At 46.1% G+C, this 121,896-nt stretch overlaps 1 protein-coding gene across 4 annotated transcripts; it reads right to left on the reverse strand.

Annotated features, from left to right (window-relative positions):
• Nucleotides 1–51,311: 51,311 nt before the first annotated feature.
• KTN1 (kinectin 1) lies at nucleotides 51,312–121,487 on the reverse strand. Of its 4 annotated transcripts, XM_085225863.1 has the most exons (44): nucleotides 121,385–121,486; nucleotides 101,070–101,622; nucleotides 99,167–99,304; nucleotides 96,878–97,045; nucleotides 94,332–94,462; nucleotides 92,772–92,888; nucleotides 90,251–90,391; nucleotides 87,876–87,982; nucleotides 86,260–86,392; nucleotides 85,214–85,301; nucleotides 84,747–84,913; nucleotides 84,282–84,350; nucleotides 83,441–83,478; nucleotides 82,811–82,901; nucleotides 82,435–82,503; nucleotides 81,702–81,739; nucleotides 81,504–81,594; nucleotides 79,697–79,783; nucleotides 78,574–78,608; nucleotides 78,367–78,457; nucleotides 77,534–77,602; nucleotides 76,680–76,717; nucleotides 75,939–76,029; nucleotides 75,702–75,770; nucleotides 74,075–74,112; nucleotides 73,301–73,391; nucleotides 73,113–73,190; nucleotides 72,491–72,528; nucleotides 71,281–71,371; nucleotides 71,114–71,182; nucleotides 70,649–70,686; nucleotides 69,615–69,705; nucleotides 67,666–67,752; nucleotides 65,599–65,688; nucleotides 64,601–64,681; nucleotides 63,781–63,870; nucleotides 63,602–63,694; nucleotides 62,507–62,578; nucleotides 61,918–62,001; nucleotides 61,637–61,720; nucleotides 59,111–59,194; nucleotides 57,625–57,717; nucleotides 52,718–52,841; nucleotides 51,312–51,818 (listed from the first exon to the last, which is right to left on the reverse strand). In XM_085225863.1, the coding sequence occupies exons 2-44, from the start codon at nucleotides 101,584–101,586 to the stop codon at nucleotides 51,814–51,816; spliced, it is 4,104 nt and encodes a 1,367-aa protein (XP_085081989.1). In that variant the 5' UTR covers nucleotides 101,587–101,622; nucleotides 121,385–121,486; the 3' UTR covers nucleotides 51,312–51,813. The 4 variants fall into 4 exon arrangements, with proteins under 4 accessions (XP_085081989.1, XP_085081990.1, XP_085081992.1 ...); XM_085225864.1 differs by lacking the exon at nucleotides 75,702–75,770 and having other exon boundaries at nucleotides 121,385–121,487; XM_085225866.1 differs by lacking the exon at nucleotides 67,666–67,752.
• Between the last annotated feature and the right edge of the window lie 409 nt (nucleotides 121,488–121,896).

The raw sequence follows: 121,896 nt of genomic DNA on the forward strand, positions 1-121,896 counted from the left end.
CCCAGCAACTCACACTTTACATCTCCAATTACTCCCTCCTTCCTATTTCATCCCAGCTTTGTGAGCTCAAGAGTAAAAAAAAAAAAAAAAATCCTGATGATTAGCTCTTTCCCCCCCCCCCCCCCTTTTTCAAGCCTTTGCCATTCTCCAGGCAGACGATGCCCCCTCCACCTCTTCTGTCCACAAAGGGCTGCCCTGAGTGTTGGCTGCAAACGCTGCGGGGAGGAACGCTCCCTTCGTTCTGGGTTATTATCTCAGCAGAATGCCATACATTATCCAGCAATCTCCAGCTGAGCTGGGGGGAGGCTGTGGTATCACCGTATCAGCCTGTATGGAGCACACAGATTGCTCGTCTTGTGTTTCTGCCCTCAGAACAAACAGAAAAGCACCCGCTCGGGCTGCTGAGAGTATCCTAGTGGAAAAAAATCCAAGCGAAGCGAGAGCTGATGGTGCAAGATTTGTCACAAGCACGAGCAGAGTCTCAGAAAGGCTCAGAAAGCACTGAGAGGGGGATTGTAACCAGGGAGAAAATCCTCACAGCCCTTGTAGGATGCCATGTGCTGCTCTACTCTGCATGACCGCAACGCTGTGCGAGCAGGACTTCATGGGACGTTGCTCGCACACGTGGCAGCAGAAGGCAGAGTTCAATGGGGCATGGTGCCTCTTGGTGGCTGGGGAGGCAGAAAGCTCCAGCGTTGCTCCTAAAGCTCCAAAATGTTGCATGCCTTTAAAATACATCCTATTAGAGCCCCAACACCATGGGCTTTTTGCCCCTACCAAAAGTATTGCCTTGCTGTCAGCAACTTTGGGACCCGCTGGCAGCACGGGGACATCCCAGCTAACCCAGGGCGAGTTGTTTATGGGGTTAATGACAGAAGCAATTTGACACGCCTGTGGTAATCGATTCCTCTGTTCAGTTAGCCTTGCAGATTTAAGGAAAAGATGGAACTTGCTTCTGGAGCAAAAATCATCAGTGTCACTGGTGCGGATGCTCGTGGAGGCCATCCTGAAGGTCCCCGCTCTGTCCTCCGGTTCCTCTTTAGCAGACTGAGGGGTCTGTAGGACAAGGGGCCAAAACACCATGGTGTCCCCAGCAGTAGCAGCACAGCCCCCGGCATGGAGCAACCTTGGACATCAGCCACTGATGCAATGCTTCTTGCTGGTTGCAAAAATGATGCATCGCCACCACAAAAATGATGGCTCATGATGGTCTGCAGGAATGCAGCAACTGTCCTTGCTCCATCCTCTGCAGCCACAAAGCTCCTGTCCCTATTGCACGGCCCCGTGTTGAACTCTTATCACCCTGCAGCACCACAGAGCAGCATCCCCCCTGGACTAAGCGTGTTTGATTTGATTGCTCTGCTTCTTCCACTTGGAGAAGTGGTGGGAACCCCAGATCCCTCCCTAGGAAATTTGCTTTTCCCATGTTCATCAGTGTAACCACAGCATCAGATTAAATCAGAGTTAGATCTCATGCCCACAGAGGGAGGAGGTGGCTGAGGATGCTGAGGGCTTGAGGTGGAGAATGAGAACTGTGGGGCTGAGTCCTGAAGAACCCCAGGTGTTCTGATCCAGGGCCAAAACCAATTTGCAAACCTGTCTCTTTTTTCCCTCTTAGGAGAATCTTAGAAACAAAACAGTAGTCCATATACATGCATATACCAACTGATACCATCTGGGAACAGCACCTTACTACAGGAGATTTATCACACAGAGAGGTAAGCGCAGTTGTCAACTTCTGTAATACAGATGAGCGCTGCGGTGCAGATCTAAGCACAGAACGCTGCCCCAGATCCCCTAGTATGCTGAATACTGTCAGATTTCTCATGTGCATATCCTTCTGTTCTCTTTTCCAAGCCGTAATGAAAAAGAAACTGCAAGGCTGAAGAAAAAGGAGCAGTGCTGCTCCATCTGGAAAGAAAACAGATTTTTCTTAGCAAGGAAAATCATGAAGTGAGTTCAGAGGCGGTCACAATCAGGGAGCTGCTCATACCAGAGCTCAGCCCACATGGGACCGTACAAGATCTTCTCCACCACTGGAATTATGCAGAATTTGGGGTACAGAAGAGCATTTCCAGGCTATTTCTCAGTAGATCTGAGAGTGAACTGAGTCCTGGGCTCTGGATTCGCACCTGTACTTCAATTTAATAATTCATTCTCTCTCTTCAGATTAGGAAGGATTTATGATCATAGAATACCCCAAGTGGAAGAGACCCCATAAGGATCATCAAATCCAACTCCTAGCTTTTCTGAACTCCCCAATAGTTTTGCTGCACAGTGAGCCATGTGCTGTCCTGGTGTTTTCAAACACTGCACGGCTCAATGGGAGGTGACACATCTCTGCACAGAGCTCCTGCACATGACCAGAGGCCCAACTATTTAATGTATTTATGTTAAAGCCCTTTTCACTGGTCCATTAGTCACAAGCACGTACACCAGACACATTTCTTGTGGCTGTTGGGCAGCATGGACAGCCAACTATCTGCCCTTGGCTAGCAGCAGCAGCTCTTTCTGCCCAAATTTATGCCAACTTGGCAAATAATCCCATGATTATTTCATTTGTTGAGCGGCTGTGGCTGAAAACACAAAGAATTTTGCAAAATAGAGACTTTGGAGCATGACACAGATCTGCTAGGTGGGCCAAGAGGATTGGCTGCTGTTGGGTTGCTTCTTGGAGTCCCTCCACATCAACCTTGGAGACCTCTCCAGAGGCCTCAGGAGAAATCCCAGCAGGAGGAATTTGGTCACCAACCCCTCTTTGTCCTCAGCAGGGCTGGGATATCATCCCATACCCCTTAAAAATGCCTCCTGAATGTTAAATCCAGGGATTGCCATAATAGAACCATAGAATGGCTTGGATTGAAAGGGATCTTAAAGATCATCTACTTCCAACCCCCTGCTGCAGGCAGGATTGCCAGCCACTAGATTAGGTACCAGATCAGCCTGCCCAAGACCCATCCAACCTGGTCTTGAGCAACTCCTTGAACCATGGAGCCTGCTATGAAAATATACTGAGAGACTTTCCAAGGATGAGAAATTCCTTTTGGCATGAGTCCTCCAAAGATCTTGGGCACCCATAGGAAGGCCACTTCCCAAGAGGACTCAGCAGCAGTGGAGCTGACCCCAGCCCTCAATTATCTGAGGTGGCTGCAAGCCTTAAGCTGGGAGGGACCACCCCAGGCAGAAATCAGCCTGCTGGGTGCATCTGGAGAGCAGCAGAGTGCTGCTGGTGCATGCAGCCGACTTGACAGCCAAGCTCATCTGTAGCAGCAATGTGATGGAGATTTGCAGTAATTGAATGGGATAAAATACTGTGCGCTGATTTTAAATATTTTTCATTCAGGGATAAATTAAGCTTTAATTAAATGGTGTCATTTAATGCACTGCCCAATAGATATGATAATTGCTTTCTTTTTTAAGAGGCAGCATGGTTATAACTACTCATTCGTAAAGTGCTAGCGACACTAATCCAACCTGGTAGACATACAGACACAGCCATGCTATACATCACACCCTGGCAAGGCCAAAATGCTCACAACACCCACAGCTCATGCATCCTCTCATCCTCTCCTGCTCCCACCCTGGAACGAGCCTAAATCTCACGGGCAGAGATATGGCTCTTGGCTCCTTCTTTGTACCAAAAGCAGAATGTGCTGGGGATACCCTCCTCATGGGATTTGCCCGGAGGATGCAGAATGGAAAAGGCGTGCCTCACCCTTAGCTGTGTGAAAGCACCAGTTACACCAAGTTACACCAAGGGCAAGTAGCTCTTTGAGTTTGTACTTAAGCATGGCACAGGACGCACCGTGCTTACCCCAAATTGCTCACGGCCATCTCCCTCCTTGAAAAACCCATGGTTAAAAGAGCATTTCTCAGAATTCTAAAGATTGCCCAAAATACCCCTTCCCTCCCAGTTCTGGATGCCACATCTCCCTCCTTCTGCATCCTGGCTCTGCTCCCCGCTGGGTTAATTCCCCTCGCTCCGAGCTGCCCTCCCTTTCATCCCCGATTTAATGAGCTAAGTCGTGGTTAATGATGCTCCTCTTTTAAAGCAACAAAAGAAACCGGGTTAATATTCAGGGCTGCTCTCCCAGGCTCCCTGCTAACTCTGTCTGGAGCAGATCTGCCACGCGATGCAGCAGGTGGAGTGATGTACAGCGTGGCTCTGACATCCGCACCGCAACCATTCTGCTGGTGCAGCCAGCACCCCAGCACACCAAAACTCCCACATCTGCCACTGCTAGTATTTCTGCAATTAATTTTTTATTATTTTTATTTCAAGTTGAAATAAAACATACATGTATATATATTTTTGCAAACAGAGTAACTAGACACTTGTGAATACATGGATGCTACACACATGCTACAGCAGGTAGTGGGGTGTTTTTGAAGCTAGCAAACCTCCAACATGAGGCTCGGGGCAGCAGGACCGAAGCTTGCACGAGGTGCACCCAAAACAAGCTCCTGTCAGGCAAGGAGCTGTGGAGTGCACTGTGCTGGCAGCGGGGGAAGGATGGAGCAGCCCTCATCGTTAGCTTCAACAAAGCACACATTTTTCTGGCTCTATAATGCACTTGCATATTTTAACTCCTATCTTCTGTTCAGCAGCTAAAAAGAGACTTTCATTCCCGTTCTGGCTGCTGCGTCGCCGTCCCCATTCATGGGCTGTCACACAGGCGCTGATCCTGCAGACCCACAGTGGGGGAATTTGGGGTGCAGGGATGCCCTGAGCCCTTCTGCAGGCAGGTGGGGTTCTACAGGCTCCGGGTTTTGCAATCCTGTCACAGCAATGCTGGCAGCAAGGAGGGAATGTCAATCAGCACCGCTGCTAAATTAGCTTTCTGCCCACAGCTCGTCCCAGGAATTCTCACAAACAGAGATATATTTGTATTCGGCAAAAGAAAGACTGTAGGAAACTATAAATGCAACCCATCACCCACAATTAGAAATAAGAGAGGACAAGATCATGAGAAACTTTCTATTTTCATGTCCTTTCGCATAACATGCTTATGTATATGTATGTATATTCATATATTCAAGGACTGTTTTAAAGCTATGGAGTATATATCTACATATACAGCGTGTATACATACATATTTATCTATCTACACAGAAATAGAGAGATAGATATAGAGACAGATGTAGACACAGACAAGATAGAGGTAGAGATGAGACAGAGATAGAAAGGTAGACATAGATGTAGATTACGAGATATAGAATGATAGATGAAGTCATAGAATCATTAAGGTTGGAAAAGACCACCAGTCACCAAGCTATCATAGGAAGGATAGATACACAGAAGCAACCCAAAGAAATGGAGAACCTACTGGCTTTGCCCAAGGCCAGGAACATTGATACCCAAAGATAATTTAATCCTAGTAGTTTACCTCTTTTTGGATTTGTTTTTTTTTTTTTTTTTTTTTCATTAAAAACCCAGCTCTGGGAGTCAGATGAGCCTTTCACAATCACAGAATCCTAGAATGGCCTGGGTTGCAAGGGAGCACAATGCTCATCCAGTCCCAACCCCCTGCTATGTGCAGGTCGCCAACCAGCAGCCCAGGCTGCCCAGAGCCACATCCAGCCTGGCCTTGAATGCCTGCAGGGATGGGGCATCCACAGCCTCCTTGGGCAACCTGTTCCAGTGCATCACAGCTTTCTTCAACAAGACGACCAGAAAGGGCTGTCCAAACAAAAATCACACATCCTGCCTGCACTCCACCAACGCAAGGACCTTCAGAGCCCCAAATATTGCTCAGGGCACCAACCAGAGCAAAACCAAAAAGCACTCTTAATCAGTGGTAGATGCCAGGAAGAGGTCCCTGCAAAATCCAAAGGGCCAACACATGGCCCCAACAGCCTTCTTGCTGCCTCTCCCAACCTTTCTGCAGAAGGTACTTTCACCAGCACTAAACTTACCAAAAACCCCTTTAAAAAAAACCTTACTTGTTTGGAAAGTGTGGGAGGTGAAAGGTTTCTTTAAGCAGATTTAAAGCGAAAACCATTAGCGGTGCAGTGTTCATTCAGTTCCTTTACTCGTGACAATAGAACAAAATGATCTAATCTAAGCAAAACTTCTGGTTTCATAGCAACTACGAATATATATATATTTTTGGTGGGGAAATATAATGCAAATCAGTGCTTATGTGCATAAATTGTGGCTGCTTTATTTCCTGTACTCACGTCTGTTGAAACAATCTTAAAATATAATTTAACTAAATGGCTTCCTGAAAAATAACAACAACAACAACAAACAATAATAATAATAAAACCACTCCAGTTTAAAAGTCCAAAAATATATTAAAAAAAAAAAGGTTCTATGATTAAGTTGTTAAAAATAATAACAGTGTTTAGCTCTTAGGTAACACTTTGCATGAGAGCTCAGAGAACTTTTTGAAGACAATTGGATGCATTAGCCCTCCTCCAGCTCTGAGAAACAAGAGCTATTTCCCTCTGGAAACCAAAAATAAGGTTCCAAAGCATCCTCTACACTGAAGAGTAGACATCTGCACTAAGACATCTCCATCTTTATGATGCCAAAGATGAATGGTGGCAGGTCCCTCTGGCCTCTAAATTTGGGTGAAAGTCACGGAATCACAGAATGGGTTGGGTTGGAAGGGAACTTAAGGCCCATCCAGTTACACTCCCTGCTGTGGGCTGGTTGACCACCACCAGCAAAGGCTGCCCAGGGCCATATGCATGGCCTTGGGCATCTCCAGGATGGGATATCCCCAAGTTCTTTGGGCAGTCAGAGAGAGTATCCACATCTCCCATGCTGTGCTGTAGCTCGGTGCTCTGGCACCCAGCAGACCCCAGGAGCAGATAATAGTTTTAGAAACAAAAATAGAAGCAACACTTTGCCCAAGGAGGTTGTGGATGCTCCATTCAGGGCCAGGCTGGATGTGGCTCTGGGCAGCCTGGTCTGCTGGTTGGAGACCCTGCACATAGCAGGGGGTTGGAACTGAATGACCCTTGTGGTCCTTTTCAACCCAGGCCACTCTCTGATTCTATGATTCTATGATAAATTTATCACACACAGGTTTTTAGCCTCAATCTTCAGACACATGCCATCAGCCATCTCTGAACATGTGGTCTTCAGTCCAGCTAGGGAGGTAACAGTTAAAATATAGGTGAAGGGGATCAAGACAAGTTGGATCTTGATTTTTGGGCAGCTACGTAACCAACCCAACATCCCAATCAGTGAAGAATTTGGCCAGTTTAGGTTTTGCTTTTAATCTTCTTCATTTTCTGCAAAATAAAGAAAACATTTCCTTTGAGGTAATTAACTCCATGAGTTTCCAGGGCTGTTTTATCAGCAATTCCTCCTGCAGGCTTCCACTTCCAGATTTTCCCTTCCCCAAGTGGAAAATTGAAAAAAAAAAAAAAAAAAAAAGAGGAGTTTCACTGCCTTTCCTGTAAGGAAAATGCTCCTGGAATTTAATTTAAACTCCCTCACTGCACTTTAAACCCTTTCTTTCTTTTCCTGTCCCTGATGAACAGTGACAGAGAAATGTTATCACACAATACAAAATATTAAACACCTGTTGTAAATATTGAATTATATACAAATAGAGCCTGGCAAGGATAATACTCAATACATTGTTTACATTGCTACTGATTAATATTGGAGATTAAAATTAATACTCACATAATATAAACATCAACATGCTTTTAGTGTGCAATTAAGCTGAACGATTTCATCAGCACAAAATGTTCTCATCCTTGCAAAACAAGGCAAACTAAAACCCAAGTCAGCCTGAAAATATCACCAAAATCAAATTCCCTGCTACAAGAGATCTGGATTGTGAAAGATGCTTTTTCCACTTTGGAAAATCATTTTCCCAGCCTGGAAGGGGAGCATCCTCTGGTCTTCTCCACCACAATATCCATCTTCACCCATACAACAGAGCCACGAGAGCCAGCAATATTTTCTTTCCCATTAGATGGGATGAGTTAACACAGTGGTTGGGTGTGAAGCACACTGAGTTGCCCTTTGGCATGGCTCACCCCTGTTGAGATCTCAGCTGGAGTACCATGGAAGGATCCAAAGTGGGCAGAGCCCCATAGGCTGAAGGAAAGGTGATGAAAACAGAACCCAGTGAGGAAGAACTGAAGGAAACTGGCAAAAAAGAGAGAGGGGAGTCTTCCCAATAGGCCTCAGAGACAGAATGTCCTCTCAGAGAAAGGAGTGCATGGTTCTCCTTGTCTATGATGGGTAGGATGTGACATGGTGGATCAAAGTGCAGCACACTTGGGTGACACTTGAGGAAACCTTCCTAATGACAGGGTTAATTAAGGACAGGTAACGAATTAGCTTGGGAAGTAAAGGAGTGTAGCACTGGAAACAGTTACAAACAAGTTAGGTAAATGTGTAGGATCAATGTAGAAAAATGTCGATTATTTCTAATCACAGGAAACACGATATGTTTAATGCCATCAATTTTCCCCAGTTGTCCTTATCCTTCTTCTGATGGATTTTAGCACCTGGTAGCTAAGAGGTGCATTGGCTCCCCCAGCAAGCTCCGAGAGGCCAACCTGCATGAGTGCAGACCAAAGCAAAGCGATCCCATAACCCAGGGACAGTATTGCTCACCTTGAGGACTCACACTCAGTGCCTCTGCAGGGAACGGGTGAAGTGTAAAGCCAAGAAGAAATGTGGGCATGCAATCAGGTGGCAGCACGCATCCTGGTAGATGACTGCGGTGATAAAGCACAGCATATGTCCCAGCTCCGACGTAAATCATCTTCAGATGACATCGTTACGGAGCATCTGAACATACGCCGGTCCCTTATGCTTTCTCCCTCCTTCCTACACACTGCCAAGCTCTAAATAGCTAAACATGGCTAACCTCTGACATTGCATGGAAAGGATCTGCTGCATCCCCAAAGCTCAGAGACTGCTCATCCCACATCTCTTGTTCACCCCCAAGAGCCAGAAGAAGGCCATGCAGTGGGTACACAGTGCACAGGAGACATCTTATGCTCAGTATATGGCTTTGGATTCTCTCTGCCAAACTGCAAGGGGTCTGGTGCCCAGGCATACAAAATTTGCATGAGCAACCCAGATGATCAACTGAAGAGTGCATTACAATAACTCCGGGCTGGGAGGGCTGCAAGGCGTCTGGAAGGCAGACGACTAGCAACGATATGAATAAATTCACAGTGATAATTTGGAAGGAGCTAGACCAAACTTGCAGAAGTAAAGAGCTGCATTTGGGATGGATAACCACACAAGCCAAACTGGAGAACAGCTTTTGGGGAGGTGTGTAATCCCAAATAGAGCCTGAGACTGCGGTGGCCCAGGGTGGATGCTAACGAGCAACCAGATGCAGTCAGCCCACGTTGGGAGGATTAAAGACTCTTTCACCATCTGCTATTAAAGGAAAAATAAAAAAGCAAACGTTTTATCTACATTACCCAGAGACAGTGATCACTAGATACGTCCTGCTGCAGGTTTTGCAATAAGCAGTTTCACATCAGTGATCAGACACCAAAAAGGGCTCCTGGGGATGGTCACAGCTCTGTGGCTGCTTGCCCTCAGGTACCTCTGACCTCCTGCATCTTTCTAGAGATGAGATTCTTTTATTTTTATCCATTTCAAAAAATTTCTGCTCTAAACACATATTTTGGCTGCACCTTTCCTGGAACAGTTGCATGACCTCATTCTTCATTCAATCACTGCTTTCCATGAATTTGTGCGATGTTCTTTTCCGAGCCACTCCTCTGGAGCTGGCTTTTCCCTCGGGTGGGTCCCTCCATTCCCCAGCTGAGGGCTGGGCATGGCACAGGGGAGCAGGAGTTGTTCCCTGAGCAGGCACCATACCTATTGTTCTCTGCATCCGCTGCTGCCACCAGGGGAGGAAATCAGCTTTATCTGAAGCAAAGAAAGACATCAATTAGGAAAGTTATCAGGGAAAATTTCCTGGCAATAGAGTAGCAACGCACGGGAACAGGCAATGCAGGCAGCTGCGGAAACAGCCATATTTTTAAGAAAATATATGTATGGAAATGCTCTCCGTGTGCCATCTCCTCCAATTTTGGCACTTTGTCCAACTGATCCCCTCCCACCCTTCTTACAGGGTTCCTCCCTTCTGACCCCAGCATATCACTGGTCCCTGCTGGCCTTACCCTGACCCTTAAAGGCTCAGGAGGAGATTTGGGTGAGGGTGAGCACCTAGCCATCCTTTGGGAGCTGATCTCAGATGGGGAAGGTGCATGGTGGCAACCACTGCAAGCCCACCCCATGCGGCTGCTTCTTTGCCTCTGCACTTTGAGCCCACCCAAGCACCACCCACGTAGGGAGCCCCTGCTAATGGGAAAACCACCTGTTCCTCCTTTGCAAGGAAAGAAAAAAGAAAAAAAAGTGTTTTTATTCTGCTATCTCCAGCAAAGCAAACAAACCAACCACCCAAAAAGTCCCTTGTAACCAAATTACCCCTTTTGAATAGAATGTAGGAGAAGAAAAGAAAAGAGGGTGTCATGTGCTGCAGTTTGGTACAGAGCAGAGCAACCCTCTTGGCTGCCCCACTGCTAGGGGAGGGGGAGGGGTTCATATTTATTTATGTGCTGGAGAAGAGGGGAGAATGACGAGATCTGGTGCTGACTTGGCCCAAAGAGGTGCCTCACACTTCTCTCAGTTGCCAACAAGCTGCTCCTGGCACACTCTGCTCCCAGCATCCCTGCCCTTCCTGTCCAACATCCCCATTTCAGGCTGCATATTGGGAAAAATTTAATCCCTGAAAAAGCAGTGATGCAGTGGCACAGCTGCCCAGGGAGAGGTGGGATCACCATTCCTGGGGGGTGTTACAGAGCCATGGAGACGTAGCACTAAGGGATGTGTAGTGGGCATGGTGGGGTGGGCTGGGGCTCTGGGAGGGCTTTCCCAGCCTGAATGGTTCTATCATCCATATGCTATAGCAAGCCCATAATAGTAACACAAGTGCTCCCAGATTACGCTGTATATAGAGGAGCATCTCTCCCCTGAGCCAGTCAGTCCCTGGTATCCACATCCTTCTCTCTCAATTTCGACCTCATGAATGTATGCTGCTTGTTTCCAGCTGGCAAAATAAACATGGCCAATGCCAGGCTCCCTGGGGCCTTGCAAGGCTGCTTGGGAGGCTCACGTCGGGGAAAATCACTGGCAAAGAGACAGATTTTGGTTACTGTGCTTGTGTTTGAAGTTTCTATTGCTACCAAAGGTGAGGGAAATGCTCCCGTGCACCACTTTTGAGTGAAGAGGGGGGAAACAGCACACATCAGAAAGGGGTTTTGATTTCCCGTATTTCAGCAGTTCTCACCCTCTCCATGCCCCTTTCCAGGTGGGACATTTGGCTGTGTTAGCGATGCTCCACAGAGCTCAGGAATCAAATTGCAGGTGCAGATGCCGCACAGATTCCCTGCGGATCTGTGGGCAATGGTGGCCAAGGAACCAAAATCAGCTGGCAAGCAAACAGGCTCATGGTCTTGGGCACCAACACCATGTGTTGCTGGGCATCCTTGCTTGGAACCTTTGGAAATGTAAACCATTCATTTTTCCTGCCTTTTCCTTTTTACATCAATCCTTTTGCATGTACACACACACAGCATGCAATGGATAACCTTTGAGTCAGTTTTATTTCTGCTTTCTGATATCAGGTAATCCAGCCCTGAGAGCAGGAGAAAAAGGACCAGAGAATAAATAAAAAGAGAAAAAACCTTCCAAAAGCCAAAAGCACCCCTCCGGGCCCTGAGACCACCTTTGCATTCTGCTCCCTGCATCTGCAGCTCACTGCAAAACAGTCAAATCTGCTTTCCTTCTCAAAACAACGAGGCAGTCTTTTCCTTGCATTAAGGAATAATGCACGCTCTGTTATACACAGTGCTGAAATTGCTCCAGGGGGACACAGGGGTACTCAGGCCAGAGATGATGGATTGGGTATGAGGACAATTTCCTCAGTTGGGTTCAGGTATTTGAGTCCTAGCAGTAATAGGACCCATTATGTTTCAGGATTGAGGTGTTAGTGGACTTGTGCTATCTAGATCCAAGGCATTTCTTCTTCTGCCAACACTGGGACACAGCAATCCAGAATGATGTGCTCACAAACTTTTTTCACATTCTTGAAACAATGCAGTTGTTTTTCCACCATGCACACACACGCATGCATTGAGGGTGTTGTCCCTCAGTACTTATGAAATAAGAAAATGAGAGGCTCATTTTCACACGAGAAGTCAGAGGTTGGGTTCACACAAACATCCAGAAGTTCAAATATTTTCCCAAAGCTGCTCTGAACTTTGCATGACCTTCCTTGGACCAGAAATGTGAAGCAACCAGTGTTCCCCAGGAGATTACCAACACATCATGAATCTTGCAACGCCTGCAGCATCACCAGCAGAAAATACTTTTCCTGCAGCATCCAAGTGACCTTGGCTTCAGCTGCTCACCAAGACCAGGAGGTCTGAGCTCTGAATTGTGGTCAAATGGCAGAATTGCTTTGGATGGTTTCCAGGTGGACGTAACCAGTGAGGTGAGGCCAGCAGGGCGAGGGAGGGGATGTGTCCCACTGCTCTAAGCTGTGAGGCCTCACCTGGAGCACTGCGTCCAGATGGGGAGTCCTCAGTGCAGGAGAGACACGGACCTGTTGCAGAGCATCCAGAGGAGGGCCACAAAAATGGTCCCAGGGATGGAACACCTCCCTACGAGGACAGGCTGAGAGCTGGGGCTGTGCAGCATGGAGAAGAGAAGGCTCCAGGGAAAGCATCCTGATTTTGTTGTAGGTGTCCCTGTTCATTTCAACCAGAAGGCCTTTACAAGTCCCTTCCAACTCAAATGATTCCATGTCCATTATTCCATTGTGTGACCTTCAGGCCTTTCTCCACCCATCTTCAAGAGCCAGGACACTGGAAGTAAGGAGAAATTTTCCTCATGGAGCAGAGCCACCTGCCCTGAGCACCAATTTGCCAGCATGGGTGGCCATCACCAGGACACTGGAGGAAACTTGAAGGTGACAAATGCACACCATACAGTAACACTGCTATTCTGCAATTCCTGTCCTGATTTATGCCCAGCCTGCTAAATGCTGTGCACACATCCAGCAATGGCACATCTTTATCTTTATTACAGAATCAGTCTCTTCCTGCAGGAGGTAGATGAGTCAGTGCTGAGCCCAAGCACTGTCCTGCAGATATCCGCAGAGTAACAAACCACCCAGAAGCAGTAATGAACACAGGCATCCTGGTGGACATTTTCTATCTGCTCATTGAGATCACATGATATTTCATGACGTTAAGATCACTCCATTTCTTTACTCTATCTCACCAACCAAACAAAGCTACCTCAGGCCAGTGTTTTAGTCATAAGTTGCTTAACAGCATGCAAATATTTCTGCTCTTGCCCCTAACAAGCAATTTGCTACTTTTGCTCTTGCCCGAAACGCCAGAAGATTAACAATCTCTCCCCTGGGTCCACAAAATCTCCTTTTACCACTGAAACTAATTATGCTGTTAACCACTAAAGCTGCTGGAGGAGAGCTAATGAGTTGCGAGATGGTGGGTGTTTTTAATCACCCATGCACAAAAAGCTACAGCAGTGCAATGTGCAGCACCAACAGAAGACTTCTGCAGTGGCCATGAGCTGCCTTGCCAAAGAGAAAACTACAGAGGAGGAAAAGCCACTGCTCTGAAGCACCTCCTCCTGCCCTCATCACCCGCAGTGCCATGGAAATGGGATTGATGGGATGCCCCATTGCTTTAACACCCCCAGGGCGCTGTCATCTTTAATGAGTTAATGTTGTTAAATCCTTCTGGGATCAACTGGGAAATGCTGTAGGAGAGGCACTTTTGAAGACAGCCCTCGCCAAACAACATTCTTGCATTCTCTTTTCTTCAAGATGAGAACAGTCTGGAAGGAGATAAGTAGGTCAACTGCTCCTTGTGGAGGAGTTGGACATCCAGCCAAAAATCGTAGAATCACAGAACTATTAAGGTTGGGAAAGACCTCCAAGATCCCCAAGCTCAAGCCCAGCCCACCCCCACCGTGCCCACATCACTCAGTGCCACACCTCCAGGTTCCTTGAATACTTCCAGGGATGGTGATCCCACCACCTCCCTGGGCAGCTGAACCACTGCAGCACCATTCTCTGTGAGAAGCGACTTCTCCTAATATCCAACTCGACCCACACTGATGCAACTTGAGGCCATTCCTTCCCATCCTAAAATTGACCATAGGTATCGGTAGTACTGTCAACTTTGCATTGGACCTTCCTCCTCGAGCAGTCAGTTTGGATTCTTTCTTGTCCCCACACAAGCAGTGGTGAAGAAGTGCTCCTGGGAGCAGATCTGGAATTGAAGAGCATCACCAAGGCACTGAGCACGAGCATTTCCAGTGGTTGACACCTAAAACTCTGCAATCCTCTTTGTGCTCACTGTAGCTAGAGGATGTTAATAGATATTCTCAGTCACGTTCGTTAAATCTTGTGGAAACATCTCCATCCTTGGAGACATCCATGGCCAGGCTGGACAGGGCTCTGAGCACCTGGTGGAGCTGTGGGTGCCCCTGTTCACTGCAGGGCATTGGACCAGATGGCCTTTATAGACCCCCTCCAACTCAAACAAGCTTGGCCTAAGTAGGAAGCAAGACAGATCCCAGAATGAACCCTAGTAGAGGGGGTTGCACAGACACACCTGCACACTTTTCAGCTCCCTGTCCATCCTCTATCATGATCAGTTTGCATTCCCACCCACAATTCACTGAGCATCTCACTTGTCCCTCAGCAGGTGATTTCCCTGCACATCACCAATTTTCAACCTATGAATTCACGGCGTTAATTATGCTCACACCAAAAGCAGCGCCTTCACCATCACAAAGCAGCCTCCACAGCTGCCAGCCTTCCTGCCTGGTTCATATTAACTCCCCAAATCCTCTGCAACCAACTTTCTACACCTTTCCCAGCTCTACTAGTTTGAGGGTAAGAACATTTTTACATTGTATTCTTTGATGGATCATTCAAAGGCTTCAATAACTACATTTCAGATTTCTTAACCTTTCCTGAGCACTGCCTACCACTCTTGTTTTCATCTGGGACTTTCTGTTGCTCAAAAATTCCTTCATAAAAGCATTAGTTCCTGGCACCTGAGTTGAATTCATGGCTGGAAATTGTATCTTTCTATGTGTTTATAAGCTTTTTCTGCATCTGGCACAGGCAGACAGCAGTTCTTTGTATCCTGGGGAGAAATCGCCTCTTCAAGAACATCCCTTCCATTGTTATGATGAATTCTGAAGGTAGAGAACAAAGCATACAGTGCAGGCAGGTAGGGAAAAAGAGGTCAACACACATCAGAAACTCACCCATCTCTGGCAAACTTCTGGATGGGGAACAAGGAGCATTTACAAGGGAGATGCTGCTGAGGGAAAGCTGTTTTCTCATAGGCTGCTTCTGCTTTTGAAAGCACACTGGTCCCATCCCAGCTGGGGAGCAGAAGGTGAGAGCCCAGAGAGGAGCCCAGCTGCACCTTCAGGAGATGCTTTCAGGACAGGCTCAGGAATCATCACCAGCTCCACCACCAGAGATACATACTTGGTGTTTCATGCTGACCTTGATTTGTCATCTACCACTGCAAATGTCTCCTGCGGCTCCTCAGCTTCCAAGGTTCTGTGTGTAACCCAAGGCAAAGAGCATAGATCTCATGTTGGAGGCTGAAGACCTCTACGTTTTCTGGGTGAGGTTTCAGCCTGGGCCTGAGCCTCTCTCCCTGAGGTGATGGGAAGAAGGAGGAGAAGGGGAACAGCATGCATTAAACATTCAGACACTTCATCCCCAACATCAAATCCCTTCCAGGGATCACCCTTCCAGGATGAGGAGCCAAAAACACATCTCAAACCAGAAGCTGTAAAGGTTGCATGGGAAGTGACACATGCTCGAGGTGGGACCTGCATCTTGCAAGGCCTTCTTAGGCATAGTGGGCTCTCATGCCTCCACACAAACATTCTGTTCAAGGAATGCTAGCGGAATAAAAAAAAAATTGTTTCTGTAAAAGGGGCAGTGGTTTTGCATTACATTGCATTTACACTGTGTCTGTATGCTGTTTATTCTGTTCTACACTGGCAGCAAGTGTACAGGGACGGAGATGCTTGACCACATAGTGAGAGTTCTTAGAGCACATGATGGTAAGCAAACCCTGCAGGCAGCTGGAGCTGAGCAAGCCCTGGCTGAAAAAGATGAAGGGGGAAAAAAAAAAAAAAAAAAGAAAAGAAATCGAAGCAAAACTGATTACTTTTGCCTGGAGAGGTTTGTTTTTGTTTGTGTCTTCTCTGAAGAAGAAAAAAAAAAAGAAAAAAAAGAAAGAAAACCAGCATATTTCAGGGGTGAGGAGGGGAGAAATACTGAAAAGCTCTCTTTTCCTCTCTCTGGCTAGACCCAAGACAGCTCAGACCAGGAGCAATGCTAGTGGACATCCTCAGACCTGCAGGAGAGACATCCCACCCCAGCCAGCTCAAGCTTTTAAACCAAAACTCCCACAAGGCAGTGTCACTTGCTAATGGGAAGCAAGTCAGAGACCCGTGGGACCACACTGATGCCCGCACATCTCAGCCCCTATGCCCACCTCCAGACCATTTCTCCACCACAATGCAGCCTTTCCTCTCCTCATGCTTCTTTTCTTTCTATCCCAAGTCCCGTGGCCCAGTTCGGGCCCTTGGTCCAGAAGGTTCTTCCTCGTTTCATTTGCTTTCCCTTCTGTATATATCCTTCCAGCCCCAGATGCTTGTTTGCAAGGTGCCATGTTTCTGATTGCTGTCATAAATCCTTCAATCCCTTGGGCTGTCTGGTTTGGTGTCCTTGCCCATGGCAGGGTTTGGGACCGGATGAGTTTTAATAATAGAATTATAGAATCATAGAATCATTCTGGTTGGAAAAACCCCCTAAGAACATCAACTCCAACCACCAACCCACCCTACCATGCCCACATCCCTCAGTGCCACATTCCACAGTTCTGTTCTGGAACACCTCCAGGGCAGTGATATCACCATCTCCCTGGTCAGCTGTGCCACTGCATCACCACTCTCTGTGAGAAGCAATGTTTCCTATATCCAACCTGAAGGTCTCTTCCAACCCAAACCCTCCTGTGACATCATGAAATTTATATTGGATGACTGTGCTCCTCTGACCCTAGCCAGAGATTGGCAGGCTGCTGAACCTGGACCAAAAATGCTCTTTTTTATATTTATTTTCCCTGGAGTTTTATTTCACCAAGCAAAACCCACCCTTGTTTTGGTGGGGGCATTTGTTGGACATAGTGCATGGGTGGGCTCTGCAGGCAGCAGGTCATTTGGCCAACCATAGGCACGAGGTGTGCATCTCCTCTGGGAGCCTGCCTCTTAGAACCTGAGAATAAGACATTGCAAATGTCCCATCTGCAAGGAGAGAATGGTGACACCTCCATGCTGTCTGACACCAGAACTACACAGCTGTTCCACAGATGTTCTTAGAGCAATTGGTTTGTCTATGCACTGGAGAATCAGGATGGGAGAAAGGCAATTACAGAGGAGCTTGGTATCATATTATGGATTGCTGCTGTTGCTGCTAGTGTTATTGCCCTCTTCCCTTTGAGCCTTATTACGAGAGCCAAACTCTCCTGAAATGTCAGCATACACCATGCACTTGAAAGTCCAGCTCTGCAGTGCCCTGGAAATTTTGTTGATTGCTGTAGACATTATACAAACACAGGAAACCACAGCAAGCCTGCCTTCAGGCAACTCCCAGCCCTAAATAGCAGCAAACAAGAGGCAGCAAGGGCATCCTTCCATGTAACACAACCTAGTCAATATCATAGAATCATCAAGGTTGGAAAAGACATTAAGATCATCTAGTCCAAACACCAAATGTCACAGAACTATAGAATGGCTTGAGTTGGAAAGGACCTCAAGGATCACGAAGCTCCAACCCCCCGCCACAGGCTGGGCCACCAACCTCCACATTTCAGAGCAGCCCAGGCTGCCCAGGGCCCCATCCAACCTGGCCTTGAACACCTCCAGGGATGGACGGGGCATCCACAGCCTCTCTGGTGAGGTGTTCCAGCACCTCACCACTCTCACAGCAAACAACTTCCCCCTGACATCCAACCTCAATCTTCCCTCCTTCAGCTTGAAACCATTTCCCCTTGTCCTGCTGTTACCTGCACTTGTTAACCAAGTGATCCTTCCCTTATCCTCATTCCAGGGTCTCCATGTGTACTCCTGTTTTCCTCAAAGCAAGCTCCCATGTTCTCCATTTGGAGTAGAGGAAAGTGCCTCCTTGCACTCCCATCCATATCCACAGCTTGCCGTCTACCTTATTAGAGATAAACAACATTATCTCTAATAACTCTCTCTAGAGGTATTATCTCTATTATCTCCCTCCAGAGAGATCTAGGCAGGCTCAAGCAGTGGGCCCAGCAGAACACTGTGAGGTTCAACAAAGCCAAATGCAAGGTCTTGCACCTGAGTCATAGTAACACATCCCCATTGAACTACAAGAGATTTAGACTGCACAGAATGGAAAAGTTCTTTACAATAAGGTTGGTGAGGCAGTAGCACAGGCAATTGCCCAGAAAGGCAGTGATGCCCCATCCCTGCAGACACCCAAGGTCAAGCTGGATGGGCTCTGAGCACCTGATGGATCTGTGGGTGTCCCTGCTCATTGCATGAAGTGGGATTGGATGGCTTTTAAGGGTCCCTTCATACTCAAACAATTCTGTGATTCCACAGAAAAGCCAGATTTCTCTTGTTTTTCCATCAAAACCAACTAGAGGATCATTCAGGGCTTTCCTTGAGGTAGTTCATGCAGAAACAACAAGTCTGGTCTTCACACTTAAGCATGTAGAGGTACACAAAGAGCTCTACTTTCAAGTAACCTAATTTCAGAAAAGATCATTAGTGTTGGGCTTCCTCCAAGCCACCCTATGGCCAAGATGGGACAAGTGGGGCCACGTCTGCTGCTTGCCAGCCCATAGGCCTGCTCATGGTTAATACTTCCTCTGAATTTTCCTTCTTTGTGCGCTGCATAGCACAGATAATTGTTGACTTCACCCCTCTGCAAGGCGTGGGAGGTTTGAGTTTTACAGCCTCAGAAGACAGAGCTCCACTCGCAGCAGCTCTTGCTGCCTCCTGAGGAGTTATATTTGCTCTTCCCTTCCTCACTGTTTTCCTTAAGCTAAAATAAAACATCCCAGACTGGGGAGGGAAAAAAAAAAAGAGAAAAAAAGAAACAGGGGAGCATGTTTTGCTCCCAGCGTCTGGACAAACATATCACATCCCAAGCCTTAAATAGAGCTAATGGGATGAGTCAGTACAAGCTTGCTAGGATGCTGCAGCTGCAGAAGCTAACAAGAAAACGAGGCAATGGAGCCTCCACGGGGACAGCTGCTGCCTTTAGACTTCTATTTTTTCCCCACCAAAACACTGCAATCGCGTGCGAAGAAACCTCCCGCTGCGCGCGCCTCCTGGGAAGGTGTGCTCTGCCTCAGGTCAGCAGCAATGGTTTGGCCTTTTGGTCATAAGGAGTTTGTGTTTTTTTATGCTTGGGTGGGTTTTTCGCTACCTCAGACCACCTCTCCCCAGATTTAATGCTGAAATGGTATCAAGTTGTTGGAGTTGCATCCTCCACTAACTGCATTTAGGGCTGGCTGGTTAAGCTGTTGTGCTTTGTATCAATTTAAGAACTGAAGATGCTGAGAGCGTGGGTCCTTCCTCAGGGTGGGCACTTCAGCATTCTCAAGAGAGAAAGGAGGATGATCTCCTCGGGCTGCATCCATGGCAGAAGTCAGGGGAGCTTGTTTCTACAGCAGGTTCTTAATCCTGCTTTCTTCTGCTCCTCCCCATATCAGTTTGGATGAACTAAGAGCTAACCAAAAACACAACCCCATTCAACCAAAAGGTGTATTTTCTACTACAAAATAAGAAGGTGATATTGACTGTGCTCAGCACCAACAGCAGCCCAAACCACAACTTTCAATACAGCTTTACTTCTGCAATCAAAGTTACCTGTGCAGGAATCACAGCCTCAGGAGACATGGGAACAAGCAGGAAACACTTCTCCATAGATCACTCCATCATCCACCCTCTAAACCATTCCTGAAACACCTTGCTCTATGACTGTGGCTGCCCTTTTATATTTCTGGGGGGCTTTAATTCTCTTGCAAGCTGACCTTGCAAAAATTACCACCCTCCTGGAAGGAAAGTGGCTGCTTCTAATTTACCATTCACTTACCACTGGGATTTAAATCACCTGCTCATGGCTGAGTGTGAAGGATGCCCTGATGGCACTGACTCAGCTCCATCCAGGGGGAAAAGCCTGGAAAGTACAAGCATAGCTTCCATCTGTCCCAGGATGAAGCTATTTAAGGGCAAAGACTTACCCAAGGAGAGTCTCACGGTGATCCCCAAAGTGCCCTGGCAGCCTGCTGGCTGGGTAACACACATCCAATGTGATAGTAAGGAATAGGAGCCTTCAGCCCATGATCCACTCCTACTCGTCGTATTTGGTGCAGCCTCACAATGTTGTCTTGAAATAAAGTGATCTTTTATCAGACATTTCCTTCGTGCAGCTGTCATTGCACACTTCAAAGGCCAGGCTGTAAACACGGAGCAATGCATCCCTGATCACTAATGCGTTTCCAAACAGTGTTCTCACTTCTCTGCTTTGCTTTTCACAGCTCATATGACAAAACGCTGATGTGAGCAAATCTAAAATTAATCATCTGAGTGTCTCACAGACTGCCAGGTAACGAGGGCAGCTGAGAATCCTTGTCTCTGCAGAGTGCACAGACCCTCAAGGACTGCTCATCTCCTCGCTCCTCCTGCCCTTGCTGTTGGTTTGGATTGGAGCAAACCTCACATCCTCATTCAACTCTTTGAAAGGGTAGATAATAGCAAGACTAGGGGAAATGGTTTCAAGCTGAAGGAGAGAAGATTGAGGTTGGATGTCAGGGGGAAGTTGGGAAGTTCTTTACTGTGAGAGTGGTGAGGTGCTGGAACAGCTGCCCAGAGAGGCTGTGGATGCCCCGTCCATCCCTGGAGGTGTTCAAGGCCAGGTTGGATGGGGCCCTGGGCAGCCTGGGCTGCTCTGAAATGTGGAGGTTGGTGGCCCTGCCTGTGGCGGGGGGGCTGGAGCTTCATGATCTTTAGGGTCCCTTCCAACCCAAGACATTCTGTGATATGATTCCATGATCCTTACATATGGGCATAAAGGGCAGAAAGTGGGCAGCTTCTCTCCCCCATGTGGATGGGCAGAAGCTGGCAATATTAACACAATTCTTCCTCTGAAACAGGTTTTGCCCCACCATGCCCCATTTCTATTCCTCCTATTCAAGCAGCCATGATGTTCCAGAAGAGCAAAGGGTTTTGCAAGGGGTTTTCCAGGCTCCAGTATGAGCACTGGCACAGGTACAGTGCAAATCTGCTGGAGTTCAGAGGCACTTTGCATTCACTCAAACCTGAACCCAGGCCAGTTACGCTCTAGGAATCCTTACTGGATTGCAAAGTCCTTTGGGCTATGGGGAATGTTTGAGCTGATAGGCAAGGTTTTGCAAGCAGGGATTAATCTGCAAGAACTGAGAGCTGGAGCTGTAAGCCAGGGCCCTGGCCCAGCATGGCAGGCCTCTTTCATTGCTACAGTTCAATAATTATTTGAACTACGGCTGCGTTTTCCCAGAGACTGCCCTGAAAACCCGTAGGGAGTTTGATCTACAGCTTGGCAGAGGGTGTGCTGCTGCCTACCTGCAGAATAACTGCATCTGCCTGCCAACAACACGGTCTGAATTCACTGCAGTTTGGGCTGAAATTCACAATATCCTGGCTGCTGAGCACACATTCAGTTTAGTGGGCATTTTACTAAAAGAAAGAGGAGATGCTTTTCCATAGCTGCTGACTTTCGTTGCTCTGAAAGCACCTTTACTGGAGGTTCTTTTCCCATTTCATCCAGCCCCTTTGCTCTGGCAGTGCCTTCAATCCAAGTCAAGTGAGTGCCCTATCCCTGCAGACACTCAGGGTCAGGCTGGATGGGGCTCTGAGCAGTGATGGAGCTGTGGGTATCCCTGCTCATTGCAGGGCAGTGGGACCAGACGGCTTTTAAGGGTCCCTTCCAACCCAAACAATTATATCATTATGTGACTGTATGATAATATAGTTCCATGATTCAAACTGGATCCCCAAAAATGGAGCTGCTGCTGGGAGTTATAAGCAAATGGAGAGTGTTTCTCCAAGGTCAGCGATATGCATTAGGCTGTGCACATCCAGAAGGGAAGAGGTTCTGGTCCTGGTGACCACCAGCTCCTGGCCAGGTTCCAGGCTGACCATCACCCACATTCCCACAGGTTTCCAGCTTGAGAGATGAAGGAGGTGACTTGTAAAAGCCAGTAAATGTTTGCCAAAGCCCACCCATCCCCGTCCTGTGTAGCCACTTGTAACCCTGAGTACGCACAATGAGAGTCTGAACGAGGGGCTTCTGCAAAATGGACGACTGCAAACTTGCGATCACATTGTGGGATGTTTCTTCTGCTTTTGCTTTTCACAGATATTGTGCCAGAACAACTCTCCAGCCATGCTACTCATCCACCTGGAGAGAGAACTTTCTCCAGCTATGAGCTACATCCACATCCAGCATCCTGCTTTTCTATCACACCTATTCCCAATATCTCCCATTTTCCTATCACCATCCCCTTTTATAGAATCTTAAAATCATTAAGGTTGGACAAGACCTCCAAGATCCCCAAGCCCAACCCCAACCCAGCTCCACCACCTCCCTCAGTGCCACATCTCCACAGTTCTTCAACACCTCAAGCAACAGTGACCCCACCACTCCCTGGGCAGCTGTGCCACTGCATCACCACTCATTCTGAGAAGAAATTGTTCCTAATATCCAACCTGAAATGGATATTAGAAATGTCTGTTGCATCCTTTCTCAGCAAAAATACCACAGATGGCATCCACCCATGGTATCCACTGCACAGGCAGTGTCCCCTTGCCTGTGGCATCCCCTTTTTCTGGAGCTGAGCGGAGGTTAACTTTCAATCGGTGCCTCAAGTGTCTTCATTAGAGGCTCCTCTTCGGTCAGAAAAAAGTAGTGCAGTTTGGATTTGTTTTGTCTGAAATGATAAATCTAAGAGCAGGGAGATCGGCTTGAAGCCTTCCAGTTTGGAGGCCCCTATCTCATAAATTCCTAAAACCCTCTTTTCTCCAGCCCGGCTCGATCCAACACATTTGTTACTAGGCTAAGATCCAGCAAAGAGTTTTATTTTGAGTGCCAACAGCAAATTTTTATAACCACAGAGTAAACCTTGAAATATGATATGTTTAGATAAGCGATGGGAATGCTAAGAGACTTTCAGCAAATTGAATCAAGAGGTGTGAACAGTTCTGCTTAAAGGACATTCAAAAATAATAGCACCAGGGCTGTGCTGCAAGTTCCAGGAGGAAATATGATAGAGGCAACAGTCAGCAGACCATAATAATGCTGGTTGAATTATAGCTCTGCAAAGATGAGCTATAAAGGAGCAAGAGGAGATGCATAATGATCAGTCCTAAGGCAAGGGCAAGCTCCTGGGAAGTTTAGACCCCAGAGAAATGCCCCAAGACTGCCTAACTAGGGCTGCTTCCAGTGTATGAAAGGAGAGAAGTCTCCTTCCCCTGCACATCCATGTCAAAGCAGCCCTATGTATCCCACTGCATTTTCTTCCTGCATTGCACTGGAGCAAGTCCTGTGCTTCCAGATGAAACGCTCAGCCCACAGCAGCACTGAGCTGCTCACCAGCTACAATCCTACAGCTCTGTGCTGAGTGTGCAACCTCCCTGCCCGGGCAGACGATGACCTTCTTGGCAGCTCAGGGCTGAACCACAGCTGCAGCACAGACCCAAGCCCAAGTCCTTGGCAATCTGAGTGCCCCAGGGAGCTTTTGCAGCCCATGTCCTCAATCCCAGCCTCTCCTCTCCTCTCTTCTCTGGGGATTCAGGGTCACCGCCTTTATCTTTGAAGCACCCCACGGTCAGGCTCTGGGCCAGATGAGCAAACCAGTAACAAACTCCATTGGTGGCCATTGCTTTGAGCATGGGGCAGAGCTCAGCTGTGCATTAGCAGCGCATTCTCAGGGGGGTCGTTGGCGATGGGGATGAACTCCTCCAGGAGCCATCACAGACCTCCCCATCGCGTGCAAAGGGCACTTTGCTCACCTCGGGAAGGCAAAACAACACATTCTCAAATTAACAGGGACAAAGCAACACGAGCGGCTGCTCAGGCTGCCCCAGAGGAGAGGATAATGTGACAAACACTGAGCAGATGCCGGCCACCTGGCTCCAGGCACGACCCGCAGCAAGCAGCTCCGTGCTGTAAAATGAAGGTTGGCCTTTGAGAGCCCAATGCTTTCCCATTACACTGATGTGACCAAAAAGAATGTGATTCGGTGTCAATTAACCTTAAATTCAGGTGTACCTCTCATCACGGCTAATATTTCAATGGAAGCCCTACGTTCCAGTGTCAGTGTGATGATGGAGAGGGCTCCACTCCTTCTTTTATAACCAATTCCAGCCTTCAGAGCCTGAACTGAGGCTGAAACAGAATTTCTTACCGTTTCTAATAAATCCATATCCTGCATTCAGACACAAGGGTGAAGTGAAAGCCACCCAAAATTGCCCCATGCTTGGCTGCAAGATGTAGTGGGATCCTCTCCTGGTACTGACCCTTGTGTTGATTTCCATGGTGAATTTTTCAAAGGAACGAACCTGAGCCTGGGTCTCCTCTCTATTTTAATCCTGTTCCATCACTCCCAGCAAGAACCAGACAAACAGCCCCAAGAAATGCCTCAGAAAGTCTAGAGGACTAAAATAAATGCCCAGACTGTGGTTAGAGGGGCTGAGCTTGGCTGAGCCAACTTGGACTGGAAAACAAGCAGGCTGTTTTCTTTTAAAATAACTCCAGTGCCCAGAGATGCATAAATGCCATCCCATGGCTCAGAGCTGAGGAGGAGGGAGCAGTGTTGGACAATCCCAGCCTCAACACACGTGAAAGTGAAGCTCCTGTAATCTACACTGAACTTCTTTTTCTCCCTTTCCACATCTTCCCTGCCTTCCTCCTCCCCTCTTCAGGTCTGTATCTGGATGTGCCAAAAATAAGGTCAAAAATCCTGCTTTTGTTGAACTCCAGCTACCCACAATGAGGGCTGGGGAGCAGATGTGGGACACGGTGTCTTTGTAGTAATGCAGCCCAGAAGAGTTGGCTTTTCCTCCTGCTTTACCGCAGACATTCTTGCTGACCTTATCTTTGCAGCTGCTGAAATTTCAGAGGTAGAAATAAATCAAAATATGAAGAAAAAAAAAAAGACAAGAAAGCTAACTTAGTGGTTTTTGCAGACCAATGGAGGCAGAGTGTCACCCCACTGATGCCCTCCAAGCCAACATTGCATTAGAAGACTCATGGCAGAGCTGGGCTCAAGGTAAGAGACACACAGACCTATGCACAAAGACAGCCTGATCCTTCCAGGGTGAGAAACCTGGGTCTGTGGATGGGGTATAGAATCACAGAATCAGGTTGGAAAACACCTCCAGGATGCCCAAGCCCAACCCACCCCCACCATGCCCATTGACCACATCCCTCAGTGCCACATCTCCATGGATCTTGGACGCCCCCAGGAATGAGGACCCCACCACCTCCCTGGGCAGCTGTGCCACTGCATCACCAGGAAGATATTTTCTAGAAACTGAAATGAAGGAACATAGGAGGGAGGAGGCACCTGCATGTCTTTCAAGAGGAAAACGGGATCATGAACCTGATAGATCCTTTGCTGAACCAAGGACAAGTGAACATGGAAATCACCTTGAGCAACAGCAGGTATAGCTGTACCACGCATGTTCCTGCCTACCTCTAAACATGCTCTCGCTTTGTACCCTGGATCATAAAATCACAGAATGGCCTGGGTTGCAAAGGAGCACAATGCTCATCCAGTTCCAACCCCCTGCTGTGTGCAGGTCACCAACCAGCAGACCAGGCTGCCCAGAGCCACATCCAGCCTGGCCTTGAATGCCTGCAGGGATGGGGCATCCACAACCTCCTTGGGCAACCTTTTCCAGTGCCTCACCACCCTCTGGCTGAAAAACTTCCTCCTAATATCCAACCTAAACCTCTCCTGTCTCAGTTTAAAACCATTCCCCTTTGTCCTATCACTACCCACCCTTGTAAACAGCCATTCTCCCTCCTGTTTACAGGCTCTCTTCAAGCACTGCAAGGCCACAATGGATTTTGGGAGCTCCTCATGAGAGATTCAGGATGATGACTGTGGGTCCAGGCTGCACGTCTCACTGGCCTTGCTGGCAAAACAAACTCCTTCTGCTCTTTGTCTGCTATAAATGAAGCCACAGCTGTCTAAACTCTTCCGTATTCTTGGCGGCTCTTAAGAAATTCACACAATCCTTAGTAGTCAAAATAATGAGATTGTCTCCTAATGTGAGATTTCCTTTGCAGGATAAAGTACACCTAAGGGCTGCTGATGTAATTCTCTCATACTAAGCTGATTAAGTGCTGAGGAGTTAGAGCCTTTTATAATTTTATTACATTAGATTCCAGAGATGAAATGAATAGAAATGACCAGACACCGAAGGAGGCAGAAATCTGTGTCCGCAGATTGTAGAGACTATCAATTACATTTGTCCAATATAGCTAGGTGTCTGCTAGAACAAATCTAATAATAGAGCGTCCGTCTGTTTGACAACATGGATAAACTCAGGCTGTTGGTATTGTACAGCACTAAAAGGAGAATTACAAGCAGGAGCACAGAGAACAAGCAAAGGTCATCAGATCCCAAGGATTCATGCTGTCCATCCGAGGGACATCAGTGGCCATAAGTACCACTTAGCGACAGGCTCTTATTGCCTTCACTAATTATCTGTGGTAAAAGATGAAGTTTTGCTGGGCTGAACAGGGGACACAGCACAATAAATCCACCACGCCTGTACAAAAGGTCTGAGCTGGATCCGGCAGGACCATAGTTGTATATAAAGGTAGTTATTTGGCTGAGATTGGGGAGAAAGCCCAGATATCTCCCAAAAATCAACATGGAAACAGCAATATCCTTCTAGACACAATGTAGACATGGATTTGACCTTGGCTGGTTTGACTCATTTCACACATCCCAATCATTTCAATGGAGTGTCTTATACAAGTCACCTGGGAATGGCGATTACGACTGAGGCTTCTGCTTCTCAAGCTCCTTCCCATCTTCCTTCCAAAGGTTCAGCTTTGGCCGTATTGGCCACACGACCTGGTCTGTAGTCACTTGACAGGGTGATTTATGCAACTTCCCAACAAAGCAGACAGTGTGAGTCATGCGACCCAACGTACAATGTGAAATTCAAGGGATATTCATGCACCAATGCTTTAATTTTTTCTCTGGGCACCGCTGTCAGCAAAATGCTCCAGTATTCAGATGAGGGTCCTATGAAAGGTCAAATTGAAATTTGCTTGCGTATCTCAACAAATATTTGTGAACAATTTTCCCCATTATTCCCTAAGCTTCCCATGCAGCCCATTTGGCAGAGCGGTCCTTCTCAGAGTATGGGGAGGGATTGCAACGACTTAAAAACAGCCTGACATCAATTAAGGAGTTGACTACTCAAACACATTTTCTGCAAACAGAAGTTTATTTGCTATATATAGATAAATGCTACCAGTGGGCTAATTTGGAAGCATTGTTGATTACCCATTGTAATGAGGCCTATTACATAATTAAAAGAGTTTTCTCCTAACTGCATTTTCCTGCTAATTAACATTTTATGCCATCTACAATGGACACTTTGGGCTGCATCAAAGACATTATTATGCAATTTTATCCTAGGAGCAGTCTATGAATTATTAATTAATATTAAATCTGTTGATTAAAGGGTAATTTGTAAGCAAGCCAGTCATAACTACGAACAAGCTTGGCCCATAAGTATTCCCCTGAAATAAGCTCCAAAATAACATGTACTAAAGAAAAGGTTAAACAAAAAACAAACAAAATCCAAAGGACTGGAGAGTGTGAAACATGGGAGAATGGGGCAATTTGTTTATGAGAACCTGTGATGTTTTTCCAGACATTCCATTTGCTGGTGTTTCAATTAAATAGAGTCTTCTAGGATGCTTTGTCATGTCCCAGCAGGATGTACAATGCAGTCCTTGTTCTTTTTGCATTGACCATAACCTGGAAGTCTGGGTCAGAAAGCAGCCATAGGTGGAGCATGACTGAAGGCAGTGGATGTTGGCTGAGATCAGAGACATTTAAAGACATGCGTGTGCTCTTGCATCACCTTAAAACTTGAAACATGGGGCACACTGCCTTCGTGATGGTCACTATCACAGGTGCATTTATCTACATAAAAGTTCAGATGACTACTGAATCATAGAATCATTAAGGTTGGGAAAGACCTCCAAAATCCCCAAGCCCAACCCCACTCCACCCCACCATGCCCACTGCCCACATCCCTCAGTGCCACATCTCTGTGGTTCTGGGACACCTCCAGGGACAGTGACTCCACCACTCCCTGGGCAGCTGTGCACTGTGGCACTTTCTGGTCTGACCAAGCCACCAAAATGAGATACTGGGCAACATCTTGGCTTGCTGGAGTCAGGAGCAGTGTTCCTTCAACATCAGCCAATATGTCATCTGAACTGCCCACCAGGGGTGACTATCACTGCACACCAGGCCCCATAAATGTGTTTCCACACCAGCTGCTCCCCTGCACATCAGCTGTGAGGAAACGGGAGGGCTGGAGGAAAACTTGCATTTGGCCTTATTTTATTGGTGAGGAAACAGGCACACGAGGCTGGTAGGACAGGGTTATGGTCCCACTCAAGAGACCAGAACAGGACAATGGAGCAAGTCACCCAGAAAAGTCGCTCTGAGGGCAGCAATGAAGGCCAGAACCCTGCAACCAGGGCTCATCCATCACGTGCTGTCCCAGGGCTCAAAGACAAATGCACAGCCCCAACCCCAGCATCTGCTCAGTGCTGCTGCAGCCCCTTTGTGCTCTGCACTCAGCCTTGTATCAGCTGCTTCTTATCTTGAGGTTGGGAACACTATAATTGCAATAGTAGCAATGATAATAATAATAACAATAATCAAAATAATAATCATCAAAATAATAATAATCATCACCATCATCATCTAACAGCCTGCTGATGTGTGTGCTGTAGCACAGGGAGAGGTAGCCGGGCTGCTTTTTTTCCAACCTGTCAGCCTTGCTTGCCAACACGAACAGGCTGTGGGAGTACCAGGGGTTACCATGATATAATCAAGCCCTTGTGCTTTAATTATAATGGGGGAAGCAAGGAGGGAGAACATGGGGGGATGTTGCAGCCCTGACTGTGCAGTGGATTGTGATGTGTTTCACACGCAATGTGATCAGAATGCCGTGCAACTCGGCTGAGAAAAGTAGCAAAATAGGTCAAAAATAGAAAAACAGGTCAAGCAGATGCTCCAGATCTTGGACCTGCACCGATGTCTTGGATGGAAAGGGCATTTTTGGAAACAAAATCAAATCCAGCATATTCACATTCCCCCAAAAGTGAAAATGTCCCAGATTTCTGGTTCAGACAAATCCTCAGCCCCAAAGGCTACTGTCCCATCCACCCTCACTGCAAGAGCTGCTCATATGGATTCATCCAACCCCTGCAAGCCTGTGCCTGCACGCAGCCTGGCCGGAGTCACGTAATTAACTCCTCATAGGAAAGCTAACGAAGCCCAGCATCAATTAGTCGCAGTCCTCTTCCCAAGAAAAGTACACAGAGAAAATAACTGTTGGAAACCCTTGGATACAGAGATATTTAATGGGAGTAGCTAACTAGGGAGATGTGTAGGAAGAAACAGCTCTGTTTACGTCAGCCTTTCTCATTATGTTTCCCTCATTTTGACTTTTCCCATTATTCTGAGAGACCTAATGCAGAGCTCCTTTTGGTCATGCCATCTTCTTTCACCTCTGCCCATCAGGGCAAGCATAGAATCACAGAAGCATTCAGGTTGGAAAAGACCTCTGAGATCCCCAAGTCCAACCCCATCCCACCCCACCATGCCCACTGCCCATGTCCCCCAGTGCCACATCTCCATGGCTCTTGAACCTCCAGGAATGATGATGTCCACATTAACTGGATGCACCCAAAGGCTCAAACCAGCCCATTCATTTTTAATACCATGCAAACACAGAGGGCAAACTCCTCTCCCATCCCAGTAGGTAACGCCGTGCCATATTTCTTCCTCCTGCCAGATGACGCTGTGCACTTTCTGACCCGAGCTGTTGGCAGAAAGCTGCACCACCCTATGCCTTGTAGCATTTTTTAAATTTTTTTAAGTAAACATATTGCATGTGAGAGCCTATAAATATCCAGGCCATTTACCACAGATTTACCGCTCTCCGTTTTTCTGATCTCAGCACCACGGCTCCAAGTTCAGCCCCCAGCCAAATTAATACACAGGGGTAGCTTTGCATGTCAATTAGAGCAAGAGGGTTATTCTCTGGCCTGACCTCTGATAGCAAGTGCTAATGCACTACAGAGAAACACAGTGATTTATCATCCAAACTCTAGCAAGGAGCACTTTTTCCTATGAGAAGGGTTGGCAATAACTTACATGATGCTATCCGTCATTTCTTGGCCTTCCTCGCAGGGGCATTTGCAGAGTTACGTCAAGTGCTGCAGGACCAGCAGTAATCAGCCCCAGATGATGATTGAGCTCAACATGTTATTATTCATTCTATGGTAGTAGTTTCAAGCTCTGGTCATGGAGCAAGACCCAGCCATGGAGAATCAAAGAATCATAGAATCATAGAATGGCTTAAATAGGAAGGGACATGAAGATTGTCAAGTTCCGACTCAATTTCTGAAAAACACATTGGTCAAGGAAAAAAAATGTGAACTGGTGAACAGATATGGCTGGAAGCATTCAAAACACAGTTTTTAAGCAATCTCACTGCCATCTGTGCATATTAGAAATCAAGGGGCAGGTACAGCATGGCACAGAGATGAGATGCTGCCATCAACAAGTGATATGGTTTGAGTGACATGGTTTTGTAGGCATGGTGGTTGTGGGTTGATGATATTAGTGGTCTTTTCCAACCTTAATGGTTCTATGACTCTATGATCAGACTTCCCTGAGCTATAAAACCTCTCCCATTTGGGGCTTTGTCATGACTTTATATGCCATCATCCACCTTGCTGGTGAGCATGGCTGGGCTTATGGAAGGACAGAACAAGTAGGATGGGCTCATGTCCTATAGCTGCAAGGAAAGGCTTCCAAAAAGAAGGTTAAAAAAGAACGTTACTTTTCCACTTTTGCCTTTCTGCTTTTTCTTCTTCCCTCCCTTTCTTTCTGTTTCCCAGAGCCCTACACATATGGCCAACAGCAACATGTCCCCACTGGGTGGTGTGGATGAGAAAGACACCATGAGCCTGAGAAATGCTTCCCAATACGTGCTGTACAGCACATCCCCATAGTGAAGCACTCAGCAGAGATCTCCTCCTGAAGCAGGGGTGGGAGAAGACTCACAAGCAGGAAAGGCTCCATGTCCACGCGTCGCTTTGCTTTCAGGAGCACAACACCATTCCAGGTGCCCTTCCGAGTGGCTCAGGGCCTCATTTGCCTTTTTTCCCCAATTGCATATTCATCTGCTTAGCATGTGAATCCCCGGAGCCTCGTTTGTCCAATTAGTGTTCTCTTAGTCTCTCAATACTGGCCAATAATAGGCCATGCACTATTGCATTACCCGAAGGAAAATTACTTGGTGGCTGAGAGCTGAGCATCTCAGTGCCATGAGGGATAGAGAGGCAGCTCCTGCCCTTTCGCTGCCCTGACACAAGCCCTTGCGGGGACACAGGGTTATTTAAGGAGACCCTTGCTTGTTTAGTGGGAAAAAATAGATGGAAAAAAAAGCTGTATCCAGATACAGGAACAAGGAGAGCATATCACTAAAGAAATCACCCATGCTGGGATGTAGCAGAACCACAAAGCTCAGGTTTTCTTCCCTCTAGGCTGACATTCAGGCTAGGCTTATATATATTCCTTGACAGAGGTTTGTGAGCAATTTGACCTGTGCTAATTCTTCACTCCAACTGGGAGTGTGCAGCAAGCCAGAAATCAATCTGCTTGCTCGATTCCTTGTCCAGCTCTCTGCAGTTCCTTAGGAAGAAGCAAGCGTGTCCTTCCCTGATTTATCATACAACTGCAGTAAGTGCATTTTATGGTTTAGGGCATATCCTTTCACGACTCTCATTATTTTAGACTGGTATTAAAGCAAAAAAAAAGCACCGTAAAAATGTCTTTCTCCAGTGGAGTCAATTAGCCCTTCAGTTTAAGCCCCCCTCATGACTTGGAAAGAAGGAACTTTGTTTGTCAGTGTAGAGTAAGACACCAAGATGAGAATGTAAACAAGTGCCTACAAAAAGTGTCTAAGATAACTGTGACTCCAGCTGGAGTCTACTGTGTGTAGGTTGCTCCCCAGGATGGGATGGATGTGCTATCTTTCCCAGATTGCTAATTCACATCCCTACAGAAGACTCTTCCCTTGGCTCTATTTTGGCTTTAAACAGGGGTAAGGGAGAGCAGAGTTGGGTCTGCAGCTGCTGGAATACCATCCATCCATGAGCTGGCTTGGTACAGAGCAAATCCAAAGTTGTATCAAAAATTTCAATGGGCACTAGGCTGAACCCTTTGTTCTTCTTCAGAACTGGAAATTAGCCAAAAACAGAAATATTTGCCCAAATTTCAGAATAAGCTGATCTAAATCCGGGCGTTCAGTTCAAAGGAGAGATTGATCCAACCACAAACTCCAACATCTGTGCATCCCCACAGGTCCTTTACATGCACAAACATCCTTGTGAGTACTGTATGCTCTGCTGTCTAACCTCAACTTGGGTGAATCTGGGCTTCCACTTGTGGAGGTTCTCATTAAAAGAGATTTTTATTAATGATCATGGGGGATAGCAATATCTGGATATGATCCTCATCACTTTTTTTCCTCCCCAATGCAGGGGATCAGCCCTGAGTGCTGATCCTGAGGATGACTGCTGTGTTCCAAATGATGCAACCAAGGAGAGACCGAGGACTGGGAACAAACCCACCCTCTGGCTTTTAAAACCTTATTTCCAATTGATACAGACAGGGAAGGAACAGCTCTAAACTTAAAAAGACATCTCAAATTAACAAACATGAGCCGAGCCAGACTGAAGGATTAGATAAAATAAGACAAAGGCTGCCAGTGCCTGTTAACCTGCTCAGGGCAGGGTAAATGTTTGCACACCAGGTCTATTCTGCTCTTCCAGCAAACACCCTTCTGTCAGCTCATGAACCAGGAGATTTCACTGCCCAAATGTGCTCAGAGTTCTGCCTTCACCATGAGTTGGAAGGGATCATTAAAGGCCATCTGGTCCCACTCCCCCACAGTGAACACGGATATTCACGGACCCATCAGGTGCTCAAAGCCCATCCAGCCTGACCTCGGGTGTCTGCAGGGATGGGCTGAATCTCACTACCACAGAGGCAAATGGAGGAGCACCCAGCATCCACGTGTCTAAATGCTTATAAAAGAACTGGCTGTTTTAATTCAGGATCCTGTTAGCTCAGAGGAACAGCAGGACAACAGCAACCCCCCCAGGCAGTAGGAGATGCCCCACTGCTGTTTTTGGAGACAGAAAGAAGCTGCTCTGCTCTGCTCTATTTCTGCTGTGCCATATGAGAAAAAAAGGCCATAAAAAATTCCTGTACAATCTAATGGGCCATGCACATATCTGCTCCCAAATACTCTTCCTTCAGCAAAAAAAACCTGCCTTTGAACCGCACACTCAGCACCAAACAGCAATTATTCCTCATGAGCCCAAACAGGCGCTGAGTGAGTCACGGCTCTGCTGTGGAGCCCTTTTTGCTCTATTTTACAAATATTTGCTCTCGAGAAAAAAACGTTGCGTTTGTCACACCAGCAGACTGCATCCTTTGTGAAAGGAGTCTCACTGCGCGCAGGGAAACATCTGCTAAACGCAGAGATACAAAAGATCTCGACAAGCGAAGGCACACATATGGAGCAGGGTCCAGGCAACACAAGTTGTGTCACGACACACAGATCCCAAGAGCCGCCAGTCTCCCTCCAGGCTGCTCCCAGCTAAAGCTGTTAATTAGGAGGGTTAAATGCTGTCATCATTAGTGTCAACCTCAGTTCTGGCAGTGGAGGAGGAGATGCTGAGTCCGCCCGGGTTGTATCTAATTGTTGTTTGGTGTCATGAGCCCATAATGGATTGTAGACACAGATTCTGAGATGTCGTGCGCTGTTGCAGGCTGTGTGCACCAAAAAGCTCTGGGAGGTCCCAGCTCCATGATCCCCATGCTTTTGGGGTGCCAACATGTACCCCACTAATGAAACCTCCTTGAAGGACCAATAAACAATGCTGCCCTTGGGATGGGAGCAACACTGAGCCCAATAGAAAAAGCTTTTCAGGCAGCCCAAATGACCCAAGCATAGAATTCAACATAATGCCACTGAGGCTTACAGCCAACATTTTTTGTTTTCCAAGCAATTTCAGCGCGGACCAAAGCAAACAGGTTCCCATTCCCAAAAGCTCTTTATTAATCAGTTCTCCATTAGGAGAGCTCTCTCCAGCAGACAGCTCAAGCAGACGGCAGCGGTGCTGGTTGGGATGGGAGGCTCACCAGTGGGAAGCAGGATTGCATTTGCAGGATATTCCCTGTGGGACAGAGTTGTATTTACATCCCAGAGCAGACAGGAACAAGGCCAGTTCCTGGAGCAGAGGATTTTCCACTCTGAGATAGACAGAGGTGGACAGAGCCTAGGGTTGTGCTTTTCCTGTTATGTGACCAAAGCTATAGGTTTTTTTTTTTCCATCTCTCTCTGATGATTCAGGCTCATCTGAGAGCACCACACCTACTCACTGGGGTTCTTCACCCTGACTTTGATATGTGCAATGGGCATCCATTTGCTTTTGCAATTGCCTCAGAGCAGGAGGAGTTCCATACTGCTCAGAAAGTGCTCACTGGCTGGAAGGGGCTGCACCAAAGAGCCCCAGGAGCAGGAGGAAATGGCGCCAAATAGGAAACTGTCAGCTAAAATCCCAGCTCGTATACACAAGCACAGAATTCCAGCTTGTATGCCCAACCACACACACACAACCCTCTTTTTTTCCATATCATTTTTCTATACCATTACTCAGGGTTTCATTCGCAATGCAAAAGAAACAACAAGCAGCTCTTTGAAAGCCCATTCACTTGGCACCTTCATCCATATTTCAGACTGCTGCCCAAAATGAAAGCTTGGTGCGAGCATGGAGTACTGCTACCCTGGTCCACTCACCCCATCACCAGCTCTGGAGGTGACCAAGGCAGATGGCACCACTCCTGATCATCATGGGGTTGCAAGAGATAAGCCAGGAGAGTCCAGGTCCACCATCAGGTCTTCTGCAAGGGGCTGAAGCATTTTTGTCTTATCCCGTAATCAGGAGACCATGCAGGGTGGAAATAATCTGTGTTCAATAAGGACGGTGTTCCCACTAGCAGAGAACCCAAGAGGGCACAGAGAGGGAGATATGGGGGACTGGGCCAGTAGGATTGAGTGTTTGCCATCTCCATTGGCCATGTGCTCGATGCATTTGGAACGTATCCTGGTGCAGCCAGACACAGAGAGATCTGGGTTAAGCACTGCCTTTCTTTTTTTTTTTTTTTTTAATTGAAAGCAGGAACATTCCATGATGGATTATAGGGCTTTAATGAACGTGTGCCCTGCAGCCAGCAGAAAGGAATGAAGAAACCTCTTTGCTAGAGGATGGTAAGGCTTTGGAGCACGGCTTAGGGTAGTATCTCCATCCCTGGAGAGTTTCAATGCTCAGCCAGACCAGAGGAACCAGCAAAATCCCATACATCCTGTTGAAGACTGCACAGCATCCCACCTCACCAGAACTGCTGTGGCCCATGGCCAGGTCGTGCACAGTTTGCTTTTAAAGCACACAACATGAGGTGATCTCTCCTCTGGTAGCAGTAGTCCCATGGCCCCAAAACAACGTGGTGCCACACGCCTGGTGCAAATACAGAAATTCCCACCAGGAACACTCTGCAACAGATCTGGACCAAAGGAATCTGAAGTAGCATTGAATGGTGGTGATGGGTTGCTGGTTGAACTGGTTGGATGACCGTAGTGATCTTTTCCAACCTTACTGATTCTTTGATTCTATGAATTTCCCTAGGATCTGAGTGCTGGCTCTGTCAGGTCTCTTTCCAAGCCTCACGCCAGCAGGAGCAAGGTTATGGGAACCAGAACAGCCCCAGAGAGAATTGCCTCACCATAAGCACGTGTACACCTCATACATAGGGCTATGAACCCAGCTCCATGGGACATACATGGGTGTAGACACACAAATTGTTGACTTGCTGCCACTAATTACCCTTGGTATCGATGCTGTTAAGAGATCATAACCCTGTAATGAGAAGCAAGAGAAGGCGATGAATGGGTGGCAGGGGAAAGACTGGAAAGCACAAGATGCAACGATCAGCTGGGCAGGCTGGACAAACATTTGCAGCAAGATACCTCCATGAACATCTTTAATCTGAATCCTCTAATTGGGAGCTTGGAAGAAGCCTTTTCCATCTGCTCTCAAGGAGGGAGGGCCAGGGGTATCCAAGCTGGCCAGAACCACATGCAAGGGATGATGGCTGGCCCTGACATCAGATCCCCTACAAGGATTAAGGACAGTGAGGCACTGGCCCAGGTTGCCCAGAGAGGTGGAGGAAGCCCCATCCCTGCAGACATCCAAGGTCAGACTGGATGGGGTTCTGAGCATCTGATAGAGCTGTGGGCATCCCTGTTCACTGCAGGGGAATGGGACCAGAGGGCCTTTAAGGGCCTTCCAACTCAGAACATTCTATCATTCTATGATTTCCACCATCCTTCATTTCCAGCAACTCCTGGACAAAGGACAGGTATCATGGCACGTTCCTACCCACTCCATCTCCTGTGCTTGCTCAGCCCAGCAGCCCCAGGGGAGGATGAATTTCCATCCCCGCTTTCAACTCTTGCTGCTGATTATTGGTTAAGGTCGTATCAGCCATCAAAGTTCCCATGAAACCAGTGAATAGGACACAAATTGCAAATTAGACTTTAATTAGAAACTGGCACCTGCTTTCTGACCAAGAAATACAATGAAGATGTCTGTATGTTACTATGGCAGTCCAGCAACATAGATTTCTCTTTCAGGACCCTTTGAAGACAAATTTACTCAGCACTATAAACTTGTATGCCAAAGTGATTAACACTTTAATGCTAATATCAAGCCGGACCAGTTACACACATTTTATTCATTAGAAGGCATCATTTTTCAACTGTGTCTTATCAGTATGTAAATGAGATTTTGACTCGGTCGTTGTCTGCTCCCAAAAGCACAGCCAAAATGAATTCAATTAATGCGATTTACATCCCAATGTGACACGCGAGGCTGTGCAGGGCTTGATAAGGCAGCCCAGATGGGAGCTGGGCCCTCAGCCCCGCCATGCCGTCATTTCCATCTCGCCAGCTTCATTCCATGGAGTTGAGGATGTAAGGGAGGGAGCGAGAAAGAGGCTCAGCTTGGCCAGCTTGAGCCCAAAACTGACGTCCACCTTCATGCTCCTATCAGAATCACAGAATTGTATGGATTGGAAGGGACCTCTGGAGATCATCCTGCCCAACTCCTATCAGCATCCTTAATCATGAACAGCTGATGCCTCCTAATATGTCAATAATCACAAATAACTGGTTATGGAGCCTCCAATTCTGAAAATTCATGGGCAGAGGGTCCAAAGATGAGCCATGAAGGTGATCAAAGGGAAGGAGAATCCATCCAGAGAAGACAGGCTGAAGGAGTGAGGTCGTTTCACTCTGCAGGGACCTCATCCCAGTGTTCCAGTGCTTACAGGGCAGCTACAAAGGGGACGGAGGCTCTTCATGAGCTGCTACATGAAGAAAACATGGAGCAAAGGGTACAAGGTGGCTACAGGCTGGAGGATTTCAAGATGTGATTGGACAGGATGAAGGATAAGCTCATCCAAGCTCCCTTTTCTCCAAGAAGGTTGGACCTGACACTCTTCTGAGGTCATTCCCAGCCTGGGCTGTTCCATGATTCTGTGACTTCCAACTACATCCCACCTCCCAGCCACCACCATGCTGCCAAAGCTGCTGAAATAGCACTGAAACCAGCCCAGGATCACACTGGGGTAACTGAGGACGAGTTCAGCCTTTTTCCCCAGCCCCTGCAGAGGTGGAACGCAGCTGGCCAAGCGGTTGACACAGCAAAGTCCTGGCTCTCCTTGCCCATCTGTGGCACAGCAGGCAGTTGGCTCCAGCAGGAACGATGGCGAACGATGCTGCTCCACCAGCATCCACCCTGAGAGCGCTAAGTAGGGTTCAGTGACTCTCCTAATGCAAAATGCAGCAATTTGCCCAAAAGAGCTACTGATGCATTCAAGAACACGCACCCCTGGGAGAAAGACAGAGCCATTTCATGAAGTGGCTGAGCTTCATCTACAAATTAAATAGTATTCTGTGCCTCTGCCCTTGCTGGGAAGCTGCCCAGATGCCATGTGGCAGCAGCCCCTCCACTCAGCAGGGGCACAGGGGTGACTTATGCACCACTCTATGAGTTTCCTTGTGAGGGAACAAGCCCTTGCTAGTATCTCCGAAGCAGGCAGTATTTATAGCTTTGTTTGTTCAGTGCTGCTTGTGTCCAGGTAAATCACCAGCATCTCCCCCGACCTTCGGAATAAATACAAGGGAAAGGTCCCTGTCTGTGTGCCAGCAGAGCCTGATTTATGCTGGGCAGTGGCAGGAGCATCGCACACACCACCAGTGCTTGCAGAGGCACCGTGTGCTGCTTTCCCAAGTGTTGAGCCACACTTGGGGACAAACCAAGGGCACGGCGTGGCCCCAAAGCATGCCTCTACCCCATCAACACCTTGCCCACCCCCTCTGTGGATGCTCGTGTCTGAGCATGCCCCTTTCTGCTTTGTGTTGTGCGGAGTGGGAAAGCTTTTCCATGTCCGGCTGCCAGCGAGCTGTTTGTTATCATACCTGTGAGCTAGCTTCATGTTTTTCCACAAAGAGAAACATTCCACAATAATTATTTGTCGTAACAGTTTGATAGCTGAGAGAAGCAAAGAGGAAAACGTGTTCCTGCAGAACAGAAGTCAGGAAGGGCTGGAGCAGCCCCTGGGGCCCCAAACCCAAAATCAATTCATGCTAAAAATTCTCCTGGGTAGGGTCCAGAGGACAGGCAATAGGCGAATTCACATTATTGCTGTGCCTTAATGAAGTCGCAGAATTACCTGCTTATTCATGTGAATTCTCTGTGACCAGCTTAAGTGCATTATCCGGTGTGGGGACGTGAAAATAAACAAGCTGGGTGCCTGGGGGAGATTAGCAGAGGGAACTCAGGACCCTGTATCAGCACGAGCAGCTGAGGTGCTTCCAAATATCCCGATTAACTGCCAGATTGGCCTGGTATTAAGACAATACAATAGGCCCTTATTGTCTGAGTGCAGACAATAACAGTCTCATGCTTGGCTGGGGACAGCCCTGAGGTGGGGGAAAGCCAGTGTTGGGAGGGAGGGACCGGCTGATGGCCAGGAGATGCCAAAGGATGCCCACGTGCCACCTTCACTTTGTAAGCTACCCAGTGGCACCAGCAAAGCACATGAACACACAGAGCCCAGCTTCATTTGTGCAACCTCCATCATCATAGCATCGTGGAATCATTCAGGTTGGAAAAGACCTCCAAGATCCCCAAGTCCAACCCACCCTGCCATACCCATTGCCCATGTCCCTCAGTGCCACATCTCCATGGTTCTGGAACACCTCGGGGGATGGTGACCCCACCACTTCCTGGGCAGCTGTGCCAGCAACGGGTTGCTCTTTCAGAAAATAAACATTTTCAACCTGAACCTCCCCTGGTGAAACTTGAGGCCAAAACATTAGCAACAAGAATCACCATCCTCCCACTCTGGGAGGATTTATCAATCTCTGTGCACCAACATTGTGCGAATTTCCATTTCTCCTTCCCACACCACTGGCTTGTGCCATCTCTAAGCCCTCACTTGCCACAGCACACAAGACCACATTCTGCACCAACCAAACAGGCTCCAAATGTTTACTCCAGAGAAATTTGGGTACTCAGAGCCAACAATCCACACCCAAGTAACCTTTTGAGCATGGTTTGACTCTGCCTTTGGGAAGAAAACTGCAGAGATTTGGGCAGCCCTGTAGCAGTGAGACCAAAGACCCAACTGGGACAAACCTCATCCAAGATCCAACACTGGCCACCAAGGCTATGCCAGCCTTGGAGAAAATGGGCGCACAGCTCACCTTGTCCTGTGATAAGTGTGCAAAATGGGTATGTGCACCATCCAGGATCCATCTATCACTGAAGCAATGAGCTGAACAGATGCATGCAGACATCCTAAGGTTGTTGGTGACCTCAAGTCCAAAGAGAAGAGCAAGAGGAAAGGGATCTCCAGAGACAAGAGCCATGCGACTGGGCAGAGGGAGCTGTGAATGACATTGAGAACCCCACAAATCTCATTAAACTTGGCATTTCTTACAAAAAAAAAACAACCAAACACATATGTGTGTGTATATATATATATATGGAGATGTAGGTGTGCTTGGTTTGAGGCTGGGGTTTGAAGGGCAAGGAGAAATAGGGGAAAGGAAACTCAGCGCAGCACAAAGGGCAATGCCATCATACAGCATTTGCTCCCCGTTCAGACCCCTCCTACCACCGACATGTTAGGGCAGATGGTGTTGGTTTGAAAGCAGAGCTGGGGCAGTCCCAGAGCACACGGTGCGGGTGGACTCATGCAAAACAGACGAGCAACCTCAGCTCCTGTGTGCAAAGCAATTCTAGTTCAGCTTCAGGAAAGAGGGGCACCTTTGGAAATGTGATTTTTCCATGTGTTATTTTCCTATGTGACAAGGCTGTTGCAGGAACACAAATATTAACTTCCTTTTCCCTTATCAGCTGGGGGCAAAGAAATCAGCAGGCTGCTCACCCCGGCTAACCCCTGCCACAGCAACAGCAATGCTGTACACGTGTGCTGCTCCCCATGTAAATAAATGCATTAAAAGTATCAGGTGCCAGGAAACCAAGAGCAGCTTTGTGGCTCTCATAATGCTGAACAGGCTCAGGACTAGGCAGTTGTGGATACCTCATCTCTGGAGGTGTTCAAGGCCAGGTAGGATGGGGCCCTGGGCAGCCTGATCTGGTGTCCAATTTAGAGGTTCTTTGGTGATCTTTGATATCCCTTCCAACCCAACTATTCTTTGATTCTATGAAAAATAAAATACTAGGGTCAGGTAGGTATAGCTCGTTAACAAAGATGTGGGTGTCACAGTGCTGGTTCTTTGGCATTTTGGCCAAATGAGGACACTGGTACAAAACTTGTTGAGAGGAGGAGAGGAGAGGAGAGGAGAGGAGAGGAGAGGAGAGGAGAGGAGAGGAGAGGAGAGGAGAGGAGAGGAGAGGAGAGGAGAGGAGAGGAGAGGAGAGGAGAGGAGAGGAGAGGAGAGGAGAGGAGAGGAGACATTTCAGAATATTTCAAAACCTTACCTTATTTTAGATGAGCCCCATGTCTGTCCCAGTGCTGACTTCAGCATCAGCATCAGCAAAATAAGGAGACAATGACAGCAGTTCCTTTTTGCAGTTCCTTCTCCAAATAATCAGAAACTGCATTATTTATGGACAGCACCAAACAGGAGAGGAACGTGCTTTTACAACAAGGCCAGCCCTGCTTGCTAAGGAAACCCATTGCTGCAGAGCAATCTGCCATTTCAAGCTCATGCTGGTTTTATTGTAGGCAAGTTCTGATGGTAGATCCAACAGCAAATCCAATGGCAGACCCAATGGCAGATCCAACAGCAAATTCAGCTAGAGAGCTGAGGGCTGGGACACCTCCCAGCCTGTTCCCATGGGCAGCTGCTGGTCCAGTCCCTTGACAGTGCCAGTTGCCTTGCCCACCCTGGTGTCACCCAGCACATCACCACCAGCCTGTCCCCAGCATGGGGCTTGCAAAATGCTCTCCCGTCCAAAACACCTGCTGCAGCAGAAGGGTTGTTCAGGCTTTTTTTTTTTTTTTTTTCTTTTTAAATTTCTCTGATTTCCTTCTCTGCTTTCCATTCAAAAATAAAAGCAACAGCAGCTCTCTTTAGGAGCAGCAAACAAAAGAGCTGTAAAATTAGGCTGTTTCATCTGAAAAGCAGCTGTCTGTGCCATTTGGGAGGTTGCAGTGCCCCTGCTTCCCTTTTGAAGTCTGTTTGTAAAACCCCATTATTCTTCACTCAAACACACAAAACAACTACAGTCAGGCCTCTGCTGGAGGAATAATATCTTTGCCTTCAAACCAGCATACTGCCATTAATGTTTTATTGCTCTTAAAGCACTTCACATCTTCCCTTTCCCCAACTCACAGACATGGGATATGCTTACACCAAGCTGTCCTGCAGTCCTTCATCCTCCTCGTCTGGGAGTCACCAGCAATTGGGAGTGCTCAGCTCAGCTGAGGATAAGGATTTAGTGAATTAAAATTGGAAGCTCCTAGGGCACCAGCCTCCTGATTTCTGTGGTCTCCTGGCTTGGATTCAGCTCTGTCCAGCTGAGCCATTTGATGAACCTTCCCGCAAGGAATGTGATGCTCAAGGATGAGTATGTCCTGAGATGGGTGATCACCATCCTCCCTTCTGCTCTTCGTATTAAGAAATTAGCAGCTGTGATAAGCACCCAGCAACAATACCACTATAACAGCACCAGCCAGCCCCCTCCTCCCTCTTCCCACCACCCCAGAGGAGGCAGGACAATTCCACCTTCTATGTATTCCCTATCTATGTCCTGAGCCTTTCCAAAGGTAAGAAAATCTTTTAATCCTCTACACTCTTATATTTCCATATCTCCTATTACAGCCCATGACCAACACTGATGTAGTTATGCGACTTGCTGAATGATGGCACAGGAGAGCAGCAGTGTGTCACCAAGCAGCTGTGCACAGGAGGCTTTGGTGAGGGGGACAGCAATGTCCTATCAAGCACAAATGATGGTGCTTTTTGAAGCCTGTTTCTATCTGGAAGAGGGTTTCATTTCATAGAATTATAGAATCATAGAATCATCACCATTGGTAAAGACCAAGGTCATCCAGTCCAACCATCCACCCACCAGAATCATTCAGGTTGGAAAAGCCCTTCAAGATCCCTCCAGCCCAACCCCAGGCCCCACCTTGCCCACTGCCCACATCCCTCAGTGCCACATCTCCATGGCTCCTGTGCCAGTGCATCACCACTCTTTTGGAGAAGCTTTTCCTCCTACCCAACCTTTCATTGCCCAGTCTCACTGGTTGGGGACCTTCCATTTGAACACCCCGTTAAATCACGCTCTTTCAGGAGGGACATGTGGCAGGCACAGAAATTGCAAATGAGGTTATGGCCCTCTGCTCCCACACAATGCAAATTATTTTAATGCAGGGTGAGGGGATACCAGCTGCTGCCCTGCTGTCGGCCTGAGGCAATAGGGCCAGAGCAGCACGGCTCTGATGCTCCAGAGAAACGCTGTGCCCAAGTCCTACCATGATCCCCCCTTAGTGCTTCTCCCATGGGATGCAGAGTGTCTGTGCCATCACCTGGGCCAGACATCAGGATTTAAGAAAGTCACCAGCAACAAAACCCCCAACCACTGAGATATTTATATGTCAATGGGATCGCTAGCAGCATCGTGTCCCGTATCCCTGGACCATGCTGGTCACGTGCAGGGCAGAAAAATGCAAAGCACAGTAATTATCTGTTGCAGAGCCCTGGTAATGATTAAGTTTGGGAACCACTAACAATCAAGCCTATTGAAAGGACTACAAGGGTTTCAAAGTGTTTCCTCCGAACCATGTGACGGCAAATTGTTCTGAGTAGACGGCTCTTAATTCAAATGCTGGTTGTCATGGGGATGGGATAACACCCCTCCTATTCAAGGATGCCACACAAGAAGCCTACTATTCGCTATAATAGGCTTTTAGTTCAGGCTACACTTCATACATAGCCAAAAATATATATATCCAGATAGTGATATTGGCACCGACCTTCCTTAACGCAGCAGAGCCAAAGGGCCAGCGGTTTCCAGGGCTGGAGGAAAAGCAGTGAGGGCATGGGCAGATGGATGGATAAATTGAGAGCCCGTGCTTTGCCTGCACTGATTGGGCTCAGCCACAGGCGTGTGGGTGAGCAGCTTCGTTTTAATTTCAAAATGTCACCAGTGAGGTCACCTCCCATTCGCGCTGGTGCCAAAAATCAGTCCGGATGTGCCAGGCTCCTGCAGACCTGGATTGGAGGAGTGGGGCTGGGGTCATGTCCAGCCTCAGCTGGGAAGCCCACTTGTCACCGAAGAGCCCAGATTTGGGGCCACCACCCCTAGAGTTCTTCCATCAGCACACAGCAGGGTCTGATAAGAAAGCTGGACAGAGTTATGGATGGGAGCAGAGGGGTGAAGGGGGAAGAAGGCAACACCATGGCACAAGGGTGGGAGAGAGAGGAGGGCTGGGGGCCACAAGTCCATCCCATCCCATCCCTGGCCCCATAAGACACCAAGAGATGTGCCACCATGCACCATACATGAGGTCCCAGCCAATGTGGCTGTGGCTGAGAGCAGCTCCACTACCTTCACACTTGGGGAAACTCCTGCTGAACTTACTTGCTTCGTAACTGGGGCTCCACCAAGGAGGCACCTGAGAAAAACACGGAGAACAACAGCCAGGAGCATTCCTTATTTTATCCTGAGCAAGACGACATCTGGCTTACTGGAGTCGTGCATGACTCGCGTTTCCATCAGAGCCACCTATCAGCTCTCATCCCCTCTGCAATGCCCAACGTCCCACACCAGCACAGCTCTGCCATGGATCACCTACATCAACACAAAAGAGGAGACTTCACATAGCTCACCTGCTGCTGGAGAGCACCACTGTGACTCTGCCCTTCCCGGTGCTCTGCCCTGCACTGGCAGCTATAGGAGATGCAGGAGCAGCAAGACAAGCTGTATTGTTTCCTCTGACAAGGAAAGAAAACCACCTTCCTGCGTGGGAGCAGCACTGAAGGGTGAGAAGCGGCCTGCTAGACAGATGATTCATTCCATCGCCTCCTCCTCCAGAGCCTGGCACCCTCCAAAGAAGAGCACTGGAAGCAATCCTTCCCCTCCCAGCTCCTGCTTTGCCTGTAGGAGAATACAGAGCTGCAGCCCCAAAACTATCTAGTTCCCAAATCCCAGACCCCAAGGCAGCACCCACAGAGGATGGATGCTGCTTCACAATGATGGGGCGAAAGCACTGTGCAGCAGCATCACCCACACCCAGTGTTCCAGCTGCACAAGGCACTTTGAATCATAGAATCACAGAAGGGCCTGGGTTGCAAAGGAGCACAATGCTCATCCAGTTCCAACCCCCTGCTATCTGCAGGTCGCCAACCAGCAGCCCAGGCTGTCCAGAGCCACATCCAGCCTGGCCTTGAATGCCTGCAGGGATGGGGCATCCACAACCTCCTTGGGCAACCTGTTCCAGTGTCTCACTACCCCCTGAGTGGAAAAACTTTGTCCTAATATCCAACCCAAACCTCCTCCATCTCAGTTTAAAGCCATTCCCCCTCGTCCTAAATGCAGTGTGCAATTGCACTGCAGTTTGCATCCACCAGCACATGGAATCTTCTACACGGGAAGAAATTTGGCAACATTTTCTTCTGTCACGTAACAAAGGATATTAAAAGACTCCAGGATACCTCATCCTCACTGTTCAGCAGCAACAAGAAAAACTCAGGGGTTTCACATTAAAAGAGCTTGGGGTTGTGGGGGTTTTTGATGGAAGAAAAATGATGAAAGCGGAAGAAAATAAATGAATGGGAAACAGTGAATATCATCGGGAAGCAGCGGTTCAAAGTGTCTGTGGCTGTTGGTTTATGTAAGCTCAGTGCTTTAATCAGATCCATCACAGCTCCATACGATGCCCGTTGCCCTACTCACAGGGTACACTGTGTGTTCATTACGCAGCCAGAGAGCGAATGGTAACAGAGGTCATGTGGGGGAAGCAGCAGTTTTTTAGAAAAATAGGAACAAAGTCATAACATGAGCATGACATGAGAGGGGCTGGCTGGAAACTGATAGCCATCATGGCTCTTGGTGGCCACAGCCAAGGTGAGTGACTCCAGCAGTGCCCAGCCCTTTTCTCCAGCTGTTATCCCTCCCAGCAATGGCACCCACCTGGTTTGGGAACACGGAGACACGGAGGATGAGCCTCTATTTCTGGTTACAGAAAGGTTCATTGTCTCCTGGGTTAGCGCTCTCCATTATTCTTAATGGACGCAGCACTCCTCCATCCTCCAAACTTGAAGGCTGACAATAATTATCACAGTGAGTCCTTATTGATCCAGACCTCCCTCCCCTTCAGGAGGCACAGATCTAACGCCATAGCAGTGAACATGAAGAGCAGCTCTACAAAGCAGGCGTTGGCAAACCTGTGGTCTTGTAATGAGCAGATTAACACAGGATGCAGATGTGTCCCTTTTAAAGCGGGTATTTATTAAAAACACATCAATATATCACTGCTGCGGCACACATGTAGCTTATTAGCAAGAGCCCCCCTCCTGAGCTGGCTTTTGTCAGCAGCAAACAAAGCCACGGAGATGAACAGTGGCTCCTGTAACTAGAAGTAGCCCTCACATGAACACTGATACTTCCTAGAGCAGCACATTGCTGTCTGCAACACCAGGAGAGCACCAATGGCAATAGCAACGCAGCACTCCTAACAGTAGAGGCTAGGCAAATTCATACATACATACCTCAAATCATAGAATCATTCAGGTTGGAAAGACCTCCAAGATCCCCCAGCCCAACCCAGCCCATCCCACCATGCCCACTGCCTACATCCCTCAGTGCCACCTCTCCACAGCTCTGAAACACCTCCAGAGATGGTGACCCTACCACCTACCTGGGCAGCTGTGCCAATGCATCACCACTCTTTCAGTGAATAAATGTTTCCTAAAATCCAACCTCCTCCTCCTCCTCCACAGGAAGCCATGACACTGGCTATACCACCAAACAGAGCTGCACCACAACCCATCAAACATCCCAAGGTCTATGACAAACATGCCACAACTGACAGCATCCAGAATCCAAGGGGAAGGGAAGCCCCATAAACCTTATGAGGTTTCACACTTGCCCTGAGAGGAGGGAGGTGTCCTTATCTCCGTTTCAGATGGGAAAGATGATGATGATGCTCACAAGAAGCCCACGTTGTTGGGGACAGGACCCAGCTCCACCAGGTTGCTCAGTGCCCTTACACCAAGCCAGGAACTGGGAACACACCATATAGGTGCTGAACATTGAGACTGGATGACCTGTATGGCCCCTTCCAATCCAAACCCTTCTATCATTCAGCCCTACTGACCAGCCAGCAAAACCTCAGTTTTCCCCAAACTCCTTTATCTGGACACACAAAGCTCCTCTGCAAAGCATCCCAGTGAGGCTGCAGGGAAGCAGCTCTTGTCGTTTCAACTGTCATGAATCTTCAGCCAATTTACAGTTGCATCCATTAAATTAATAATGATGAGCCAGGACTGGCACTGCTGATACAGACCTGCTCGCCCTGCTCCTGAAATATTCATTGACTTTAAAGAACAATATCCCCATGCCCAACGAGGCTCAGGTTGTTCTCAGCAGGGTTGGATTAGGACAAGTCAATTTGTTTAAGCAAGAGGCCGGGCCTCAAAGGATGTCATAAGCACAGAACCATGAAGTCATTCCAGTTGGGGAAGACCACTAAGATCACCAAGTCCAACCAATTGCCAGTGGCAGCAAAGCAGCTGGTTCTTAGTGCACGACTGGACATCATAGAATGGCTTCGATGGGACCTTAAAGATCATCCAGTTCCAACGTCTGGACTTGGCTGTTCCCCCTCCAAGCTTTAAGGAGGGCTGGGAAGGGGATGAGTGCTTTACCCAAACGTGCCCTGCAAGTAGCAGAGCCCCTGGATTGCCCCAGATAGGCCCCGTCCATCTCATGGCTTTGGTCCCATAGAGACGTAAATGAACCCGTGGTTGTGTTTGGAGGAGAGGTTGTCAACACAAATAATTGCTGATGAGCCTGGAAAGCAAAGGCCTAATGAGCCCTCGGCGATGTTAACACCAGGTCTCTATAATTTAGTAGGATGCCATTTATCATCCAAAACCATTTCATAGAATCACAGAATAATTCAGGTTGGGAAAGATCACGAAGATCCCTGAGTCCAACCCCAACCCACCCCTCCAAATGCCCACCAACCATGCTCCCATTTGCCCTGTCACATCCCTCACCCAGCTGAGCGTTGAAGAGGTCTGCAGCCAACACTGCTCTTGGGCTGAGGTTGAAGAATCAATGGGGAAAACAGGGGGAAAAAATAACAGTAGGGAAACAGGCCCTATGCAAAAGCGTTTCCTACCAGTTTAATTAGCTCTTCAACAACACAAAGGCAGAGCCTGCTTTCCCGAGAGCCTAAAAACATATTTTTAGGTGCAACAGCTCCAAAAACTGCAGCAGGAAGCTGAGCAAAGCCTCCAAGGAGCCACGTGTGGGTCGTGCTGCTGATGCAGGAGCCAACAGCTCAACCATCAGCATGGGGGGGACAGAGGCACACGGGGACCTGGAAGCGTCCCAAACACGGCCAGGGCAAAACAGTGGAAATAAAGAACAGTCTTTTGTATGGAATCAGGCAGCACAGGGCTGCAGGACATCTGTCATCCCAGAATGGCTCAAGAAGGGGAAACGTGGCTGATGGGTTCGGGGATTGGGCTGAAGTGGGTCCCAATCTGCTACAGATCACCACTGTGGATGGGAAATACTGTTTTTTTTCCTAGAAGGACCATCGGATGGGAAAGAGGAGAACAAAAAATAACAACTTTTTTTTATCCTCTTCCAACCAAAACATAGGAATTCAGTTCTTTTGAAGGGCTGGGGTGGCTCAGCCCTTTTGGCAGAGCCATTTTTCATTTACTACTGCTCTCAAGCTGGCTTCTCCTTTAAAAACAGAGCCTGATGCAATAAAAAAAAAAAAGAAGAAGAAGAAAAAAACACATTGAGTGAGGGAAAACATGGGAGAGGGGTGACCCAGAGCACCAACAGCCCTGGGGAGAAAACAGAGCAGCACCACCACAAACTGCTTTAATGGCAAAAATCATTTGAGGGCGAATGAAAGTTGCACGAGATTTCTTTTTTTAATCACAGTAACAAATAGCTGAGTGAGTCATGGGCCAAGAAAAGCCAGCAGCAGCTCCAGGAAGATGAGCAGGGGAAGGGGCGGGGGGGGGGGGGAAGTCACACTTGGGGACTATGAGGATGCACAGCTCCCGGAGCTGCAGTGGGGACACAGAGGGCCTTCCCCTGCCTTTCTCCTTCCCGTTTTGCAGAGGTCGATTAAGAAACCCGCTCTGAAGTTGGGAAGCTCACAGCACCGTGATGCACGCGGCTTCTCCGGGAGCAAATTGCAATTAAAAACCCATCGCTGGCATCTGAGCATCCCAGGGCTGGCCCTTCTCCAGCTCAGCATCCATCAGCCATTGTCTCCCTCTAGCGCAGGCCTGGGGCTCGGGGAGACTTGGCGGTGATGACCGAGCTCCCTCCAATTGATTTTTAAGCCCTCGTGTTTTATTGTAGCAGATACCCAGGGCACGACTTTCCTAGTGACCAAACCACTTTCCAGATTGGAGAGACAGATGCCAGAGGCTGCAGTGCTCGAGGACTGGGGAGGACACCAAGATGAAAGCATCCCTGGGGCTCTCCCAGCACTCCAGAGAGGGGATTGGGGTTTGCTCAGCTGGGCTATTGCAGCTGCCTTTAACACCTTGGGACACTTCTCCTAAAGCAAAGCAGAAAACCTGCACTGAAATTTATTACAATAAATAAATTGCACGTCCCCTCTCCAGGGAGGATTTTTGCCAAGAGGAAAGGGAATGACGCTGCAGTTCTCACCCCTTTGAAACTGAGCTCTGCAGCTTAACCCAGAGGAGAAGTTCAAGGACCTGGAGAACGTGCTCCCACGTTGCCCTCAATCCTTTGGATGCTGTGCTCCCACATTGCCCTCAATCCTTTGGATGCTGCATCTGGACAGCCTGGGCTGGTGGATGGCATCCGGCCCACGGCAAGTGTTGGGATCAGATGGGCTTTAAGGTCCCTTCCAACCCAAACCATCTTGTGGTTCTGTGATTCGGCTGCTGCCTACCAATAAAGACAGGCCTCCAGTTGCCTGCTGAAGGATCAGCACCTGACCAGAACCTGGAAACCTTCCAGGGTTTCCCTCAGATCCAGGCGTAAGGAAGGACCCTGGCACTAGAAAGGCTTAGTGCTTCAAAGAACCAACAAGCAGTCTAAGTCGTACTCAGTGACATAACATATCTAAGCAACACTGGTTTACTTAACTGCAGACATGAAAGGCAACCTCTGCACAGAGACACAGGCTCTAGCTTTTTTTTCCCAATCCTGAGCTATTCTGGCAGGACTTATGAGAAACTCACTGGTTTCCTGGGTGGTGCAACAACGAAGCTTCTTGGTCTCCCATCTGGTTGTCCAAGTCCCAGAAAGAACAAAAAATATGAGAATGAAAAAAAATCCCCACAAAGGTAACAGTGTGAAAAGTTCAAAGGGAACAGTTTCAACCATTTTGCCTCTACAGTTATTTCACTTTGCCCCCCATTCTGTTTTACTGCCTCTCTTCAAATATTCATATCCTCAAGTATTAGCCAAAGCTCAGCAGGAACATCTCATTTTGCTTCACAACATCATGCAGAACTGAAGAGTTCTGCTAAGACATGCATGGAATCACTCAAGCTGGAGAAGGCTTCCAAGATCCCCCAGCCCAATCCCACCCCACCCCACCATTCCCACATCCCTCAGTGCCACATCTCTATGATTCATGAACACCTCCAGGGATGGTGACCACCCTGGGCAGCTGTGCCAACTCACCACTACTCTCTTAGGAAATGTTTCCTAACACCCAACATGAAGCTCCTGTCACAATGTGAGGCCATCGCCTCTGTCCTATCGCTGTTACGTGGGAGCAGAGGTTGACAGTCTCCCTTCAGGCAGTTGTAGATAGCAGTAAGATCTCCCCTGAACCTCCTCTTCTCCAGACTGAACCATCCCAGAAAAGAAGGGCACCTGAGCTCCCACACACCCAGAGGAATCCCTGTCCCACCTGAGCAGACCCCCCACCTGGAAGGAAGGTCTCCAAACAGAGGTGGCAATCTCACCTGAGCCCAGCGAGTCCAACACCAAGAAGAGAAACGCCACAAATAATAGCATCCCTTTATTTGCTGACACCATTACAAAAACTGATTACATTAGCAACAAAAAAAAAAACAAAAAAAAAAAAAGGAGTGTTTACTTGAGGTTGAAGTCAGAGGCAGCTAATCCCAAAAATGTATTTAAGTAAAACAGTGTACAACATCAGTATTAAAATGTTATATCCCATTGGTGACTTTGCCACATTGGAGTTCTCTGAACAAGTTTTACTGAGCAAAAGAAGACAAAAGATTACGTGTTTACTGTCTCTCCAGGAATGTAAAGGTCTAATTATCCAAACAGGTTTTCTTGTTATTATAAAACTAAACTCTGGAGGTGTCTACAGAGTCGGGTTTTTTTCTTTAAATCAGTAGTCTAACAAGGATTAGAAAAGACAAAACGCTGTTCAGTGTCTCTGACGAAGTAGAAAGGGTGAAAACATAAATAAGGCTTTAATTTGGCAAAATATAATACAATGCCTTCTGCTATCCTCAGATCAGTGATTCCTCGGACTTCATTCTGCAAGAGAAAGACACAACATCACGTGAATCCAGCAGTTCCTGACAAGTTGGCCTCACCCACTGTGAGTGCCCTACTGCTGGCCCCTGGGATGAACTCTGCCAACCCTTGGCTAACTTTGGGCCATTTCAGAACTTCAGCAGCATGATGCAGTCAACCACCAAAGCCCAGGTCTCAAAGCTGGCAGAATATTAAAATAAAAGCCCTGAAAGCCCTGTTGGTGTGTATGTAAGTGGATCAAGAGTTCATGCCAGGCTGATGCTTTAGGTGTTCATATCCCTGTGACCACAGCACACTACTGCTAACTCAGGGAAGCCCAGGGGGTTACATTACAGCCCAATCCCAAAGCAATCAGAGCTTACAAGTACAGACACTTGGCTCCTGTAACAGGGAAGAAGGAAACAAGGCACAGGCACTGTGAGAACAAAACTTTGCACGGGATAAAGAGTTGTGTGCCTGAACTGAGAGGGTCACGGATGCAAGGTCAGTCCCTGTTGAGTGAAATCTGGCCCCAGAAAGGAAGAAACCTGGTGCCTACCAACTCTGCTTTTAAAGCAGTGCAGATTGTAGAGTATCTCAAGTTGGAAGGGATCCATAAGGATCAAGTCCAACTCCTGGCTTCACACAGGGCCACCCAAAACTCAACTTATGTCTGAGAGCACAGGAAGACAGATCATAGAATCACAGAATGGCCTGGGTTGCAAAGGAGCACAGTGCTCATCCAGTTCCAACCCCCTGCTATGTGCAGGTCGCCAACCAGCAGCCCAGACTGCCCAGTCACATCCAGCCTGGCCTTGAATGCATCCAGATAGGAAGCTTCAGGTTGTAATACCTGCCTCGTCAGACCCAAACCAAGTCCCACACCATCACAGGGCAGCACCCCAGCCCTGCACACCCACCTACTAGCTGGTAATGTTCTCGTCCCTTTGACAGCATTTGGCTTACTGACACGAGCAGCTTCTTGAGATGACCTACATCCTGGTTAAGATTCACCGCCACATTTAGTTTTTTATCAGTCAATTCCTGGAAGAAGAAAAAAAAAAAATCATTAAAAACTCATTTACAATCTAATTACCAAGAAAGTCTAGAATTAGCTCATCTGTATAAAATTACTGCTCCTCGCACAGATGGGAACGATTTCTGTAAGTCAGAGGGTTACAGCCACATTTAAAGGGAACACTGTTCAAAGTCAAGAAGCCATTTCCCATTCCAAGGAATCACCTGCACACAGCATCGCTGCCCTCTGGCTCCAGAAGGATCACACGTGCTCCCTGCTTCCAGGAGCTGTGCTGCTACAACTGCAGCTAAGCCAGACCCAGTCAGCAGTGCCAAGCCACTGCCACGGCCCTGCAAGCCTCGCTACAAACCACAGAGCGCATGTGTCATTCTGTAGGATGGTTTCTGAGCCTGCTGCTGGAGGAACGAGGCTGCAGGACCACCAAATACTTGTCTGATGGGTGGGAGAGGGACGGTGGCTTGGAGCCGTTGGTGATTTCAGTGCACCACGAGCTGAGGTCAGCAGAAGAGATGGCTGAATGGCGTCCCCAGGTTGTGGTTTTTCGTCCCGTGTCTTTTTTCAAGGAACTCAAAGCCTAAAAGCCACTGAAGCCTTTCATTTTCTGGTCTGCTGCCCTCTGTGGGATCATGTCCTCAGCACTACTGAGTAACTGAGCTCCAGCCAGCAACCCAGAGAAATCTTTTGGGGATATCTGGCTGGACATCCAACCCTTCAATCCCCTGCACCAGCGCTGCTGGGCACACGGTGACACAGCTGCCCTGCAATGGAAACACCCAGCTCACTTTTTTCTCCCCTTTTTTAAAAAACAGCTTCATATTAATAGGGAAGCCCTGCAGCTCCAAAGCGGACTCTTCCCCTCCTGCCTGCCCTTCTCCCCAGGTCAGGCGTGCTGCGCTAACGACGATATAATCCCTGTTTGATGACCTTTATTGATTGCCTCCTTCAGAGAGGCACAAAGAGCTCCGCATCAGAACGCTCCTCGTTCAGCTCCCAAGACAGACGTGCAGACAGACCTGCAGGAGAGCTTCCCCTTGCCATTCATCAGCTAAAAATAAGCAAACCTGCCTCGGTGCCAGCGCTACAGCAGCACCCAATCCCCAACACGAACACGGGAGCGTCTGCGAGCGCTCAGCATCAGCCAACTGCACTCCAGCTGAAAGCAGCTCTCCTAACAGAACGAGACTGATGCATAATGCTGCTGCAAATCTCTCCCTGGGGTTTAAGGGAAATTAGAGCAAGTTCAGAGAGGGCCACTTTCCCAGCTCCCATTTGGCTCGCAACGCGGCTAGACTTGCTGTAACGCAGAGAGGGCAGTAAATCAAACTCAACCACCTGCACCATTACAGAAACTACTCTGGGCTCAGGCAAGAGAACAAAGCAATATTTTGCAGAGCTCTTCGCTTGCGTGCAACTGGTAAACATTTTTCTACTCTAAAAACCATCGGCAATCGGTTGTACAGTAGCTTTAACCCATTTTACCCTTACTGAAGTAGAAAAGCAGCTCCGTCAAGGGTGAGAATTCACACAGCAATCTCCTAAGGATTGATTAAAGTGGAGAGGCGAGTGCAATTAGCATATCAGCTAATGAATAGACCACGGCACTGACCAACAGCACTGGGAATGCACACACGTTAGTGTAGGAACCACCACAAGCAGAAGCAATGGAGGAGCCCTTCGTTTCCCCCCCAGCCCTCACACCTCAAGGAAGTGCTCTTCTCACCTATATTTGTCTCTTCCTCCCTTCTATTTTGTGGCTTTACTAATCGTAGAATCACAATTTTGGGGTCAGAAGAGAAGCTAAAGCACCCCCCCTCCTCCACAGCCCCACCATGGGCTGTTGCCCTCCATCAGATCAAGCTGCCCAGGGCCCCCATCCAGCCCAGCCTTGCTTACCAATGAATTGTAGACATATCCTCAGCTTTCAGAGTCAAATCCTGACCAGTCCTCAACGGGCTTGGGCTCAACACAGGCACACAGCAGCTTCTGTTAGCCCACAGCTGCATTATGGGGCTGCTGCTGCACCCTGGCCCCATAGTTCTGGGGCTTGAGGGAGAACACTTTTGGGATGTGGGGAAGTAGAGAGGCAGAGGGATGGCTATTGGAGCCTCTTTGAACCTTAATGATTCTATGCCCTCCTGGGTACGTCCCCAATCAGGTGTTCCATCTGACAGGCACTGAGCTGACAGATTCATCCCTGCTGTGCTCCACACGTATGGCATTCTCAGTTTTCAAGGATGGAGTGTTTCACACAGATTCAGGGAAGAAAGCCCATTAGACTGCATATAATCCTCAAAATAAGTTTACTGCCTAAGAGAGCTGCTGAATATAAACGACTTCCTTAAAGCATACTAAAAGGCAGCCTTTAGTCATCATCTAGTCCCATAAGTGACAAGGAAGCAAGCTAATTAGAAAGCCCAAATGGTCTATTTTTAAATAGAAAGAAAAGGAGTCTAACGAAAACACACAGAATGTGTTTGAGGGTTTGTGCAAGCAGCATTTCTCAATTTTGTGGGTTGGTTCCAGTACCCAGAAGGAACAAATATGCTCATTTGCAAGCATATGTTTTCAGGTCCTTCTTAACAAAAAATAAAAAGTCCCTGTTGCTAGGTGGAAGTGGCTGGAAGACTTTCTTTTTTTAATCTAACAGCTATTTTAAGCTGGGGTTTGAGGCTTCTGGGGAGACAGCTTTGTTTTTTTGTTCTGAAAAAAGAAAAAACAGCAGCAAAAAAGGCATAAGGAAGGAGATAACGTTCTAATTTCAGCCTCTGCCAATGGCTACCTGTTTACAGCAGTGTTTAGACAATTAACTATTTTTTTTTTTTTTAAACTAATGAAGGCTTGATTACAGGTTCCTTAGGACTGTTTTTCCACACTCTTAGGAATAAAGCAACAGATATTCTACGGGAAAACTGGATAGGGCCCCACACTGCTCCCACACAGCCACAGTGGAGCAATACATAAAGCAGAGGGGTTCTGCAAGGCTGAAGTGATGAGAGCCCAAACAAACAGGGTTTGGCCACAGCAGGGAACATCTACTGACACCTGGCCAGCATTACCAGCCATGAGATGCCACGGCTGACAGCACCATGGCATGCCTGACTCTGAGCTCTGCAAACAGGAGGCCATAGGCAGGATAACAGATTCCTCTGGTGGTCAGCTTGTATTGTTAGCCCTGCCCCAAACCCTGCACTTGCCTTCTCAGCAAATTGGGCAACCCCTGGCATCAAGCCCAAAGGAAGGTCAGAACGGCATGGCAGAAAACAAGCAGTCTGTCACTGACTTAAAGAGGGCTGCTCTGTTCCATCCTGCTGCAGACAGGGACATGGAACACCCAATTGTCACCATCTGGCCTTCTGCTGTCAGCACAGGACAGGGCTCAGCAGACCCAACATCCCTTCCAGGAAAGCAGCTCACAGGGTTGGGACATCAGTGGTTTCCCAAGCCCAGCTGCAGCTCTGGCCCTGAGGTAGGAAGCCCACAGCACGTGGGTCGATCAGCATCCATGAACGATCACTCTGAAAAAAGCCATCTCTTTCCTGCTAATGACTACAAAAGCTTTAATACTGTACTCCTTAGAGGACTCCTAGCTTCCTGTCTCAGCTGATGAAGCCACATATTTTTAGTGGCTAAAAGGAGTCGATACACAAATTGCTCGTCCTACCAGCAAGTGCTCCTCTCCTCCTCAAATGGCAGCATTTCCTACCACTCTATCCATCAGATGAAAATGGGTAATGAGCTTCACTGACACCCTTTAGCTGTGTAAAACATGCTGGGAAGACATCTGCTTTACCCATCCCAGCTGCCTACTGGAAAGCTCTTCTGAAGCCATTTTGAAGCTGATGAGAATGCTTTTGTTTCCAGAAATGGGAAAGCCCTGTTATGACACCAGGACTCAGGCACCTGTGCTAGTGGTGAGGGCCAGCTCTCTGAGAGTACCAGCTGCAGAAACAGTTCAGCAATCTTCCATACAAACAGTAACCCACAGGCTCAGGCAATTACCCATCAACATGAGAAAAAGCCACTTCAGAGCCCTTCAATTCCAGATCTTGCAACTGCAATCCAATCACCAGAGGACCTAAAAACACCGACAGTCTGCATAGTTCTATACTCACAGCACAAAGCAGCACTTGAGTTGGTTGCTTACTGACAAGGACCAGCATGACCTTGCTGCAGGACCACACCAAGATCAGCACAAATTCCCAGGAGCATGGGCCAGCTGGACTTGCATTTAAGCACTTACCTGTGACTAATGGCAGGCTCCTGCCCACAGCTGCAGAGAACCAAAAGGCTCAAGGTTCTGGCAAGAGATTTTCCCAGGACACTCAAGACTACCCTCTTCCTTTGGTATTACTTATGCCAACCCAACTGTCAATATTTTAAGCTTACTTAATAATCAGCAGATTTATTTATAGCGTCTCTTCTTGAAGGGACAAGTTTGGGGATCTTCTCTTAACTTTTCTCTTCCCACTTCTGCTCAAACCAACAGCCCCTGGAAGCCCAGATCTCACATCCAGAATCTTTCCCCTTCCTTCTTGCAAATTTGACCCACAGGAATGAGGTCATAACCCAGATGACAGTGAAACACCTAATGCTTAGAGAGAAAGATATCGGTATCCCTTGAATACAGCTCTGTGAGGCTACTGTGACAAGCTGCAAGACAGGAAGTTTCATCAAGCCTTAATTTCCCCCATCAAAATCATGCCTAAGCTGCACCTAACTTCCCAAAGTTGATACTGTGCATGAGATTTGTGCTGCTCTGAGCACAGTGGTCTCAAGAGAAACACTCACCGACTCTGTGCGAACGTCGCTGTTTTCAATAACATTGGCATCCCCAACAACTTTTCCAATTTCTCTCTCAAGAGATGCCAAGGACTCCTGGGCCTGCAGGGTGGGAAAACACAAAACAAAACAGAGGAGGCAACAATTAGCAAAGGCTGAGAACTGAACACCTCCCCCCCCCCCCATCTCTACAGGAGCAGCATTAGAGACACAGGAAATCATTGTTCAGCAGGAAATGTGTTTTATGCCAGATTTGCTCAGGGGACCAATACATTTGCCAAGATTGACATGTCTCCTTACAATCAGTACGTCGCGTGTCAGCTTGCCTGCATTTTAAAGCAATTCTATGGGGGAAACTCTAATAGTCTTACATCAAGTTACTATGTAAAAAAATTGCATGGGTTTTTTTTTTTCGTTTCATGTGAGAGTAGCTGCACAGGCAGGTCTCCAGAAGCCTGACTGCTGATCTGTATTTATACTGAGCATGCCACAAACCACAGGCATCAGTAGAGCTCCCTTCATGCGTACACATCCAGTGTAACTGTCCCAAGCAAAGTGTTTTAAACACTTTATCATAGCAGATCTTCGTCTTCTCACCTCCTGGCAGTGCTTTAGTGACTCTGTCAAACCCAGTGGCCCATCACTGACAGGTCTTAGGGTACCTCAAGAGGCAGGACAGCTGTTGAAGATGCCTGGAAGAACTGCTATTAACCCCAGAGCACTAGCAACCTTCTAGCTTCTAGCTTCTGCATTCCTTCCCAGTTTCATCTTGTACTTGTGGCTGAGAAGACAGCATCACAGAAGGAACAAAGGGTTGTAGAGCCCAGAGCCTGGCCTCAGCGACTCCACAGGCTATTCTTGTCTCTCTCCATTTATCAGTTCTCCCATGAGAGGTTCCTCCCAGGGGTGACAGAGAAACTGAGACCTCACATGCTTAAAGATATTCCACTCCAATCCATCTTGCAAGAGCAACCAACGCAGAAAAGCAGAGGTAACCCACCTGCTCGTCTCACTGAGCTTGTGTTGAGCTAACTTGAAAGATTTGCAGTGTCCTGGGCTACAGCCAATTTGTAACCAAGTGCAAATGGGCAAGATGGCTTGTGAGCCAACTTGTAACCATCACCATTTGAGCCTGGATTTAAAAGCTTCAGGCTGTGATGTGGGTGTAGGGCTGTGAGATGGGGTTTTATTTTAAGAAACCCAGCCTAATAAAGAATTATTTGTCAGCCTCAAATCACCTGTTGGTATAAAATTATCATGGACAAGAGACACTTTCAAGTCAGGTAATGAAACAAAGCTGCTTATTACATTTTTATCATTTCAAAAGACCCACAGGTATCATGCACAAGCTCTTATACCTGGGAAAGCAGTGAGTGCAGTAACACCCCAGCAGGCAGGCAGCTGGAAACACCACATTTTTCCAGCACTGTAAAACTACAGATTGAAAGGGCTTCAGCAGTATTTACACCTGTAACTGTTAAGGGTCTCTGCTTACCTTAGGCAAGTCACCAGCTACCTTCTGCCTCTCGTTTTGATCAACTTTGAGTTTCGACAGTGTTTCACTTAACTTCGTTTTCAGCTGCAAAACAGTAACAAAGGAAATCAGTTTCCCCCACGTATAAACAGATGCAATTCGTCTTTCCCCTAGCTTGCCCTAGTGCACACTGCAACAGGAGTAAGACTGCTAACGATTACTGCACACATTGGGTTAGTGAACACGTAATATGGCGAGGTTTACAAAGACAGTCAAAGAAGAGAGAGTCCATCTGTAAAGATAAGTGTCAGGAATGGAAACTACAGAAGAAAAGATACAGTTGGAATCAGATTAACTACAAGTGATCTCGGCTACACTGCCAATAGGACCATTAGCAATATCTAGCACTCCTATCACAAGCCAGTCCCAGCTTCAACTCAATTCATACAAATACCCCAAAATGTAGACTGTCATCTTCCTAATTCATGCTAAACTGTCACTTCACTGCTGAATAAATTAGAAAACCCTCTGCTTGTCATTTTAATAAAGCACCACTTGTTACAATTCTGTTGACTTAATCAGTCTGCTAATGTCAGATCAGGGAATGAATCACTGGCAGGGGTATATTAAGTTGTCGATTGTGTTTAGATTCAGTCCAAAAAGTGAAACTATTTCCATCAAGAGGGATGAATACTTTGCACTGCCTGCCCTTAAAACACAGCCTTCCAGAGAAAGGAAATAAACTTTTTTTTTTTTTTTTAAAGAATATTTCAATTGCTCTTCAATCAGCACACAGAACCAGCCACAGCACTTAAGACTGGAGCCTCAAATAAGAAAACTAATAAGAAGCTTGAGTGGCAATTTTGTAGGATTTGTGACTCTGAAGTGCACTGCACTACCGTCCACTATTCCTGCTGTCAATCTTCTTGGCAGCCAGCAGGGATTAAAGCATTGAACAATGGGCTACACAGAGAGCCAGATTCTCCCTCGTTCCAAACCTCTGCAACACACATTTATCTCATGCACAGAAGGCTTCCCCCTTTGGAGCACGTGTACCAGTGGATGCTGGTTTCTACATTTTGGGGAAGCACTCTGCAGTGGTGCCTGCTTCTCTCCATGCTCAACCCTCAAATAAATGGAAAACATTACAAAATCCCATCATTTCCTATTCCTTAGCCTCCTGCCCACTGCCAGAAACAAAATAAAGAGGGGAAAAAAAAAAAAAAAAACTCTCCTATGCACTGGAGGTTGCTCTTGAGCCATTTGCACACAGGCACTTGTTTACTACCTCCTCCAAATAGCACAGCATCATCACACTGCCAAGTCAAGCTGCCCTAGCAGGGAGCTCAGCTTTTTAAGCTTCTGTTGTTGCAGCACATAATAGATTGTTGCCTCTTATATTCAAGAGGTTGGCGTTTGCTGATTAACTTTAAGATATGCATTCAATTCCCATTTCCCCTGCTTTCAAAACAGGAGGCTTTGGTTGCTGAGGAAGGATGCTAATGAGTGCTGTACTAGACTTGCCAAGCATGCAATTCTACTTAAAGTAGTTTGTGATTTTTTTTTTTAGTTTTTTTTTCTTAAATTGACTATTTTAGCCACATTTGTGGAGGTGTCCAAGGCCACGGATGGAGCCCTGGGCAACCTGATCTGATGGGGGACACCCAGCCCACAGCAGGGGGTGGGGCTCAATGATCTTTAAGGTCTCTTCCAACCTCAGCCATTCTACAATATGCTTCTATAACAGGTTATCAACTACTCCAAAACCCACCGAAGACACAGTGGCAGAAACAACCTTCTCTTGATCCTGGCTCAAAAGCACAAAGAAAGCGTTGTTCAAACACAAGCACGGGAAGGAAAAAAAAAAGACACTGAAACAAATGAAAGGACTCAGATTGGAGAACCATGCATCTATGGGTCTATAGGTCTGGCCTCGGGTAATCCAACTGCTTCTTGAGAAAACCTGCAACAGGAGCATTATTGGCTGGATAGTGCTTCTAGCCAAGCATGCTGCACGTGGTGTACGCCACAAGCCAGAAGAGTTATTCAGCCACATCAAAACACCAGCTGCAGAATGGCTGGATACTCAGAATTAATTCAACATTGCTTTGGATCCATCTGTGTATGTACATAGAAGGATGGAAAAGCCTCTGCCCAGTCAGAGCATGGGTATCACAGGTGCATCCTCAAAAGCTTTGGGGGGAAAAAAAACAACCAGAGAATATTCCTCAAATTGAAGCGATGAGAGCACGTCTGTTGCTCCAAGGATGTTATATCTGCATATGTCTACACTCTAAAGCATTGACTCTCAAGAAGGCTCGGTTATCAAAGTCGTAAAGACTTTGGAAAGTCTTAAGAACCAGACATGCTGTTGTTAGGAGCAGAGAAAGAGACAAATTGTAGAAGTCAGACTACACAAATGACCGAAATGGACAAAAATATCAAGCTGAAGAGGTTAGCAGAACAGACAGGACTTGGAATAAAGTCTCTGCTTCATAAGTAATGCTGGGAGCCTACTTTGTGCCCAGCAGAGAACAAGCTTCTTACCAAATTTAACTCTTCATTCTGTCTTACTGCTTCAGAATATGAATCATCAAGTTTTTTCTGCAATTCAGTCAACAGATCTTTGAGCTGAAATGAAGTTTAGAGTTTTAGGATTTGTCTCCTTAGGATGCCCACTTTTCTTCTGCTCATTATTAGTGTGCCGCTCTACCCTAAGGTCACAAGCATACAAATTCCTCAGCCATAGGGGCTAAGCATTAGATTAGTTTGCCAGCCAAGTGGTAACCACACAAAGGAAAAAGGACAGCTTAGTCAATCATGTTTACCTCTCTGACTTCTGAAACATAAGTAGATCGCTCTATTTCTGCCTTTTCTAGTTCACTTTCCAAATGTTCTCTCTCTTTTTTAAGCTAGAAACAGAAAAACAGAGTTAAAACAAATGTTTTCAATGTCTTCCTTGCAGCATCATTTTCTTAATTTATTATTAGCTACAAATTTCTATCAGTTACTCCATGACATTTAGAGAGCATTTCAAATCCAGTGACTGCCTAGCTTTAAACTGTTAGACTTCAAGAAGATAAAAAACTAAAAAGATCATAAAACAAAAAAAAGGATCAAACCCAAGACTATTTTGATATATCTGCTTGTTGGCAAACTGCTTGGTCTCCCAAGAAAAGGGCCCCACTTTCCAAAGACTCAATCCAGTGGATGAGTACTGAAGTAAAATCAGAACAGTTTCTAGAACTCCGCACCTCTGCTTCTTAAAAGCATGTGCCAAAAGGTTCAGCCTTAGCTGCAAGACAAGATGCACACTGCTTACAGGAGAGAAATCCCAGGATACTCAGATTTATAGCAAAGGATTAAATTATGTTTTGAGTAACCAAAAGCTTCAAAGAGAAAAACACTTGCACGTACAGTTTCAACTTCTTTGATCTCTTCTTTTAACCTCTCTACCTCGTGCTCCAAAGAGGCGACCGATGAGCGCATCTGCAGAGAGAAACACATCATTTAGTTGTGCTGGTCGAAGACAAACTTTCCACATACACACAGGCTTACCATTCAAAAATATTAGAGATGATGAAAATCAGTGGCTGAATCAAAGCAGGTGTTCACTCCAGTAATTCAACATACTGAGCCTCTATTATAACACTTCTGCTTTCTCCCAGCATGAGAAGTTGTGATGCATATTTACAGCCCAGATGCCCAAAAAATTTGGAGTGTAAGGACTAAGCCAGTGTCCATTAGTCAGAGAAATACCTTTCCCAGTCACCTAACAGGGAGAGCAGTCTCCATTCATGAGCTACACACAGCTAAACCCAGCATATTTAGCCTTATTAAGGTCTGTATAAGCACAGAAGATGGTGGCACATCTACAGCTCAAGATCTGACAGCCTTTTATAAGCCCCCCAAACAAGAGGTTTATAAATTATCTATATGTATGCTTCAGGCTCATACTCTCACACTCAAATTTTGCTAAACAGGAACACTTTTCAGAAATAATTTCTTGCAAAGGAAAAAAAACAACACAGTTTGACCTACTTTTACTCTAGATAAGGAAAGAAACATAAAAGGCTTGCTTGCACGAGTGGCAAGAAGTAACAGAGCTTTCCTAAAAAGGCAAGCTTTGGAGGCAATCTCAAGTGTAATTAGCTGGCCATAATGGATTAGATGCTTCAAAGAAGCAAAACAAAAACATCTTGCTTATCATTATATGATACCCAAACCTCAGCACCAGGAATCTACATCTGCTTACAAACGGACTTGGAAAACAACAGGCACCTAACAGAAACACAGTCTGAGCTGCCACGATAAAGAAATGTACATTCCTGGGCACTCTAATGGGACACATACACTTCCATTATTTGCAGACTTCACCTTTTTCATCCCTGGTCACGCACAGAACAAACCATGCAGCTAGGGGTGTTCTACAGTCTCTGCAGCTCTCAAACACCCTCTGCTACTTCAAGCAGAAGCTGCCTGATTGTATAAAAAGCAGATCTTCAGACGTACCTGTTTGAGTTCCTTCTGTGATTCTTCAACTTTTATCTTCCACTTGCTTTCCTCCTCTTCCACGCTCCTCTGCAGCCTCTGTAAAATTCCCTCCTAGAAAGAGCACGGTTTGAAAGTTTTCAGCAGAAGAAAGGCAGCTTGCAGCATCACAGGATACAAGAAGCAGGCACCCCGCTTACCGTCTCCGCCAGAACCGATTTGTATTTCTCACACTCCAGTTGTAACAGTATGTGCAACTCCTCAGCCTCCTTCAACTTCTGCTCCATAACCTGTCAAAAGAGGAAAAACAACCAAAGTCACATTTCAGCGTTGAGTTCTACTAACTACCTTGCTTCAAATAGCATTCAATATTGGCCAGTCTGACTTTCTATCCCATGCAAGGATGCCAACAGAATCCTTGAATTATGGAATCACGGAATGGCCTGGGTTGCAGAGGAGCACAGTGCTCATCCAGTTCCAACCCCCTGCTGTGTGCAGGTCACCAACCAGCAGCCCAGGCTGCCCAGAGCCACATCCAGCCTGGCCTTGAATGCCTGCAGGGATGGGGCATCCACAGCCTCCTTGGGCAACCTGTTCCAGTGCCTCACCACCCTCTGGCTGAAAAACTTCCTCCTCAGATCCAACCTAAACCTCTGTCTTAATTTAAAACCATTCCCCTTTGTCCTCTCACTATCCACCCTTGCAAAGAGCTATTTACAATAGCAAGCACAGCATTCACCTACACAATCACAACCTTTACAGAAGGTACTGCAGTAACCCTACTCACCCAAAACCAAACCAGTTACTTGAAAAAGGAACCAGGAATTTCAATCAGTGCTTTCACAGCTCAGCAAGGTCCTTTTCAAAGATGCAACCGTATTTCCAATATACATAATACCAATAGCCATTAAAAAAATTCTCTCAGTGCCTGTTTACCAATTTGAACTTCAGAAGTCTGCAAGATTTGTACCAGAAAATACAGTATGTCATGCACAAGGACTGTCCGCTGTTTGTGCTTACCTTGATATCTTCAGATCCTGAAGCCCCTCTCAAATACTCTTTAGCCATCTTTTCAAATCCACATATCCATTCGCTATGGCTCTGTTGGGAAATGCATTCAGTTAGAGCAACAGGTAACCTCAGTAAAGTCATCTTAAGGATATCTGTCCTTCAACTGCAGTATTATGAAGCAGCATTTCAGTCCCCCAGTTCCCACAGACTGACCAACAGCCTGACACTGGTTATCCATCCAGTACTGAGATTTGAGGGGAGATTCAGATTGGATATAAGGAAAAAGGTTTTTTTGTTGTTGTTTTTGCAGACATCCAAGCTCAGGCTGGATGGGCTCTGAGCACCTAATGGAGCTGTAGGTGTCCTGTTCACTGCAGGGGAGTGGAACCAGATAGCCTTTAAGGGTCACTTCCAACTCAAAGCATTCTGAGTCTACTGTAAGCAGCCCAGAGTCAACAGACAGCAATCCAGGAGCATAGGGCTATGACAGACATAGCTCATGGGGGTCTGCAAGTACTGAAATACAGTGGGGTCACAGAGGTCTCCCTGCAAATGCCAGGGCTCTACGAAAAATATTTCAAGACCTAAAGAATTTTTCGTTGTTGTTAGATCTTTGAATGGTTAAAGCAGACATTTGCCACATAATTCTGGGGATCTCAGCAGGAAGGTTCCTTTATAACATATAAAATGACAGAAAGTCATTTTAAAGACTTAAGTCTTGCGATGAATGATCATCATCAGGACACTGAGATTACTCAAATAGGGGTAGCACAGGCAGGTGAAAGAGATGTCAGGGAAAAAGAAAGGATAAATAAAAAAAACTAATGCTGTTCTCGAGGTAGCCAAGCTTTGCCTCTCTGCTGCTACCAAGCACACACCTCACAAGCAGAAAGCACTCGCTTCCCACTGGAGAACCCTTGGGAGAAAAGACTGCAGGGACACAGTGCAGACCACCAGTGCAGTGGGAACCCAGCTCCCAGCAGGACAGTGAGCCCCAATTCTCTTACCATATCGGCAGGAAGAGAGACATTGGGGAACAGCTTCTGGAGCAGTTCTCGTGTCTCCACCTCGGCAGCTTCCACGTGCTGCTGCTTCTCCTAAACCAAGAAAAGAGCTCATGTGAAATAGGGCAACACGCTCCTCTAGTGTGGCAATAGCCTCTCCTACACACAAAGTAACTTGTTTAACCCAGATAGGTGGCTTTCAGTGAGGAAGGCTCTGTGGTCTCTAGAATTGCCAGTAAATAGCTTCAAAAATTGACAGTAAATTGCTTCAGAATTTGGCCTTCACGTTTGTTTATGCTTTTGAAGTTTTATTTTCTTAAAGGTCTCCTCCAGCCTCACCTGTTGGCACTGTATTTACACCACCACTCACTTGTTCACAACACAACACAAACTACACTGTGCTGAGCGACCAGTTCCATAGATCACACCAACACTTCCACTCAAGTTGAGTGATCTCAAAACCAAGAGGTTTGATCAAGGTTTACAAACACCATACTTTTTTCAAACAATTTTAGGGGGGTGGAAATGACTGTAAATTAACATAATCTTATCAAAAACAGAGCATTAAAGTCAAAAGTAAACTTTGTGTTAATGCACATTTGAACCAGGCCAAGAAAGCAAGAGTGTTCCCTGCTGATTGCAGGGAGGTTGGACCAGATAATCCTTAAAGGTCCTTTCAACTCGGAAGACAGAATCACAGAATCATTTAAGTATTACTTTTATGTACATAAAAAGAGGACCCTTACACCCTCCTTCCCCAATTTGGGTGAAACGGGAAATAATTATTAGAGCTGCGTGAAAACCTTCAGGTTTTTTGCTTTGCAAACTCAAAACAAACAAACAAAAAAGCCCAGAGTCAAGGGGTTTCACAGATCCATCGCTCCTTCTCAATTTATCTACCATGAGAAGTGCCCAGCCATGGGATGTTTGCTTGCAGTGCCTGTGGCAGATGGGTTTATTCAGCCAGACACCGCCCCTCATCAGGCTCTCACTGAAGGTTAAATGCTGAAGCCCAACCCTGCACAAAGGCAGCTTCCAGTAAATGTCTCTTGCTAGCATTTAATTTTTCTTCTCCTTTAACATCACTGTTACTGCTCTGAGTTCCTCTGCTGCAAGAGACCAGTGGCATTAGTAGGTTGGGATCCAGCGACAGAAACAGACAGCAGACACAACAGGTTGTGAAGTTGTGCTGGGTGCATTAGTTCTCAGCAATTTAGAAAACACCCCGAAGTGTCACGTGGCTGCTTAACGAAGGCTTCAGACTGCACGAGAAAGCAAGCAGGCATTAAACACAGCAAAAACAGGTACACAAGTTCTTAGAGCACAGGGCTGAGCAAAGGAGCAGTGACATCTCTGGGACACAGATTGGCAGCCCTGAACCAGAGCTCAGCTGCTTCTGGCTACCTGACTTTTGTGTTTTTTCAGGTTATTTGAATGCATCTTTCTGCTGTTGTTTCTTTTTTTCTTTTTTTTTTTCTTTTTTTTTTTTTTTTTTAAATTCTGCACAGTGACAATTAGCACCAAGTCAGGCTCGTAACAAATGCAAGCTCATTCCAGGGCAATTCAGACCCTGTGTCAGGTTAAGGATTGCCTCTGACAGGCTCTGTCAAGCTTCAAACAGTTTCAAGGAGGAAATTCACAGCTGCAGCGACACAGTTTTCCTGAGAAGTTCCCAGGTTTTTAAATAATCATCTGGTTCTAATTCTGCGTGGGGCCAACCAATGCATTGAAGCACAGAAGAAGCCACGTAGATGAAAGCAGGTCGCTGCCCAGCCTGGTTTTGTTCTGGAGCTCCTCACCGAGCCATTCACGACAGCTCTAACAATTATGCAAACAAATCACAAGTCAGCATGCCCACAAATTAAGGAGAAAAATAAACAAAAGAAACCTGAAGATGACAGGAAGAAGCAGAGGTGAGAGCGTATGAATGATCACTCAGAACAGGCTATACTTAAATTGCAGTAAAAGTTAAATGCCTCCATTCCACTTAAAAATAAAAATAAAAATAAAAAAACAGCTGCAGATCTGCTTCTGGCTTAACGCATCGTTTCTAGCAGTTAACATTACAACCTTGGCAGTCTTGTTCACTTTGTCCTGCAGCAATTTTTCAGTTGATGCCAATGCCTCCATTGCTTTCCAGTTTTTCTCCCGAAGGTCCTAATCATTTTTAGAAAGAATCATTTCAGTTCAGCCAATATTGAAACCGTTTCCACTTTTACTTCAGAGATATATTCTGCATTACATTCCACCATTTGCATTTAAATGCTGGTTACTGCATGATTTTGCTGGGTAGGATGACATAGGCTAGCAAAAACACGTGTCATGGCCCAAGAGTTCGAAGGAAAATGGGGAAAAAAATGCCAATTTCTGCCCAATGTGCCCCATATCCAAAAACTGATCCCAACCCTACGGGACTGCAGAGCACAGCACTGCAGTGCTGGCAACCCCACACTTTGACTGCACTTGTAAGAAGAAAGAGGGAAGCTTCCAAAAGTAGTGAGGAACACAGACACCAAACCACAGATTACACAACAGAGTGTTAGGCATGTCGCAGTGCAGAACCCAGCATGGACCCAAATACACATGGAGGTGCACACACTGATGTTCCCAATCGTGCAACCAGATCTAACGGCGTCCATCCCAATGCCTCAGCACAAACCTACTAAGCCAGGCCTGACAAGGGGCCTCAGCTCACAGCACGAGCCCAAAGGAAACCTGAGGTGCTCACCAGTGCCCTCCTGAAAAGCTTTGGGCTTTCACCAGAGGTGGGCAGGGCTCGGAGTGCTGCATCTTTCTTGGCGAGGTCGTCAAACGTGTACTCCACAAGGCACAGCAAGGCTGAGAGCTCATACAAAAAGGACATGGGGCCTTGTGGGGAGGAGATCACAGTGCCTGGGACTTGGGTTTTTTAATTATTTTTTTTCCCCCAGCCCTCAGAGCAATCTGCTTCAGCAAAGGACTGGTTTAGAAAGGCATCCAAATCCTTGCATGTGCTTACATTGGCTTTATTTCCTCACTTCCTCACTCTGCCTGTCTGTCCTAAGAGCTCTTTCATGGCTCAGAAAACAAAACTGGCTAAAACTGCAGCATGGCAAGCTGGGACTTACAGTCACGGTCCACTCTTATCAGTAACCAAATTTCTGCCTGCACCACAGAGGGTACTTGCAACTTCCCTGGAGTCAGTAGAAAGCACACACACATTCTACCTCTCTAACTCATGTGTCTTCTGATGAGACCCAACCACTTTCCCCTACTTCATTTCAGCTTTTACGCAATCCTGCTTGCTCAAAAGCAATACATTCTTAGTGTTTACTCATGTATGATTCTTATCATGTCTCACTTTTAAGCAATGAGGCATATTGTAAGCATTCAGTAGGTTTTATAGGCTATTAAGTGAGCTAGAAATCCCGTATTTTAACAACTTTCCTCCATATAATTTAAAGACACCATTCTCTTGCTCTTCACAAGTCATTGTATTGAGGGAGGTACTTCAGAGAACTACAGTGGAAGATGCAATCTTTACTTCCACCAGCAAACAACCTGCATGGTGCTGCCAGGGGCTGATGCAAAGGGAGGCTGACTGCCCTCACCACCCCCACAGGATCAGGATTAGCAGCTCCCAGGAGTGGGAAGTGGCAGATCTGAGAGTCTGAAGGTAATATCTCCTCCCATGTTCCCACAGGACGTTCGGTCAGAGCACAGCCCTTTCATCCTCCCACCCCAGCCCCTTGGGAAAGGCTGTGCTTCTGAACGGGGCTGACAAGGTTGAACTCAAGGCTGAGAACTGCTGCAGGATGTCTCCTCCCTCTCATCAATTCAGCAAGTAATCATAAAGCTGCCTAAACATAAGGGATCCCTTACTCACACCCAAGAAAAAAAGAACGTCCAGAGGACACAATATGGGAAACAAGTGTCAGAAATATTCTCTTAGCAGAATGCCCTAGGAATTGAGGAACGCCATGCATGCAGGAGTCAGGGAAGGCTGCTGTTCGAATGTGGAGGGGGAAAAGTTTCCTTACGTTATTCTTTTTCCTCTGTTGCTCAAAAGCATTTCTCTGGCAGGCGAGCTCATTTTGGAGACTGGCAATTTCCTTCTCTTTCCCTGCAACCCTGAATGAGCAAAAAAGAGTCATAAACAAGTCAGGAGACATTTAGAAAACCTTCATTGAAGCAGTGCTGCCCTATTACATATGCTCACTTTCTTCTCTCCTAGCAATGCACCCTCTTTGAAAAACTGCTCTTGCCACTTGGCAATCCCACTCACTTCCAACAGCTCTATGAACTGTGGGCTGCCAGAGCACAGCCCATTGTAAACCTGCTGTTTGCTTACAACAAGTATCTGCACACATTTATCAAGGCCACGGAAAGGCAACACGTTTGTTGAGGATAACTCAGCCAGCCCACGCTAGCACAGTACCACAAAACAGGCACTGTCTGCTGGATGAGAGCACTCCTCTCTGAGCACCTAGTCCACAATTTACATCATTTAAAAGAAAATATTTCAGCCAGCAAAGAATGCATGACAGTGGCAATTTGTGTTGCACAGCATAAGCTGGCACGGCATTAGCTTTCTCATAGTTCTTTAGTCATCTCAATGTTACAGAATCCTCCTACCCCCAAGACCTTGCCTGGAAAGCAATCTCTACCAAACAATTTCACAATATGAACAAGAACCCTACATATGGCTGAAGGCTTAAGGAAAAAAAAGCTTGTTGTTTTACTTGAAACACCACCATTTAACTTTTCAGACATGCAGCCAAGTTGGCATGCACCTAAAATTAAGTCAATCGTGGTTTGCTTACTTGTGGCCAAATCATATACTGCAAGCACTGCTGCAGAAGATCCAAAATAAGAATTATTAGCATCGGCTGAGTCTCTGTGCTCAAGTTTTATGAGATACTGAAGTTGCGTGTTATTGATTTTTTTGGGTTTTGTTTTGAACTGGCCTATTCTCACAAGCAGCTACTGCACATTTGGCGTTTATTTCGTCTTTTAAAGCCTCCAAGCAGTAACTGAAATGAAGCACTTATCTACAACCTCTGGCAGTACTCACACTTGCAGGAGCTCCTCACTTTGGACAGCCAAAGACGCCTACAAACAGATCAGAAACTCATTAGGAACAGATCAGCAGCAAGGAGTGATGCAGCAAGCATGACGTGCCTCATTAATCAGGCTTTGCTGCAACATTCATCAGCAGCACTCCTGGCCTTCAAAGGATTCCTGCCCAGCCTACTTGAGCCAGAAGCACCCTAGCTGTGCCACAGCAGGTAAAGATAGGGGTGGAAAGCTAGACAAGAACACAGGAGACATAAGAAAGAGCACAAGGCTGCAAACCCACAGAATAAAGGGAAGCAGGAACAGATATGCAACTGCAAGAGAAGTTGGCTTAGTGCAATTCAACTCTGAAGTTGTCCCTGGATTTGCATGGTTAATGTAACTCTTGGTTTTCCATACATCCACGTAGGCTACAGCAACCCCCTTTAACTTTGCTCAGTAACAATGCAATTGAGAGCTGTACCTGCTTGCAGTTCTCCTGCTTTAATTCTTGAATTTGAATTTTGAAAGATTCATTTTCATTTTGCATAGCCTATTTAAAGGAAAAAGACAACATTTGTATGCATATATAGAATTACACAATATATGCTCTACCCCTTGCAACATAAGGCACTTCTATTGAAACTTTACCTGCAGCTGTTTAACTTGGCTTGCAATTTCTCTCTCTTTTTCCTCCAATACAGCTTTCAACTTACTCATTTGTTCTTCTTCCCCTCTCAACCTGCAGAGGAATTTTAGAAAAAAAGAGAAAAGGGTTAAAATACAAACTGATACTAAAAAGGGAGAAATATTAGCTGGAACAGTTCTCACAGCAGCAGAAAAACTAATCTTCACATACTATATATAAATAAGCAGCCACGTGGAGAAGAAACCATTAGAGTATGGTTCTAAACCAAGAAAACTAACAGAAATATGTGCCAGCTGTACTGCGAACACTTACTTGCTAAGAAGTGGCCTGAAGCAAGCTAACCACTTCATGTGTCAATCAGCAAGCAAGTCTGGTCACGACTGATCTCAACAGCATTCAGAGTAGAAGTGGGAGAGGAGCAATTACTTGGGCCAGTCCTTCAAGCCAACAGGCTTGGAAGCTTGTGCCAAGTATGGGCTCTTAAAGGTGAGCCTAGGCAGCACATGGAAGCTGTACAGGAGCCCTCCTTGGAGGGTTTGCAATAGCTGCATGCAAGGGAAGTGGTAGAGTCACCATCCTGGAGGTGTTCAAGAACCACCAAGAGACGTGGCACCAAGGGATGTGGTCAGTGGGCATGGTGGGAGTGGGATGCACTTGGGACCTTAGTGGTCTTTTCCAACTTCAGCGGTTCTAAGACAAAGTCATGGCACAAGAACATGCAGCCTGTCTGAATTAGAGCAGCCAGACAAAGCAGAGTGAAAACAGAGGGACCTCTGGCAGCGTCTCTTCATAAAACAAGAGCTGGAAAACTGGTTACTGCATCTCAGACTGAAAATGGAAAACTATTCATTGCTTTTACTGACTGAACTGCAGGTACTTAAAAGCACGCTATTTTAAACATGCTAAACAGAAGGAGAAATTATCACTAGACACAAGCAGCAGCAGCAGCTTCACTACTCAGCGCAGCCCTGGGCGATCATTCACTTTCACAGAGCATCTGAAGGCTGCAGCTCAGATGCACGAGGCAGGGCCACCAGACGTTGCTATTACACGAGCAGCAGACGTGCTGGCTGGTGTGCATCCATCAGCACTAACAGCTTACTTTAGCAAAGCCCATAAAATTCTTGAAACCAAGTTGTACATTCCAATTTCAGCTAGACGCCAGCACTGAACGCACGTTACAGCAGAGAAGCTGCTATGAAGTGTGCTCACCGGCTCTCCAGCTCCTGGACTTGGGATGCAGCAGGTACCTGAAAAACAAGAATTCCCAATCTCACTCTGATAGCACAAGCCACGTCAGAAGTCTTTAAGTTAACAGGAACTCCCAGTGAGATGCTGAGAAGCTTGCACCGTAACAAAGCGCGTTGCTCCAAGAATATCTAAACACACGAATTTCAGAAGCATGGCTTTCTCTATGTATCCTAAATCACAGCAAAGCCTCAGCACTTCAAGGGAAGCTGTTACATTCTGTAACAGCAGGAGCTTCTCTGCTACCCCTTCCCCTACAGAGACACTGCTTCAGTGTGGCAAGGAGGCACCCAGCACACAGCTGTGACTATGCTGAGCTCCTGTATTTCCAGAATGCTCATTAAGGACAGTATCATCCAAGTTAAAGGAAAGCTCGTCAAGCTCATTAGCTGCATTAACATCTGCTTTGGATAAGCACAGGTGAAATAGGCTTACTGCATAGTATACCCCACCAGTTTAGTCAAACAGAATTTAAAATAGCTCTGTAGATTGAAGCCAATACAAACCTTTTAAGAGGAGCAGAGGCTAAACATCTTCCAGTTCAACCAAGCACCCCCTATGATCACACCCACTCTGCAAGCCATACCTGTTGGAGATGTTGCAGGTTCTGCTGTTCTAACTCCTGAACTTTACTGGTTAATTGTGCAACTGTATCTTGCTGACCCTTTGCACAAACAGAAAAAAAAGGGAGCTCAGAAATATAAATGTAATCTTTCCACATCCAGAAACACTGCAACAGGATGCATTTCCCTTCAGAATACTAAGGAAGCTTACCTTCAGCCATTCTCCTTTCTGAACAATCTCTTTCTCCTTCTCTTCCAGTAAGGCTTCCATGGTTTTCACCTGATTTTCCTTCCCCTTCAACCTGTACCATCATACACACAGACACACAGAATAAGCCCTTGCTCTTTTATTCATCTCAAAAGAAAAGAAATACTGTGCTTTTCAGCATGTAACAAACAGAAGCAGCCAATGTGATCAAAGGCATAACCATAATTCACCTGCTGAAAAATCAATGTGAGAACATTTCCACATCAAACTTGGTTAGCAGGAGAAGCCCTTGATCATGGTACTGATCACTAAGTGAAAGCAGTCAAATTCTGCATCAACATACATCGCAGGGATTTCAAATGAGTGCTCTCCTCCCCTATAAACAACTCCTCCCTTTCTCCCAGTGGGGGAGGGAGTCCCAATGGGGACATGAGGGACAGATGACCACAGCGATTCAGTTCTTATCCACCAACCCACCTCCTACAGTACAGACTTTATTTAATAAGTTTGCCACAGCACCTTGCCTACGTGCATCCAACCTGACTTGGATTTCATCCCATGTAAGTTAATTTAGGACCACAAAGCCAAGCAGTGCTTCTCCCCTCGTTTGCAGGCAAATGCAGTAAAGCTGCACATCTGTTAAGTCTGATGTTGCTTGCTTGGCTCCCTTGATGAGAACCAGAGATATTCTTGGGCAAGAAAGCTTTAAATTGAAGATCAGAGCAGGGAAATGAGGAGTGCACAGGGCAGATGAAACATGTTAGCAGCTGTACTTACAGAGTCTGAAGTTCTTTGACTTGGGATGTAATTGACACCTAAAGAGAACAATCAGTACTTCAGTTCAATACCCATGGAGAAGACACATGAAAGCTATAAAGTGCTTTAGGGAGAAACAGGTGGAAAAACTTTAAAGACCATTAAAAATAGGCAGGATTTGTTGCAGTGATGTAAGCACAAACACGCATTCTTTGTGAGAAAATAAATGATGAGAAGTAAAACATCTCTGTTATTTACTTTCACCACTTTTAAAACAGGACTTCCACAGCAGAAAGGAAAAGAGTGCAAGTGGGAACACATGCAGGCCAACCAGAGCAGCGTTCACTGAAGGCAACAAAGGAAAAAGCAGACACTGATGACAACCACCTCACTGGGAACTGCAGCTCAGGTCAGAGATCACCTCTGGTCATTCACATCTCTGCACAACAAGACTAGACATGAACTGGATAAAGACGGAGTAGGAATATTTGCTTTGAATTTTGTATAGAGGACTGACAAAGCAGACTTGCTACCTGTGTAGATACCAGCTGTCCAAACAGCTCCATGAGTTTAACCCTCTCCAACCCATTTCAGACATTCCCAAAAACCTCTGTTTCTACTTGCAGGAGACCAAGAGGTGCACATGTACTGCCTCTGGAGGAGGTGGGGAACCCACTTTAGTGGGGGCTTGAACTGGATGATCTCCAGAGGTCCCTTCCAACCCCTGTGATTCTGTGATATGCAGGGCCAGTGACACCAAAACGCATTTTGTCCTGGGCTCTGTGTCACTTCCATGGATGGAACAGCACAAATAATTCCTCCAGTTCCTGGGAAACTGCACTAGAGGAAAGGTCCAAACATGTTCTATGAAGTTTTGCCTAAAAAGGACAAAACTTTACCACTAAGGAAAGAAGAAAGTAGGTGACACATTGGAATGTCACCAGAAAGACTGAAAAATTAGACTAAAAGAGCCAGGCACCCCACAGAAACAAGCAAGCAAACTTCCTGCCAGCACAATGGATCAAGCTGCCTGCAGAATGGACTCCCTAAGGAAACACGGGCTCCTAGATGCTAGACAGCCAGCATGCCAAAAAAGCCAGTACTCCTCCATTTCTGCATTCCTGATAGCTAGAGTAAAATCTCCCTCTGCCAAGACAGGCTTTCTTTGGACACTGGAAAAAGAATGGCCTTAGCTTTATCCAGAAACCAAATAAAATTTGGGTCAGTAGTATTGTTCTAGTAACAAAGAACAACAGAAAAGGAGATTTCAGCAGCACTGGAGATTTCAAAAAGTCACAAAGCCAACAGACATCCTGGGGTTCCGCAGCACTGCAGGGACAGCACATCCCAGTACACAGTGTGCCCAGCCAGACCAATGCTACAGTGTTTTAAGCAATGCCAAATCTTGCCAAAAGTCAGTCACAAATGTAAAAAGCTTTGGCATCCAGAGAAAGGTGGTTTCTGCAGGGCACTAGCAGTTACACTACATGTTTACAGCCTCATATCAGAGAAAAGCGTAGCTCTACCATCAGAAAGTGTCCTTATCTAATGACATACACCAGTGAAAGAAAACATAGTCAAACAGAAATGAGTGAGCAGTGCATCCAAGGCAAGTCTGGTTCACACTTCTGGCACTAAGGTGTTTTACCTGTTTCTCCATCTCAAGCTGGGAATTTCCTACTTCTTCTTTCAGAGCCTCTATTTTCTGTGTCAAAGCCTTTTCAATGACAAAACAAGACAGGATTGGACAATGGAAACAAAAAACACCACAAAAATGGAAGCTACAAATTCATCTCTACAGAATGCCATGCAGTAACGAATAAACGGTGTCAATGGCATAGACACAGAAAGGAGCCAAGGTGTTGGAAGGTACTGAGATGGGTACCTGAACAGTCTTTTCCTTGCTTGCTACTTTAAGGATTTCTGCTTGTAGGAGTTCTTCCACTGATTTTATTTTGCCATCCTTCTCGTGGATCCTTAGCAAGAGCAGAAGAATAGCATTAGTTGGCTGAACAAATGAGGCTGTATGAGCAAATACAGCTCACAACCCACCAGTAGCCTCTGGGAATTACAGTGGGATCTTCCACTCTTGCAGGCACCATTTTTCACTGCAGTCCCAAAACCAGAAGCAACCAGCAGGAGGAGCATATGAGAATATTGCAGAATACACCAGCTTTACATAACCAGTAGCTCATCATGCTAAATAGATAGCTTAATTTGCATACTTAAGCAAAAAAAAAATACACTGATACCTCTGGAATGACACACACTTCAGTCTTCACTCAACATTTCAGAAAGCATTTATTAACTTCAAATGCACATACACACACAGCTTGAACAAGCTCAGTCCTTTCAGAGTACCCACTGCAGAGAAACAATTATCTGACGGCTCAGTGCAATCCCTCATCTAGTCAAAGTTAGACTTATGAAGTTAATTGCTTAGCAGAGAAACAACTGGATTTTCAAAGCTGTTCATCTGACTTGACATGCTTCCAAAGCAATGATGCTTCCTGCTGCACATGCACACTTCACCCAGTTAGAAGTAAGTTGTTTCAGGGAAGCAAAACAAGCAGTCATGAAATAGACAGAAGTAACAATCAGAAATGGAACTGGTGCAGGCACTTACACTTTCTGGAGTTCTTCCACCAGTGATTGGAAGGAAACCTGTTGAAAACAGATCTTCAGCTTAGAAAAACAAGAGAGCAAAACAATCTGCAAATGCTAAGGGGTGAGGAGTAAAGAGCTTGGGCCCTTTGGCACTGGGTAAAAGAGAGCATAGCAGTCTAGAGATGTTATCTATCTGGCTGTTCCTGCCAAAATTAGCTGGTCTGCAACAAATTACAGCAAAGCAAGACAAACCCCACACCCCAGCTTAACTAGAAGCTGAGCTTCACTGTACACCTCCCCAAGTAATTCTAACAATAAATATTGAGGTTTTTTCCTTCTCTCTCAAACGACTTTATAGAAATGCTCTCCTGAGTCACCCATGCAGAACTGGATGCCAACAAGGTACTTTGTGATAGGCACTGAGCCCACGTCAAAAACAATAATGCGGTAACAAGTGTCACACTGTGACAGAGTCACAGAACACAGATATAAAGAGAAGGGGGTTAAGTCACATCTGCAGAAGTGTGGGTTAAATTAGCAATCTCAAATATGCAGACTCAGGCTGATGCAGCAGGAGCTCCCTACCAGCCATGTTTATTGCATGCTGGAAAAACACAACCCCCAGCCATTTCAGTACGTGGCAAGAACCACTGCTGAATTGGAACTTTGAGATCCAACACATTTCTGACACTTATGCAAAGGAAGCATTTGACAGATATAACAGCTTCCAGACCAGCGCTAGAAGAAAACAGGATCCTTTGCCAACAGGCTTCAAAGACATCCTCACCTTTTTCCCTTGACTTTTGCAACCACAGCAAGATCCTTTTAGATTTAAGTTTAGGTGTAATAAAAGTTTTAGATGAGAAGTACTACCTGCTCTGATAGCTGAATTTGCAGACTTTGAAGTTCTTTTCTCAAGGATGAATTTTCTGTTCGCAGTACCTTTGAAAGCAGAGAAACAGATAATGAAAGACTCATTTATTGGGGAAAATGTGTTAAGCTTGACAGAAAAATAATTTATTTTAGAACAAGTGAAAGACTATTTGAAAGCCTGAAAGAGACCCCCCTCTGCAGTTAGAGCCAAATTATTCAGTGGAATAATTACTCTTCAATCCACAGGAACACTTCAAACTTAAGTCCAGGGAAACTTTTAGATGATGTGCTAACACCTTTGGCTGTTTGGTACCCTGACAGTTTGCCAGCATGCAAGTTCTCCCTGGTGGCATCAGTAATTCACCTGGAGCTTAGGGACACAAAGTGAGCATTGTTTCAGATACGTCCAGACAGACAGGACAGAGCATTCCAGCAAAACTCAGCAGGAAACATATCTTGGTACTGCCTTTCAGATTACCAGTAAGTAAAAAAGATACTATAGTCTCATGCTGCCAAGTTACTACAAAAATCCCTTTTCTGAACACAGATTTGTTTCAGATTACACCAAACATGCAGCTCTGGAGATGTATTACCTTGACTCCAAAGGACACCAAGATGCTAGTAAAGCCTACTCTAAACTAAGCAGAGAGAATACATACCATTAATGCCTATGTTTAGTCTGTGCTACCAAAAAGGTTTTAACCCTATCTCCAGAAGCCTCTCCTACTCAAAGGGAACAATCTCAGATCTCACTATAAGCACTCCAGCACGTACTTTGCACAAGAGCACTTAAGCTCTATTTCCCCATAAAAAGATAATACAGGAGACTTTACCTTCAGCTCCTCCTCTTTATTAGCCATCTGTATGAGTCCTGCCTCAAGCAGCTCTTCAACCGTCTTGATTTTATCATCCCTCTCTCTCATTCTGAGAAATCAGAAGTGAGCATTAGGAAAGCAGTGTTAACCTCTGGCAGCATGTTAGCTATCAACAGCAATCCTGCTGCCAGAACTGGATCCTTTGATGCAAAAGTGGTTTCTTACCCTCTTTCCATCTCCTCTAACAAATCTTTGTTTGCCTATTAAAAAAAAAAAAAAGCAATAGGGTGATCACCAGTGGGATCAATAACAATTTGGGATTTTAACAATAAAAAGAATTAGAGAGCATCAGCTTCTCCAGAAGTTTAGTTACTGAACTGCACCAATCCAGCAGGTAACAGAATAGGGGAGAATGTCCTCATTGCACAAGGGTCTAATGCTGATCCTGGACACATATCAGTCTTTCCAGAGAGGTACAGAGACTCAGCCCAAACACCTGAGAAATCTGTATCCTTTGAGTATCTACCAAAATCACAAGCTCCACTTAAGGCTACCCAACAGAGCATTTATGACTTCTCAAAGGCCAACAGTAATGCACTGCAAGAGACCCCACGAGAAATGTAAACCAGCTCCCAAGGAAAATCAGCTATTTCAGGCAGGACAACAAACCAGCCCTCCCAGGGGAGTAAGGGCTGCAAACCTGATTATCTGCCAGAAGACAGGGAGCTGCACGGGACTGGAAAGTTTCCTGTCCTGCAAGTCTTTCTCCAGTATTTCAGAAAGTTTTCTGATTCTACAGGAACATGAAGTTGGGCATTCAAAGCTGTCTCAGGCAAAGGAAACTGGGCAGAATAGCTCTTAACCCACAGTATCCTGCACAAGCACTCAGACTGATGCCATTGCAAAAAACATGGAAGAAGAGGGAGAAAAAAAAAGATAGTAATAGGAAAAAACCATCATAATGTGAGTCTTTTCTTTGATTACTACTGGTCTGAGAACTCACTCTCAGACAGAATGAAAACAAGCAACATGAAGATCTTACTCTGATCTCTCCCCAGACCAATAAGAAATCTTTTTCCTAGGAGGGCTGGTTGCTCGTGGGATTTTTCTATTCAGAAATCATCATTAAAACTGAGAGAGGCTGCAGAAAAGTTCTTGCTTGCATTAAGCTGGCATTCTCCAGGGGAGGAAAAAAATACACATTTTGTATGGATACTCTTTGCCAGATCTAGAAGCTGCATGACTTGGACTTCCCATGTATACCTAAAGAGCAACAGATTTTGCCCATGGCCCACTTAAAAGAAAATACCTAAGAAATTCAAAAGAATTGGAGGACATTTGATACAACCTCAAATGTTGGCTGTACTGGCTCAGATAGGAGAGTCTGCAGCTTCTGCACTTCAGCTTGCAAAGTTTTGTTTTGATCCTTGAGAATCTGAAAGGAAATTCACATTTATCAGCTCAGAACTGCACACCCAAACTACAGCATTTGCACAGTGGCAACAAGGTAATTAAATAACACAGAAGCTCTTACAGTCAGTTCTTAGGAAGCTACAAGACTACAAAGAGTCCTTTAGTACAGGAAAGCAAGAAAGATGGCTAATACTTCTGTCCTTATGTTCCCATGAGAAATTCAGCTGTTACCATCTTCATTCCCTGGCAGGGGATCAGACAGTGCCAAGTATACAGGCAAGAGAAACCACATTTTCCTCCTCAAGGAGCATCAGCATCATCTCAAGATTTGATAGCAGGAAGGGACAGCAAAGGTGAGGACTGAAGAATTGCTGTTTTGAGCCTGGTTTTTCCCTCTTCCACATGTGTGGGAAGAAAGGAGCACTTGCTCAGGGAGAAGCATTCGGGGGAGGCTTACGTTTGGGATCAAAGAAGAAATTCCAAGTGCACAGAACATTCATGCTGAGAGTACTCTATGGATTTCCACACTATCACAAGAATGACCACTTGCACTCAGGTCCCTGTTCACTACCTGAGAACTGCTGAATTGTCTCCAGGTGATTTCTGGACACAAAGTACCTTGCTGATTTCAGCCCATAACCACCCCATAACACCTCTAAAATCTTTTTCTATTCTAAATTCACATTATTCCTTATCACATTCACTTTCACCACTATACCTGCCATCTTAAAACACTGCACCACCTAGAAGCCCCCTGTGATTCTTGAGAGTCAGATCACATAAGGTAATCAAATGCATAATAAAGATGTCACTTCTTCATGCTCACCTTCCACACCTCCCTGAAGGTTCAGCTAATAGCTTATTGTGAAGAACGACCACCTAAAGTCCTACTTTGTTAGTTATTCTTTAACCAGTTATTAACCGAGGAAACCATTATCTGTTGTTCTTTGACATCTCAGAGAAACTTTGGGGGTTTTGCCACCAAAATCTATTCAAAAATGCAGTTTTAATAAGTGAACCACATCCATTACTTGATAACAGTTACAAGAGCTCTAGGAGATCCATAGGGCATGGCCTCTCTTAGAGAAGCTATGCAGCTTGGGCACTACACCCACCTGCTCTGTTCATCACCAGCAAACCTACCAACAAGGTACTGCAAAGCTCAGACTGAGTTACGTTGATCTTTATCAACACCACTTAAAAACAAGCACCAGCTCTGCAGTGCAGACCCCAGATCACAGAAATAAAAGCTTTGGAAATTTAGCTGCTTCCTTATGAGAAACAATTTGGAAGCTGGCAGGAGGAAAATAAGCATTTTTATACCTACCTTGGCAGAAAAATAAAAAAAAGAAAAAAAAGAAACTGACAGCATTATAACCCAAGCAAAGGCTCCCACCAAGGCCTTGGAAGTTGCATTCAAATGTAGAATGCAACAAAACTGCAATAGTTTTTACTGAACAGCCTTCTCCTCCACATTTCAAAGACATCACTCTTTGCAGCTGTAGATACTACACTCGACTTGAGTTACCTCACATCTCTCACCCTCTGTTGTTACTATTCTGATATCCCACATTACCCTTGCCTTGTAAAAAAAAAATAAAAGAATGCTGTAACATAGCTTAACACCTGGAAGTCAGCTCTGTTTTACAAATCAACAATCAATTGTCTGAACTACTCCACAGCCTCAGAAGCCTGGAAAACCTGATGTCATTAAGCACAAGGACAGTTGTTCTGCATCTTACCTTAAATTCTTCTTTTGTGTTCACAGTCTGAGCAAGTTCTTCTCGAAGCTGCTCCTCAAGAGTTCTTATTTTGTCGTCTTTGATGTGAATGCTGAGACACAATAGAAGAGTTACATTCATCTCACAAAAAGCATCAATTCAAAAGAACATAAAAGACTGATAAAAATTATTTATTGAATGCCAGAGCTATTTATTTACCTTTTCTGCATCCTTTCCAGCTCATGTGCAGCAGCAGCCTAGATATAAAGAGGATTAACACAGACTTAAGATACATCACATGATTCAATCAACCCTTCATTCCACAATATTAAAAAGCTAGAACAAGTCGTTTGGCCTCTCAACACATGACACCAGCAAGAAAGAAAGGGGTAAGCTTGTCATTATGCACTTGTAAAACACCAATACATATCAGGCAAGCATGCAATTACAAGAAGAAAGAAGATCTTGAAAGGATTCATTTAACAACCAGGATTTTCAGTAATTAATCAGAGCACTTCCACCTCTGTAATGCACTGGCCACACAGTAATAGCAGAGGGGAAAGCATATGTTTGGTTTTGAAAATACATCTGTTGTGAGGTAGGTTTTTCTATATATTCTTGGTTTTTACTTTCTTAGATGCCAGGGCTGCATATTTAACAACAGTTGTGTTCACTCCTGTGCAAAGTCCTTAAGACATCAGCAAATCTAGATAAACATAACCAGCAAGTGCTTCAGTCACTTGGCTAAGTAAAACAGATTCAGCCAGTGAAGAAGGGAAATTAAGAGCAGATCTCTGACCAAAAACAAAACATCTAGGGAATCACATATTAACCTGATTCTGTAACCTCACACTGCTAGTGGTGTATAGCTCGCTTAAACCAACAGATCTGCCTTTGCATTTAGGACAAAATAGGCAATGGGAAGGTGATAAAAACGAATCAGTTATTTTACCTGTTCATTTGTCAGAGCCTGTAACTTCTGTATTTCTGATTTCAGGGACAGGTTCATATTCTGCAAGACCTGAAGGAAGAAAAAAATACATTTGCATTTTGCACATAGATGATCTTTCAGCTAAGCCCACTTTTCAGTGTAAAATATCCCTGGCTATTTTTTTGTTGTAGACTATAGGTGATTGCAAAGGAAACCCCTAACATTTGTCATCAGTGGCTTTCATCACACACCAATCCTGGCTAGATCAGTTGCCTTGTAGTCAAAGGAGCTGGTTCTAGACCTAATGACAGCAACCACCTCACAGTCTTCATTTCATATGCACACCCAGTGAGCCCATCCCTCCACCAGCTGGCATTTACATGTGCTTTTATTATACCTTGAGCTCTTCTTCCTTGCTTGTTAAATTGGCGTGTTCATTGCCTAATGAGTCCTCCATCTGCTTTAGCTGTTTGTCCTTTTCTGCAATGCTGTATAAATGAGAGTGATGACATATCAGTACTGGAAGGCCTAGAATGAAAGTTGCTCATGAAATAGAAGGCTAAACACAAGATACATACTAGCCCTTCAGTCCAGGTCCTACCCACATTTCTGCTGACAGCACGTTTTGGGACCAAAAGCTTTTCCCTCCATTTCAAATGCTGCTTGCCAAACATTTATGGGATGTTTTCTAGCTCCGAAACAAAACTACCCCAATCTCCCAAAGGGAGAAATGGTCATGCACATCTCTGCTTGCTGCACTGATTCCCATAAACAACAGGAGGCACTGCTTTCTGTGCAGTACAGACCTCCATACAACAGGCTGCGAATCTGAGACCAGAAACAGAAAGGAAGTCTGCAGGAAGTGTTGTCCCAGCTCCAAAGTGAATCTCACATTTAGAAAGTGAAAAGCATTGACAACAATTCCTTTACCCTTCCCTCCCATACACACTGTGCATGCACTGAGGAAAGGTGGTGTGTGTTAGCAGCCAGTGACATTTCCCAAACACCAGGGGAAATGAATGCTCACACTTTGTGCAGTTCTTCTGCCAGGACTGAAGCTGAGGTCTGCAGAAAAAAAGAAAAAAAACAACCACAGCTGAGAGTAAGGCAAAGAATCAACCTCTGCAGCAAACCAGGAATTGAACTTGTAAGATTTATCTCATTATTTCAAACTGGCACAGGCAGATTTCAAGTATTTCCTAGCTACAGAACACAGGAAGGATCTCAGCACGTACTAATAACCCTTCCCTTTCTGCTCAAGGCAATACAACCAGAAGATGCTCTTTGTCAGATTCCAAACAAGCAATGGGGATCACCAGCACTTGTCTCCTGAGCTGCCTTATGGGACATTCCACTGTCAAACCTCTTCATCACCCCCCTGATGTCCACAGAGGTACCTATCCAGTCCAACCCTACTTCCTCAAAGGGGGTTTATGCGAGGTGTTCTGCCCCCACTGGACTGAACAGAGCTTCATACAGCAGCCACCTAAGTCACCATTCCTCAATCTGATGACAAGGGGAGAGACATTATCAGTTGGTTCACAGGAGGACAGCAGAAAGACCACAGAACCACATGAGAATACCCACACATGCAAAGCTATAGAAAAAAAAAATTGAATGGTATTCCACTCCTGGTTCTAAATGAAAGGCAGTACAGGAGGAGATAGGTGGACATCTCCCCCTCCAAAGAAAGGAGAGCAGAAGCTTAAGTTTTAAATCAGGTTGAGAACACTACAAAAGAGGATGCTAACAAGTCTTCACTTTCATTATTGCACATCTCACATCCAGCTTAAAAAAAGATCCGTCTTTTATAGAAGATTCACAATTAAAGACTGCAGAAGAAAGGGAAGAGTGAGAACATGCTGTACCTGGGCTGCCATTTGTGAATGTAGCTTCTGAAGCTGAGTGTTCAAAGCATCGTTCTGCTCTACCAGCTCCTAGTAAGAGAGCAGGAAAAGAAAAGCAGGCTGACATCTGTAGATGGTCAACTTCTGCTAGTATTAGCTCCTAGTTGTGCTTCTACCAGTAAGAAGAGTTTAGCATTTAATTTTCACATATTTTGGAAATGCCATCTTTCTCCCAGAGATAGGCTGGCTTGAGGGGAAGTGTAACATCCCACTTTGTCTGAAAGGAAGTGTTCCCTACCCCACCACACACCTGCTGGTTTCCCTGCAGCCAGCAAGGATTACATCCTTGCTCCCAAACGGCTCCAGTCCTCCTCCCAACACTGCATGCAAGCTCTCAGTAGGAAAGCTTAGTTAAAGCAGCAGTTCAAGGTTATTACTGTTTCCACAGACACAAAGGGGAAAAAAAAAAAGATCTGTGAGCAATACCTGCACCCGCAATTGCATAGAGTCCTCCTTAGAAGCTCTCTTTTGCTCATTCTCAATCAGCTGCAACATCCTCTGCTCCAGCTGCTGTTTCGACAGCATCATATCAGTGAGTTTGCTGTGCAAGCTCTGGATTTCGTTGTCTTTGGCGACAAGCTTGTTCTGCACATCTGTAGCAGAAACATCAGGATTTAAATTCAGAAGTACATACTTCAACTCTAGGGGGAAGTAACTTGCACTGCAAACAGGGAAGCTGATGAGAAGCCTTGATCCAGCAGGCCAAGGTTCTGCTCATCAGCATTTAAAGTTGTATCACAGCACACAATTTCCCCAGGGTGTGCAAGCACTACTGACATCAATTTGAGCTCTATTTAACACTTAAGCCAACTAATACTTTTTTTTTTTTTTTTTTTAAATACAGCAAGATCACTGCAGTTAGCATTATGTGGGATTTCTTGTTTGATACATGCCTTGTTGTGCTGCTTCATGCTCTGCTGTTCTTTTCCTGAGATAAACCTGGATTTCTTCCCATCGTCTCTCTGCTTCCTGCTGCTGGACCTTCACATTGAAGACAGAATTGATGAAAATAAGTCTAATCTTTAATTTAGTTTTGAAACATTCAGAGTTCATCTCTCCAGTGCTATTCCCAAAACATATGGTAAGGAAGAAAAATTGTTCCTTGTTTTCATTAGGGCGCATCAGAGAGACGGAGCGCCCTGTAATCTTCCTCCCAGAACAGTTTATCCCATTAATTTGAAAGGCAAATTGTGAACAGAATTTAATCACTGGCTCTTAACAGGATGATTTCTGTAGTATGGAAGTGCAGCACTTTTGCTCTGCAAGTTCAGAATTAACAGCAGGAGCCGGTCTAGCCACATAAAACACAAAAACACATCTGTAAATTAAACCACATCTCAGCCCTCGATATCAATTCTCCACCTGTAAGAACTGGAGGCAGACAGAACTTCTGAGTTGACAATCTCATCAGAAAATAAAAAAGATACATCAAAATACCAGTATACTTTTAAAAGACAATTAAATGTGCATTGAAGCAAAAGTTTGTAGCTTCCAAACAAAGAAGAATAATTAAAAAGAAAACAAAACAACCAATGAGGAAAAGAATTATTAAAAAAATCCTATCTGGATGAACTGCTCCAAAGTATCATGGAAACCAGGCCAAACTATGACACAAATCTTGTCTGAATCGTAGAAAACAAAGTTCAACACCACCAATTAAGGTTTTTAAAAGATATTCACCTGGGAGGGCAAGTTCGTTGTCATAGTCTGTAATCACTGAAAATACAGGTACTGAATAAAAGCATTAAATAAGCCCACAGTCTGGCTCAGAAATTATCCACAAATTGATATTTGTGTATCTAAAGAAAACGGGCAGAGATGAGTGGCCAGGGAAACAGCAGAAGCGATTCTCACACTCCTTCCATCCTGCCCAGCTCAGGACTTGGCTCAGATAAGAGCCTCAAGTGCAACTCAGCAAGGCAGAGAAAAGCAAAGTCACCTTTAGCTGAGCCACTGCCTGCTCTGCATTCTTCTTCTGGAGCTCCTCTTGCTGCAGCTTGCTGTTCTTCTCTCCCAGTTCATTCACCAGCCTGGCGCAGTCCTGACGCAGTTTGTTCAGTTCAGCTGCCTGCCTAGAAATTAATATTTTTACAGCTTCTTGTTCAGTTCCTTCCCCCTTCCAAGAAGCGTAAGCAATACCAACAGCTAGTCAAACATCAAGTGTTGTATTTGCAGCCAGAGGGCTGTGCTGAGTTTCACTCATACTGCTTTACCACCATAGGAAAGGGATGAGGTCTGGAATGCTGGCTGTCAGCACAGCAGCTATAACCCAAAGCCAGAAACAAAAGGGAAGTCAATAAGCCACAAACATCAGCTCCTTCAAAATGTTTGAAAGCTGATGGTTAAAATTTGGATGGCTTTATACAAAAAGGTCCAGCAGATGGAAAAGTCTCACAAATTCATATTCTGTTTCTCCTCCCATGAAGGATCCTTGATCTGTAGACTTAACTGTGGCCATCTCTCTGGACTACACATTGCCTCATGGACCTGACTCACTCTCAACTTGTGAAGGTGTGTGATGCACTCTCCTACTTGGGAATGAAGATGCATTTGTATCACACAAGGCAAGAATTCTGAAAGGCTCGTGTTTGTGTACAAGCAAACAAAAAGCATTATGTTCTTTATTTTTGCCCAAACGAGGCATTTTTTTCAAGATTTATTAATTATGACATTTCTACAAACAGGGCATCTCTACAAACAGAGGACTAGCCCTTATTATATGGCACTGCAGAAAGTGGGCAGGGAGCAGAAAGTGCACCCACTGCATTATGCTCAGCAGTTCAGCAGATGTTGGCAGAATGGTCCAGAAAGTAGTAGCTCCTTGGCGTGAACAGCCCAGCCACAAAATGAAGATACAGCAACATTTCCAAGCCATGACAGAGTTCTGACATTCCAGTCTCCAACAGTAACAAATCAGCTATCTGAGAGCATGTGAAGTGTGGTTTTGGCTTCCTGAAGGCAGAAGGCCACTAGCAGGAATTCTGCCATCTGCCTACCCCCCTTATCAGGCACTCAGTTTGTCCCTGAGCTGACAGAGGACTGTGTGTATGGTGGTAAAGTTAAGTCATGACTCACAAAAAGATGACACCTTGAGGTGCTTTTTGATTCTCCAAGCAATGGTGGATGGATACCACTGGGTGACAGCTGGATTATCACTGCAGCATATTGACATTTTCTTTTTTAATGCAGGACCAATTTATAAGCTCAGAGCTGCTGTCCTCCCAAGAGATCTGCAAGAGCACTTCTCCTAAAGCCAGGTGGACGAATGCACCCTACCAAATACACTGGTTGTGACTGAGCACTCCTGCAGTTCTTCCCGTCAGATCTCAGACCTCTAGCAGCCCAGGCTTCCAACTGATGAAAGACACTAATCAGCTTTGACAGCCCTGGCTCAATGCAAATACAAACAGGTACCTCCATGCTCCAAAATGACTACTTCCTGGTTTAAACACAAATGCAAAGACAGCCAAGGAAATGGAAATGAAAGGAGCAGAAGCCAGAGTTCTTCAGGGAAAGCTTAAAAATATGCAGAGCTCCAAGTAGCTGCTAACATACTTGCTCTCCATTTGATTGGTAGAAGTGCTGACAGCATCTCTCAGGATACCATTCTCCTGCTTCAGGTGGCTTATTTCTGCCTCCATCTGCTCACAGCGTTGCTGGAACTGAAGGGGGGGAAAAAAAAAGACATAATACTAAAAAGACAGAATACTAAAAGAGAAATCAGAAACCACCAAAATATCACAGCAGATACAACTATACAACAGTTAAAGGTAACAATATTCAGTGCTTTTCTGGGGAAAGGGACACCTTTACCTCCCTCCTCATACGACTCCTCAATTTAATTGATGCAGCTTGGCTCTACTTGCTTGAATAAAACATCAGTTTCCTTTTATACCACTGTATCAAGGCCACATTTTAAGTAGTACACAAATATTACTCAGGATATTGATAACTATCTACAGTTGCACAGCTGAGTTATCAATAACTGGGTACCAATCTCCCTTTCCAAGGAAGAAATAAATTCACTGGATTAATGCCAGAGGTTTAACAAAGCCTGTAAATAAAGCAGAAAAGTTGGAAATAACCAAACATACACAGATTGTAGCATGTAAATTGCAAAAGGCTTGTCCGGATCTAACATCCTGAAGTTAAGACTACAAAGTAGATCCTTTTCTTTAGGCAAAAATATGCTTCAATTACATTTCAATGTGCTTGAGAGATGCCCTAAAACCCAAAGCTGCTTCACAATAGTTCAAACATGACCAAAAGACAGGATTCAAAGGGAAAAAAAAGAACAAAAAAACAGACTTTGCATATCCAGACGCCAGCACAGCTGGTCCTACAGCCTGCTCTGAAAATCCTGAAGCATGTACAGCACGTAACACGTTCTTCCTCTTCCAGCACCAGTTGCAGCTGACACCACTTCCAAAACCCAGTTTCACCATGAGTGACTCATCAGTGAGGATCTTGTAAGCACAAGTCCAAAAAAAAAAAAAAAAAACAAAAACCAAACATCTGAATAACAACAACAGCAAGAGAGTGGTCCATTGTGGAGCAGCCACATCCAGCTCAGCACCAACACATCCAAGGAGTTGTTCTCTCTGAGCTTTGATGAGCTTGTGGTTTTTGTTTTGGTTTTTTTTTAGTGTTTGCTTTGTGGTAGTTTTTTGTGCTCCTTGTTTACTATTATTTTTATTTAAACACCACACAGATAAAAGAGGATCTGGAATCTTTGCTGGCTATAGTTCAGCTTCTCTGCAACACTGTGAAACAGCAGCAGGGGGAGCAGGACCAGAGCACCTCTGCACGCTCTTCCTCCAGCTGACTGCTACAGACGTGCTGGTAGAAATTAGAAATCACCCTTTGGTCCCCAGAGCTCCTCCACACCCCCACCAGTAAGATCCTCTCACTTTGCAGTTTCCTGTGTAGGTTCATGTGAAGCAGCGTCTGCTCCAGAACTGCAGACTTGGCATTCTCCAGAGTGCCAAGATACAACAGAAATATTACTGAAACTGGATGTTCACAAACCAGGCTTGGTGCTGTTACAACCTTTTAGGAAAACACACCAGCACGACAAATCTAAGCACATGTCAGCTGGTATAGGCAGGGCCATTTTGCTTAAAAATATCTGGTGAAAACTCCTTCTGAAGTCACTACATCATAACAAATTCAGGAGAAGGGTCTAAAAACAAAAATCTAAGTGCTGCCCTTCAAATGTTCTCAGTAAAGCACCTTCCCAATCAGTGATACTTCTTGTGTATTAACTTGATTAATCCCTCCGCCCTGAGATTTAAGAGCAAGATTTATCAGCTTCTAAATGATCCTCAGCATTAGTGCCTACCTGAAGTTGAGTATTTCAACTAGATTTCATGCTTAATTGGTTAACATTTTAGCAGAATACCACAAAGCAGAAGTAACCAGACAAGCCAGGCTGCCTAGCACTGGCCTTTTGCAGACTGTGAACCAGCCTCCTTTGGTATGCCCCTACTTTATGAATCAGCCCTCAATTTCCCTACCCTCACGCAGATGGGTCACACTAACAGCTATCAGCACACTGCACTCAAGATTCCAGGTAACAACCACTTCCACAGAAGCTGACTTGAAATAACAAATGCTGCACTCTTTGCTAAAATAAAGGTTCCTTAGCATCGATCTGCTTGTATACTTCAACCCAAACAGTAAAGGATGAGAGGTGATGGCCTCAGGTTGTGCCAGGGAAGGTTTAGGTTGGATATTAGGAAACAGCTCTTCACAGAAAGAGGAGTAATGCAGTGGCACAGCTGCACAGGGAGTGGGGGAAGTCACCATCCCTGAGGGTGTCCAGGGACATGTAGCACTGAGGGATGTGGTCAGTGGGCACAGTGGGGTGGTTTGGACTTGGGGATCTCTGAGATCTTTTCCAGCCTTAATGATTCTACGAAAGCTTTTACCTTTATCTTCATCTGCTGAGATTCCTGGTAGCTAACATGTATTTTACTCTGAAAAGTGCCATGCTCCTTCTCCAGCGTGTTGATGCGTTCCCTCATTTTCGCTGTAAGCAAGCCGTTCCTCTCTTTTTCTGCAACCAGCTCCTTGGGTGGGAAACCAAAGGAAAAAGAAAAGAAATCACCTACCACTCTCTTCTAGAATCCAACAGACACAATGTTTTTTGATTATGAGAAACATATCAGGTATACATCAAACTACAGTAAGCACCAGCATTCACTCACAAATGACAGTACTACACTGGCCAAGCTCTCAGCACCCTTCTGAGGATTTTAAATCAGCATACTTTCACATGTATTAAAAAGAGGTTTGCCACTTAAACAGCAACAAACTCCTCTTGTCTTATTTCTATCAGGTTTAGCTAGATAATACAGAGCCCTAACGATTAAAGTCACAGATACTGCACAGAGCGTACCTTGGATTTTCCTCCCAGGTACAGCAAAATGAAAGAAATTGAATAAAGAATTGCAGCAAAACTACAAAGAATTTTAGAGCATGTAATTGCTTTGTAGCAGGTTGCAAAGCCAACACTGAAAACAGTTTTGCCAGAGGAGATAGGCTATTAGCACCCAGCAATAAGGCCCAAATCCCACCAGCATGCCACATTATAGCTTCCAAATGAAAATACACATTTCAATTTGGATTATTTATTAGCCAGTAACTCAACCTGGACACCTGAGAAGTGCACAGAGCTGCTAATCTGCAATATAAGTCCATTTGCTGCAGTAAGCAAAACCATTGAGTGCAGGGCTCAGGCAGCTCTGATCACAGGAGTTTTTGCATGCTCAAACTCCAAGTGCCTCCAGCAATGCCACACAATGTAGCTCCACACAGTGCCAGAGGCTTCTCCAGAGATCCAAAGTACCCACATTAGCAGTCAGCCTCTCTGACAGCACAGAGAGCCCTGCCACAACATTTCAGTGCTCCAACTAGCCTGAATACCTTCCACCTCTTCAGAGTAATTATAAGCTTCGTCCACATTTCATTTTCAATAAAAGCTGTTCTCTCTTTTTAGAGCCAACTAGTTAGTTGGCTTCAGGAAGCTGTCTTCTTCAGAATAAAAAAAAACAAAAAGCATAATGAGCTCCCAAGCATATGTTCACAGAGTAACCAAAGATACCAGGAGCTCTGAGTCGCTTCTGAAAACACAATGGAGACAGTTTAACACAAAGCCTTCTCAAACAAGTGTCACTGGTCTTCCATCTGCTAGGATACAACAGAAGGGAGGCACCATGACATTTTCTGGCTTCCTTCTACCCCTCCACCAACTTCTACCATTCACCTACAACCCTCACCAGCCCATGCACCCCACCAAGGCAGTGCCAGAGATGCTGGCAAGACCAGCTCTCACACACTCAACACCACAGAGGTCAGGCACTCCTTGCTCTCATTCATCCTCTCCAGATATCATCTGTACTGACAGCCCCAGGGACATCTCTGCACCTCACCCTCTAAGTCCCTCCATAGCTTTCAACAGTGTCTTCAAAGGAACATGTTAATTAGAAGATAATTAGAAGATAAAAGCTTGTTGAGTTTTTTCCCTTGCTTACCCTCAAGATTTAGCACTGCAGCAGCTCTGCCTTCACCTGCTTTCTCTCAGCTTTCAGGAATGCCTATTCATTTTTCCTCTTCCCTAACAAAACTGGGAAAACTAACAACCACCCATCTTCTCCGCAGACCCTGCCTTGCCTTCCAACCACCACTCTGTAGATGGTTTTTCCCCCTCCACTACATCAGTTTCCCTCCACACTCAGGCTCTATCTGACACTCCTGCTCAGCTCCTGTCCCACAGTATTCCTGATTCTAACATCACTCTACTTCCAAATTACCCAAAACATAAGAATCTTACCCCCGCCAAGCCTCTGATTTATTACAACACTGACATAATTCCTTTTTCTACAGTAACTGATCTCCTTTGAAATATTCAATAGAGGAAAAAAAAAAAAAATCAAGTTTCATGAAGTTATCTTGACAGTGGTGCAACTGTAAGTCTAGAACTATCAGTGCTGCAACTCAAGGGGCCAAGCAGCATTCAAACTTGCTGCAGCTTTGTCAAAGAAAGCTGATCATTACTGTACCTAGAAGCACGCAAGCATCCAAATACTGGAATATGTATACTCAGTTAAAGCTGCAATGGCAAAGAGGTGTTTTATATTTATATCCATATAATGCTCACGGAAAAAAAAAAGCATTTGCTCTTAGTAACCTTTTGAAAAGAAAAATTTCCTCAGCTTAAAAATGCCAGTAAGTGAACTACCTGGAAAAACTACTGGCAAACAGCTCTGCACAAACACACTAATAGCATCATAAAAACTAACACAGAGTCTTGGAACACCTTCCCAATATAAGAGATTCCAGCTTTTAATTTAGACTAACCTCAACAGGCCAGAATTTGTTGCTGCTCATTCTCCAAGCCCCTGCAATTATCCAAAAGCTCTCTATACATACAAACTTGTTTGCATTTACCTGGGTTAGCTGCTTGCACTGCTCCTTTGCAACAGCTGCCTCCTCCTTCATCGCAGCGAGCATTTTCTCCTTCTCTTGCAGCTGATGTATAGCTGCAGCCGACTCTGCCTTGCTGGCCTGCAGCAAAAGCACACACAAGTGGTCAATGCATGCCAGAAGTACACCAGCAGAGCCAGGCTGAAAGGAAGCAACACCTCCTCACGTCCCCACGTAGTCTGTGCGCACAGCGTACATGGCACCACGAGTACCCAGCCCTGCTGCTAATGGATCCTGCAGCACCGGTTTTATCGGACCAGGAAATGCATTTTCAGATGCACTGAAACCAATTAAGAGAACAAATGGGCTCTTAAGGAGCTCCCACATTGGAAGATGGCTGCTTTGGTGGCACTGGGAAAAACGAAAGAGCAGTCATTAAAGAAATAAAGGAAAACAGCACAGCCATGCTGAATCATTCGATAAATGAGTGAGGAAGAGATTGCCAACATCACCTGGTCCCACCCACGCTCAAAGCAGGTGTAATCCAACCTGGATTAGAAATACCACCTGATTTCCTGAAAGCTCACTACAAAGGAAAGAGGGAACACTGGTCTGGTCTCTCCTTCCACTCAGGAGAGCCTCCAGTTACAACAGTAACATCTCTGCGGGGAAGAATGACAAGTTTTAGAGATGCTGCAAAACACAGGAAGCTGGGGGAATGATCCCTGCTGTCCTGCCACTTGGACACTGGTCTTAGAAAATAAAATAACTGCCACAAGGGGCAAACGTTCTACACATATACACTCAGATTGTGTTAAATAAAGTCTGCTAGTAAAAGAAGCAGAGGGGAGTTGCAGTCCCACAAATCCATTCTCAATTTGGTTGGAAGATCTCCTTCGATGGTATTGCAAGATACTGGTGGTCACCACCCTGCTGTCTTAATACAAAACTGTAGAAATCAGAGAGTAAAGAAGCACCAAGAATTGGAACAGGTTGTTCAGATAAGTTACTCAGCCTCAGTTCATCATGGTTTAAAGCCTGACAGCCCAGGCTGACCTGGGAGCAGACCCTGCTTTGAGCAAGAGAATGGACTGCAGAGCTCCCTTCCAATCTGAAGTATCCTAAGGTCCTATGAAACCCATTCAAAATAGCCAGAACACTTTAATGTGTCAGGTTTCTAAGAGGGACTCCTGTTTGTTGGTTTTTTTCCTTAATTCCTATTACAGTTTTTCCTACATATTTGTGAGAGATGGCTGCTAAAGTCACCAGCTAGCCCTCCCCCATGCCAACACACTGCGTCAGCTGCAACAGCCCTACATTACATAGCTTCTACTGATGGTTATGGCTGCCCTTTACGAGCAGTTAGGAGCTATCAGCCTGTCTAGCCAGCCCTGGCAGATGGCAGATATCTGACAACTGCCTTCTGCATGTAAAAGCAGGCACAGACCAGCTGGAAAAAAAAAAAATCTTCCAAAGCCATAATGCAGAAATAGCGACAAAACATCCATTAGCTCACTTGACAGTGTCTCCTCCACTTTCTACCCATTTAAAAGCCTCCTCTCCCCCATACCCACAGACATTCACCTTTTGTAAGACGTCGTGAATTGCACCAGATTTTTCCTTCAACACCTCCACTACACAACGGGCCTCATCTTCAGTGAAGATCATATTCTTCATGGCTATCACAAAGTCTTTAAATTTTACTTCAGCATTCTCTGCAACACAGAAGGGAGGATATATTTGCTTTGGACTCAGTACAGAATTATTTATTTTGCTTTGAAATAGCATGTGATGGGGTATCATTATGCATTATATTTAATTTCAGTCTGAAATGCCAAGAAGCAAAAGGTCATGAGCATTCAGCTAAAACAACATAACTCAGATTTAAATCTGATAACAATCTGCCAGCTGACAGTTTTGGGAAAAAAATCCCATCGTTTTGTTTGTACAGTTGGTAACATTTATAGTGTTGCTAGCAAGAAGACAAAGCACAACACAGATTTGGGGGGAAAAATAGCACAAATGTGAAAACTTGAAGAGTTCTTCCCAGCATATTATGACAGTAATTCAAACTGAGCTCCCAATTTAGAGGACAGCCTCGCTCCAAGAGCAATATGCAGATGACAGAGCAATGAATTTACATGGCACATTTCTGATTACAATACATGGAATCAGAAAGATATTCCATCGGTCTAAGTTTGGAAATGAAACTGCTGCAGGAATTCAGCAGCAGGCAGATAAATCAATGAGATCCATCTTCATCACTGATTCTGTAAGTGTTCAAAGAGACACAAACAAAGCAAGTGCACTCCAGATCTACCATGCTCTTACAGAAACAAAAGCATTTTTCATTAGAAAAACAGGCTGCACACATAAGTCATTAGGTGGCCCCCTAACTTAAGGAAATGGAAGCACAAGTCTGAGGCACCCAGTATCTCTGTCAGAGAGAAGTATGCCAAGAGACTGGAGAGGAGTAAAGAGAAAGTAAAAACTTAAGAAGGATGCTTGGTTCAGAAAGTGCCCCTAAGATAACAGGGAATGGTCCAGCCTTCTCACCACAGCTATGGACATGATAACAAACCACAAGGCAAACCCAAACCCCTGAAGAGAATAAAATATGAATGAAAAATAGGAAACGAAGTTCTGGCAATATTAAGACTGTAGGAAAAGCTATCGACCATGAAAACAGGCAAATGAATAACAGTCCAGGGAGTTGTCAGGGAAGCCCTGAGGAATTCTAGCACACCCCATCCTTGTCCTAAACCCAACTTGGTCTTGGCCACAGGCTTCAAATCATGTCATCGCTGCACTGACATCATCAGTGATGCTTTTACCAGGATCATACCAACATCCTGAGACCAGAGTCTGGTTTGCTGAAGGTCTACTAGGCTTGGACCAGACCAAACCCTGTGCTCCCTGAACACAGGAAGAGCCTTGCCCTTGCAAGAAGCTTACACTTAGAATACAAGAAGATTTCTATATTGGGAGAGCAAATCCCAGCTGACACAGAAGAATTAGAAGCTCACATAGAAGGGTTACAGCTTGCAAAGGAAACGAGAACGGACTGGTGCACAGGGGAGGCTTTGATGCCCCACAGCAATAATACACAGCCATTGAGTTGGAAGCACAAGAGGAGCCTCAGGCAAGTGGGAATCCAACTTGGGTACCACAGAGTTGCCAAGAAGACTTCAAAGTGTGCATTTTTGAATACAGGTCTAAAACCAGAAACGATGGTGAGTCACTAGGCAGGCAATGCAGAGTCTGTCCTCTGAACAAGCCCGAACAGGGAACCACTGCCCAGCCATTTGGCTTCTTCTGCCCACAGATTTAAGGGTCTCAGCAAGCCTGTCATGCTTCAAGCACATCCATGACCTACATGAAGTCTCAGTAGGACATGATGCTCAGGAGTCACATCAGTCTTCTCCAGCAGAGTACGAAGGAAGCCCCCCCTGCTCCTCTGCCAATTCCAAGCACGTTAAAAGGAAAATTCAGCATCTTGCTGGAAACCAAGAGACTCACACAGGCAGTTTGCTTCAGGTAACTCTGTGTTGCACTCAGGTATCTGTTGGCTGGTCGGCCCAAAGTAGCTTTAGAATAGCATGAAAGCACACAGTCTGCACTTCCAGCTCAGGCAGGCCCCAAGATTACACAGGGAAATCTCTTGCTCTGGATTCCAACACTGTTAAAGATGCCTAAACTATGCTGTACAACTAGGAACAGGAAACAAAACGCTGGCGATACTGAGTCCCTAGCAGAAATTATCAAGCATGAAAAACAAATTGCTGAATAACAGCTCAGGAGGTGGGGGGAAAGCACTGAGAAATTCTAGCACACTCTCTCTTGTGCATCTGTGTGGTCTGTGATCATCCATTTGCTCACTGTGAGGACACAAAAGCCTACAGTCAGCATTAAAAGGATTCAGATGGAGCAAAGCCCTTTCAGCCGTGCCAAAAGCAGTAGAGAAGTGAACACAGACAAGAACAAACAGCGTCCTGCAGCCACAAACATTCTCCTCGAATCCTTTCTGTTTTGCTGGGAAGAAAGGATTTCTCTCCTCACAGAAAGCACACTCACTGGGCACTGACTGCCTGGAAGTGTGAACAAAGCAAACTACATTATCAGCTTCTTACCTTTATCAGTTTCATTCTTCATTTTCTTGCCACCGCTCTTCTGGATCCCTTCGTTCATGTTTTGTTTTGCTACTTCTACCACTTCTCTCTTTTCTAAAGCACCAGCATCAGAGTTATCCATCAAAGGAATGTAAGTAGTGGGCTGAATAAGAGGTTCATCCACCAAAACTGCAAGCAGAAGTCCACAGAACAGGTTAAAGCTTTTTAATAATAATTAACTTCAACATATGGAAAAGGAGCGTTACACCTCAATGAGTTGGATTACCACATATTTAACCTCAGTAACTAGTTAGTTATGTGCTATTACCCATCACAGCTTAACTCATCAAACCTCTTTAGGTAAGTTCATTAAATAAAGGTCTCTAATTTACAGTTATTAAATAACTCCAATTAAACTCACATTTTCAAAGGTGTTTTTACAGCACGATAAGAACTAGCAGAGAAGAACCTCAACATCTTGATTTTCACTTCACTTTCTCATTAGAGCTGCATATAGCATCCATGAGACTGGTTTGCCTGGGGCAGCACCCTGAAACATGAGCACGATGATGTCTTTTGCTTCTATTCTGTTAAATGCTAGTATCTTACTGCCAACACTTGCACCCACATTACATCACCAGCGACCTCAACCATTTAGGAAGAATGTGTATTAGGGGCAGCAATCGGGCTTATTTCCCACACAGACTCAGCTGTACCTAATGAGGATATCTCATCTGTCAGAGCAGGCTCCAGGCACCATTAGTATTCAGACACCCTGAGGTACTGACTGACCTCAGTCCCCACGCACACAGCACTGTATGAATGCAATGAGAAAAGCCCCTGCCCAAAGAGCTGCTCGGTCTGCTCTGCTGAGACAAAAAGTAGAGAAGGGGAGAGGAAGAGCAACAGAGGAGGAATGATGGATGCAGCCAGCAACAGAGCTTGACTTGGGGTTTGCCCAGGGCACGCTTCCTGCAGCACACAAGACACTCTGCACAGAGCCACACTGTGTGGTGAGGAGGTTCACAGATCCCCCCAGCACAGTCGAAGGGCTGATGGAGATCAGAGGCCATGCAGTGAGCTGGAGAGGAGGAAACAGATGGGATACAAGTTTTCAGGCATCGGCACAACACCAACATGCCTTCCTGACAGCCAGAGAGATAGTTAGAAAAGGCTTTCACATGCCATCTGCCTTATTTTCCTCCTTAAAAAGCAGCCAAACCTTCAATGTAACCTGTAAGTATCTCCCCTCTTAAGCAGCAAGCAAACACCTGCACACACGCAACAAGCACAGGAGTGAGGAGAGGCCCCCTCCAACAGAAATATCCACCTCCCAATCCTGTTAGCATCCTCAACTTTTTCAGGTTTCTCCTTATCATCTTCCCCTCCTTGTTTCAACCCCTTCCTTTTAAAAAGCCCACCTAATAGCTGCAAGACACTCAGTGGTGTCACTCTGACTGGAGTCCACATCCACAAGGGACGTGGCCCAGTGGGTGTGGTGGAGATAAGTTGATGGTTGGCCTGATGATCTTAGTGGTCTTGTCAGACCTTAACAATTCTATGATCCAGGCCCTGACAACCTGACCAAAGCACAGTGGAAGGAAGCACAGTGAGTGCTACTGCTCACATCAGGAGCTGTTCACCAGCCGCCGGCTTCTTCAGAGCTGTCCCAGTGAAGAACAGTTTTGAGAAGCTAACAAGGTGGCCTCAGAGAACTTCGTGGTCACGCTCTCCCCAAATGCCACAGACACAACAGCACTCATTGTAAAAGGCTGAAATACAGAGGCAGACTGAGCCAAGAGGAGACGAGAAACAGTATCTTGGCAGAGAGCGAGAGATGACAAACAGTAAAGGCCTTGACAGCAGTGATGAGCAGTTTATGTTGGAGCAACAGCTAGCTAACAAAAGGACAGTAAGAGAGGAACGTGGTCAATGCAACTGACTAAAATAACTGCGGTCTTGTTTGGGGCAGATGACTGCAGCCATGCAGACGTGCCTTGCTCAGAGCAGCTTAGAGCCTGTTCAGCTTACTCCCTGCATCAATACATTACTCCTCAATTCTAGTGTGGATGTTTGGATCTAAAACCTCAAAAATTCAGTGTTATCTCATGTTCATTGGTACCAGAGGCTCGTAAAACAAAGAACTGTACATCAAGATCTTTCCTACCTGGAATTCCTACTTTTTCTAATTAAAAAAAAAAAAAAAAAAAGAGAGAGATTCTTCTACAGTTTCTTTCCTAAAAGTATAGACAAAAAAAGGTTTAATAATCAGATGTGTCTGAACTGATAAGAAACCCTCAGTATTCTCACCATTATCAACTTTCTGCTTCTTTGCAGAGACTTTCTTCTTTCCTGATACATTTTCTTGTTTTATCTCCTGGTGGAGCAGCACAGGTTCTTGCTTTTTGGCAGGAGATGCAACAGAATCAGTCTTAGTATCTTGATCATCTGTAACAGACAAGTAAGACAACATGCTCTTCCTTACACTCTTCATTATTACTTTTAAATCAATGGATCTAAATCACTCCCAGAATAAAAGAAACTCATGTATTTTAAGTGAGAACACAAAGTTACACATAGATACCTGTTAACACACACCCAAGCACACACACTTCCCATATCAGACGAGACCCCAAAGCAAAAGAAAGGTTTTAGCAGAGTCAAGGGCCATAGCACTGAGTGGTCTGACAGACAGGAATTTTATCTGCAGGCAGAACGCAGGTAATGAAAAGTAGTAATTTAACAAATGCAGGTTATACTGCAACAGAGCATACAGCACGTTACCTGGGTTAGTTTCTTATCTGCAAGAAGTATTCCCTCCCCCCATTCCATGAACACACTTGTGCATGTTACACACACACTCCAACAGCTACCAGGACTGTGAGAAGCAGAAAATAAGTGTTTCATGTTAGGGAACTGTTCTTTTTAAGAGTTATTTCAACAGAGAGGGTTGTTTTCTTTTTTTGGTTGGATCTGGGTTTTTTTTGTTTGTTTGTTTTGTTTTTCATCTTTTTTGGACAGCAGGTACTGTATGGTACAGATGGCAGAGCTGACACAGCACAGGGCTATGGCGTTAGATCACATCATCGGGGGGGAAAGTTGTGGCTGCCCTCAAAGCAGTGGTTGCAGACCACATTTTAACCACGCCACATATTTTTGGAAAGCACCCAAAAATAAGATTTAATACTTTTTTTTTTTTTTTTTTGCTGATAGTTGGTGGGTCTTGTTCAGAAAAAAAGAAAAAATAAGTCACCACATCAAGCAGCAATGTCACTTTTTTCTTCACTCCCTGTAGCAAGCCTGTCATATTACTAGTTGTCTGAAAATACTTTGTTTCTCACTTATTTCTGAATGCTCTCATTTTTCTAATCTTCTGTTTATGGACATTACACAGAGACATGTTGACTTCTGCTGAGCATACGATCAAAATGGTCACAAACAGCTCAGACTGTTCTAAATTGGATGCTTCCATTGTTCAATTGCAATGGCTAATCTGGGGGGGGGGAGGGGGAGTTTAACATCCATTCCATTTGGTTACAAGAGTGTAAGGAGTGGGAAGCTGCCTGCATCCCAAGCTGGATGTGGCACTGGGCAGCCTAGTCTGACAGCTGGCAACCTGCCCACGGCAGGGGGGTTGAAACTAGATGATCACTGTGGTCCTTTTCAAGCCAGGTCATCCTATGATTCTATGATTTTAAGTGCTTCTTTCCACAAATCAACCACCGAACATCTTTTTGTACATTAAGCCTGCACTTAAACAGTGATTTATTTTGCACACTCTAGTATGGGGTTGCCCTAGAGGTCCTTACTTATCAGAGCAAACGCTCTTAGGACTCCACTTTTTTCCCATAGCTTGACATCAGAATGCAGAGAGCAAACACTTAATGACTTTTGAGTTAATCAGAATTTCAACAGCTTGAGAGCAAAGTAGTCAAGCCACAGAGGAAAGGAGAAATACATGCTACTCTGTTTCCCTCAACAGCCTGTAGTAGAAGAAAGCAAGGATGGGAGAAGGAAACCCAGAGCATTGCTGCCAGATGAAAAACAGGGGAAAAAAGCAATAGCTCATAAAAAGGAAAAAGTTAGAAGTGAGCTCTGCCCCTCAGAGATCAGGCAGAACAGTTCTGAGAGAGACACTCTGTGGCCTTGCAAGAAGCAGAGCACAGTTGTGGCATTCTGTGCAAGAAGCGTATGCAACGTAAGGTACACATGCCATTTTTCTGCTTCTTCTGCCCAGGCTTCTTCTTAGATGCTGCTGATTCGGATGGTGGAGTGGGCTGTTTTGTTACAGGGACTGGTTCTACTTTCTTGCCTGAAGACTTGGATCCTTCCGACTCCTTAGTTACATGATCATCTTGAGCTGCCTTCTGCTTCTTCTCCTTCTTCTTCCGTTCTCTGATGCCAGCAGATGCCTCAGTCGCACTCAGGGGAACAGGACCAACGTGCTCTTCATCTGTACCCAGGGCATCAGAGAGCTTGAAGTCCCGAGGTGTGCTTTCAGAGTCAGATTCGTGGATGTTCCCATTCTGAGCTTCTTTCTTCTTGTTCTTCTTCTTCTCTGTTTTCTTTTTATCACTCTTGGTAGGTGGAAACTTAAGGTCCCTTTTCTGCTTCGCAAGGACTTCATCATATAATGTTTCTTTCATGAACAGCCAGAAGAAGAGAAAGATGACTGTAATAACCACAGAAGGAATGAGGATGATGAAGTAGGTAGACTCGTAAAACTCCATTGTGCTTTTTCTTAGCAATATTTAAAAAAAAAAAATCTGCAAGGCAAAATGAAACAAGAATTAGTTTCTGACAGTGTATTCCTCAAGACTTTTTTCCCCTCGCCAATTACAACAACAAAAGACACTTTGATACCATTTCAGAAAAATCTTAAAAGCAGCTTTTAACGACGTTGTTAAACTATATCAATGATGAATAACTTCTGTAATCATTTAGCACTTCCTTTAAAGCTGTTAGCCTGTATAGGAAGGCACTGCAGGTCGTAAGGCTGTGATCTCAAAGGAAAGTAGCTCTCTTTCCTCACATTTACCCATCTTCCTTACCTCCCTTCCCAAATGCATTTTATTAAGTTAAAACTTTTGATTATCAGAAACACAGGAGATCAGTTTCAGAGACTGTGAAACAAGGACCCACAGATGCTGAGCAACACCGATTCTTTTTAAATAAATTTTTCTTCACCTAAGTCAAGCATCCTGAATTAAGGTTGTCACAGCAAGTTCCAGAGCTAAGTTCCAATTTTTGCTCTCAGATTTACAAAAGTTTCAGCAGTGGAATGAGGAGAAGGGAGACAGGTGTAATCTGTAGTCAAACATGATCAGGTTTCTTTTTTTCCCCCCATAACTGCTTTTCAAAGTCTAAAAGCCAGCTTTAAGCCCACAAAAATTCCACATGTTCATAGGAAAGCAGGAAGACCTGTTACTTATTTTGCACATGTAACAGCATACAACCTCCATGGTAGGAGCAGACACAGAAGACTATTTAGCTTGGAGAAGAGAATGCACTAGGGAGACTTCGCAGAGGCCTTCCAATACTTTTTCCACCCAGAGGGTGGTGAGGCACTGGAACAGGTTGCCCAAGGAGGCTGTGGATGCCCCATCCCTGCAGGAAATCAGGGCCAGGCTGGATGTGGCTCTGGGCAGCCTGGGCTGCTGGTTGGCGACCTGCACATAGCAGGGGGTTGGAACTGGATGAGCATTGTGCTCCTTTGCAACCCAGGCCATTCTATGATTCTAAGACAACTCTTCAGCTCAAACTGGAAAACCTACTGGGGTCTGAAGGAATCTAACCCAAGTTGTGTGTCCCACAACCAACCTGTCACACAACTGCAGCATTCCCTAACACTGCCAATACATGCAAAGTTCCCATTTAGCAAGCATACAGCAAAAGCCCCATTTAGAGCTATAAAGATAGGGAAGGGTCTGGAGGGAAAGAAGTATGAGGGGGTTCCCAGGTTTGCTGCCCCAGAGCAAAGGTTGAGGGGAGGCCTCATGGCGGCCTACAGCTCCTCACAGGGAGCAGATGGGCCACACTGAGCCCTGCTCTCTAGTGACTGCAATTGTTTTTGGACAGAGTTGCTGTGATAATATATTTGTACAGTGCATTGAACAGCACAGAAAGCAAGGAGAGGGAACTCTAATTTGGCTATTAAGTTATCAAAATAAACAGCTAACACTTCAATACTCTAATTGTTCACCAGTTGTCTTAACACTAAGTCTCCTCCCAGTTTGTGTATTTTGCTTCCTGAGCATGCAAGCTTGATGAAAAGTTTTGCATCTGGAACTACAGCCAGGATAGAGTTTCACAAGGTCTGCATGAGTGGGAGAAAAAGATCAGATGCATGAAACTAAGAGGGAGCTTTCAAAATGGTTAGCTGCATTTGATAGAAGAAGCTTTCTGCATTAAGTGCTACAACGATAGTTATCACATGAAGGAAACAGATCTTGAAAAATCTGCCTCCACCAAAGTCAATATTGAATGTGTATGGGAGAAACTAATCCCTAAAGTAAATATGTGATTAAGCGGGTTTTTCACAAATATAATTAGGTTGATCATTACCGTACATTACTGCCACAATTACAGTACCTAACCACAAAGAGCCCAGAACATGCCATCTCTGTCTCATCAATACACGAGCACATAGCTGGCCATGGTGATCATCATGGCAGGACCAAGGATGAGAGAACCATGGGATGGATTAGGAGGGAAGGGACCTTGCAGCTCATGCAGTTCCAAACCCTGCCATGGGCAGGGACACCTCTCACCAGCTCAGACTGCTCAAGGCCCCATCCACAGCCTTGGGCACCTCCAGGGATGGGCAACCACAGATCACGGGGCAGCAGTACCAGGGCCTCGCCACCTCTGAGGAAAAAAGGGTAAGTAGGTGATGGTCGTCATTTTGAGACCAGAGAAGCCAAAAGTTTAATACAGGCTCAGCTGCAACACACTGGCATGCTAAAACCCAGACACTTGGCTAACTCAGATCCCCAGCTGCACCAACCCCAAAAGATGCCACAGCATGCTATTAAGGAAACGAAGGCAAGTCTGATGGTCTCTATGTGCTTTATCCAGTCACCAAAAATGCTTTGGAAATTGTAAGTATAGCACATTTGTTCCCAGAAAAGTGATGTTTTATTTGCCAAAGAGGTGTGCATGCAGCTGGGAAAGCTCCAGATCTTCCTAATTAGTTAAACACAGTCACACTAAAACCTCTTCTGTATTTTTTCTGAGCCCAAAGTGAGCACCAAGTACAAGCTAAAGATGTGATCTCCTGGAACAAACACCCAATTCCTCTTCCCAGCCTGGAGTAAGCAAGGCAATTGCACACTATCCCTGGAGGTGCCCAAAGCCAGGGGGATGGGACCCTGGGCAGCCTGATCCAATGGGAGGTATCCAGCTCGTGGCAGGGGGTGGGACTAGGTGGGCTTTAAGGTCCTTTCCAACCCAACCTCTTAAGCATCACCTCCTGGAGCACACCAATACTGGCTCATAGGCAGGCTGCCAAAGCCACGTCCTTTACCACCTGCTCCTCGCCAAGAGGTCTTTGCAAGGTGACACCCTCACTACTGGATGAATGGGCAGGGGTTTGCCTTGCAAAGCTGCCAGCTGTCCTCCAACAAACTCCAATCACTAAATCAACATCTCCATTCCCACTTACACTTCCATATTTCTCAACAAGCCACCTAGGAAGAAGCAGAAGCAATCAGTAGGGGAAAAAAATCCAATGCAGTAATAAGAGAAGCAGGACAGAAGTTAAACCTGAAAAAAGTGAAAGCTGCACAACCTAAAAACCTCCACACATCCAAAGATGTCAAGACACAGGTGCCACACACACCCTCAATGGAGGTGAGAAGTGGCACAGAAACCTCGAGTTGCTTTCAATCTTAAGGTTATTCAGTTAAACATCCATCTGTGTTTAAAACCAAACCTGGAAGAGCATAGGGCACAAACGATGGAGCAGGTCAGCCCGTGCCCACGCAGCACTCATTCTGGGACAGGAGAACAAACAGCATCTGTCCCAGCCTGCACACAGACTCCATTACTGTTCCCAACCAGCATTTCACAAAAAATTGCACTTCCGTTCCCCTGAACAGAGCCCACACTGCAGAAACTACTCCTGAGCTCCAGCACAGTGTTTGCTTGCACCTGACTTCCTCTGCTAGTTAACACTGGCATGGGTTTCATAACACACCCTCTGCTTTCTGCATTTAACTCTCAGGTTTCACTCGGCACCAACACCGCATTTCACGGGGATATTCATTCAGTTTAGGTCCAGGGGATTAACTTACTTGGGAAGACAGAAATAAATTATAGCTCCATCTGGCTAATGAGTCACCCGTAGCTTAGCCCCAGCACGTTACGAGCACTGCTCCTACCAACGCTTGGGTCTCGAGATGCATGTCATCTCCAGAGATTTGTGCTTCTAAAAAGATAACATTAAACATGGGGGAAAAAACATAGAATCATCTCACAGAATCACGGAATGGCCTGGGTTGCAAAGGAGCACTTTGCTCATCCAGTTCCAACTCCCTGCTGCGTGCAGGTCACCAACCAGCAGCCCAGGCTGCCCAGAGCCACATCCAGTCTGGCCCTGATTGCCTCCAGGGATGGGGCATCCACAGCCTCCTTGGGCAACCTGTTCCAGTGCCTCACCACCCTCTGGGTGAAAAACTCCCTCCTAATGTCTAACCTAAACCTCCCGTCCCAGCTTGAATACTAAGCTATTTAAGATACACACACATCTTAGCTAAGGCAGCAGTTCCTTTAACTGGGGTTTCTCCCCAGGCATTTTCTCAGCAGCAGCTCTGTGAGACCTGCAGCAGAGATCTAAGACGTGATGCACAGAGGGTACCCAGCCCCACCACAGTAAGTAGCTTTCCTATGCTCATCACCCAGCACACAACACTCAAGTCAGTCATCTGCCTGGCAAGAGGACACAGTAAAACTCCTCACATTCAACAGTCACCAGGAACACAGCAAGAAGTCTGAGGAGCAGCTGCATTGTATAAATTCCTCAGAGATAACGCTCTAACACTTTTTCCCTTTAATCCCCCACACTTCATATTAGCCAGCTGCAAAGAGGATCATCCCAAAAACAGCTTCATTCCCAAACTCATCCTCCCACAGAGTTCTGCAAGTAACATGGGCACTGGAAGAAGGAACTTCAGCCTGATTTGACACAGGGAACAAAATGCAACAAGGTTCAGCTCCTCATCCACCCAGCAGGGGCAAACAGCTCAGGTAAAGTCTGAGCATCGTCTACCCCAGGGCTCAAGACCACGAGAGAAGTGCTGCCTGAAACCCCAGAGATGATTCATTTCACGTCAGCATTGCTACTGAATTGCAGAGTTAGAACATAAGGGTTTCTTCTGGCAGGGGTGGGTGTTATTATTTATTTACAGCAGTCCTATATAACATCACAGAAAAATCAACCTGTTCTCTGTGCACCCAGACACGACACTGAAACCAGTAGAGCTCCTGCAACGTGAAGCTACAGCAGGCAGCAGTGAAAGCCAGGCCATCACAGCAGGCAGGGATTTCAGTCCATCAAACTTGCTCCAAGCTCGTTAACACCTGACTAATTTCAGCAGATAATGAGCCCTTGCAATACCATGTCCTCCACCTTCCTATTCCAGGGTTACACGCTCCCAAAACCACTCTGCTCTGCAGAGGAGCAGACTGAGCAATGGAGCACAGGAATAGAGTGAGGAAAAGACCAAACCTGAACGCCATTTTAAAGGCAGAAGACTAAGATGTTACATATATATCTCACCTGCCACCTATGTGAAAGGCACAGCTCCCAGTAAGCTCACACCACCTTCTTTCAGGTTGCCCGTTAAGCTGCACAGCTGAAAGGCGTGCAAAAACGAAAAAATAAATAAGCCATAACCCAGAAAACTCAGAGATCTAAACTGACCTGCAGCTTTGATCCAGATGACAAAGTCCAAGCCACTTTTTTCATATTAAACCCTGCATCCAAGAGCTACACTTGACAGTCTGCTGGCAGAAGCCCTTTCAAAAACCCAGAGCTGGCGCAAAGCACAACAAACAGCAGAACAAATTCAGAGGGTTTCATTTAAATACAGCCCTGACAGCTTGACTTATACAGCCAGAGGAGAGCTTTAGTCACCAGTATTTACACACCAAGCCATTCGAGTATTAAAGTAACTCCTACCTGGGAAGGAGATCTATTGAAGTGTAGCTCAACAGTGCTCAAAACCCCCTCCCAACTGTTAGCAGCAAGAGGAGACGACTTGTCAATAAATCTTTCCCTTCTTCGCTTGATTACACTGATACAATTAAGCCATTTGCAGAGCACGATCTCAGTGCTTCAAATACCCTCTAGGTAAATATTTTCCATTCCAAACATGCCGCTGTTTGTACCATCTGTTGGGCTCTGCCTGCTCTCAGCTGCTCGATGTTAGTTAACAGAAACACACGATTTATTAAATTCCAGAAGAAAAGAGTAACTTTGCTTCAATCAAAGCCTTTTTATTTTCTTCCCACCCTTTTTAAATATAGCTTCATAATCGACACCTTGGAAAAAAAAAGAAAATGCAGTGGCAGCCCTGCAGCTGATGAGATGCATCCCAGCTCAGAACTAACTTCAGCAAAAGCAGAGCGAGCAACTTCATGTTAACACAGAGACAGAAACACTCTGTGGGGCTGGCACAGAGCAGCCTAAGGGGCTGGCAATCTTCCTGTCACAGCACCCCAAGCCCACCCAGACCCCTTTGGTGAAGCTTTCTGGGGTTGCTGGCACCAGTACATAGACACCATTATCACCTAGGGCTGAAAAAATCTTGAGAAGTTTTCTTGCAACTTTTACAAAGATATGATTTGGGATAAAAACCAGCAGCTGATAGAGGTGCCATCAGGACCGAAGGAACACATTCTCAGCTCCACCAGGCTACACATTCTCCCTTGAAATTCCATCTCCTAACACACAACATTAATGTCAGTTTGAGGTTTTGCCAGCATCCCAAGCTGGGCAGCAATACAGCCAAGGTCACAACCACAGAAGCTCCAAAGAGCCAAAATATCCCCAGCTGTATCTCGTTTGCTGTCACTTGCATTGCCTCAGATTGTGCAGTTTTACAACTACACAGCCAGTGACACTAACAGCAATGATAAGAGGAGCAGCCCTGCTGCCACTGACCTGCCAGCAAGCACACCGAGCCAGCTGCACCCCTCAGCTGCATAGAATGGCTTAGGTAGGAAAGGACCTTACAACCCCCCAGCCTCACTTTGTGCCATGGGCTGGTTGCCCCCCACCAACTCAGGCTGCCCAGGGCTCCAGTCTTGAGCACCTCCAAAGATGCACCCACAGCTTTCTGGGCAGCCTGTTCCAGCACAATAAATCCAACATCGAGTTAAACCTTAGCTTTGGCTCTACAAGCAACACAAACCTGGGTTTACATTCTCTCTCATGCCATATTACCTTCTCCTTCTCAGCCACATCAGAGCTGGATTACCTACTAAAAATAAGAGACTGAGCTACCAGATTAATGGCTAAAGCCAAGCTTACTTTACCAGCCCGAAGAGCAGTTCCTCAGCATCATGGGGCCTCTAGCAAGATGAGCCAGGCACAGATTTAAGGCAGGATTCTTGGGTCAGCACCTGAAATCTGTGTGCCCTGCACCTGGATGAGAAGGAGAAGCAAGCCTTGCCCGTTCTGCTATTTTGATCAGCTGTTGGAGAAGTTAGCAGAGGTTTGAACAAGCCAAGCTGATGCAACAGTCCAGAACAGCTCGGGTTTACTACACACAAAAGCCATTTACACAGATTTTAAGCCATTATGCACCTCAACAAAGGCCTTCTGACATCTGCCCACTCTGTTGTATAAACACCCAACACCTCACTCACCTCCACTGCTCACAGCCCTGCAGATGCAGGCTGGTGAACCTGGCTGTTCTCTCATTGCATCCTCCTCATCCCCTCCTCCATCTGCTGACACAATGCAAACATCATCATGCCCAGCTCGCTGCTGCCTAAACCAAGCAGCTCTCAGCTGGGAGGCTATCAGGCAATCTAACACCCATGCACTTTAATCCTCTTCTGACACAGCACTAAGCCATACTGGCATCTGAGCCACCCACACCTACCTGGCTGGGCTTTGGGAGCTCTACTTGGATCAAACAAGCTCTGCAGCACTTATAGCCATGATGCTGCTCACTCTGGTCACAACTAAGGCTCAAATTCCAAGCTAAAAAAAAAAACAAACACAAACCCTAAGATCCTCTCTTGAGCAATTTGAGGCTGCTACATTCATATTACTTCCACGTCCAATTCAACCTCTGCAAGCACAGGGGGACGGGGGCAGGTACAAGCAGCAGCTCCACAGTACCCAAATTCCACTTGTGCTCTCACAGCAACCTGCAGAGAAAAACAACTCGAGAGAAAGCTCTTCCCTTTTCCAGTGCATACAGTAAATTTACCTAAATATACATTCTTGTGTTATATACCTTGCTTATATTTAGAAAAATCAATATAAAATAAGGAGACAGAAACAAAAGTGGAAAAGGTCTTCAGCTCAGCTTTTTTCTTTTTTCCTTTTAAAATGTCTCTGCAGAATGCTGTGAAAATATGAATGGAATCCAAGAACTGGGAGGCTCACTTAGAAAAGTGGAAAAAAAAAAAACCAAGTTTCTATATAGGAGAGTGCAACTAGTGAAGGAGAAGCCCCAGGTGTGTTATCTGCCCACAGATCCCTGCAGAAGCAGAGATCACCTCAAGGGCCCTGCACAGCCCCACAGCCTCAGGCACCTCCAGGGATGGGGCACCCACAGCAGTGCCAGGGCCTCACTGTCCTCTGGTTAAAGAGTTTCCTCTTCACACCTACCTTCAATCTCCCCTCTTAAATTAAAAAGTCACAATACCTTGACCTAGCACTATCAGACCATATTGAAGGTCACTCTCCTGTATATAAGCTGCCCTTAGGTACTGGAAGGCTGCAATGAAGTCTCCCCAGTGCCTTCTCTCCTCCAGGCTGAATACCCCAGCTCCCTCAGCCTGTCTTTGCAGGAGAGGTGCTCCAGCCATCCGAGCATCTTCATGCTCTTTGCTGGACCTGCTCCAACAGCTCCACATCCCTCCCATGCTGGGGGACCAGCACAACTCAAGTTCCTCAAGAACCCAAGGAACTCTCCTGGGATATACATACCTGGGATTGCCCCAACCCAAGCACAAAGAGAACAGTTCTCATTTATTGCTCGACTCCCCTAATTACAACCTAACTCAGCTGCCGCAGTCAGACATGTCAGCACACTCACAGGCATTTCCTCTAACACACAAGAAGTGCTGTTCCCAACCTACCACTCACCCCATAGGACCCACAGGCAGCGGTGCCGATGGAGCCACAGAGAGGCTCGGACCCTGCAGGGCTGCTGAGCACTGCACTCCCTCCAGCAGAACCAATTAACCTTCGGCCCTCCCCGCCCAACCAAGCAGTCCCACAGCCAGGCTGTGCACACCCCAGCAATGTCACACTATTGCCCTGCAAAGCTCCACCACAATCAAGGTCTTGCATGGAACTGGGGAGCAGAGGTAATGGGGTAAAAGGCAGACGGAGCCTCAGCATAAATGAGAGAACATGGAAGTTTTCCTATAATACGTCACCAACGTTTTCTTGCAAGGCTTTATTACGCTCATAGTAAGAGCATTACCTTCGTTCCTATTAGAATTTCTTTCCCCTATAAAGAAAATTAATCAGGCAAAGATATTTTTAGTACGAATACCATAAAAGCAACTTCACCAAGACATAAACGCGTATTTAGTGGATGACAGCAGAAGTCATCCTCTGCCAAGGCAGGTATGAGCCCAGGAGAATCGTTTTAGCATTCAATTTCTGAACTGAAGCATGTGCCTGCAGTCCCCTACCCTGCTGCAAGAAGAACAAAGGAAAAGGAAATGACTAATCAAAGCAACAGCGCATTAATATATTTTGGTATGTGGAAAGGGAAAATTGTAGTGCTTATTTTTAACATTCCCAACAGGGGAATGCACTTCCATACGTATGCCAGCCACCACGTAGCCTCAGCAGCTCAAAGGAGGGGGGAAAAAAGAAAAAAAGAAAAAAAAAAAAAGAGACTGAGTCTAGGCAAGGAGTTACGTGTTTTCTTCCATCTCCTTCCTAGCAGCCTGAGGCTCTGCGTGTATAAATGCACAGAACATACAATTTTCATCCTGTGCTCCCTGCACTCTGTGCCCTCACTGGATGCTCTTAGGAGCAAACGTGGGAATAGATCTGCTCAGCACAACAGGGCAGGAGCCCAAAGGACCCTTGCGATAACCCAAAATGAGAGCTTTCCAAGCCCTTCCTAAAAGGGATCAGAGCCAATCAGTGCAGTAACAGCCTGCTCTGGTCATTTATGCACTGGGATGGCACAGCACAAACACTGCTGGTCTGCTGCCTGTCTGTCCGATTGCAATTGTTCCTCCACTTTGTAATTAAGGACTACAATTCCCCCTTCTTGCCAAGCCCCAGAAGGCTCATTGTAATAAAACCATTTTAAATGAAGCCACTGCTGTACTGTAACAGTTCAGATCCCCATAGCTCTGACACTGTTAAACGCAAAAGAAGCAGAGAAACTAACACTGAACGTTCTTGCAATGGGCTTTGCAATCACCACCCTACAGGCTGCTAGAATCCCAAAGCTTACGCAGGTCTTTATCCTGGTGTTGCAAAATGACAACCTCGGGCATTCCACCAGCAAGATTTTCCCATTATTTCTGTTCAGTCTTCTATACAAAGAGACTGGACCATTGACAAAAAAAAAAAAGTGCTTCGTTAACCTTTCTGCAATTCAACGATCCCTTTGTTGAACAGCAGAGGACAAAAGGAAAAGGCACAGCAGAGGGATGCTCCACGCGAGTTCCTAGAGGGAAACGAGATTGCCTTACCTTGGAAACAGGCAACAGGTTAAAGGAGAGTTGTTAATTCGTATCAGGAAATCAAAACTTTTAAGCGATTGCAAATCGTATCTGACTGAGATGCTTTCATGTGGTTTCTTCTCACTACCTGAAGTTTCGAGACATGGCACAGGTTGATGTCTCAGCAGCTGAGGGATTTCAGTTGTCTCTAAAGGGAAACAAGGTGTGATTGCTGCATCAAAGTTACTGTAAATGTACATCTAGCTACATTAGTGCATCAGGAGGCAGCAATGAAGCACGACTGCTATACCTTACGCCCAGGCTAAACCTTGATAATGCTTCAGCTCAAGTCTTGGTAATTCTTCAGCTCAACAGGCAGGTGAAACCAGCATTTTTCATAACACACGTAGCAAGTTGAAAAGAGTGGGGAAAAAACTTCCAGCACTTGAATAACCAAAGTTCACAGAACGGTAATAAGTTTTCAGACATGCCAAGAGTTTAAAACTCAGGGGGATGCAGTCAGTTCTCAACCCCACGACTTTAGAAGAGCAGGTTCAGCTTAGGGAGGAATGCAAATTTGAGATACAGAAATCAGAGTTCCTCCAAGTTGACAGAGGCATCATAAATAGAGGCATCATCAACACGCAGAGCTTCCAATCTAGGGCCTGTGAGTCCCCCAGCCTCGCACTGCTGCACACAGCTGGGGAAGCACTCCATCAGCACAGCTATTTTTGCCTTCAGTACTACATCCACAGCCCTGGTTGAGGAAGACACAAAACTGCAGTAGGATTCTTACAACCTGGGCTGGCACTGCTTGCTCTCCTCGCTTCTCCCTGCTCCAAACTACCCCAATGCCATACCCAGCCCGCCAGCTTCCTCCAGGCTTACCTCGCAGGGTGGGGCTGAAGCCAGAGAACAATGCTGGCATGGGAACAAATGCATCTGTGGCCTGTTGTTAGCCATTTTTAACTGCAAGTTGGAAATATGCTTTCAGTCATCAAGGCAATGAGCTGCTCGGTGTGGCAGCAGCATTGCCTGCAGCCTTCACGTCCCAAATGCCACAGCAGCCTCCTGCTCCAAGCTCAGCCAGAGGCAAAGCAGAGCCCAGGATTGCAGGGAATGGGCTGTGACGGATACAAGAGGCCTCCAGCAGTCCTTTGCTAGCAGCAATCAGTGAGTTTTAATTCCTGGTTACGTTAAGAACGACACCTGCAAGGGAGGGCTGGATTTTATTACAAATTGTGCATTACATTTAAAAATCAATTGCAAGATTAAAGCCCTGTGCTGCATTTATAAACTCCTTCAAACGCAGAGGATGGGTCAAAGCACACTGAGGACAGAATCTGTACCACAGAAGCTGATGACGGGCTTGCCACAGCACTGCTGCTTTGACTTTCTGAGTCAGCAGACATCTGCACCAAAGGATGAGCAGCATCCCATCACCAAAACTCACTTCTCAGCCAGGTTAGCTGCTCCCCAGCACAGCTCTCCTTCCACACATACCCTGAAGCATGGCATTACCCAGCACAGGATAGCACTGGCACAGCTAAGCTGCTGATACTCTTAGAAAATATTAGTTAAAAGCTTCAAAATGGTTGGGGAACAAAAAGCTTTAGAAGCAATCTTTATACACAGCATCAGCAGCATACAAATTACTCCAGCATAATTCAAAGTATAAATTGCATTATAAGGTGGAAATTTCAACTCTATTTCAAAGCACACTGCAAAGTTTAAGGAACCTCTGCTGAATTGGGGTGATTTCTCTACTGAGACAGTGAAGCACTGAGGTTTCTCCCCACCCTCCTTCAAGAGAGGAGGCAATCCGTTTATCAAGGGTGGCACTGCAGGCTCACATCATCACCCACCCCAAACACCTACCATGCTACTGCAGGCACCTCACTGCTACAGCTGCACCAAGACACCATTCTGTTAGCTCTCAGATCACTTCTGCACAGCAAAGCACGCAGGAAGCAGCACAGAATTCCGGCACACGGTCTTAAAGATCTGCAGTAGAGCAGTAAGCTGCCTTCCAGCACCAGAGGAAAAGCTCCTCCACACCTTCTTCATGCCCTTTAATTATGGCTGAGCCATGCTGCGAAACTCCCTTTGACCACCTTCCCCCTGTGGGTGTTGATTCCATAGATGAGCAATGCTGAGGCTCGCTGGCATTGCTCTGAGCATTAGCATACTGTTCCCAGTTCCACACACCAGTTCACTGCGTAATCCCATATGCAGCCTAGCACTGGGGGCTTACCAGCAAATAAGAACCACACTACAGATGAGTTCACACTGCATCTCTCCAGGTTTGCTGATTTCCTCCACCGTAAGGACTAGCCTCATAAGAGTGATCTCAAAGCTGCATTTCATTGTCATTGTCAGAGATCCGAGTTCAAATCAATACCCCAACACCCTGAAAACATCCCCTACAAACAGTCTCACAACACTCCAAAGCAATCAGCTGAACTGATCAGCATGCTCAGATGTGAACTACAGCTTCCATGAACATGTAGGCTTAAGAACAGGCTAGGTTGCTTTAAATAATGGAAAAAAAAAGAAAAAAGAAAAAAAAACCTAAGTATGCTCAGCAAAAGAAACGCAGAGTAATTTAGGTCATTTCCTTCATGCTTTTCTGGGTTCTCGCTCTCCTTGCTTTACTGCCCCACAGTCTGCTCCTTCTTTGGCATGCAAGGATTTAATAAATATTTCACAGCACAGATGCAAACTTAATTGCCTCCAACTTTGGTTACACCCCTATTGCTCCCGCAGCCTGTAATGGAGAGAGGGGATTAAGAAATCAATTTAGAAATAGGCATGCCAGACACACAGCCATGAAGTTCTTCCTTTGGAAGAATGGAGAAAAATTAAATAAAAAAAAAAGAGGAAACCAGGGGGCTGAGGCATGAAAACACCTCACCCAGAATTTAATTGGCTTTTACAACTTTCGAAGCAGAACCCATCAGCTGGCACTCAGTGCATGGCTCAGCCTGCAGCCCACACAAGGCAAGCTGCAATCATGCCTCAGCAACCCTCCCACCAATCCACGTGTTTAAGTGCATCAAGGAGGAGACGAGAGCCAACCTATCACCCCACAACCACCCTGCGAGCTCCCACCCATGCAGGGAAAGCCTCATGCCGTTGTGCATTTTGTACCAGGCTCTAACCCATTAAAAGCTACTCTAAACAAAAATAAATGTGTTTTTACATACGCACACATGCACGCTAAGCTGTAAAGAGGTTTACTAAATTTAGCACGCAACCCAATCCTAGCAGCAGTGTAGCAAGGGTTGTGGATATGGAAGTGACCTTAAAGGAAGGTAACAAGTGAGGACTGAAGGTAGTGCCTAGCAAGCAGAAATCCTAACACACTCCACAAATCCTCCCTGAAGCCTGGCAGTTTCCAAGACTTTGAGATACTGCCTCTGTCTCTCTTCTGGACAATGCTTGTCATTGGCAAGGACACTTTCCCAGCAAACATTAGGCCAAGAACTCTTCTCCGGCCAGTCTGAATATGGAGAAGTGAAGCTCTGGTGGATCTTTGCCATGCAAAATGAGGCAGCATGGGTAATGTTGAAAAAGCAGCAGTTTTTAATCAATTCATCTCAGCGTAAGGCGCACACACTCCTGACAGGTATTTACCTAAGCAAAGGTCAGTAGGTGTGAGCTGGGATACAACGTTCACTCACATGCTCCATTTGCTAGCAGCTTCCCAACATCACCCCCTCTGAGAACCACAGACACCTCCTGGTCAGCGAAGAGGATGTGCTGAGCCCTCTGCCTCATTAAACCCAAGGAGGAGAAGTTCCCTTCCAGCCCCATGAGGAAAAGCCCTTCTGCCACAGCACTGCTCAACTCAGAACTGAAAACGCCCTTTGGAAGGCTGTGCGTAGTCTGCTGTAGTCCTTGTGCCTGCTGCTCTCAGATGAGACCGAGAAGGGCAGAAGTGATACTGCAACATGGCCCACATCCCTGCTCGTAGGGCTTCCTTCCGAAAATGGGACTCCACTGCATGTAAAATCACAGGCAGGAGCCTTACTTTCCCTTCTGTTACACAGGAAGGCAGGAACCTCCAACCTCCCTGTGTGCCAGGGCGCTCAGACAGAGCTGCAGTGGGCAGGTTTGGGTTCCCAGCAGGAAGAAATCCACCCGACCCAGAGTGAGGAGCGCAGCTGAGTCACAGCCCTGAAATACTTCTGCCACCGGGCACTCGCCTTGAGTGCTTGGGAACTGCTCACTTCCTCCCACAGACCGGGCTGCGCCAGTTTTGGCCTCACTGAATGAAGATTTTCAACTCAGAACTCCCCAGTGAACAGGCTGAGGGGAAATAAAAATAAAAATAGTCATAGGCAGTGGTCAAATTAAACCAGGAACAACACAGTTATCTGCTGCCTGACATTATAGGCTCTCTTATCAGTCAGTCATGATTTGGTCCAATCCTGGCACTCTCCCCAAAGAGCTGAACCTTGTGCAATAGCTTAGTCATCATCTGCCTCGACAGCTACGCACTTGCAAATGGATTACAAGTCCTCCCCAGTGCCCCTGCCAGCAGCAGTCTCCTTGCAGCACCCCTCAGGGAGAGACAGCACTGGAATCGTGCATGGCATGGCCTCCGCCACCAGACAGCTCAGGGAGGAGATGCTTTCAGCTCCCAGGCTCAGCAGCTTCCTTCACACAGGGTGCAGGCAGACCTAAGACACCTTTGCATGCAATGGCAGGAGCAGGATGTGCTAGAATTTGCCTCTGCCCTACAATATCCCACCTGCCATTTTAAGTCCACATAGGAGAAAGTAACCAGGAGCAATGCAGAATGAAGCCAGCCTTTCTACTGTAAGAAATGCTCGTGGTGGGGATCAGAACCTGGATGTAAGAGAATGAGGAGCCCAAAATAACCAGGCTGGGTTGATATTGCTGTAGCTGTGACACAGCTCAGTGAGAGGTTCCAGACACCGGACCGAGGGACTTCCCCTCTGCAGGATGGGAGCTAGATCACATTTGGAAGCATCGTGAATCATGGGCATAAATATACCATCCTTAAAAGCCTTCAACACCCACGTAATCCCAAAGCTTCGTTCTCCCCAGGTCATTCGCAAACACTGCATGAGCTGGACGCCGGTCAGCCTGAGGTTAGCCATTCAATTAATATGTGTAGGCCAAAAATGAGGAGTCACGTTTTGCTGAGCAACACTAAAACACCTCCCCTGACACAGCAAAAAAGCTTTCCCTGACGCTCAACTCATCGTTCAACCTGAAGAAAACCGGCAGCTCTGTTCCAGGTCCTCAATTCCACAGCACAGAGCTGTTTTCCTCAGAAGGGCAGCAGGTAGCAACGTGCCTGAGCTCCAGAGCCATCTGCAGCATCACCCAGCCCTGAGCAGCTCCAGCCAGCACAGTGCAGAGCAGACAGCAGGGTCAGCAGTCTGGCATAGGAAGGTGCCAGCCTGCACATTGCTTCCAGCACTGGGACCTTGCCTGGAGATAAGATCACTGCGAACGCTCGGACTTTGCAGCAGCACTTTGCCTTCACTGCTGGGAGAACCCTGTGATAAGTGTCACTTTGCAGAGTTTACTGTTTTGCTTGCATGGGATGTGAAAGTCCTGTGCAGCTGACAGTGACAGCAGCAGTTTGCTGGTACCGCTGGTGGAGAACAATGCTATTTGTAATAGGGATCATTAAGGCAGGAAAATGAGTAGCTTGCCAACACTGCTAATTTACAGACACTTTCTCTGAATTATTATGCAGCTTCAGAGCAAGCTGAGATGAAGTTCAACTTGAAAAATGAGAAAGCTGCTCCTCTTCTACATAAGCCTTTGAAAGACAAGGGGAACAAACTGCAGCTAATTCTGCTCAGCAAGAGGAATTTAGAGCTGTGAACGTTGATAAGCGAGGTAGGACATGAAGCACTAACAAAAACAAAGCACGTTACAGAAAACAAGGGGGAGAACTGCAAGAAAGTAGTTCTTTTGCTTGTGATTAACCCAAAATCTCACCCTTCCTGTTCCTCCTTCCCTCCCATCCCCCAGACACTGCACAGCAAAACCAAAGGCTCAACATTCCTGAGCTACTTCTTTGCATCACATAGAAACAATATTCTTCATATTTGTGTTAGGAAGAGCCAGAAGGAGCCTCCCAGAGCTCTTACGTTATAAGTATGTATACTTACAACAGAGACCTTTCTTCTTTTCCCCGTTTCAGCAGCATCTAAAAGCCTTACTAAAAATCACCTTTTCAGTTAGATGGGAAGCATTAAAAAGGATCACGAGATTTGCATTCTTTAGCACCTCGGATTAGTACAGTTTCCACAGCCCTTATTTCCCCTTCCAGCATCCCACCAAGCTGCCATTAAAGAACGCCCACATTTGAGCACGTTCTGACATTTCTCATACCAACGAGGCGCCGGAGCATCCTGGCCAGAAAGACAGCAAGGCAGCAGAATTTCTGCATTCACAGGCGATCTCCATTCAATGTCGTTGTACTGACAGACACTGCACCAAGCCTGTCCAGTGCCCGGCACCTATTTTTAGGGCCTAAGCTGACCTGAGAGTGCCTCCATCAGCTCATTTATTCAAATTCACTTATTCATTCTAATATAATCTAATTAAAGTGCAGCGCTCCTGCACACAGGCAGCAGTGTGGCAACCAAGGGAGGACAAAGCTGAGGCACAGGCACCTGGCCCACGAGTTGCTCCTGCGTGAAAAACCTTGCAGAGGAATTGCAGATCCTGGCTGCATGGGCTGCAAGCTGCAGCAGCAGCCTGGCTCAGCACAGGCACGTATGGATGCAACCATCGCTGCTCCCACTCCAAACTAACTGGAAATACAATTAAGCGCTGCGGAGGAAACATCCCATTGCTCTCAGGCAACGCTCACAGCAGAAGGCACAGCATTCCCAAATCAGAGAGCAAAGGCAACCTTCAAGAAGTGTCAGCAAGTCCACATTTTATAAAACATTACTTTGAAGGCTTCACCCTGGCAAGAACTGCTAAGTTTTCAACGCTCAGAAGCAGCCATCTCTCTGCAACCAACTGGAGTTCAGACTTGCAAACAGGAAAAGAATTTTTAGCTTCTACAATATAAATACATATATATTTAAAGACATCCTGCGTTCTATCTGTTTGGCCATCTCATATAATGACAAGAGGAGTGACAGATTCCTGCGAGCCACAATCGGGCAGCTCTCCGATCTATCATCTCTGCAGCTGGTGCACAGTCATTGACAAGAAGTGATTTGCCTGGCACAGATTTAGTCCCTGTGTCATCAGCCTGAAAACATCACCCGAGGAACACCAGAATGTTTGGGAGCTTACGACAGGGAGCAGGCCCCCAAACCGCTCCTTTTGTTAAGAACAGTCCAATCATGCTTGACTTGCCAACATAACTGAGCAGGGTGCATAAGAACTAAATACAGATGTATAAAACTCCCTTTCTAGTAAAAAGGTTTTGATGGGTAAAAGATTTTTATCAGGAAGGAAACAAGAAGAATATTGATGAGAGGACAGGAAGGAACATAAAGACTTTGACTCATTTACCCTATCAGAACAAGCAGCTATGAGGGGATACAACTGCTCCTTCTAATTGCCTCAGGGAGGGAAAACAACTGCTTAAACCAAATGACACTGCTAGAACAAACACAAATTATACAAACCAGCCATAAACTGCTTCAGGCTGGCAGCACAGCAATTGTTCTGAGACCTACAGGAGGCTCTGGAGTAGCTTTCCTGAGGAGGTGGTGGTGCAGACTAAACTGATCAAGTTTACCCCAAAAGCAGTTGCATTACAAGCAGTGCCCACAGCACGGATGTTTCCTATACACTGAGAAACTGAACTCGATCTTTCCGAGGGCTTTCTTCTGTCCCCAGCCTCTCACCAGACTGCATGCTGGCTCCAGGAAGGGCCCTCCTGCTACAATATTATCTGGAATGGCACTTGCCCTGCTCATCCAGGGAATGGAACTCAGGAGCTGGAGTTCTCAGCAGTCAGTGGTGAGAGATGGGTGTCCTGGCAGCAAAGGGGAAGGGATTAGGAGCAACCAAGCTCGATGCTTAAAATAAAACAAGTGCCCTCTCCTGCCACATCCTTAAGGTAAGGGTCTCAGCCAAAAGTGTATTTAAGCTACACCCACAGCCTCTGAAATCCATGCAGAATTTCAGTTCTGGAAGGATTCTGTCAATCCCAAGTTTATGGTGCCGATGCTCAAGCAATGATTAGACAATTTCGAGCCAGAATCTCAGACAGACAGAACAGATGATGCAAGGGCAGGCTGTTCTGTGGTTAACACAGCAGTTTGACATAGATCTGATCAAGCCTCTCCCTTCTCTTTAAGGTGTTTCAGAAGCAGTCATTAGCAGACTAATTTACCCGAAGTAAGGTTTTTATGGCAGTGGGGTATAAAGAACCAAATTAACAACTAGCTGTATACTTCATACCCTCCTACTACTGCTATTTCTGACAGCAGGAAGCATCTTCTTGAAACTGGTTAGATAAGGAGGGGGGAAGAATATGTAACAAAAAAGGTATGTATGTAGTAACTCTAACAGAGCACTGGCATTTGCATCCAAACCCCAACCCTTCCCCACTGCAGCTACACACAAAAGTTATTCTAATCACAGCATACAGAAAGCAGCATCAGCATATGAGGCAAGAGAAAAAATATGTGGTAAAGCAAGTTGCATAGCCTGCTGGTGGACGGGAATCACAGCACAGTTATGAGAAGGAGAGCAGCGGCACTGCTAGCCTGAACCTCGCTGTGCCGCTGGGAACAGAACTGAGGATCCCCTCTTACTTCCACAGCACTCTGAGCTCCTACCAGGGATTTCTGCCTTGTCATATGCCAGGAGACGTTAAATAGGTCTTGTCAGCTACACCTGCTAAATGCCATATGGGCATTGTTGGGCAGAGGCGGCGATGGAGGTACTGAAAAGAAAGGGGGAAAGAGGATTTTAGGTAGAGAACAACTACAGTGAAGTATCAGCTCATCATAGAAGCCAACAGTGGGAGAGACGCTCTTCTTTAAGTTCTTCCATTCGTGACTGTACGCAGCACAGCCTTTCATACAGGCTGTCAGTTGATGAGACTGAAAGTAGCATCGGGCACTGCTTAGCACAAAAAGATACCATACCGTGCTATTCTTAACAACATATATTTAATTAAAATAAGGAGTGGGCTGGAATTAGCTGGGCCAAAGCACAAGGCCAAGATGGAGCTTCATTCATGGGAAATTGGCCCCTCGGACCCCCGGGGGGGTTCAGCACCCCAACCCCATAAAACACCCCCGATAAACGCCGTGCTGCCTCCACCCCGCCACGCAGGGCTGGGCGCACGTTGTGACGAGGGGAAAAACCTTCCTCCCCTCGCAGCGACGAACGCTCCGTATCGCCCTTTTTACTTCCACAGTACGGCCGCTTTAAGGTTACTACAGACAGAGAGACAGACACACAGACAGCCGGCCCCCCCGCCCTCATTCCCTCCCTTCCAGCCCCGCTGCCCCACGAGGCCGCTGCTGGGAAGCCGCCGACGGAGGCCTGGGCCCGGCCTCCCCGCCCGCACCTGCCCCGAGCCCGGCCGGGCCTGAACCAAGCGCCCCGCAGGTCGCACCGGGACCGCATCGCTCCCCGCACGGCCGGGCCGGGCCTACCGTGCTCCAGGGCGGGACTCACCGGGCTGCGGGGCCGGAGTGCAAGAGCCGGGCTGGTGCCTGCGCGGCGCTGGCTGGCAGGAAGGGAGCGGGCGGGGAAGGAGGAGGAGGAGGAGGAGGCGGTGCCGCACGTCCCCAGCACCCACCCGCCTCCCTCCCGTTAAAGGAGCGGAGCTGCCTCTCCTCCAACCCTGCGCAGAGAACACCCCGGGAAGGCCGAGATACGGAGCTGCACGGAGCTTTTTACAACGACGCTTAGGCAGGAGGAGCCCTCAGCCTCGGACCTCGCATGCGGACGACACGTTGCAGAGCTTTTTGGCTCTGGTTTATTCACCCGTTGCTCGTAAATTTCCTTTATTTGATTCAAAACTCTCAGATCTGCAGCCTGAATCTACTGAGAAGCAGCCCAGCGTGCTCAAAGGATGGGATGCATTCATAGAATCATGGAATCATAGAATCGATCAGGTTGGAAAAGACTTTAAAGATCATTGAATCCAACCATGACCTAACCACAGAATCACAGAATGGCCAGGG

The sequence above is a fragment of the Meleagris gallopavo genome, chromosome 5 (genome assembly GCF_905368555.1).
Source record: "Meleagris gallopavo chromosome 5, MGAL_WU_HG_1.1, whole genome shotgun sequence".
NCBI lineage: Eukaryota > Metazoa > Chordata > Aves > Galliformes > Phasianidae > Meleagris > Meleagris gallopavo.

Bases quoted from the DNA above. Each gene is read 5' to 3' on its own strand.
- KTN1 (XM_085225863.1), bottom strand. From the start codon at position 101,586: ATGGAGTTTTACGAGTCTACCTACTTCATCATCCTCATTCCTTCTGTG. The intron at 85,302-86,259 runs GTGACTTTGCTT...TTCAATGTGAAG, and splicing joins AGGCAGTGGCTCAGCTAAAG to GTCCAGCAGCAGGAAGCAGA. The intron at 70,687-71,113 runs GTACAGCTCTCA...ATCTGTTTGTAG, and splicing joins AGCAGGAGAACTGCAAGCAG to GCGTCTTTGGCTGTCCAAAG.